This window comes from Lepisosteus oculatus, chromosome 10 (genome assembly GCF_040954835.1).
Source record: "Lepisosteus oculatus isolate fLepOcu1 chromosome 10, fLepOcu1.hap2, whole genome shotgun sequence".
Classification (NCBI taxonomy): Eukaryota; Metazoa; Chordata; class Actinopteri; order Semionotiformes; family Lepisosteidae; genus Lepisosteus; species Lepisosteus oculatus.
This window is the reverse complement of record NC_090705.1, coordinates 16,112,319-16,250,178: the sequence shown is the minus strand read 5'-3', so window position 1 is coordinate 16,250,178 and position 137,860 is coordinate 16,112,319. Positions and strand designations below refer to the sequence as shown.

The 137,860-nt window shown below is 41.0% G+C and overlaps 3 protein-coding genes and 1 long non-coding RNA gene across 5 annotated transcripts; 3 read left to right on the top strand and 1 right to left on the bottom strand.

Annotated features, from left to right (window-relative positions):
* Positions 1 to 37,820: 37,820 nt before the first annotated feature.
* LOC107078638 (uncharacterized) lies at positions 37,821 to 56,523 on the bottom strand. The gene is made up of 3 exons (XR_001479589.2): positions 56,437 to 56,523; positions 41,596 to 41,657; positions 37,821 to 39,153 (listed from the first exon to the last, which is right to left on the bottom strand). It is a non-coding gene; the product is annotated as an uncharacterized lncRNA (long non-coding RNA).
* Positions 56,524 to 62,344: 5,821 nt separating this feature from the next.
* Positions 62,345 to 71,753, top strand: LOC102699097 (probable 2-ketogluconate reductase). Of its 2 annotated transcripts, none has more exons than XM_006635863.3 (6): positions 62,345 to 62,421; positions 66,372 to 66,756; positions 67,788 to 67,959; positions 68,784 to 68,962; positions 69,951 to 70,047; positions 70,595 to 71,753. In XM_006635863.3, the coding sequence occupies exons 2-6, from the start codon at positions 66,384 to 66,386 to the stop codon at positions 70,746 to 70,748; spliced, it is 975 nt and encodes a 324-aa protein (XP_006635926.2). In that variant the 5' UTR covers positions 62,345 to 62,421; positions 66,372 to 66,383; the 3' UTR covers positions 70,749 to 71,753. The 2 variants fall into 2 exon arrangements, with proteins under 2 accessions (XP_006635926.2, XP_015213081.2); XM_015357595.2 differs by lacking the exon at positions 62,345 to 62,421 and adding an exon at positions 65,568 to 65,718.
* A 1,360-nt stretch (positions 71,754 to 73,113) lies between these two features.
* pard6ga (par-6 family cell polarity regulator gamma a) lies at positions 73,114 to 129,705 on the top strand. Its single transcript, XM_006635864.3, has 4 exons — positions 73,114 to 73,488; positions 73,617 to 73,765; positions 85,616 to 85,838; positions 124,447 to 129,705. Exons 1-4 carry the CDS (start codon positions 73,449 to 73,451, stop codon positions 125,415 to 125,417), a joined length of 1,383 nt encoding a protein of 460 aa, XP_006635927.3. The 5' UTR covers positions 73,114 to 73,448; the 3' UTR covers positions 125,418 to 129,705.
* A 1,631-nt stretch (positions 129,706 to 131,336) lies between these two features.
* On the top strand, positions 131,337 to 136,564 carry bloc1s4 (biogenesis of lysosomal organelles complex-1, subunit 4, cappuccino). Its single transcript, XM_015357601.2, has 5 exons — positions 131,337 to 131,719; positions 132,434 to 132,505; positions 133,539 to 133,640; positions 134,664 to 134,798; positions 135,855 to 136,564. The coding sequence occupies exons 1-5, from the start codon at positions 131,459 to 131,461 to the stop codon at positions 135,963 to 135,965; spliced, it is 681 nt and encodes a 226-aa protein (XP_015213087.1). The 5' UTR covers positions 131,337 to 131,458; the 3' UTR covers positions 135,966 to 136,564.
* The last annotated feature ends 1,296 nt before the right edge of the window (positions 136,565 to 137,860 follow it).

Below are 137,860 nucleotides of genomic sequence, written 5' to 3'. Positions count from 1 at the left end.
GGCCTTCAATCTCAAGTGTAAAAGGGAGGAGGTGTCAGAAAAATGCTGACTTGGTAAGAGTGAAAGTTATTGTAGTCTGGGAAAGATAGGCCTGTGACTGATAAACACAGAATCTTGTGTGCTGTCTTACTTTCTAAATTGCCAGGGCTGAGGCCCAGCCAGATAAAGCTAGAGAAGTTCATATTGGTCTGATTTTAGCACAGTCTTTATCAAAAGAAGGCTTTATGACATCCTCAAAACAATATTGTATTAACAGATAAACCAGCACACTGGGCTATGTGACCTTGTCTTCTTCAGAACCAATCTTAATTGCTGATTTTGCATTTTTTTGGGGACGCAAAAACAAGTTGCTGACCTTTTAAGGCCAAAAGGACTGAAAATACAATAGGTGATTTGATAGATTAACCCTCTAAAAAGGAGCAAGAGAAGAAGCTCTTCTTTCTCTTACAAAGACCTGAAAATCCAACACTTTGCTAGACATGTCAATACATTCTGATTCCTTGAGGCTGACTTCACAATGTAGACTTAACATTAGCTACTGAGAGCAGAAACAGCTAGTTTCAAAAGCAATTAAAGTTTCAAAAGTAATTAAAAAGGAACAAAAGTGTTCCTTTTTAATTACAAATCAGAGGTTACCAGTGAAACAACTAAATGGAGAATAATTGATTTGACCTGAGTGATATAAACAGTCCCAATTGGGGTCATCATCTCATCATTTTAGTGGCAACAAAACAACTGGATGTGAAGCAGAGTCAATAAGATTATGTAAAGCACATTGGAATGAAAAAGCTCTATATACATGTAAATAAATTGAAATGAGTTAGTTATATCTTTCTGACAAAAAATGCACATTCCCCATCACCACAACAAAATTGGCATTACGACTCAGGTTTTCTTCAAACTACAATCAGTGGTGGTTGCAGTGTTTCCTTAAATAGACTGAACATTATTACTATTTGTAACAAAATATTGAATATTGAAAATGACCCTGATTGTCATATCTTTTTTTTTTTTGCTTCTGCAGAAAATAATAGAAGCGAAATAACCTGGAACTGTTCACCGTAGATTTTCAGAGTGTTCGCATACTTCTCATGTATTACGTTGGGGAGCCTTAGGGAATCGATACCTGACACCTGTATTCCCACACCACTGGGTGAAGGCGATACGGTGCATTTGTTGTAAGCGCATGACAGACGATTGTGAAAAACACCCTCAATTAGCAAGGTCTGAAGGGAGAGGCAGGGTGAGGCCTGACATTATCCCAACGCCTTCTGCATCTGCTCACCTGAGGCAATACCCCTTGCTTCTGAATCAGCAGCTAACAATACTACTGCTCATGGCAACCCACCCCCAGTGCACACACACACACACTCTGCCTGCTTGTTCTCCAGCAGCCTGCACTCATCCCCGCGGAGAGCGCTGTTCCGGGCACTGCCGGCACTCTTTTGAGCCACCGCCAGATGTTTGGAAACAAAAGCCGCACTGACGGGCACATTTGATAAGTGATCAATTGCCTCTGTCAAAACGTGATTAATCGGTACTCGGGAGGAAAACAAAAAGGGAAAGGAAAGAAAATGGTAGAGAGAGAAATAGCTTGTTTCTGCTAATAATAATAATCATCATCATCATCATCATTATCATGATGCAGCAGGACAAGTTCTGCAAATAGCCCAAGTCCTACAGTATGTTTGCGACTGTGCTGTTCAGCTTGTCTATGAAACACTAAACAAAGAAATTCAGGAGACATGTTTTTTCTCTGGGCACCACACTGCCAAAGGCGGATTGTGTTATTGCTGCTTTGTGTTAACCATACCAGAATAAAACAACCCACTGTAAGTCCCAATCTTTTTCTATCCCTATTATACAACAGGTGCACATTTGACTGACCTGTGGGATTGGCTCCCATGAAACACTAGCTTTTGTTATTCTGGTTGCTGTCTAGTGTTTTATATGGCCAGGTGTGGGGTGCTACAGTGATACGACTGACTCTTCAGCCAAGGGAGGGCTGACCAGGCTATAAAGAACAAAATAGCTAGTGGAGATGGGGAAAGGGAGTAAATGTGTTCAACACAGCCAGGCGCTGCAAAGGACAACATTGCTCAGGCCTGCAAATAAAGTAAAGAATCTTAAATTTGGAAGACATCCTGTGCATTGGGGTATATCCATAGTATCTTGGTCTGCCCTTAATGGACCAGGAAAATGATCAAAGAAAGCCTGTAGGCCTTGAAAAGGGACAAACTCTGGAATTTTTGTCAGATCCTAATTTCTGACCGTAATTTTTTTTTCTTAGTATAACGAACATTAAATATTCACCACTTTAAATGTTTGCGATATTTCCCAATGTTTTGATTCAGTTTAAATCTCACTTTTATCATCTAAATCTGTGTATATTGGTGCCTGTCTGATTGTAAAGCACCTTGATGATGATGATGATGATGATAATGATGATTATTATTACCATCATCATAATCATCCCTCCTGGGGAGCTCACATCCACAAAATGTATTTTCCAAAGAAGCATTTGTTGCACAAATGTCACAGTCACCAAGGCCGAAAGAGGGCCAACGCCTCCAACATCTGCTGACATTCTCCACAGAAAACCACAACAGGGAAAGAGCAGTCAGCCTCCTGGAAGAGTACAGTTCCAGACAGAAAAGAAGACGTTTGGCTGTTAGAATATTATACCCTGTACAGGAGAAGAAATAGGCTGGAATTGCACATTAGACCCGTACTTTGGTCCATAAAAAAAAATCTTAACTTTATCATATTCATTGAATTATTGTTTCCTAATGATGTTGTCTAAAGGTTGTTCAAGGTGAGGCTTCAGATCCACTAAAGCTAAATAATCTCAATTGAGATGTCCTTGCGCAACACTGACTGTGGCATGAATTGCACACCTTTGTGTGTGTATAAAGTCATGGCACAGAACTGGCATCGGAAATGACTCTGTATTGCGGCCAGAATCTCCAGACAACTGAAAGTGACAGTTGTTGAGAAGCAGCAGGCTGAGCAAGATAAGACACAGGCTAAAGCCATTCAAATAAACGTTTCAAAATTTTTTTAGAGCACGTTAAATGCTCAGCCCACATGACTGGCAATGTGGCTCCCACCTGTCCTACAATTCATTTGCCTTCCCTATAGTTCCCCTGACAATGAAATAGATCAAAACATGTACCCTCCTCACAAATTAAAAGTAAAGGAAAATACCAGTCCCCTTTCCAAGGAAAGGGAAGGGATCTTTTCCAGTAAAGGGGAAAAGATGGCATGTCTCCCTCCCTGGAAAGTGAACAAGCTGACATAGCCTGACTATGAACCAGTGGTCACCAGTGGAAACAATGTGGAAGCACATTTAAAGCTGGGAACAGCAAGCACCTCTTTACACTAGGGGTTGTGGGACTTTGAAACACGCTACCCAGCCATACTGTTGAAGCCTGTACTCTGGCTTTTCTCAAGGAAGGCCTGGATGAATTCCTTGGATCAAATAGCTACTAATTACCAAAATGGTCTCCTCTCGTTTGTAACTGTTCCTCTGTTTTCTGACAGATTGCCAATGGATATGTCCATTCAGAAGCATTCGCTTTGGACAGGGAACTTGAATGTTTTTTTTTTTTTTCAGAAAATAAGTGAAATTTGTTCTCCTTCATTTAAAAAAAGTGTTTCTGTGAACAATGCCATGATTTTGGAATCCAAATCAGGAAGACGTCTCAACCTTTGTAGTCTGAAGAGTGAATGTACGCTTGTGTCCTGAAAACATCTGACCCTAGATTTAAAACAGTGATAAACTACTTTGGTGGGCCCAGCAATACAAAATGTTTCTTTTCTAGCTTGAGTTGGAAAGAGCTTCAGCTGGGTCTGTTGTGTACCACGAGAGCATCATTTTTTTAAATGTCTCAGATTATAACAGTGACCCCTACTGGCCAGAAAGGGTAAAGGTCATGAGCCTATGGATATGCTGTTTCCAAACAAGTTGAGGAGGCAACATCCACTCATTGATCAAAATCATATTTAGCTTTATTAATTATTTACATAACTTTACATACTTTACAACAGAAGTGAGAATTATTGGTTTATAATTACTAGGCTAGGTTTTGTCACCTGTCGTAGTATTCATAAAGGTTACTAATCTTTTAGTGGGACAATAGCAGTTTTGCAGTCAGTAGGTATTGGCCCCGTCTTAAGTGACTCTTGCAAGATTTGCGTTAATTCCTTCTTAGTAACATCTCTTGTTTTTCCAAGTACAAATTGAAGCATACCATTGAGCCATGGCCATTTATTTATCTATCTTAATCCTTCTAGTACCTGTAACATTTCTGCTGTTCTGTTACTAATATTAGTTCACAAGCTGTGAATGTTGTCTTGGGTCCATGTGATGCATGATGTCAGTTACTTCTTTGAAAAGTGACTATGTGATACACCGACCATTTCTTATCCATATTTAAAGGCTTTTGATAAGTACAGTATCTGTGACACACATTTCACTTTATTCTCTTTTGTTGTTCTAATACAAAAAAAAACATGTGTTTTAGAGTCTTTAACAATATTCTTTTGTATCTCCCTCTGGAACACTCCTTTACCACTGCGCTCAATTAATTCCTTTCTATTTCTTCATTTAGGTGCCATTCTTTTTTATTTACTTCATAGAGTTCTTTCTTTCTCCTTATATTTATTTAATTGACTTATCAAACTACTTGAGTCACTGTATCCCAGCCTTTGAATTGGTTAGTCATGGGATGAACCTGATTTGCACTTTATGCAGAATCTCTGTAAACTGTTGCTATCCATTCTGAACTGATTCCATATCTATCCTGTCCCGATCTACGGTTCTTCAACTCATTCCTTCATAGCTGACTTTCCTGGAATAGTAAACCTTTGCTTTTGACTTCAGTATTTCCAATGCAGTATTCTGAATGAATGGGGTGGATGACATGTCTTGCATATTACAAGTTAACCGTGGTGTTATTGTTAGAAGCAACAGTTGTAGTAGAAGCAGTCATGCTCTTAGCTGTCACTTCCCTAGTGCTAGGATTGCCTTCAAGCCTCAGACAGATGTTCGCTTGCTCCTCTGTGGTCGGAAGTGTGCTGATCTACTAGCGATAATGGAAATGCTTATATTTAGCAGGGGCCAGCGACAGAAAGTCTGGAGGGCTTCTGCAGAGAGAAGGAGGCTGAAGCATGCGATCAGCTTGGCAGAGACCATCAGCCGGCAAAACCACAGGGGCTGAGTACTGCTCTTGCCCGTCAATAACCAGCATTCACAGTCTCGTGCCTTCCAGGGCACTATGGGAACAGAGGGGGATTGTTTGAAGGGGACAGCCAGTTCCTTCCCTTGCTGTTTTTAGATAAAAGATTAATTTTTATAGTGTTCTTAATTTAATGGCATCCATTAAATTCACGTAAGGTCTGACGAGACATGGAGGGGTAGAATCTTTGATTATACGTTTTCATTCCACTAACAATTAAGTTTCTCAGTCTTAAAGATGAGGTGCAGGGAATTTTCTAATACTTGATTGTGAACCATCACACCTTCATGTTATTCATAATAGCTGCATTTCTATATCACAATGTATAAAAATAATGTTGTGCTCAAGCGACAGCAAATGAACAATACAACAGTTTTAATAAGATAGTTCAGTTTTGTATCATAGATCTAAATTTGTATTTTAAAATTGTAAATTAAAAGACATTTAACAGATACCCCCACAGATGTACACTGTGATTCACACACATTCTTTTAAGTTTTTTTTATTTTTCATAGTCTTTGCAAAGGCAACAGTACAAATTGTGTGGTTGTCTTATTGAGCTAATATAAGACATATATAATAAAATAAGAGCACTGTTATAAAATGGCATCTTCTGTCAACACTACTCTTAGGTTTTTTACTGTTGCATAGCATGCATATTGTTACCACATTGTAGCCTCAAGCTTACAGAAAATTACAGTAAATGCTTTTTGAGCGTTTCGGTGAAATCATCTGAAGTGCCTTAACTTGTGCCCAACTCATTTGCACCTGACTCATAAAATATTAGCACATCATTAATTCCTGCTGTGCAATTAAACTGCTCACTGTGAGTTTTAAGATGGTGGAAATGGGTGGCCAGTAAAGTTCAACAAGGTGTTTATCAGACAACTGATCTATTTCTATAGTCCCGATGATAGGATTTTACTATTGTATTTCTATCTCACTAAAACTCAGTTTACCATTGTGTTAATTTATTATTATTATTGTTTTTAGATAATATTGTTTCGTGTTTTGTGTTTAGTTAATATTGTTAATATGATGTAGTAGAAAGCTAATATATTGAGCATTGGAATGGAAATAGTCCAGGACCTTATAAGTTCTGTAAGTGGTTAGGTCTTTGGCATGAAAATGGACCTAGCATTAAAAATTGAATTGGGTTTTGACCCAGTACCTAACCTGAACAGCAGAATACAGTATCTAGCCTAACTGAGAAAATGCTTTATAGCAAATAAGGACACCTTACCATCGGTTTCTCAGATATTCACACAAATCTTTTCAAATGTATATATTTTTACTGAAAGAGTTATATGTGACACACAAAACAGGCCTGTGAAATCCCAGTGACACTGGAATTGCTGTATCTTGGCTTCGTGAGCTTAACTATTTTAGCACCATTAATATTTAACTTTGAAATATGTTAAAATCTCAAAATCCCTCAAAAGGAAACATTTTTGGATCAAAGAGCCAGTGGATCTTGAAAGCACAAGATGGTAATATCTACGTATTGTTTATTGTGTTCTCTAGAAGTACGATTTTTGTGTCTCACTTATTTTTGTTTTTGTGCCACTTTCTGTGTGGAGCTTGCATGCTCTCTGTGACCTCTGATGGACTAGCTTCCTGTCCAGGGTGTAGTCCAGCCTTGCAGCTAACACCTACTGGGATTAACACCACCTTTGGGTGCAGTGCAACATAGTCACCATAGGTCTACTGAAGACACTGGTATTGCACCGATAAAAGCATGGAACTACATTCCATTGTCTACTGCAACACATACATTCCAGTCTTGTATTATAAAAATGATAAAAACAAACCATATGAGATGCATCTTATATGAAAACATAAAGCAAATAGAATTTAAAAAAATATTTTAGAACACAATGTGCATCTGCTTTATACCTACTTAAATACCTACTTAAGAGGAATATATTTATTCCACATAAAACACAAGGTTGTATGCCATGTAGTATATGGGAATATTATTTTAGAATCCTTGCCTTTTCTGTTGTTGTGTTTGCAAAAAGGATTTTTTTTGCAATTAAATTTGAACTGGAAGCGTTTAGGTAGACAATGCTGGAGTGGGTTGAGCTATCTGTCTCATTTTCTCAAAGTAGGAAATGCTCACATTACAAGCTTGCCACGGCTTCAAATACTCTAGAATTTATGTATCCTTACTGTATTTATGGACCTTAATTACTGTCTGTTTATTTTCCTCTCTTTACAATGGCTGTCACCATTCATTTTGTGATTAGGCACCACTAGCCTGTCAAAGTTCCTCTTCAGATCTTGAAAATGACTGTTTTAGAACTACCTTTTCTCACTCTCCTGTGCTCATACATAAAGTACTTGTGCTTGCTCATGGCTTGACACCATTAAAAGGCTAGCCCTGGTCCTGCCTCATGCTGTGCACAGTGAGCACACCGCTGCTCCTCGTCTCTCTATCAACAGCCCCTCTTAACCCCAGACCGAGGACCTCATCCCTGAGCTGGGGGATGTTTCTGCTCGCACAAACGATCACATTTCTGTGAAATGGGAACTAGTGGGAAGGTACTCGAGTTATCACTAAACTGGTAGGTTCAATCTGTGCTGTATATATTTTATTCACAAGGTGAAAGCAAACAGAAAAGATGTTGGGATTATTTCCAATTTGAACTTGTTTGTTTGTTTCACTCCACAACAGCTCAGCTGTTTTCTCTTGTGTGACGTTGCAGAAAGATATATTTTGCTAGTGTCGGTGTCTGGACTGCTTTTGTGCTTTATCTCCAGCTGAACAATTCACAATTTAGCTCTCTCAAACAGAAACAAAGTAACATCAAAGTCTGAAAAAGAAGGGACATCCTAATGAAACGAGGCTGCAGGGCTTGTCTTCGCTCTGTGTTGGGGCCTGCCTGTTGTGCACTGAGTACAGGAAAAGAAGGAATTTAGTTTTATTATCATATGTCCTGTGGAGGCCCATTACTGATTCATTGCTTCACAGTCCCATTTTATGAATGCTGGTCTAATTCTAGTGCTAACAAACATAGCCCTTATTTCCTCTGTCTGGCTCCGCTGAATACCTGAAACATTAATCAGTGTCAAGCAGGAAGCAGTCTCCAAACCAGCCACCTTAAATAGAGCTAATGGACACAAGCTCTTCAATTCACACCAGTGTAAATGTGAAGTGAAAACAACCCCAGAAAGAAAGGCTGTTTTCTGGTTTCATTAGTTTTACCAGGTTTATACTGACAAACTGTGGAGGTCGTTAACATATCAGTGTCATACTTCATGCCACATTCTTGTGTAACTGAAGTGTCTCTGAGCAGTCACACTACAAAACCGCGACCCATTTAATTGTCATTGGTCTGACGACTGGCATCCGCGATGTAGACGTGTAGCGCAAAACGTCTGAACTGTAAAAGAAATAGTTTCTCCCAGGGGGAAAGCAGTTCTGCACACCTTCCAGCTCTTCTTACAGAGCAAACGGGACTGAGGCAGGTGAGCGCACAGTAAAGGTCGCCAAGGTTTGGGTTAGTTTCCCACTCTTTCTGCTGTCTTGCCCCCAACCTCATGCTTGGTTCCTTCAAAGACTGAAAGAGGGAAAGGGGGGGGAACCCAGCCTTCTTTTATGATGTCTGGCTATGCTGTGCTAATTAAAGTGCCTTTTTTCTCTTTGAACCAGCCTCCAGATGCAAAAACAAAAGAGGCCTGCCATCAGGTTTATTGACTGCTATCACAGTGGGCAGAGCGCTGCTGAAAGGGGCTCCCTCAACTGCTGACTGCACATCTGAGAGGAGAGGAAACTAAAATGAGGGGGGTGCTGGTGAAGACCTCCTCGATAAGCTTCCGGCTTCTAATAGTGGGTTTAAGTCAAGCATGAAAGTGGAAGAGTCGAGCAGAAAAAAAAGTTCCTGGATTGCCAGCTGTTTTATTCTGGGTCTAATCAGGTGTGGCACCTGCCGGTCGCTGTTACTGGGCTGTGTCTGGGAGGTGAAACGTATCTGTGTTCAAAGCCACCGTCCCTCTATAATATTGATCCAAATTACAAAAGGAGAAAGGACTTTTGTAGAAGCTGGACGTAATCCCCACCCCCTTCCCATCGCCAGTATGTTGGTGAAGCTCTTCTGCTCCATTAACTGTGTATATAGAGTGCTTTTGTGTGTGTGTGTGCCTGTGTGTGTGTTGGGGGGATTGATGTCACAGTGATCATAAAAATGTTCCAGAACATTTCTTTAAAGAAGCAGCACTAAAGATCCTCTGTACCATTCTGGAAGGTTAATTTATGGGGATTTTTCTGCACCATCAACTTTAACGCCCTCCTTTCCTACACTTGAATTTCACTGCGATTGTGGGGCATTCCAGGGCTCTTTGTTCATGTTTTCTGTTTTGGGCACGTAAGTTAGCTACGCATGTCAGATCACAGATTGATTTGGTAACCCTGTAACACATTCAATCACATACATAATGCTTTGATCTCTTCTTCTCTCAAACCAGTTGCGGTTCTCGCTTGAAATGAAAAACGCTACAGGTTTTGATTTAAACAACACATCCTTTTCAGATGATGATATGTATTTGTTTGATTTGACTTTGACTGGTCCAAATGTCACCCAGCTGCCTTATACAGTACCTCACATCACACAGCTTTTCCTTCACACATTTATTTACTCAGTAACGGAAGCAAATTAGGTCTTTTACCTTCCCATACAGATGGCAGGCCAATCTCTTAAGTGGTCTCTGGGATGTGACTATGCAGTGAGTGTCTGACCCACATTCCCTTGCAGCTTGCCAGCTCCAGTTGAATAATAGGTTCTTAATTCAAACATGAATGCCTTAGCTGGATGGATAATGGATTAAACTACAAGGAATTGGCTCAGTTTATTATGTTTTATTGCTTGCTCTTAACTCAGGGCATTAGAGGTACACCGCTGGTGTTTATTGAGAAGTGTTGGGATGATGATGGAGCGTGCCAGACCGATATTGCAGCTGTGTTTGTGTCTTGCTTACAAAGCACAAAAATTCCACTTGCTGGCAACTGTTACATCTACAAAATAATAGAAAATCAGTAGAAAAAATGCAGGATCCCAAGTAAGACTCTAATGATAGGCAATGTAAAACTGTGTAGAAAATTCATGTTTCAGCGGGACAATGACCTAAAGCACAAGGCCAAAACCACACTGAGGTCTTCTTGCTCTGAATCCCATAACACATTTAATAGAGTTCAATGACTAAGATAGGAGAAAATGTTAGTCAAAAATATTTCAGTCACTTCACAAAACTAGATTATATAGGGGAGTGGAACACCCATCTCAAAACCTCCAAGGAGTTCTCAGCAAATTGATGCAAACATGCGGCAGAGGGTTTTGTGGCCAGACAAAACCTAAATGGAGACTTTTGGCCTAAATTCAAAGCATTACATCTGAAGCCCAACATAGTGCACCACTCAGTCAGCACCATCCCTACTGTCAAGGATGGTAGTGGCAGCATATTGTTCTGCTTCTCATCATAAAGGACTGGGAAACTGTCAATACTGATGGGGATATTGATGGAGCAAAGTACTGTCAAATTGTATAGGAAACCCTGCATCAGACCTTGAACTGAGACAAAAATGTGTCTTTCAGCAGGACAATGACCCCAAGCTACAAGACAGGACAAGGCCAGAGCTACAATGAAGCAGCTTAAGAACAAGAAAGTGATATCCTTCAGTGACTCGCTTAAAGTCCTGAATCCTATTAAGAATCCATGGAAAAACTTGAAATCTGTTGTTCATAAGTGATCCCTTAACTACCTGAGAGAACTTAGAGAGAGCATAGTCTCCAAGAGAAATTTATCAACATATTTCAATTTTTTCTCTTTAATGTTTGTTAATATTTACTGTAATTAATCTGACTCTTGGAACTCTTCAGTCTGACCGTTTGGTTTTGTAATAAAAAAATATGTCACGTTTCTTAATTTCACAAACTGGGACACCACAGGGTCTAAACACAATCTGAATATGTTTGCAAGGCACAGTATAGGATATGACTCTTCATCCCTACTTTTTAAATAATATAACTTGAGTTTAGAACCCTCCAATGTAGCTTCATTTACATCTCTTTGACTCGTCAGATGCTTAAGTAGAGGTGTTAAATAAGCCAAACTAAAGTGCAATGATATTTAATTTAATTATGGAGTAACATCGCAGCTGGAAGGAAAACCATGCCACACTTCGAAGTCAGGTTGCTCTTTTTTTCATGTGTTCAGAAATAAAAAAATCCAAACCTTGACCGAAACAATAGAAAATGCAGCTTTACTGCAATTGTGCCTCTTGTTATGCTGTGAATATAAAAGTGATTTATTTTCATTGTAAGCCTGACAAATGTACATGTTTATGTATATGGAAATAACAGCACAAGAGTCAGAGGTTTGCCCAGGATATAAACAAGAGCAGCCATTGTGTTAAAGGGTCAGAACCCTGTCATCATTCAGACTAACAAACAATAGCTGATCATGATCCCTTTGCAATCATATGTGAGAACTGTTAATTATATCCAAGTGATCTTGACCTTGTTAGCTCATTTCTACTCCAGGATCATATAAAAAAGACACTGAGTACTATTTTTGCTTATTAGCTATTTCATGACCATCAAGTAATGTGTTAAATTGAATGTACTGTATATATCTTTGAACACACACAAGTACATTTTGTAAATTGTCCCTGATATTTTAAATTTGACCTAATACGTTAAATGAGTGTAGTTTGTTCAAGGTTGGGTGGGTTGGTGAACCTGTTGGATTGGCAGGGGAGAGGGGATGACACATGAAAAGAGTCCATATCAGTTTAGTCGTATTCATAAAGAAAATAACTTCATTTTGCAAAGCCAGAACTAGACTGAAACATATTAAAATAATATCGCAACCTGGCTCCATTCAATTAATTTGTGAAATTTACCTCTCAATAAATGCAATGAACCTGGCTGGAGTAAAGTGGGTCTGTGAGACACCGACCCCTGTCGGTCAGCAAAAAAGGAGACAGAAAGCAGCCATCCAACCTGACATCCTATCTTTGAAGTCGGCAAAACATCACCAGGCATCTCATTAAATTGATCGACATGCAAACACACATGCAAAAGTGCTACACAAATCCATCTGTTGCAGTTATGAATAGGAATATGTTATGGTTAGTACATTACAGATGTTAGCTGGGTGCTGTGTAGAAATTTAACTGTGGCCTGATGTCATTCCTCTGACATACTGTAGCTTGAGTGTTTTTTAAACAGAGCCTTGCTAGATGTGACATTTCCGAAATATCTGTCAAATGTGACATCTCAGAAATAAGTGAAAGATGAAGACAGGTGAAGATAACATTATCGGGAGCAGCCACTATAAAACATTAGTTTGAAAAGCAACTTTGCACTGGAAAAGGCTGGAGACCGCAGACAATTCAGTCTATCAGTGTCCGTGGTTTTTGTGAATCCTGTGGTCGTTCCTCTTCTGTATTTAGAGCTAAAAAGTGTTGCTGGGGATTTCTCCTACAGAGTCAAACCAAGACAGATGACACTTCCTTCATATACGTTTTCCTTGGTAAGAACATAAGAAAGTTTACGAAAAATAGCAGGCCACTTGGCCCATCGAGCCCATGAGGTAGTTAGTAGTTAATTGGTCAAAGGATCTCAAAGATCTCTGGTTGTTTCTTTAGAGAAGCCAGGGTATCGACTTCAACAACATGGCTGGGTAGCTTGATCCAGACTTCCACAACCCTTTGGGCAAAGAGTTTTAAGTTTGCACACCACTTTTTTACAGTTTTACAGAGATTCCTTTCCCTCATTTCGTGTGATATCCCTAGTTTTCCCACAATATTCATCATGCTTTGCCCCCTGTTTCACCAGGCACTTACATCATGTTGTGTTCCTTTTACCTCTGTACACCACAGCAAATTGTAGAAGGCTTGGCAGCATGAGTGAGGTAGCAGGCAGAGCTTTCTTGCCACTGTAAGTGCTGACACTGCTACTGCTGGCAGTAGCCATGAGGATTGCAGGTTTTGAAGAATTGTCTGCTCTTCAGAGTTTGACTGTGATTTGCAATCAACGTTGCTATGATCCTACAGTCATGACACATTAATAGCACCAGACACAGAAACCCCTTGTAACAGTCTTCAAAAATACATCTTACGTTCTCAAAACTTAGGACGGTTTTATGAAAAGTCCATTTGTATGACTCAAAGAAGGTTAAGGTCACGGGTTGCCAGGTTTTCTCAACCTTGTGGTCACACCAGGGGTGTTAACAAACAACATCCAGATGATGGCCTTTGAACTTTGGCACTTTTAACTTGAGTGACCTTGTCTCTTCCTGGTCTGTGAAGGTCTTTTCAATAAACCTAACTAGACCTACAAACCCTCCGTCTGTACCTTAAAAAGCCACATTTTGTGGGTGATGTTTGTTTATTTATCTGTTATCCCCTCTGCTTTAATGTCATATTGCAAAAAGGGATCTGAAATGGTTATAAGGGATGATGCTGCACTGAAAAGCTTTTTACTACCTTTCAACATATATGCATATATTGCAATATTTTGATTAATTATTCCAAACATACATATATTTATATACAGTATATCAAAACAAATGGGTTGCCTGGGAAATGTTAAACACAACCAAAAAAGAAAATACAGCCTAAATTATTGACCATTATAAAAATGAATTGACCTTCTCAAATGAATATGTAAATGGACACATTTGTTGTTGTCTTTATCTGAACATTTCTCAAGAAAATAACCCCTGCAGTTAATTTTTTTTTCACTCTCAGCATTTTGAAATGTGCATTGTGACAGGAATAAAGAGCCTCCATCTCGCAAAAAACAGCCTATGTGATGTGCACTCGCAAATTTTTTAATGCCATTAAATTAAATTACCATCTTTTCATGCCATAACAGAGAACCTGCGCCTAACCACTGAGAAACCCTGACATGTACTTAGGGAATGGATATCAGTCAGTCCACTGCCAAATCACCCAATAAAATGGTTTGCAAAATGCATTAGCCGTTTCTTTTACAGTTCATTTTTGGTGAAACCTGCCAAGACTGGTTAAAACACATGACACGCTGCCTGCTTTTTGTGTTTTTGTGGGAATTCTATATTTTTTATCTTGGTAAACACATTTTCCTAATTTCTGTTGGCAGAAACCGGGGCTGCTCAAGGAATGCCAGCATGCGAGTCTGGTATGACAGTATACTCCCTGTGGTGATTTCCACTGAGCTACTGCGGATTTCTTCTCAAGAGGCGTGTAGCTCCTTCTGCACAGTTTTACTTATAGTGCTCTATTTCATTTTATCTTCGCAACTGTTGAAACACTCACCTTCAGTTATATAGAGGGGGAACAGCAGGCAATTTCTGAAATAATGCAGAGGATTGATAAAACAACTAGTTATTCTTAAATAGACCTGAAAAATAATATATATTTTCTTTCCTTGAATCCTTTGCTTTTTTTTCTTGGCAGGCCAATGGAGGGTTTTTAATTTGAATCAAGAAAGATGGAACAATGATATAAACATATGAAAATATCAGTTATCACATATTGTCTGGAACACAAATGTTGCTTTGGATATGAGCATGAAGTGTGAGTGTGAGTGCTCTTCTGTGACATTTCCACTGCTCACCATTCGATATGTTGAAAACTCTACAGTGTTGTGGAGGAGCCTGAGTGTTTGGTTCCATGGTGCGATTCTGATCAACAATGCCTCAGGACCACTGGTGGATGGCAAGTGTCAGCTGGCAAAGCCTGACCCTCAGAGCAAGAGTTTTTAGATTTAAAACTGAGAATAGCAGAAGAATTGTGGGAGTCTTGACAATCTACCCAGGCATGTCGCTGAAGTGTATAGCCTGCCTTCCATCAAGAAATGGAGAGATGAATCAGATATATTAATTAGGACAATAACAACCAAACCCACTCTATTGACGGACTGGTAGTCTGCTTTCACATCTAATCTAATTTCTTACGTTCTGTACAAACTGAGGCAATCTGGGGTCCTCTTGTAAGGTATCTGACTCTATTCTTACAGTATGCAAACTGTTTTCTAAAGACGACAAAAAAGAAAAAAAGAAGCGGTTATCCAAACTTTGCGACAAACTACAAACTACAAGAATCCTACCTTTCCGAACGGTATCTAAATACTGTTCTGAATCAGAAAACATTTTATTTGTAGTGCAGGGGGTGGTAAGGGCTGGGTGACAGACATACAGGAGAGTGGAAGTGATCACCAGCCTGCATGCATCAGTGTATGTAATTTTGTTTTAAATATGTCTTTAAAAACATTTAACTTCACTGGTAATGTCTCCATTTTAATACAAGCAAAGCTTAATTTCAGTAATCCGGTCAAATTCTAGTTGTGAGGCATTGAGCCAGTGAATATAAAGGAAAAGTGTACTTAATACTTTGGCCACAACTTGCCTGGCTGAGGAAATGACACCCTAGCAGAACCCCCCTCTTCTACTTCTGAGGAATGAACCAGGGAGGCAGCTGTAAGGGTGCAGTTAGAGTGGAGGGAGGGATTAGAAATATGTCAGCAGCCAGAGAGTATTTATACTATAAGTAGGAAAGTGGAAGTGCAAGATTACATTTTGACTTCCCACTTTAAATTACACTATTTCAGTGCAATAATGTTTCTACAGCAGATTGTTAAAGGGAATTAGTTCCAGAATGAATTGCATTCGGAATTGTAGTTCTGAGAGTAATTGCCAAAGTGTGAAAGAGCAAATACATAGATCTGAAAAAGAGACATGAAGATGTATGTTTTTTTTTCACTCAGAGTTTTGGCAAAAAAGAATGGCAAAAAAGCTGCACTGGAGCAAAAGGTTTTTAAATCAACTGCAGTATTCAAAGCTACATTAAAAAAAAAACCTGCACGTGTAGGTTAATTATAGGATAGCCTTAAAATCTAGGAAGCTGAAGCGTATGTTCTCTTTGTCACTAGAAAAATAGGATGTTTATATATGTTGTAGATATAAAACTAACATGTGCCAGAAACTGAAAAATAAGAAAGACCTCTTATAATGTGAAATAGTCTTCATTGGGTTCCTTATTAAGCTAAATGAGTGTTACAAAATGGTAAGAGAAAGTTTTCATATCAAGCATCTTGTTGTTTTTAATTTAACACGTCACCAGTTCTGCTTCCACACACAACATCATTGTCTTTCTTTGATATCTACGGATATTCAGAGGACTCTTAAAGACTGAAGTTTTTTAGGTTTTTACACATTTTATCCAACTTCCTGTACAATCTGTGCTGTGCCAGATTGTGGCAGTAGGCCCGCAGCAATTTTCTGTCAGTTTCTGTTTGTTCCCAGAAGACTGGGGAAAGGAGTTAAAAAAAAGGCTTGATCCCTGTGCCAGACATATGAAAAACAATGGGATGACAGCCACAGTCTTAAATCCTCAGCATAAGCAGTAGAAAAGACATGCCGTCGATTAATTTCTAACGGACAATGGACTGTGGTTACTGACAGCACAAAGGAGATTATTCAGTTTTCTCGGACCAACAAAACAGATGCCATCACATCAGATAGCCAAAGCTGGTAATTGGGTAAAATGCAATTCTATAGAACATGACTTCCATAGCAGTCCCACCTTCTGACACCAACAGTCCAACTCCTTCATCTGTCATTTGAATTGATTGGGCCTTGCAGTGCTGGGAAGCTGGGTTCACTTCCAGACCTGGGGTGCTATTTTCACGGAGTTTGTATGCTTTCCCTATGTTCGTGTGGGTTTTCTCTGAGTGTTCTGGCTTCCTCCCACAGTCCTGCTTCTAGAACGTTCTGGAAATTTCTGGGAGAACTGGCCCTGGTGTGTAGGTTTGTGTCTGTGTGTGGCCCAAAATGGCCTGACTGTACTCTGCCTTGCGCCTGTTGCTTGCTGGGATAGGCTCCAGCTCCCATGTGAACCTGTATTGGATAAAGAGGTTCGAAAATGGATGGATGGATGAACTAACTGGATGCTGAAACGTGTGCCTTTTTTGGAATTGTGTTTGTTAATATCTTAAAACGACATAAAAACAACAGACCTTTATAGTCTATGGAGTTTGCAATGAAACGTTTGGAAGGGGGTCAGTCCCCACTTCTGCTTCCCTAAGTCTAAATTTCACTGTAAATATCTTGCTCACTTCCTTTGTACATTTATTTTTTGCATCCTTCCCTCCACCTCATCTTTGCTCCAGCAGCAGTTCCATCCCTCTATAAAGCAGTGGTATCTTACAGACAGGCACGTTGCCCCAATAAGGATCACAATGAGACTCAGACGCTTCTACTACTGCAATACCAGACTATGGAAATAGTAATTGAGGTGATTTTTTCTCAGTGTTTTATGCATGATTTTCTATAGATGGGGAGTAACAATGATTTGGTGGATAGCTCGACCTGGCTCACAAGGTAGTCAGCGTTTCTGTCACGGTGCATGTGTGCACTCTGCTGACACCAGTGGCTATGACAGAGATATCAGAAACACAAGGTTCAGGACTACAGGTTGGACTATACATAACTTTATGTTGGCTATAGCTAGGGACATCAGTACCATTCTACTCTACACATTTCAGCATCCATTTTTCCTTACCTCTCTTACTTTGTCTGAACCCCAAGATTTGTGCAAAGTCTTTTCAGTAAACTGATTTTTAGTTTCAAAGGATGACTCACTATTAACAATTAATTAAGAGAAACATTAACTAGCAAATCGGTATAACTAATGAATTGTACAGATCTGCAATTTCAATGAGCATTTCTTTTTCTTTCTGTTGGGTTCTGTAGTTTGTTTTTCCCATTTCTTGAGATTGTTTTAGTTTATAAGTAGACTGTAAATCACAAGGGACATGAGCAAAAACCCTACACAGAAAAAAGATGGTGTTTGTTGGATTCAGTAATGTACACATAATAACTATAAAATAACTTCATTCTATAACAATAACACATCTGGTTTTGTAGCAGAATTAAATTGGCATTTCTACTGAACACTTTGAGGACTTCCCCACAGTGGGTCATTACTCTATTCACTGTTTTATGAAAGGTTTGCAAAGCAGAGTGTGATTTTGTAAACTAAACTTCTTTCATTGCCATCTTTGCAGGAAAACTGACCCGCCTGACAGATCTGTAGGCTTATCTACAAGTGGAACCTCCCAAACCTGTAACCTTTGGGATTGTGTTCATACGTTTTGTAGTCTCTTGCCAAACTGTCCACAAGGTCTTGGAATCTCTCTTAGATTTCTTCTTCTTCGCAGAGTTTCCTTAGGAAACACAAGGCCACTTGCAAGTCTGGTTTTGGGCAGCAGCAAAGGACTAACAAATTCCTGGAGTTGAAAGAGCATTACATATGGCTTGAGACCTTTAAACAATCTGGATCCCTATTTGCTTGTTTAATTCTAAAACCTGCTATTGTTTGTAAGTGTTGTAAGTGTTAAAGGGCTGGGAGGCACTGAGAGTATTACAGAAAGTAATGTTACCCCCTTATAGCCTTGAAAGTCCCTTGAGAGTGTAAAATAATCTCATAGCCAAGGAGCCAGTCTGGGGGTTTGTAGGGGAGTTTGTCTGTCTAGGGTGTGGTGTTTGTGGGTCTAAGTCTATCAGTGATACAAACTCGTCGACATTGCCAATAGGCCTGCTATATACGGATAATGGGAAAACGTGAATGAACCTGTGCTTGTCATTTTAACTCTTGCTTTTTACAAGTGCAAAGCATGGATGACATAGATTAAACAGCCTTCTTCATCATCACTTAATTTACCTAAAAGACACAGAGGAATTCTTTATTCAGATTATAAAGAGAGAGAGTGTCTTTATTATCCCCGGGGGGGGCAAGTTGTTATACTGATCAATAAGATTATATTGCTTATAAGATTATATAGATCAATAAGAAAAATAAAGTCTAAAATCCAGAAAAATAAAAAGAATGAATGAATTTTACATAGCATCTCGTTTCAAACATCAAAGTCAAATGGCACTTTGATGGCATCTACGTTTACAATGGAGAGTCACAGACTCATTTTGCATGCTTTGCAATGTTGCTGTCTTGCAAAATGTTTCAGCTAGTCGAAAACAAATTCTGTTTCCACTGAAATAGATGCTGTTATTTGTAAGGTAAGGATTCTATTCATACCCACGTATCTGCACCAGGACCCTGGGCACAGCTTCAGCTACAAGACACTGCCTCAAACAATATCAATTCCTTTGAGACAACTAGTCATTCTAGACTGCACAAACAGCCTGGTGTTGATTTTCGACAGTTTGTGAAGTCTTCCTCAGTTTGTACCATGCAATAAATTGAACTTCAGAAATGCTATTAAAATTGACTTTGTCTAACTCTCGCTTCTTGACTGAGAAAACATTACCATGCCACTAATTCATTAAGGAGAAAAATCCGGACCTTTCATGTTCAGCTGAGAACTGGAACCATCCAAATCACACTGTTCTGCTAAACCAGTTTTCTCCTCCAGGGCTTCTTAGTCTGGATAATCTCTGAGTCCGGCCGAGGGAGTGGGCTGATGGTTATATTCTGAGACCATTCCCTGTCCCAGTTTTAAATCATTTGAGTGCATGGCACTGAAGCTCTTTCCTAATGTGCTTCTATCACTGGTGCTCGCATACAGACCACCATAGGAGAATGCTGTAAGAGTTGCGTTTTCTGTGCTGTTGCTCCAAGAATGTGGAATAACCTTCCAGTTTACAGGTCAGTCAGAAAAGTGACATTCTGAGTTTAAAATTCAACATTCTACTCTAGTTTTTTAATTCTATTTAACTTACTTTGTTAATTTGTATTATATCAAATAAGGTTTATCATCACCATTCTTATTATGTTCAGATAATGTGCCAAGCAACAAAAAATACAGCCAAAATATGTGAAGCCAACAAACTATACATATAGCTTTGTATATTGAGGTATTGCATTGTTGATGGTTATGGTCTTTTTTTGACTGATTCGGTTACTGGATTTGACAAAATAATTATTTTTTGTTTCTTTTTAGTGAAGCTTGGGAATGAAAAACAACTGAGAATTTTGAACTGTGTGAACTGTGGTATTTTGCAGTTTTTATCAGCTTCAGACCTGACTGGAACGTCAGGAATTTAGCCAGAGTAATCCTTAGGTTCATGCTGTATCTTACCTCAGCACTCAATGATGGGTTAATTTATATTTCAGAATCTCTCCAACCTTCTGCAGATCTCTGACTTCCACAATCCCCCTGGAAACCATCTCCTAGATTTCAGCCTCCTATCTATTTTACATTCTCTTTCGTTTCTCGCGTATCCTCGCATTCCTGCTCTCTACCTGTTCCGCACACCTGAAGAGACTCCTCAGCCAAAGTATTTTTTCCCTTTTCACTTCTGCAGCATGTGATTAATCTTGACTTCTTCCTTTACATGATGTGGGGCGTTTATTTCTATTCCGAAAGCCCGACTGCTGCTTGCTAAATTTGTGAGGCCCCAGGTAGCCCTTAGACAGGTCTGTTTGTATTTTCACAGATATCCCATGAGTGTATAACATGCCTTTGTCTTTGCCAAACTCTTCCATAGTCTGCGTCACACTTCACTATACTACTCCAAGCTTTATCATTGATTTCATTGTGTTTTACTACACTTTACTCTGCTCAAACCACGCTAAGCTGCAATAAACACAGGAATCCCATTGAGTGTGCTTGCCCTTTCCTGTTGCCTCCCACATGTGTCTTTAGTGGTCCACATCACTGTAGAAAATACTGTTTCAGCCCATAGTAATGAGCATTGCATCCCCCTGTGTGGGTATGGGTGTGAGTGTGCATTACATGAGCATAATGTGTGAATCTGGTATGTGACACCAGGTGAAGAATTGTGAAAAAACCTCTTCTGAATTTCCAGGGGGACAGGAAGTTGCAGATTCTTTTATTAAAGTACGGCTCTCAAAGCCCTGCTATTAATTAGGAGTTTAGGCCAGTGGGAAATACCACATGCTGAAACTGATGTGGAGGAAGGATTCTTCTTAATGAGATACAGGAGTCTGATACAGCCTCTGGAGCCGATAAGGACAAAAGAGAAGCTAACATCCCGAAATTCAGCCTTGTGCACGGGATGGTGCAAACAATTTTTCAGATATTTCGAAGAAATCTTTTTGGTTAAAAAGAGAAGTAAAGAAACGCTCAGTAATTGATGGTGTTTTTTCTGCTTATGTTAATAAATAAAAGAAATGCTGATGCACTGTTTTACTACTACTTCATGACTGAAAGTCACAAAGAGGCTTTCCAATTATATTCTTAATATACTGGGAGGCATTACAATTGTTTTCCCATTCTGTAACTGGTAATTAATTCCAATTCTGATTTGTTACATTTTTAATAGCCTCTCATTATATAATTAAAACATTTTTATGCTATAATTAAAATGACCTCTCCTTAATAATAGGTAATGAAATGTCCTGAAATCCTACACTTTTCTTCATTTTATTTTCTTAAATAATGGTATTTTATCAAAAATTCCAACTACCAGCTATGTTGGAGGTAGTTGGTAGAAAAAGTCAGTTGGCTGATCCCATTTTTCACCATCTCCTTTTTCAAGCAGGTACAGGTGTCATTTCAAGTCTTGTTACAACTGGAAGTTCTAAATAATGCAGGGTACATAATTAAAAATGGTGGTTTCTCTTAACTAAAGCTGCATTTACAATCAAGGGTGAATTGGGTGGATGAAACTCATAATTTATCAACATTCGTTCAAACTTTTGGATCCATGCCTTACTGTGCAGGACCAACACAAACCAAATCTGTGTGAAGATTCTTTGGAAATGAAACTGAACATCACCTGAGGTCTATTGTTCATTTCCTGGCATTGTAATCTTTTAAAGAGTGTGTGTTCTACTGTATCCAGTTTTCGAATTTGCTTAAAACTGTATATTTCACTCCCCGTTTCACCACTGTCTCCTGAGTATTTTGAGAGGTCTAAAGCTGCCCTCCCTGTATTCCTTTTATGTCTAAAATACCTCAAAAACAAATATTTTCAAAAACAGAGAAAAAACTTTGAAATATAACTTATTGAATTTGCGTGTTTGCAGAATTGCTTGGTAAGTTAAAGCAACTACAATGCCAAGTTTTCCTCCTTGTATGTTGATTGAAAGGATCTTTTTTTTAGTCATCTCAAAGTCAAAATGCATTATAGAAATGTTGGAAACTGACCTTTGAATGTTGTTTTATTACATTTACCTGTCTATGTTCAAACAAAAAGAGACAATAAAAACAGCTGTGAGGTTAAGCAGGGGAGACTGAAGATCACCAATCTATAAGAGGGTAACTGGATCACTCCTTTCACAGTTTACGTGACCAGTACAGCTCTGCTCTGTCCCTACGGGAACATGTTTATTTTTGCAAAATTCCATGCCTAAATGTGATCATATTAGTCTTCTTACTTTGTATTTATCACGATGATTTTAAGTGACCAAAAGTGTAAAAATCACTATCTGGTCAGAGGCGAAAGCTGCTGTTCTCCGAGTTCTCCAAACACATTGAGTTCTTGGGGTGTTATGACTTTAGTCTTTTTTTCAACACGTAAAATAACATGCTCAGCTGAAAGTGTGTTTCTCAATATTTATCATTGCAGCAGATTTCAAACTGTAGACTTTGATTCTCTTTTATCCACTTGAACAAAAAGAAGAACTATCCTGCACATGAAATTTCACACTGACCTAAAAGAGAACCATAGAATGTTTAAGGCTCATTAAGGAAAATAGTTTCCTTACCAATCCTGCTGAGCAGAAAATTAAACCCACAATGACTTCTTTTATTTTTAATAACTTTGATCTTTTGTTTGTTTGGCATGTTTGGAAATAAATCCAATCAAACCATTTTCAATAATTAATTCCTTGTGTGTCAGGTAGTTCAGAGGACACATGAAAAATAAACTTTGTGTGGTGCATAGACAACTGAAAAGGAATTTTAATAGGGGTCACTTGTCACAAGGCTAAACACAGCCACAAGGCTACATGTTGAACTATTTTTTCTTGTGAATTTTCTTATTCTTCAGTTCAGCAGAGAGAACGCCGTAGTCATGTATTAGCTCCTGTGGTTAGAGGCTCTAACATATATGGTAAAATTACTTAAGAAATACTAAGACTTCTGTAGTCTTTACAAGAGATAGTGCACAGATAGGGTTGAAACTCTTCAGTGGGTCCTCTCCCGATTCCATGAATTAGAAATACACTGTGATTAAGATTATTGATGTTTGATGATACAGATTAATTTATTATTGAATTATTATTTTACACTTATTAATTTATACTTTACAAATCAAACTATTAGGGAATTTGCCTTCACATAAATCAAATTAATTCTCTTAATGAACAACTCAATAGTTGGTATTATAACTCAAGCTAGGCTACTAGAGTTTCGTCTAAAACAGATGTGTTTCAGGAATAGGAAAAACCTTCATATTTTGTAACCTCAGAAGGATGAGATGAAGGGTTGAAATTCCTTTACCTTACAGGAAGCTTTTGATCAGTGGCACAGTAGGTAAAAAACAAAATGAGCTCCAGTTCATTTATTGAAAATATTTCACATTACACTTATTTCTAGGTTTCAGAATTACCCGAAACCCAGAAGAGGGTCTATCCAAAACAAAACTAAATAACATCAGTTTGGTTCTATGTCTATTGATGGAGTTTATAACAAAAGTTCGGGAGGGATTGAACAACCAAGTTCAATCAGACTCAGTTGTCAGTAATTAGCAATCACTGCTGACATCATTTCCTCTTCTAAAACACTATAAATACTGTACGTGATCCCATTCTCTCCCTCACGTACATCTTTTTGCTTCTCACCTCCACCCTGTCTCTACCTCTGCAGCTGCCCCTTGGTCACTCTTCCTCACTCTGCATGGGGGTCCCTGCCTCCTCATCCTCTGCCCAGGAGGTCAGCCCTCAGCCAAGCGGATTCAGCCAGATTTTAGACTAACCACTCCAAAATCTTTTCAGTGCATTTAATCCTTAGGTGTTGTTATTCCAAGTGAAACCTTTTTGCACAAGATAACCAGTCAGAGCTTTACAGTCAATTGCAAAAGTAATGCCGCTGGTGTTGATGGCGATGCCGCAAAAATAACAAGGTAGGATAGGTCCCCCACTGATGAAAAACATGTCCTGCAGAAAGTGAATCCTGCAGCACCTTGTTATCGTTGAGGATGTGGTCCCGCCACACATCTCCGTTCTTTCACGTTCTTTCAGCTACAGTGGCTTCCCATTAATTATTATACCGCTGTGCAGGTGTACCTCTCCACTTCATGTATTAAATTGTCACTCACAGCTCTTCGCCCCCTAACCTGCTAAAACAATGAAGTGAGCAGCAGCTGGATAATTTCCCAGCCCTCATTTATTGTTATTTCCATCTAGAGGGACCACTTAAAAACAATTCAAACTGTGAAGCACCCTTCTCTCATTGCGGCCCCCGTGCAACACTGCAGGCTCCCATTTGCAGGCTCTGATTTTGGCATGTGGTTGCATCTCCAGATCTGCGATTTTATTAGAAGACTTCCGTGCTTTTGGGAACATGCAGCGCGTGATTGAATGAAGGTGGGCAGAGGGAGAGGGGCTGCTCGAAGCCCAAAACGCCAGACAGGAAAGAAGGAAGATAGCTGCCAAAAAAGAATGTAGAAAGGGGAAAAGGATGGCAAGTGATGTGCACTAAATAATTCTAAAAATACAAAAATACCGCAGTCCTGAATAGACATCTATCCTCCTGTGCCTTTTCTGAGCTCAGTTTGCTAATCTAGGGGTTAGTGTATTATAAGATTAGGGCTGTTGTTAGAGAGACACTAACAGATGTTCAGAGTAGCCAACAGAAATCACTGGCACAGGGCTGAACTCTGTAAAACAGAGTATTAATGACAGTAACAGTGATTCATTTTTTAGCATTTTCTTAATAACAATAATAATAATATTGTTCACATTCTTGTTAGCTACTCTCCAGAGAAGGAGTTCATGGCATGTTCCGGGGACAGGAAACAGGAAAGAACCCAGTCGCAAGGGCTAAGGCAGCCAAGTTGCGCCCCTTACCTGTGTACAGCACCACACCTGCCTGCACACACGATCACCCCGCCCCCCCTTGCCTCACGCAGGCCAGGAAACAGAACCAAGGCAGACCAGGCAGACCCGGGCGGGCAGAATTTGAAGGCAAGAGAGAGGCAGGCCAACAGCCTTGGGGAGCTCCGAGCAGCCACGCACATAGACAGACGTGGCCCACGCCCAGCCAGACAGACGTAGAAGCTTGAACTGTTCCCAGGCACATCTTAGGGGCCCAAGTTCTGTGTTCAGAGCCAGGCAGACACAGGGTGACGACAACCGATACCAGACTGATGGGGCTCTGAAACAGATTACCAGCATCACAAGAACCCATACCAGACTGACAGGGGTGTGAGACATCAGATTACCAGGCTGACAGGAATACGTGAGAGCTACCAGACTGGGTACTAGAGCAGACCGAGACAGACAGACAAGCAGGCTCGAGGGACTCAGTGTCAAGGCAGAATAACGGAGTCTCCAGCAGTCGGTTCCAGGACTTTGCTGAGCACCGCACCTGGCTGGGGTGTGGCTGTAAACCAAGTAAGAATCACTAAGCACAGAAATGAAAAGGCTAAAATCAAATGTCATTATCAATGTCATCGCTGTGCAATGAATTCCACATCCATATTCCCATTCTCCTGGCTATCAAGGAGAGACCCAGGCTTGAGGAAAAGAAATAGGAAGTCCATAGGTCATTCATGTAACCAGGACACCTCTCACTTTGCCCTTCTCTAAAACTCATTTCCTACCCTCTAATCAGTCATGTTTTAATAAGAGCAGGGGGTGCCCGGCTAACTTTAAGGATTCATCATCTATCCAAATATCGTGGCCTTAATAACTCTTGAAGCTGAATTGGATTGACAGCATACTGTCGACAATGGGCCTTAGCCGTTCATTTTGCTTACCTTTCTCTATCAAGACTTCCTAAAGTTATTTAAAAACAAATTCTGTATTTGCACAAAACATCAACACAGTGCAGATTATGAATTTAAGCATTGACCAAAAACATTTCCAGCTAATGATGCAATAGTGCATGATCACACATTAAGTAAGTCCTCACACTTACATGCTTCAGACCTTAAGATCCATAAGCTGCACTTCCACAAATTGCACATCTAGTGTTTAATATGTATCCTGTGCGCATGTGTGTAAAAGAGTTGATTTCCTTTACAAATGTCAAATTAATAATTAAGATACATATCAAAATCCAATTTTCTTACCATGCTTTCTTAACTCTTGTAAATAATAAATGCAGCTACAATAAACCTTTCTTACTGTTCAGTGTTTGAACAGAAAAATTGATTGAATCAGTGACTCTGCATCATTTTGGTCTTAATCATCTTTCTGTTCTGCCATTAGTTGTGCTTCATTTTTTGGCCTCGTGTTACTGGTCACATGGAAATCCTGTGTAGTAAATATTCAAAGTCAGAAATGAATTAGCAAATACCCCACAACTTAATTTCAGCCAGTCATAAGTGTGGTCTGAACTAGTGTAACATAATGGCCATGGTTACTGTAATCTGGGTAAATGTCTTTATTCTCTGGGCTTCAACGCCCTTCAACCATGAAGCCATCTTGTCTGGATTTTGTTAATCGGCAAGCAACAATAGATTGATCCACTCTCATATGTAAAGGAAAGAGCTTCTGGACTAGGCTGAAATCCTTACATCTTACATCTTAAAAAAACAGTATAGATTAGGGTAAAAATAGAGACCAAGAGAGTCTCAAAACAGCTTCAAAACAATGGTGGTGCTAACTCTTCCTCCCTAAGATACCACATTTGTTCTCTACATTAATTCCCAAGTGGTAATTCGACATGAGTCATCTGTACACTTCACATTCGATCTAATGGTTTCAGATGGCATTGCTCTTGAAGGCAGATCTGCGAAGCCTCCAAGATGTCAAAACAATCATTGTATTAATTCTAGCAGAGTCTGTGGCCAAGGTTTCAAGCCTTTTAGCAAATGCCAGGATCCTTATTTACAACTGTTTAGAGAATGTTCACCAGATGAGCGATACATTTTCTGTTAGTGCACCAGGGTGATGGGTGAGGGTGCTCAGTGTGTTCCAGATTATGCTGAAGGCCATTATTGTTGGAAGAAAGCTAAACTTGAAAAGCATGACTGCTTCATCACCAGACAGGGTTCACTGACAAATGCAAAGCATTGTCACATTGATCAGGCTCAGCCCGGTGCTCTATGGGGAACAAAAGGATGAACTTTCTGGGAGACGGGGTGAGATATGAAATGTGGGAGTGTGACATTAGACATTACATTTCTGAGATCCTGATATTATTTTTATTTTGTGCGAAGGCAGTAAAAAGTAAGCCCTTTCTTATACTAATCCTTTATAATGCTAGGATCTGCTGAGCCCTCTTTGAGAAACAGCTTGTGATGAAACAGAAAAAAAAACCTTCTGTTTTAACCCTTCCACTTCCATCAACAGTGCTCGTAGAAACTCCTCTGATTTTCCTGGAACTGCTTCTTAAAAGTGACATCTATTGACAACATTGTTTTGTCCGTCCATTCTCCTTTAAAGTTTAGACTGCTTGTGTGGGAGTGGCAGTCTTCACAACATACGGAGAAACAATGCTTCGTTTTCAGAAACAACTATTCATAGTTAAACTTCGGCACAAATTGTTTGAGCTGTGAAATTTTCAACAATAGGTGGCTAAATAAGCCTCCAGTATGCAGAAAGATCTAACGGCATGACAATAAGTCCTTTGTGGGAGTTTTGACATTTGTTTGTTAATGTATGTAATAAAGTATAAAAATACAGTTCAAACTTCAAAAGGCATTGTATCATTTTTACCAGGCTTGGCAAATATGAAACAGACGAGCGAGCAAGAACAATTCAGAACATCTGTCTCCTACCAGATAGCCTGCTTTCAGATTAGTTTCTTTTGTGAGAGTTTATGTGAAGAGCTGAACAGTATTTCCCACTGTAACAGGCTTCTTTTGAGAGCTACTGTATCTTGATTGGCTAAGAGAACCCCAAAACACCAAGTCTTCTAGTTGCGCTTCATGGGATGACAGACCATTGGTGAGACTTCAGCAAGCAACATCTCAGAACGGCTATAGATCTTTTGAACCGAAGGGTACGGATCTCTCAGTGAAATCCTTTCTGTCCTTTTTTTACCTCTCAAAATGAGGATATTAAAGCATTTTCTGGTCGATAGAAACAATTCCTCATGTTGTGTAATGTGACAAAGCATTGCTCTGGAGATCTCGAAGGAGAGTGAGAACTTCTGCCTTCTTCTGGCTGCCTCAATTCTCGTGTCACAGAAGAGGTCTGCCTCAAAGCCCCAGGAAGAATTAACCAGAACCTACAAGTTTAATGGCAACCCTGTTTGTCTGAACTATAAAGTGTACTTTTTTAAACAGATAATGGTATATCATCTGAGGCTGACTCACGGTATAATTCTCATCACTCAAGGCTCTGTAAGGGGGCTACTTAGCACCCTGACTTGCGGGACTCAGGCTCGTTAGCAGAACGAAACTTTGGTAGTGATGGGCTTTCATGCCTTTATCCTAGAAAGCAGATAAAACTGCAGTGTTGCGCAGTGAGAAGTTTCCCCTTCAAAACCCACTGTGATTTGTCTGGGCTTGAACCATGGACCCCTACATGGATCTGAAATGGAGAGCCTGTGGCCTTAATGCTAAACTCCCAGAGACGCATGGGATTTGTTAAGGTTTGTCAGGAACAAAAAGTTGCAGGCTAGTCCAGGCATTTCTGCTCCATCACCATGGTGATGTCACCAGTTAGGTTCTGAAAGGGCCACAGGATAATCAACAATACAAGGGCTTAGAGCCTGATCTGAAGAGTCAGACTGAATTAATGAGATTTTTCACAGCTATTACCTGGCCCAGCGTGGTGAGTTTGGATTGTGCTCTGCACTTGCTTCACTCTAGTGTTTGACGGCAAAATTAAGAACTCCCCCTTCTGCCCTTACTAAAGCCACCACATAAAACATCCGGCCTTTTGTCTGAATCATAAATCATGCTACTCTTAGCTGAGCTGTTAGTATGTTTACTTGAGCTGTAGTACTGTTAATCTTGAAGTGCTTTTATCTGCAATGGTTCACTGGTCTGACATGTGACATACAGCATAGGCAGGCTGAACTAACTGCCAGACTGTGACCTCACATAGTGGTAAAAGCCATCTGCCTGAACTGCCAGGACAAAGTGAGCATTGATCTTACACTTTCAACACAAGTATCACCAACATGGCTTGCACAAACACAGTTTGTTTAGCGTTTGAAACCAAATGCTATTTGAAGTGTTTTGCTTTAGAGCCAACACTGTTATAGATCTGTGGGCATTTCTTTCTACGCTTATACTGTACCTTGCATGTCCTGGGCTCTATCATGGTTTCCTACTATTTTAAAAACTTGGTCCATGTTTTACCTTAAATCTTAGGATTATTCACTGTTTTATCTGGAGTGACCCAGTGTTTAAATCTGCTTATATCTGCTGTTTATATTGACTGCATTGGAACACAGCTCAACATAAGAAAAAGCTATGATTCATAAGTCTTAAGTCAAGAAGATACATAAAGTTCCATTATAGAGTTAATTAAAAAGTCCAGTTGTCTGAATCTATGGGGAAAACACACTTCTTTCTAGTAAATGACCATTTTTTAAAAGAATAGCAAATGTCACAGTTGCACACATCATTAGTGGTTTACCATCTTATTTCATCCATTTCATTTCTGTATTGTCTGTGACATTTAAAATGGTGGTCAAGGGTGATTACATCAGAGGTGGTTAGCACCTTCAAGTTGTTCAGAAAGGTCAGAGGGTTTGACCCTGTTGCCCTAGCAACACTGCTCACACAAAAACAGCCACACCAGTCTAGGTTACAGGGCAACAAAGGAATGTAAATTTCATTAAAAAGGATGGGGGAACAACCTAGTTTCCATCTTTGAAATTCTTACCTACTGTGACTGAAAGGAAGAATAAGTGTGTTGTCGGATTATGAAGGAAGAACAGTGTGTCTGATAAGCTAATTGAACTTTGTGGATGTGACATCTTTCATGCTTCTCTTGGAAACCAAGAAGAAGAATGTATTGATTGAGCTGAAAATTGATACTGCAGACTTGTGGAACTGAATTATTTTCTTTCATCTGTTCCGGTGATGTAAAATGTCACCAACGGCTGTCATCGCCAACGAAAACTCGAGAGGGCTCTCAGTAGAAGTCAGACAGATTTTACTTTCCTCAATGATGAATGTGCTGCTTTCATGTTGGCACTGTTTGCGGAAGAAAACGTCAACCCAGCAGTGTAAAGAGGAATGAATTATTCATCCCACTGCATTTAAAAGAAGACAACAAGCTTTCTGGAGAGCTAACTGTTAACTGAAACATATGCAGCATGTTGAGATGCTGGAACACGTGAAGGAAGAGGGAAAAGACTGATTGAGATGGGCCTTCACCGTTCACTGCTATCTTTCTAACCTCTGGATTCGGACTAGATCACTGGGCACTTGCTGGACGTGGATCCTGAGTGTATTGAGTCTTTGCATGGGAGCCATGCTGTTTCTCCTCTGCTCTTCTGCACAATGATGTTTTAATGCGCAGTAGGCTTTCGGGTTGCAAGTATTCTAATAGGAAATGCTGCTGCGCCTTTCCGATGCCAGTGGGAGTTCAGGAACAAAGTACAATATGGCCAATTACAGCCGTGTCTTCAGCTTTAAGCAAGCAAAGTGGACACATAACATATGATAAAACTGTAGTCTTCCACCTGTCTAGTCATTCATTTACATTGCTTTGAGATGTCATTCACAGCACAAATGAACAATCACTTTCTTTAACTTTTGCTTGATCTTGATACTTTATACTGTTCAGACATTTCAGTATCTTCAGACAATATTTTTTTTTCCAGACTGACAGCGATTTCTCTGTATTTCCATCTTTAAAATGTCAGGAAGTGCGAGTGTTTCCCAACAAACGTCTTTGACCGTGGATTCTGGTCTGGAAGTTTTCTTTGTCAGGGAAATGGTTATTCTTTAACACAACAACACCTTTTGGTGTAGAAATGGTGGTGGTTGCTGGCTTGTTGAAAATACCTCTAACATTGAATGGCTCCCATTCTGAGGTCTCTGTTGACCGGCTCTAGCAATGACAATAGTTCACCACCTGTTTGAAATGCTGAGTCATGAAGCCTGCTGAGATGCAGAGAGTTGGGTGGAGGCAGACTCCTACCAGCAGACCTTAAATGAGATGAGGATCTACAGAGCTTCCCTCTTCTTTTCATTGAGTGATAAGAGATAACGTCCCACAATGAAAATAGCCCTCTAGGCTGCTGACTCATTTCCTTACCTGGGGAGCAGGTTAGAGCAGGGAAACCAGCATGAACAGCAAGACGGGGAGCTGTCTGACGAGGTTTTGCAGTGGACGTGTTGTGATTCGCTCCACACAAACACATCCGTGATGATGCAAAGTGTAGTCAGAGCAAGAGACGCCAGGGGTGTAGGTTTATGGTGGGTGTTGTGTCAACCATCAGAATAACAACTGCCTTGTCGTGGGGAGTCATTAGGAAGTGACGCAAAGCAATGGGTTCTGTTTCAGGCAGGGTTTTGTCACAGACTCCTTAAAACAGAAATCTCATCTTCTGTGATTTAATAAAGGCCTAGGGAGCTCTCCTCCCCCTTCCCTCCTCCCTGTTTATGTCCCCCGGTAGCCATCTTAAAGTTTGTAGGGAGGTTAAATGATGACTGCAAAGACCGTTGGGTGATTCTAAATGAGACAGCTGTGCTTGGTTAAGCGGGCATTAAGTCGGCACTGTGGGTTTAGAAATCTAGCCACAGGTATTCCAAGTGCACTGGAATTTCAGCCATGCTCCAGTTTATTAGTACTGTATTACAATGTTGATTCAAGCCAGCCACTGCTTCTCCAGAGCACACCTTAGAAGTCACAGTTTGCCCATAGTATCATATTTAATCTCTTTGTAAGTGGAATAATAATCTCTTTTAAAAATATGTTTGGGAACTGTAAGAGGGAAAAAAAACAGCTGGTTCTAATGGTACTTTCTAAAGTTCCTGTGCAAATTGTGGTGACATTGTAGAGATTCAAGTGTGACGGCAGTTGTTTTTTATGGAACAGGTCTCCACACGTGGAAAAGACTTCCACTCTTCCTGCAGTTGGTGTTGGGAGTGTTGGCTGTTGCTCCGTACACTTCGAAACAAGGTGCCTCCAATCATTACAATCAACTAGGAAACACACTGCACTGGCAAACATTTTTTAGGCTTTAGAGGTGGTAAAAATAACCAAGTCTGAAACCTTAGACATCTTAAGTTTGGCGGAAGGTGGAGGAGAGGAGAAGGGCCTGGTCTTGCTCAATACATTCAGTACACTAAGACATATCCAGTAATGGGGTGTGACACAAGAGATCCCCAAATTGTCAGTAACACAAAGTGACAGAAATCAAATAATAAAATAGAGAAAGAGAAGACAAAGAAGAAAATATAAAATCAGTGACTTAACAGTTGCACACAATGACAACTAGCTTCACTTTGTTGCAAAGTGATGGATGAAAAGATATGGGTAGTAAACGAAGGAACAATCATCTCTTGGAGACAGGCATGAAAATGAAATGTTCAGCCAAGGGAAGGAAGAGAGCTAAAGGACACCTGACCTCTAAACCAAACCCCTAGAACATTTTCCTGACAGCTACAGTCTGGAGACGTGCTCTTTACTAGGACTGACCAAAATCACTGAACTCAGAAATAGAGATCATATATTCACTTGCATCTCTCTTATCAAAAAGACACTAACATTATTACAGAACTATTTTCAAAATACTCCCTCAGACAGGCTACTGGGCTACATCAGCCGTTGGCTGCCAAACAGATGGGCATCCTTTAAACCAAATTGTAAACAAAGCTTGTCTGATTATAGTACCTTCACAATCCTAGTTTGTGTGGCATAATTGACAGAAGATTTTAAAACAAGCACATTTCAGTTGACAAATAATTGATCACTCATTATTAAAACACGTTCTAATGCCAACTAGAGCCAGAAACAAATGTATGGCCTTTAAAACGTAACAAGCTAAAGAAACAATAAGGACAACCTTGGAAAAATCCTTTGCAGCACATTCTTAGAATGAAGTGTTAAAAATACAATCATCCAAATCACTTCCAATCTCAGCCTCCAATGTGGCAAAACTCATTTACAAGTGCAAGTCCCAGATCAAGTCTGTAAACCCCTGCAGGCTCCTAGTTAATTGAAGTGGCTGGCATTGTCTGGCTTTATTTAGTTTTATGGCCTGCCAAACATTCTCCACTATTTCCACAATACCTGAGAGGCATTTATCACCTCTAATACTGAAGGTACTGTACTGTATGTAAGCACTTTCAGCTACATTAGGTTTACTAAATCTGCCTGATGCAGATTAGATGAGTTGCCAATATTACAAAATCAATATGAAAGTTAAGACGGCCAATAGGTCCTCTTAAATAAGCCATTAGAAAGATTTATGTGATACTTTTCAATTTAATTATGCTGTCATCTTACTAGAAATGGAAAATCAGCATGCTGTGAACATGGCCCCAGTGTGCTTTAAAAAACTATGCAAACTGCGGTCCAAAACTCTAAAAATAATTGCTTTGATTTTCTTAGCACGCTGAAGATGTGCACATTTATTTCCATAAGGTAGACAGTAGAAATCAGAGGTCCCTGCCTTCATGCAAAGCAGACTCCCACACATCTCAGGCTGCAGAAGTATGAATTGAGGATTGTAAAAAGAATACAACCGAACCAGATCCTGAGTCTGATTCTAGCCTGGATACCGTTCTGTGGGAAGTTTGCATGCCTTTCAGTTGACCACCTGGAACAAACAATTATCTAATGCATATCCTGTGATAGATTGGTGTCTAGCTCCGGGTTTACAATGTCCCTGACCAGGAGGTAATAGTTTTCCAGTAATCGATAGCTGGATCTTAAAAAGAAAATGGATTTCAAACAAACCAAGTCTGGCAGCCAATACTTTAGTTAGTTACTGTACTGTATATGGAGATCTAGCTGAGAATGTTTTCTAACCAAAATGAAATTAATTATAAACTACAATTTAGATTAATGGGAGGCTCATAAAAGGTGATAAACCGATTGCTCGCTAATAAATGCAACAACTCCAGGCAATGCTCCTGCCTCAGAAATGGAGAATTTTTATTAGTTTTTAAATAGCAAAAGGAGACCTACTTTTATGCTGGGTAATTAGTTATTCCACAGATTGCATATAGCTAATTAGGTACAAGCAAGGAAGAAAAAAAATGATTTAACTGCTGTATATTCTAAGGAGTTTTTTTTGTTTAAAACAAATATTTATCACATTTCACTGGCTGGTATTCCCAAACTCTAAGGAATACATCAATTGTACACTGTGAAAGCACAGTAACCCTTGGCTGCAGGAGGACATAGATTTCAGAAAATATTGTTGTGGGCAAAGGCCTAATTCACACCAGCCCATTCCTAAAATACTTGTTCTGAAAGAACCAAGCAATCAAGAAGATTCTGGAATGCTTGTGACATGGAGTATAGTAGACAGTCTTTATCATTCCAGCAGGAGTTCTGCCCAAAGCAAAGTGATTACCAAGCCTGTCCCCTGTCAGACAGGGTCTGGGTTTGTAGGAGTGCGTGGGCTTGCCGTTTATAATGCACTGAGCTCTGGCTGTGACAGGGGGCATTATGTACAACTGGGTGGACAAGGTGACAGCCTCGTTTTCTGTAAACACCAGGCCTGGACATGCCATCTGGCCCTTTTGGCAAATACCAAGTGCCCTCAAGCATCAGCAGGCCCCCCAAAAAATAAAGAAGGACAATGTAATAAAACACAGGGAGTTTTGTACGCTCTGTTGCATTTGCTGAGGAGTCATCAACGAGATAAGATTTCAAGGTTTACCAATGTTACAGCTTGGAAGATGAGACGATAAAGTGAGGTCCTGCCTGCTTGGCAGTTAAAGTTCTCATGACACTTTTCAGAAGAGCAAGGGAGTTAACCCCCGATGTCCCGATTAAATTCCAGAACAGTCTGGCCTTTCTAACGTTCCCCCTTAATTGAACCGCTGAAGCAATTTCTCTCTTCTCTGCCTGATCTGCTGTGCAGTGGGGTATGCTGGCACAGAATGGCAGCCACAGAAATCACCTACTGCATATCTAGGTTGCATTTCAGTGGGGGCTGAGGTGGATACATTTCTATAGTATATACAGTATGCAAAATACTATGCAATCTTTAGGAATGAAAAGTGAGATATAAAATCTATAATAATAATAATTAATTTTTTTTTAAATGTGAACTGGAGCAACAGTTTCTGAGGATAACTCACACTACTCTCCTAAGGAGGGTGTGATACATAACACCACAACAATTCACTATATTAAAGACCTCGACTGCAATAAGAATTCTGTCTGCAAACCAAGCAGCCCCTGCTCTCAGAACGTGTAAAGATTCCTTCTCTGACAATAAGGCTATTTATTGTAAAGGAAACCTGAATGTCGGTCTGATTGATCGGAGTGAGGTGAAACTACAGTTTAAAATTTACTTTGTGTCGTCAGCTCTTTTCCAAACTGTCCCGTAATCCATCTGCAGTGATGCATTCCGAGTGAGCCTGGAAAAAAATGGTTAAGAACAGCACAGAAATGGAGTTGAGTCTAGAGCTCTGTGCTTGAGGAGATGTTTGACCAATGTCTAAATGCACTGTACAAGGCCTCCATTCCCAGAATTGATTATTTTAATAACATTTTATCTTAATGAAATATTGTTTTGCTGATTGCATGAAACAGATAATTTGTTTTAGGCTGTTGTAATTATGTAAGTATTGCTGTATGTAGTTATTACCAAATCCTAAACATAACAATGATTAACCTTTTTACTTTTTTTGTTTGATGCGTAGGAATATAAAAATACAATTCTATATTAGAACGATCTACTGTAGCTATAATATTTTCCAACAGAGTTGGAATGGTTCATACTATATGTATAGATAAGTTGTTATAGTAAAACTTAATTATGTAATTATGACTTATATTAGCACGTAAATCACCATTAAATCTACATATATTTTGGTGGAGATTTGTCAAGGACAAACAAACAGAAGCCGATGGCTTGAATTCTTCAGATCACTTGCAATTATAAAAACCATTAATGGCAATTACTGTAATATCAAAATTCAATTATATATAGAAATATAAAATCCCATGACAGAAATGAAGAAGATGGAAGTAAAGCACTGTAATATAATATTTAATTGTATTTTAGGATTTTCTCTTGACTGGCAGTTTTCCTGTAAAAGAGTATCAGAACAGGTGGCCAAACATTAATGAAGTATGACAATATTTATTCATTTAATATATACTGTAGTGCCTATATGCTTAGGTATATAGCAAAGTGCGTGCACTAACAAGGAAAATTATTCCCAGTGTTACAACACTATAGTAAGACTTCATATAGTATGTTCAATTTTGGTCACCATATCAAAAAAACTGATTATGGCTTTAGATAGAATATAAAAAACAGCAAAAAGAAAGGTTCCTGGGCTCAGACAATCGTGACAAGTGATGAAATTATATAAAAAGATGAAAGTATGTGAAATTCCAAGATGCTCATGAAGGTCCAACCCAGGTCACGCTCTTTCACATTCAGTGAAACAAGGACACAGAGTGGCAATTACAAACTAAAAGTGGAAAGCCAGCTGTGGTGAATGGACCAGGAATTCCAATATTGCAGTTGAGTTCTAAAGCCTGGGCTCCTTAGAAAAAGTTAGATTTAGCTATTTAACTACCAAAATTGCAAGATATGTTGAATGTCCTTCTCTCATCAACCTACTGCAGGATAAGTAAAAAAAGAAGCTTAAACAAAAAAATAATAACACTTAGTAGTATGATAGTGTGCATGTATGTAGTGTGTTTAGTTATATATTTGCTCATGATTAATTAATATTTAAACATGTGAGTTTTGCTACTAAAGTGGAGAGGGACCTCTTTGAGAATGACCTGGCTTGATCATTCATGCCTAGTGACAACCTATCGGGTGTTGTCAACCTTAGCAATGACTGAAGCTGCTGGCTGAAATGGAGAACAAAATAACAAGAGCACAGTCCAGACATGGCTGCACTGCACTAATGAGCCCCAATCAGGGCAAAACCGAAGGAAATAATGGCATCACTTTCTGGAGCTTCAATTTATCACTCACGTCTCTGAAAGCTGATGGATCTGTGAGACCAGATGGTACTTGCTCTGGGAAACAGACATTGTGTATACAAAGCACTAAACTGTGTCTAACAAATCCTAAGGGAAAAAAACATCCCCCGAGACAAAAATCACAAATATGTGATGTACAGTGTTTTTTTTTTTAAGTGGCACACAATACTGAAGCTACGAGCTTCAAATATACTGTATCGTATTAATCAACAGAAACAATAATATTAGGTAACTGATGAGATTATCTAAGTTATCTTAAGGTGATAGCCCCTGGGACTTTAGAGAGCATTCGCTCCTGATTAGTTTGTTAGTCATACGTTTTTTTTTAGGTAGATTTATGAAGATAAAATTCTGACCAAAGGAAAATAGCAACTAAATAAGACACTGGAGTTATATACTGACATTTAGAGAGAGAAAGATCAATTTATTAGCCATTTACAATTTCTTGCATTAGGAATTAGTATTTTCACATACCCCAGCTTGCTCTCCATGAGACACAGACAGGGAGAGAGAAGCCTGGGGTCAGAGCACAGGATCAGCCATTGTACAGCACCCCTGGAGCACTCAGGGTTAAGGGCCTTGCTCAGGGGCCTAATGGAGTAGGAGCCCTCTGGTAACCATGGGATTTGAACCAGCAATCTTCCGCCAATAGGTGCAGAGCCTTAGCCACAGTGCCACCACCTGCCCCATCAAATAACATACCACATACTGTGGGTCTCTCCACTCATTTGTAGTGTATTTAATTTCTCAGTACATGTATTTCGTAGACGAAGGTGAGGACTCAGATCTGGTGTACATCTGATGGTCGGTCTGGAAGATGGAGCTGGGCAAGGTGCCGTGCTTCAACCATTTCATTCTGTTTTTTTCTTCGTACTTTTATTATTATTCAGTCACATAACAACTTGCACAAAGTTATGATGCATTAATATAAAATAAAAAATACCACACCTTGATTAATGGGCTAGGGGCAGCACCGGTTTGCACCAGGTGCTTACCAGGACCGGCTGGTAGACCAGACCCCAAACTGGAAGAAGCGGTTAGGAAATCGATGGATGGGATGATTGGGCCACATTTTCAGAGTGGCGCTAATGTAAATACCCTGTGGCTCCATCTACCTTGTTTACGTTGAGTGACAGTTTCACCTTTCTGCGCAGGGGTGAAATAAAAGCTCAAAAGGAATTAAAAAAACATATCAGGCTTTATATCTTCAATATGTTTTGTGTTCGATTTCACGTTGTCTCCAAGCATCCAGTATTCCTGTTTCTCGCACCTCTTTCACTGACGGTTGTGAGACAGGGCCTGTTGAAGTGAGCCGACACATGCTAAGGCTGCACACTGATGAAATTAAACCCTGCACATACTGGCAGTAAATCCTGGAGTAAATTTGCAAACCATTCAACACCACACACTATATACTCTTGATTACATCGTTTTTCTTTTACTAGTCTATGTTTCAGTATCTCTCCTCTAAGCCATAGTACATACAGAGAAGCCCATAAAACATAGACACCCCCCCACACACACACACCCCAACTCCGAATGTGCAACCTGCAAATGTGAGCCCCGCGCTGCAGTTTCCTGAAGACGAGAGGATCTCAGCGCACAAAAGCCACATGACTGTCAGGCGATGGAAAAAGCTGAGCCCGCAGCCTTCAGGCTTGGTGAGTGCGCGAGCTGTCGGCTTCGCCAGTCAACTGAGGTCAATTTGAGAGATGAGCTGGCATCAAAGATCTGCGAATGGAAAAAAAAAACCCTAAATCAAAGGCTTTGTGGAGCTGTCCTACTGAAAGCAGGCTGCACCTCGGGTTTATTTTTGAGCTGAAACATTCGATTTCCTGCTGTCAAAAGAAAATGTGTTATGGTTACCTAACTGCACACGGATGTGTTCAGTTAGCGTGCTGTTCGCATGAAGCAATTCATACTGCACCAAACCACAAGAGCTAAGGGTACCTCCACCCTGCGCTTGGCACCCTCACTCCTTCATAGAGCCCAAGGCTGCTTACAATTAAAATGCACTATATTTCTATCAAGATATAAATAACGAATCCCAAATGTCAAGGCTCTTCCAAAAGGTTATTGCAGTTGCGAGCCGGCCAACAGAAAAACATTAACACAGTGGATGGCTTTGTCTTCTGGGCAGTGCTTGGATTTCTAATGTCAGACATAAAACCTAGCCATATAGGATCTTGAAAATATGCTTTGCGAAACAGATTCCAGATCTATAAAAAAATGGCCTTAGCAGTAGAGTTTGTTTCTTGCATTCTCGCCAGCTTCTACAAACCGAAGGCCGCAATTGGCATTTGTGAAGCCATCTGTTATTTCATTAATGTATGTATGTAATGTATTTCTTAATATGAGCAAAAGGGGTCAAAAAGAGAAATAGCTTTTGAGATGACAGCGTGATAGTAAAGCCTTGCTCTCTACCCTTGAGCCCCATTGAGCATCTGTGGGACAAACTCGGCTCTAGAGGCAATGTTTATCAAAGATCTACAAGAGAAATGGGGCAGGAGCCCAGAATACAGTAACCATGTCCTCGTGCAAAGCAGGCATCATAGATATACAGCTTGTATTTGTACTGCTTCCAGCGCTGGCCACATGGGACAAGCCTGTGATGTGTCTCTGTATAACCCCTGTATAACTCTGTATAGATCCACTCATGCACATGCAATGAAATGTTAGCGCACCTGTGACAAAAAAAGCTTTGTGATTTTCCTTGTAACAACTTTGTGAAAAGCAGTTTCTTTGATGCTCGGTATGTGTTATTAATTTACTTAATTTAACATTTTTCCACTGTTATTTTATATATATATATATCCACCTGAAGGCGCGATTGCTAGTTTTGTGAGTTCTCACAATTTTACTCACAGCTTCGAACCCTGAAACCACACTTTGGTGTTTTAAGATATGACAGACTACTCAGCCCCATGCAGGAGGTGTAGCACCAATGGGAAGAGAGACACATTTCCCGGTAACAATCCCTTTAAACACAGTGGTTAGCATTGCTGTCTCGCAGCACCAGAGCTCTGGGTAAAATTCCAGACCTGGGGTGCTGTCTGTGTGGAGTGTGCATGTTTCCTCACGGTAGTTAATTGACCCTGGTGTTTGTGTGTGTTCTGCGATAAACTGGTATCCTATCCTAGGTGTACCCTGCTTTGCACCCATTGCTTGACAAGATAGTCTCTGGCTCCCCTTCGACCTTGTTTTGGATAAAGTAGTTAGAAAATGGATGGAAAGATGGATGGAATTTCCTCGCAAAAGCACCAAAAGCCTGCCAGCACCTGAGAATTTGTCACTGTGTCACCAGGACGCGAGATGGTGCTTTCCAACTTATCCCTATCCTGCCCTCAGTGGCAATGCCTAGGAAATCCCTGTTGCATTCAGCTCATGACATGACTCAGGCCCAGAGCTCAGTCTTTGAGCCCCGTTATCAGGCTATTACAATTAAGCATGCAGCTGCAATGGCAAAAATCATTATAAAGATTGAAAAAGTTAACAAAACAAAGGTTTTGCGAGCTGGCCTCATGGCACTAACAGGTAGAGGGGGATTAGTCCATCAGAGCTGCCTCGTTTCTCAGTGGCACAGCGCCCCCTGTGGCCGCCCGGGCACTTGCAGGCACATGCTGCTGTTGGTGAGGGCCTTGCCTCTCCTCCAATCAACACTGAACATCCTGAACAAGACTCCATGTCATGTGTTAAACACCATTAGCTTGAAGGTAGGTGGCTTGGGGGAGTCTGCCTGGTCCTCCTTGATCTCCCGTGTGCAGTCACGGGCTTCACGAAAATAGACCACTGGCTCTTCCAAATCAGCAACAAAAACAACGGGCCATTCGAAAAACTGGAAAAATTAATCCCAAAAAAGTTTTTTAGAAATATTGTGCTGTATAAAAACGTACACCTTTCGTAAGCCTTCCCGAACCATGAAGAAGAGCACAGTGGCCAAGGGAAATGAATTATATTTGAACAATTGTCCTTTCCAGAAAAATAAATTAAAAAACACGATCAGTGTTCATGACGTCACATGTTCCATAGACTTTTATATAACAGTTTTCAGAACAGCCTATCGTCCAACGTGGTCTGTGTAATCTTGTCTGTGTTACTGCTTGTTCATAGAGCCTGAAGCAGATTTATATAACATGCTTTAAATAGTATCGCTTTAAATAGTAATTTCTTTACCTGGAATAACATTTCCCTCCCCACTCCGGGTGCTTGGTGTGGATATTCTGTTTCAAGTCCCACTGTAAGTATAGTTTCAATATTATTATTGAAAGAGCTGACAGAGGTTGATGCAATTGGTGGGTGTCACTCACTGTATCGCACTGCAATAGTCCATAATATATTATTAAATTGAAAACCTTTCTCCTAAAATGGAATTTTAATCTAATTTGTCATTTACACCGCTGCCAACCCCAATCCCAGGCAAAACATGGTCTAGGAGAATGCTTGTACAACATGCTTGTAAGGGGGTTCAGAAACCCACATGCATCAGTCCCTTATCCGAGACCTCCTTGTGCATTATTCCAGTCTACATTGACACCTTTCTTCTCCAGTCTTGGGTGGTTAGAGTCTGGAACAAGCCACCCAGCTTGGCCTCCCCTCATTTGTAACCTTAATTATATTCTCACAGTACTTTGAGTTTGTATAACCTGCCTTGACAGTATTCTCCTTTGGCACAGAAGTGCAATAGCTTCTCTGAAGCCTGTTCTCAGAAAATGGGAACACTCTTTTGGCTCTGAAAACACTTTGTAAGGAACAGGTTTTTCTATAAAGTTACTTTTCAATTTAAAGTCAAGTGCTGTAAAGTCACTAATAGCATGACTAAATGCTGCCATATTTTCCAGACAGAGAATTAAAAGAGAATTACATCACAGTGCACATTTTAGAGAACATGTGTGTGCTTTTAATATTTTCAAGGGTGGCAGTGCTGGACTGGGAACTGAAAAAGAAAAATAGTTAACATGAGCAGCACACACCGCACTGATTATCTGAAGCAAAGTGTTAAAAGATGATGAATTCATGAAGATAACATCATGAGACGTCTGCAGTAACCCTATCAGTCTTTAGTCTGTGGTGTTTATCTGGGCAGACTGTACTCTTCCCTGGTGTTGTTCATAAATTGTCAACCTGTATCCTTTCAAATCATACATCAAGGTTCTTGAAGTATGATGTCATGGTAAAGCAAATTGCGGCATGAATGGATCCATCAATAACTATAATCAGCAACACTTCAAAGATGAAGCCATGCCTACTTATATGGATCCCGTGTGAAACACAGTTTTTACAAATCACGTATTAATTCATCCCTCTTACTTCGCTGCAATGCAAATATTCAACTCTTTTGACCATTAGTCAGTACAAATTGTTACTGTGCCTGGCTGCACACTTTTAATGAAATTTTCTTAGTATTTCAGAGTGTGCATAATGGGTCAGGCACTGTGACATCCTAGCACCATGCTGTACACAAATACTTGTGTATACTTGATACTTGTGTGTCAAAGCTTAAAAGCATTGTCAAACACAGAATAAGAAATGGCAAAGGCTTAGCATGTCTGGACTGCTTTCTGTGTTTTCTAATTTCTGGTTTATGTTTCCAATCAGTTTAGGAGGATTTGTTCAATTTTGTTTTCACTTTGACATTATAAAGTGTTTAATATCGATCAAGAGCAAAAAATCCCAATTAAATACATTACGGTTCCTTCCTGTAATAAAATAAAATGTGAAAAAGCACAAGGGGGTGAATACTTTTGATAGCCACTGTATCCTTAGCAATAGCCTCCTGGTAGCCAAACCCACATGTCAAAAGAAAGGCTGGCATCAACATTCTGTTGTTACAGGGCCCCCAACACTTCAGAATGACACGCCAATTTCAAACCATAGTTTTCAAGTTTTTTAATTTAGACTTTTTCACTAAATATTGTGATCAGACCTCACTTTATTTTTAGTATAAAACAAGCCTCTACAAGCGTTGGAAAGAAATTGAATGTTTCCCTGTTGTTTCAGCATTACACAAATTCTTACTAAACTTGTCTAATTGGGGAAACAATTAATAGGCTGAATTCAAAGGGAGCTGCTTTTTAGTTTTTTTTAGGTTTTAGAGTACATGCTGTGCAATGACAAATTCTCACTTTCTCAGAGTGTTAATGTGCTGGAATTATGACAGTTTCATAGGATGTTATTATAAAACTCTAAACTCAGGTTAAAATATAAAGTTGAATTTATTTTTGTTTCATTGTAGCTTCAGGTTATGTGTATAAAATTCTGTAGCTAATGGCAAAAAAAAAATATTTTCAAAGAATACGCGTAGCGCAAGGCATAGTTAATATACAAAAGCACTGTGGTCGTGTTGCATTCGGAATACCTGAAACATAACTACTTTCCCTCAGAAACCACAGGTCCTATTAATTCTGCCTCAACAGAAGAAATTAAAAGGGTAACTCTTCTCAGTAATTGGAGAAGAGCAGCAGCTGGGTTTTTCCCCCAGGTGTTTGCTGTCCCAAGGCGGCTTTTCTGTCACTTGACAAAAAATGAGCTGTCACTGACACGAGACGTGAGAAGCTAAGGTGTGCCGTACGAAAACTGAGCCCTGCTGCAGTTCACTGCCAGAGTAAATTCCCTTTCATTTGTATTTGTATACAAACCTGGAAAAAAAGGAGAATGCTTGGGGTGTACTGGTGTATCTGGCCAAGAGGAGGGGCACAGTCTGAGGCTGATTGAGTATATTTGTAGAAGTGGGAAGGTCAGAGTGAAGCTCTCCGTGAAAAGTGCAGACTGACTCCATCAAAGTGCAGCAGAGGGATAAGAATGTGTAGGCCTTTCTTGTCTGAGAACGTCAAGGGCTTTTGTTTGAAGAGAACTGAAGGAAGGACAAGATAACCTTGTTCGGGGATGAATTCAAACAACTTATCGCTCTTTACTAGGAACAGCTAGGTCTCCCAGGCCTGTGGAAACAACATTTTGTAATTTATGGTGGCCCAGGGAGACAGCCAATTAACCCACTCCTCAACAGTGTCAGAGAGGAGGCTCTTGAGTTGAATGGGCAGAAAGCACAGAACAGCAGAAAATGATATATATATATATTCTGTAATTAAAGCATAATACAGACACCGAACAGACTGAGAATATTTTTGTTTCCAAAGGCTATTTTTGTCTTTGTCCTGACAGACCTTCCGGACCTTTTAGAGTTAAAAGGTTATAGATTAAAAATATGTGAACGCAAAACAGGAGATTAAAAATAAACTGGAAAATCAAGTGAAAAAAAAAAAGCAGGCGGTGTGTAAGGAGCGTGTTTTAAAAAAAGAAAAAGAAAATGTGACATCATTTTAAAGTTTATAGCTCAGAAAGGCTTAGAAAAACCCATCAATTCATGAGATTAATGGGGCTGGGAATGAATTATTACAGTTTTGATCTTGTTTAATCCATACAGTAAAAAAAAGATAGTAAGCCCATAACTGTTTCATGCCCAACAGAAGAATTGCCATTGCAGCTATGCTATTGTTTTCCAAAGGCTTTCCCTGTATAAAAGGAACTATAAAACATCATTCCACTTTGGGGCTGGCTGTTTCAAAATATGCATCTGGAGTTTGCTTGACCTGATCGGGCTTCTGGAACCCCATCCATGGGCCATTCAGATTCCAAATCACTAAGCTCCTTAAGCAGAGCTATTTCACCAGCAGTCCGAGGAGCCCGAAGCCAACAGGCTTAAGTCATTCGACTGACAAGCTGTAGGTTAGGAGCCCAGGGGTGGGGGGTGGGGATTTACAGTGAGTTACAAAAGGCAGCTAACGATTGCGTTTGGGAGGTTCGCATTAGGAAACCTCAATGCCATCATCAATAGCCTCAGGGCTGAGAGAAAACAAGTGCACTAGAGGTGGAGCTGCCTGACAGCTATTGAACCCCATAGCCATTGAGGGCAATGACAAGCTCAAGGAAGAGGTGCCCGGATTACGGGCAGCAGGGATACAGAACTTGGGAAAACCTGGAGGTGGAAGGAACAGACCCCTTCTGTTGGTAATGAGAGCTTTTGTGCTTCACAAGGGATTTCGGAGAGAATGCGTGCGGCAGGGATCCACCTCAAGGTGCGATGATTTCAACAGAGGCAAAAATGCTCTCCAAAACGTGCGTGTTTGCGACAGCGCCGCTGGTATGACCTTTTCCTGGGAGGAGCTTTTGAAACGTCAGTCTGATTCTGCTTTTATTAAGCTCACCTTAAAATAAATCGGTCTCTTTTACAACAGGGATAATCCGACCATACAATGCAGAACTTCAGGTACTGTTTTATCTTGTCACTTTATGCCCACTTAAACCTGTGAAAATGATAAAATACATGTCATAATTAATTGCATCTATGACGTGTGCTTTGTCCCAAAGGATCCCAAAGCACTTCACATCCACCACTGAAGTGTGGCATCCCAGTCATTCTGCACCTGCAGCTACACGTCACAGCAGATCAGGTAAACAAGAGAGAAATTGCTTCACTGATTCAATAATGGCGAAGTGAAGAGTCCTGTGGGATTGTTATTGACCAAGCAGTCAGGACCTCAGTTTAATCTCTCATCAGTAGGACGGCACCTCCAACAGCACAGTGTCCCCCAGGTCACCATATCGGGGTACTGGTTCGGAAATTCTGTTAGAGTGGGAACAGTTTCACCTACTGGTCCACATATACCACCACAGCAGCAAACTGTTTTTCTTTCCTGTTTCCCCATCCTTGACCAGGTCCTGCCTTGCTTATCTTCTGAGATCAGTCTGGAAGTTTATTACACTGCTGTTGGTGATATAAATCAACATTATCCAGGTGGGGCTCCACACTAGTGGTGGTGGAGGGGAGTCCCCATTAGGTGTAAAGTGCTTTGAGCGGAGTGTCCAGAAAAGCGCTATACAGCATAAGTGTAAGCAATTATTACTATAAACAGTGAACTGTTCAAACCGAGTTTTTTGAAGGCGTGTTTCAAAGATCCAGCTCGAAACGATAAATGTTTTGTTTTACAGAATCAACTTCATACTGAAATATGTTTATGACATGGAAAAATTGCATAAAGACCTATAAAACCAACCAAGAACAGGATACAGGCCTTTAAACTTCCACAATTGAATATTCTGCATAGTACAGGATGAACGTTTACCAGTTCATGTTCAGAGATGAGTAAACTCTGGGGTGAAAGTCAAAGAGTCTATGACAGAATCATTTTGGCAATGAAGTGATACTTCATTTGTTTGGACTTCTAAGTTTCATTAGTGCAGTGGACTGAAAGCCAAGTTCAATTCAATTCAACTTTATTGTCATTATACTTAAACAGGTGCATAGTATAATGAAAAGTGTTTCTCATTAGTCACTCAGGTGCAGTATATAAATAGAACAGAAGATAAGACAATAGACAGTAACACAATAACAATAACAGTAACGTGTAATAACATTACATAAATAACATGTAATCAAGTAATCAAAACTGTGCAAAATTCCGCAGAGAAAATATAACAGGACAAAAACAGTGCAAGGTAATTCTTGGAACAGTGCAAAAATAGTATGGTTAAAAATAGTATGGCTAATTAATAAATATTAAATATTACGACCGGTACAGTTTTACTGGGCTATCGAGGGGACAGGGGACAATTTCGGCTTAAGTGTGTATGTAGTGGTTTAGGAATCAGCTAACTGTACCTGTAATTCAGCAGTTACTCTGTATTATGTCTGCTAAGAGCCCTCTTCTACTGACTAATTGATTGAGGTTCTGTGTAACCAGTCACATATTTCCTCATGAAATTTTCCATAAAGACTAGATGGTACAATGTGGCAACCCAGATTCATTTTAAAAAGATTCCACTGCAGAAAGGGTTGAGGGGAGGGGTGCGTGCATTTATTATAGATACACTCGTTTATTCAAATGCCTCCTTTGGTTCATTATTACTGATATTATGGATCTGTTTTAAAAGAGTTGGAAAGGTTAAGAAAAAGTGCTTTTGTAACACCCTGTGGCTTGTTTTAATTTACTGTAGTCTCCATGGAGCACCTGGGAACTTTCAAAGGCTCATTGACACTAAACTAGAGGGTCCTGATGATATTACACAGCCAGACCTCATGACATGAAATGAGGCTTCAACCAAGCGAAGGATGTTTCTACACAGTTGCAGCAGCCAGGGCAAACTGCTACAACTGGTAAATGTCTTGGGAGTCAACAAAACATTAAACCCTGAAACAAAATTGCCATTTACTTTACAAACAGAATCCTGTAATACAGGAACTAGTGAGGGATTGTATTAAATGTTTGTGAAAGTGCCCCAAAGTATACATTAGCAAGGCAACAGTGGGCACTATATACACCACAGGAGTATATTTTGTGCTGTTAATGTTTTGCTTCATCATATAGTAATACTCTACTTATCGGATAAGTGTACAACAGGAAATCAGGATGTCAACACACAAGTACAAGGTTGTCTGAATCGAATTTATAATCGAATATATAATTTATAATGTTAAATAATTGGTCTAAACACTTAATTAACCGTACTGGTTTAAATTGTTTCTCCTTGCCTTCAAATAGTTTCTAGGTACTATACTCCAAACTCAATGGACTTTGAGAATCAGAGGTTGACACACTTTCTTTACTTTGCTCCTATATCATTAACTAATAATTTAAATTTAGCTGAGTAATAGCTTATAAATAACGATTAAATAATTGAACATTATTTATTAATCTTCAATGGTAATTCCACATGCTATTATGTCTGCAAATTTAATTTAAAAATTTGTTTTTATTCACCTCACCATGCCTGTCGGGCATAATAATCCTAAAAGCCCTGCCCCTACATCCTTCAGAACATGTTTTGTTAGCCTAAATAATGAAATATTCTTCACTTAGGGAAGTTATCAATTCTTTTTATTACTAGAACAATTCCTCAGGTGAGGTTACCAAAACTGCGTGGCAAACAGATTTCCCCAGAGACTACTGTAAATCATAAAGAGGTGAACATGCCATAATGTCTTTGTTTGGATTTGTACCTAAAAAATCCCTGGGATGCCTTTTCCCCAAACCCAAACCAATAATTGTGTTGGAATAACGCAGCAGGATAGCTCAATTGCCAGCAGTCCACAAGTAATCACCTTTTTTCTTATTAAGATTAAAATTAACTCACTCTGCTGGCATTATCTCGGCACTTTCTGTAAATTAAAAGATGGTGCGTTTGAAATTAAGGTTTCAGTTCCCTGATCATGAATGTTTCCGTATTTATCAGTCATTAGTGCCTTTAAAGATTCATATTTCTTTTAAACGAATTACATGCGGGGGGAGGACTCTGTTTCTCACAGGAGGATGTGAGTTTACAAGCCCTGATGTTAAAAAGGATGTGACACTTTGACTGTCATGCAGAGAGATTGCTGAAACATTTGCTTCACTGTAACGACAATGGCTTCACTGACCACTCAGTAGTATAAATTAGCTTTAGTGTTTATGCTCTTTGAGACAATTCTTTGATTGTCTCAGTGGGGCTCAATCTTTTTCAAACCTTTTATTTCCTGCGGAAAGAAATGGTAACCTTTGTGTCATCCGTCATGTTGCGTCTGAGAACACAACACGTATAATGAAATCAGCAATAAATTGTCTACTAAAAGCCTTTCCTGGTCAGGAAGTCGACAGCAGTAGTGGTGATCGTGAATCATGTAGGACCAAGTGTAACTACAGTGTGCATGCCATAGGTAAGTACAAAGCTGCTGTTATCCATCTGTGACACATACAGTACCTGCACTGTCTGATTTCACCCTGCGCAGTAATTTAAATGTCATGGACTGATCATTTTGCAATCTACAAACTTGCCAATCCTTCCTCTGGTTTGATGAGGGGACACACTATTTCCCAGGCCAAGAAGCAATGCAAAAATGTAAAGATTGATTCCAGTGCATTCCAGTGCATGGACCTGAGCGTCACTTTGCTTTTGTTTAACATCCTGGATGTTTCTGTCATTAAATCGGAAAAATATCAAGTTTCATCCAAGTCTTCTTGGACAGATCATTAACTCTGAAGCATCTACCAGTGGGAAAAACTCATACTTAAGTAATAACACATTGTGCAAATGAAAGTTGTTCATATTTCATAACAAAAAGAAATGTATCTTTCAAGAGATGCTTTGAATTTAGGTACAAACACAGACTCTAATGGTGTACACTTCTGTAGCAGTAATAGGATCTACAGTGCAACAGATGTTGGACCTGTATGTATAAAAACTGCACTCTTTTTTAACTCGCCTACAAGTGAATTCATGGATTCTCTAAGAGACACCAGGGGACAGTGAAATAAGCAAACATTTTATGAGCCATCTTTGTAAGACCCGAGTTGTCCCTTCTCAAAATTCAGCAGCAACATTTATCTATTTGAAGAACAAAAACAGAACTCGCTTTCTTGCAAAACGGTTTCTCTCAATATCCCCGACATCCCTGGCAGTAATAATTAATAATAATAATTGCTTACACTTATATAGCACTTTTCTGGACACTCCACTCAAAGCGCTTTACAGGTAATGGGGACTCCCCTCCACCACCACCAATGTGCAGCATCCACCTGGATGATGTGACGGCAGCCATAGTGCGCCAGAACGCTCACCACGCATCAGCTATCAGTGGGGAGGAGAGCAGAGTAATGTAGTCAATTCATAGAGGGGGATTATTAGGAGGCCATGATTGATAAGGACCATAGGAAATTTGGCCAGGACGCCGGGGTTACACCCCTACTCTTTTCGAGAAACGCCCTGGGATTTTTAATGACCACAGAGAGTCAGGACATTGGTTTTACATCTCATCCGAAGGACTATGCCTGTTTACAGTATAGTGTCCCTGTCACTATACTGGGGCATTAGGACCCACATGGACCGCAGGGTGAGCGCCCCCTGCTGGCCCCACTAACACCTCTTCCAGCAGTAACCTTAGTTTTTCCCAGGAGGTCTCCCATCCAGGTACTGACCAGGCTCACACCAGTACTAAGGTGCACCCATCTTCTGCCCATCCCACCCCCTGACTTGTGCAACAAGGCTCATTCTGTGGGAGCTTGTTGGGGTGACATACACCTTCCAGAGCTCCCAATCCTCTGGGCTACCTCATGTGTCATTGGCGTTCCCCTCGCCAAATAAAATAATAAAAAAGAAAGTGCTGGAAGTTGGAAAACTGGGAAGATGCCTAAGGGATGGGAGATCGAATCCCTGGCAGGGGAAAAACTGCCCTGTCCATCCAACACGTGCACAAGTGTTTTCAATTCCCTTACAAAATCCAAACCAGCAATGAAAGAAATGTACAGAAACACCACATGCCCATGATGTGTGCTCAGCCATGACAAGGTCACAGCACTATTTTGTAAAGGGAATAAACCTCCTGTGTAACAAAGTAAAAAACATCAATGGTTATAAAGCCTGCTGGAAGTCCTCAAACTCTTGTGCTTGTGACGCTTGTCAAAATGCTTGTGATGTGTTTTTCACTGTGTTGTCTGACCTTAGGTTTATCTTAAAAATGGGAAGAAATGCTGTATCACCCTGAACTAGCATATGGGATGTCAGGCCATAGTATTATGACTGTTCTAAATGTGTCTTTCCAAGCTAGCATCACTGGATTGAAAAATCTCAATTGTACCCACTTTGCCTGTACCCCTCACCTGGAACAGAGGACTACTGGATGGATGTGCCTCCTTACTGAAAGACACACACAAAAAGAAACCAAAACTACTTCTGTGAGCTGTTCAACTGGTCAGGCAGAGCAAAAAAAAAAAGCCCTGAAGAAAATAAGGACACTACTATTAGAGAACTTGCTGACTGTTGTCTTTTCTCTCTTTCTCTCTTTTTTTAAGCCGCAGTGAATTCCAGCTCATTCTTTCGCCTCGTTTTCCATTCACACTCAGCGAGGGGCATCTGGCAGGCCTTTAAATAAAGCCGCACGTGCTGTAATCCCCGTGAACACATGGCCTCTTTTCGCTGTGCTCCAGAGCAGGCCTGTGCTGCCTGTTCTCCTGCAGCCGCCAGGACCTGGGAACTGCGAGCTACACAATGGGGCACAGCGATCTCAGCCCTACGCAACGTTTTCAGGCTCCCCGTCCAGGTTAATTAAGAAACACCCCCCTTAACTGGGAGCGAATTCCCCTTCAATTCTGCTTCAAAGCATACGTCCCAGCAACCAAACATCTTAGAGCAGCGTAGCTCATGTAAACATTGTGATTCTTATGTCATTGGCAGTTGGCCCATATTTTATTTTCAGGCTTCTCCAAATGATGGCTTGTGTGCGATGTGTGACATACCCTTCCCCTAAACGTGTTTGTCTCCACCTCATTAGCACTGCTCCCGGGGCCTAGTGCAGCCAGAGAAGCACACTGAACACTGCAAGACATGTTTGCAGGAATAGCAAAAGCCTCACAACTGCAGGGGGTAACCTCCTACATTCTCTTCATGGACATGAGTCGAAGAGGGAAGTGAAGGAGGAAATAAGCAGAATCAATGTGAAGTTTCAGTTTGTGAACCTTTTGTTTTATACTCCTAAGTGCGGATTTCTGACAGAAGCACTCAACGCTTCTATTTGAATGAAACCAAAAGAAACCACTGCAAACACCAATGTACTATATTCAGACAATCAATCTAGGTCTGACAGGGGTTACAGGGTATTACAGCAAAGATCATGGGGCTGAACCAGCAGCAAACCAACTGTAGATGGAGTATCACTCACAACCCACAAAAACTTTCAGCGGTTACTGTCTTGCAAATCAAGCCCCAGAAGATTGCACTGAAAATAAATTAGCTTTTCAAGTAATTGAATTCTTCTTTTCAATATATACATATGCAGAGCATTTTACTAGAATTAATCCTCAATAATCTACTTTTAAATGATTGTAATTCCTATTGTCTTAATTCATTGTTTTTAATTTCAATAACTAAAGTACCTTATTTAGGTTTTTTTTTTACAACATGCAAACTAGGCATGATATTATTTATGAGCGACCTAATTATATTATTTGTCTGTGCTAACCTAGAATTTTGTGCTTCGGGTAAAACAAGAGTTTTAATTAGCTGGGAATAGGACCAGGTGTGAATTGTATCTGCTTGGTTGCTTGCGTGTCTTGGAAGCCGACTCCATACCGTGAGAGAAGCGCGCCCTCTGCTGTCCTCTTGGTGCACTGCAGTGAAGTGCTTGGAAAAAATGGCAGAGCAGAAACCCAAAGGAGCCAAAGCAAATTTAAAAAATCAGTCAGAATACAAATGTAAGGAACATTATAGGTTAGTTCTAGAAAATGCATAGAAAAGAAAAACACAGACCGTTCCGTTAGGATATTTCTGTTCTCCCCCCCAAAAAAAGGCTACCAGGAAATCTCTTAAAGCAAGATGGCTATAAGGCCAATATATAATTAATATATTATAAATTAACCAATAAAATGTAATAAAATACAAAGAGCATAATATATTATTATTATTATTATTATTATTATTATTATTATTATTATTATTATTATTATTATTATTAAGTATTGTGAATATATATATATTTCACTTTGGATAAAAGCGTCAGCCAAAAAAAAGTAAATCCTAGTATAAACTCACTTTTCTAAATTCCACGCACGGAGACGCAGATGGGGAGGGTCACGTGAATGAAACGCACAATATTAATAATTAGCTGTACGTGTATACTAACATGTAAAATACTGGTGCTAGTCAGCCCATTAGTAACTGTATGTTCAGCCAGTTTTGCCCAACCCTTCCCATCATGTCGTCCGCGTGACGTCACAGGCGCTGTGCGTCACACACCTGAGAAGCTGAGCTGCGTGGCGGCAGTGTTTCACCGTGAAAAAACGTCAAGCGCACGTTCGGGACAAGGAATCTGATCCGCTGTGTAGCAATCGTACATGGTGCCGTTCGTTCACATTCTTCAACCATGCACAACAGAAAGGAAGAGGTATCTAACCGTTTTTAACCAGATCGGTTTTTTGAAGTGATTGTTCATTCCTGGATGGATCTGAATAGAGATAAATCTGACAAGTGTTGCTCAGAACAGGAGAAAACTATTTGTCTAAAATCTGATTGGTTTCATTCTCAACTGGTGTGTGAGTCATCCTGGGTATTCTTCACTTGCCCAGTGAAGCTCAGCAGCTTATTCCTTAGGGTTACTAAATGGTTTACTAAAACGTTTGAGACACACTATCTAAAACATCAATAAACAATGTCTTTGAAGCAATCTGTGACTCGTAAGCTTTTAATGAAGCCCTTCCTCACTTGATTTTGCTCAGACCACCCCCAGTCACACGGTCAAGGCAGCTGGTTGAGAGACAAGAGGCCTAAGAATCAAGAGAGTGGGCCTGTCTGTCCACTTTGAAGAGTTTCCATTCATTTTGTTCGGTTTTGCACATGTTCTCAATTTTCCTCTGTTTTCTCTGCCCTCCTGTAAAAGAGCAGGCTGGAGGAAAGGCCACAGAGCCCATGGGCAGGTCACTCGTTTGGAGTCTGGGTTTCATTTTCTCCATCTCTGATGTTAGCATTTGGCATATCAGAAATTTCAAAACACATTTTAAAACTCCACAAAAACTCCCATCTGCTGCCTTCTTTTGCGTGTCAGTATGACAGCGACTACACTTGATGTTTATTAATGTTTATTTTCGCTTGTACATTTGTTAAAAACCCTGCTGATTTCTAGCAGCTGTACAATGGAATTAAGAGGCAGTGTCATTTTCTCTTTATTGTCTTCACATCTTGCATGTCGGACAGATCTATATACAATAGCAGCAGTGTCTCCACCGCAGTTCAGAACACCAGACAGGTTACAGACAAGAGGAGGCCTTTCAAACTCTCCAGCCCGTTTGGTAGTTAGCAGCTAATTGATCCCAGGATCCCAGTCTTTTGCTCAAAGAAGCCAGGGTATCAGCTTCCACAACATGACTGGACAGCCTGTTTCGGACTCCCTCAATGATCTGCATGAAGGGCTGCCTCCTGTTCTCAGGCTTAAATGCACTTTAACACAGTTTCAACTTCTGTCCTCTGGTTTGTGTTTTACTGATCAAGGAACTGTTAATTCAGCAGTGGTGCTGATATAAGGCAACTAGATAGCCCAAAATGGGATGCAGGGCATCTATAGATGAAAGCAGTGGTTCTAAAAATCCGTCACCTTTTATTTGGCCTGTTATAAAGTGTTTTGGTTAAACCGTTTAGTCACTGCTTGGGATCTCCAGTTTTAAGCGTGACCTCATCAATCTTGCTCAGAGAGCAATCTTGCTTAGAGAACAGCTAATGTTCCCCCTTCCTGCTGCCCTCTGACCCGGAGCAGAAGATTGCGATGTGAAACCACAGCCCCGAGGACAGGATACACCTTCTCTGGTCTGACTGGCGCCCCGGCATGCTGGTTCAGCAGGAATTCTTGAGTGTCAGAGAGACTTGCAAGCTTGATTTTCCAGTTTATGGAAGAGAAATAAACATTTACCCCAGGTGGAGGACTTGATAACAGGTGTGCAAGATAATGGTTTCATTTCTAAATAAAAAACAAACAACACTATTTTCCCAGAGGCTTTAGAAGGTTTAGTAACCCCAGGAGGCCTCAGAGGTTTATTGACGGTGTACACAGAAATCAAACGGAGACTTTTTTGCCCCCATTAGCAGTGGATCTGCTATGACAGTACTTACAAAAGAATTGCAGACCTACAATTCTTTTTTAATGTTCATTAAATAGCAGTGCTATTGTTTATAATAGCTTAGCTGTAGTCTTCCATTTTAATTTAGACTAGGGGGTCTTTACTGAGAGGGAAAAGGGATTCGCCAGCCAGCCAAAAATTGACAACACCAGTTTTAAAAAATGCTATACCGTTTACATGTTGTATGTTTGAGTTGTTCGCTTGGCAAACATAGTTTTGCTTTGGAGCCTCGGACATTTATTTGTTCAAAACATTGTCCCGTGTTCTGTTTCTTAGGGTCTACTCACAGAAGCTGAACTATACAAATTCTTCTGAACATATTTGTGTCTCCACGGCTTCAAAACAGCAGGGCCTACTTGTGTCGACTGCCAGTAGTCTGTTTGTGGTTTCCCTGCACTAGACTTCATTACAGCTTCTGGGTGGCAGGGCATCCGGAGCAGAAAAACAGGGGGATGACCAGGGATGCTGTGCACAACCACTGCCCGCTGCTTTCTAGGCTGCGTCACGTTCATGTTGGCTGCAGGATCCGCTCGCGTGGAAGGCCTGTTTGACATTGCTCCTCTTCTGCAGCGAGGGCATGGGGCCTGGCTCATCCTCGGCCTTTAAACACCCCTATCCCAGTGACTCTGAGCACAGAAAACCGCATCCCCTCTTATTAACTGAATGACATAAACCGCAGTGTGTTTGTGTGTTTGTGTGCTTGTGTGTGTGTGTGTGAGCCCTGTGATGGACACCAGTCCACCAGTTCACCAGTCCAGGGTGGATTCCGCCTTGTCCCCCTGGCTTGCCTGGTTACGTTCTGGCCTTTGAAACCCCACAAACAATATACAACAAATCCCTTTGAAACAACACATTACGCATTTTGTAGTACCGTTTGTTTTTTTAGCTGCCTGTGCGCTTTTCTTATATTCTCATTGGAAGCCCCAGGCCTGCAGGATTCAGTTCAGAGCATTCTTTTGTACTCAACTCCAAACCGACTGCAATGTAGCAGAACAGTGACTCAGCCCAGGCTTAGCAAGAGTTTTCTCTTTACAAGATGGTTCCAGTGTGTCTCAGGGCTGAAAGTTTTCCTTCTCCAGCTTAGTTTGACCAGTTTAAGGGACACACAGCGAAAAGGTAATTATCACAAAATGAGAAATCAGAAAAAATCCTAATTACAGGCAATGCCATCACAGATTTGTTTGTTGAAACCTTTAAATGTAACTGCGTTTGGAACAGAGGGAAAACTCTACATTTTCCTAAGCAACCAGCTGGATGTTAAAGGTGGTCCACGTATGTCTGTGTCTGTGTTTATGAGTCTCAGTGTCTCGTGACTGGCAATAGCAAACGTATTTCTATGCTTAAAAAATTACTCCATTTTTAACTTCGACTTAAGAAATCCACTTACCTGAAGCAGTAAGCGAAATCCTCTTCCAGTCCTCTTCAGGAGCCATGTGTTCTCCTCTGTCTATGCAGGACTCCCAACACTATTTAGCAGCTGATTCACAACTCCAGGTAGAGACTGTTGCAATACGGTGGTGCTGGGAGTGCCAAATGAAAACAAGAAGCTCAAATGTCCAGCATCTGAATTTGTCTGTCACTTAACAGAATGGGTATATGAGTTCCAGAGTCTCATTTCACACAATCAGCCTATACATAAGTACACTGTTGTGTGAAAAACTATTTGAATGGCAGGTTACTGTAGGTTATTGTACTGTAAGTGAGGTGCCGGGCAATCTTCCATACAGAGATTGCATGAAAGGTGCTTGCTATGGAATAGATGTTGAAGGTTCGAGCTAGGGTTCATGTGACCATCCAACCGTGCTTGGGGTTCTCCGGGTGTCTCCAGGGGTAGGTTTGGGACCAGGTGTCAAGGGGTCTTTTAGACCCCTCTTAGGAGTCTGCAGGGTTGCGGCGAAGGCATTAAGAGACAGCCCACAGTCGGCGCCAACTCTGCTGTCAGGTCTACAGGATGAAGGCCTGATCAGTGGTCAGGTCTGAGGAGCCTGTCTGCGTTCCCTCATTGTCCCTATGCAGGGCGGGCATCAGTCAGCCCACATGCAAAGAAACAATCGGGGATTCCAAGAAAGGGTTTTAAAAATACTCCGGCGCTCTGTGGAACAACGCAGAGCACCAGAAAGCTGAAATCTATTACTGCGGGGCTGAAGAAAAACAAGAAAATGTTTTTGAACATTCCCCCCAAAATGGTGGAAAAATTAAGACCATAACGTGTGCTGGAGTTATTCAAAGAATTGTTTCTGAACAATGAGATGGGCTCAGTGATGTTGCTCCCAATGTAAATTAAAAACGACAACATTTGTGGTTTCGGATGATCCTCACTGTGATTTCAATACAGCGCGTGAGAAAGCCTTTGCATCTTAAAAGTGAACTCTATTAACCCACAAATTGAGGTCTCAACAGGACAATGAAAGTTATGATTAAAAAAGACTCACTGAAACTACGACAGACCATTTCAGTTTAAAGAGACGTCCCATATGTCTTCAGAGGACGTAGCTATTTTGAAAGGAAAAATCACCATCTGATCTTTTTCAGTTTCTTTATTTGCAGTACATAACTTGCATTAACTATACTCGGTCAAAATATAAATTTTCAAATCAAATAAATTATACATAAAATATACACAACAAAAACTTTAAACTCCCTACTTTAACTCCCTAGTCTGTTAAACACTACAGAAACCAGGGTGAGCTCTGGCCTGATGAGCCACTGTGGCTTAGGTGTGGGCTTTGCCTTTGCCTCAATCCATTAGTTTAGGACAGGCTGGTATCCTGTCCTGCATGCTGTGTGCAAACATGGGTCTTTCTTGTGTTTGTGTGGGTTACTGCCAAGTGCTTTGTCTTCCCCCACCTCTAAGAGACACCTGCAGTGGCTACTCTGCACTGGTAATACATACTGTATAAGATTTATAGTTCAAAGTAACACATGTGGGAAGTACAAATGATTAACATAAAGATTAGTCTGTGTTGAATCCCCACCAAAAAGAAAATGAGATAAAAGTTTGTTCACTTATAGCTTTAGAGTGCTGTCTAAAGGTTAACGTGATGTTTGAAGAGAAAAGAGTTTGAATATTAACTTGATGTTTAAAAAGAGGTCAATTTTGAGCTGGGACAAAGAGCTTAAAGGTTTTGTTCACATGTTAAGTCTCTTGGCTGCCCTTCAATAGAAAGGTCAGCACAGGGGACAAGTACATTTAGCTAAAAAAGAACATGAGGTAAAAGTAAGAAGACTATTCAGAAGTGACATTTTCGGCACAGAAGTGCCGGGAAAACTAAATAGAAGAGTCGGTGATATTCTGAAGCCAATTCACTGACATCCATCCAGAAAAGCTGAAAAGCAGATTTTTATCTAACAAATGAGCAAGATAGTTGGAATGACCTTCTCCAGTTTGTAGCATTTCATGTGGTCATTTTTCTCATCAGCGACAGCAAACTGTGGTGATTATTATTATTCTGTGATATTGAGAAACCTTTTTTTGTAGACAGCCTTTGCAGAGCTCTCAGAGCTTGTAAGACTTTCAGCCTGTGGTTCTGTAGGTTTTCAGATCAAGAAGGATGAAAGAGAAATGTGTTCTATCACTTATGCAATTCTGGTTAAACTCCGGCAACACTGATCACCACAGACATGACACGGTCATTTCATAGAAAATACATGGGAAATCATGGCAGACGATACATTTGTACACTTCTAGATTCAAAAAGTATTGTTAAGCCGAATCTTTCAAGTGAATGTATTGTCTGGCTGGATAGGTAGAGGGGGTTTTTCCTATGATTGACACCAGAAGTGCCCTATCTATGCTAGCAGCTAAGGCTCCAATAAAAGCTTTTGTGTTCAAACAAAGTGATAGCTATTTTAGATTTCTTTTTTTTTTCAGGGGCCTACAAAAGAGAACAAAGTCCAATAAGGCAGAAATAGGCCTGGGTTCATCCTATCAATTAAGAGCTTTCCTAACACACGGAGGCACTGTTACAAGAGGAACTGCCTGCAGCAGTCAACAAGGCAAATTTCATATCCCTGGCTCATTATCTGCCTTTCCTGTCTGGCTGGTTTAATCACCCGGTAATAACTTCCAGAGATCACCTTGATGAGGTACGTGCTGGCACAGGCCAGAGTGTGTCACCACATGCTGTCTCGCCAGCGAAAACACTGGCCCCACAGAAGTCAGAAACAGTGAAAGCTAATCCCTCAACAGTGGTTGCAGTTGGCCCTGAGGAGCAACAGGACTGTCTGTCAGTTCGGATCAGTTATTTCAGAAGAGAGGGAGACAAGGCACATTGCTGGCGATTGCAAAAGCCTCTTCCTAACCAGCAGCAGAATTAAGCTATCCAAAGTGAACTGCTCTTTAACCTGTAGGCCTTTTCTTTGTTTCCCTGGTTTTGTTGAGAAAAGAAACGTCTGCAGCCCGTGGGAGTGATTTACCTGCAGAAGCTCCCCAAATGTGCAGTCACTGTTCATTTCTCTTTACAATGTGTACGCCCACCGAGCAAACACTCTGAGAGCTGGAGCTCAGCCGTGAGAGCATGCTCACTGGTTTACAGGACCCAGCCAAAGCCGTACAGCGAGGATGATCTCACGATGTGGGCTAAACTTCTTTTGCGTTGAGAAAGACGCACAATATTTTTGGGGAACATTACAATAATTCCAAGTTGGGGTCTGTTTGCCAAAAGTCACTGACAGTCATTTTTTATCTAAGTTGCTGGAGGCAGGAGTGGGGAGGCATGACTCTGTCACCCCAAACTTTCACAGTACACAAGCTAACAGATCCCAAAGTTCCTGTTATCTTGGGGAAACAAGCAAGCCATGGGACTCACAAATGGAATAATGGGATGTAAATTTTATGTGTCATAATGTGTTATGTGTTTATGTGTCAAGTGTTTCTTTCTCCTCAGCATTCTGGAGGCAGAATAACACACGTTTATTTATTCTTAATACATTCCACACAGACTTCTTTTTAATACAATCACATTCAGACACAATGTGATAACAGCTAGCAGCCATATCACCCTGCAACTCTCAAATGACAACCCACCAAAAGCTCAGCAGGTGTGAGCCTGGTTACTGCTGGAAGAGTTGTTAGTGGGGGCAGTAGGGGGCACTCAACCTGCAGTCTGGGTGCGTCTTAATGCCCCAGTACAGTGACGGAGACACTATATTGTAAAAAGGCGCTGTCCTTTGGACAAGATGTTAAACCAAGGTACTGACTCTCTGTGGTCATTACAAATCCCAGGATGTTTCTTGAAAAAAGTAGGAGTGTTACCCCAGTGTCCTGGCCAAATCATGGCTTCTTAGTAATTCCCATCTCTCAACTGGCTTCATCACTCTGCTCTCCTCCCCACTGATAGCTGGTGTGTGGGGAGCATTCTGATACACTATGGCTGCCGTCGCATCATCAAGGTGGGTGCTGCTCACTGGTGGTGGTGGAGGGGAGTCCCCGTTACCTGTAAAGCACTATGAGTGGAGTGTCCAGACAAGCTCTACATAAGTGTAAGGAATTATTATTATTAAAATGGCCCTTCCTGGTAAGAGGTTCCTCGCAATTACCACTGTAACTGAATCTTCCTGAGTGGACCTGCCTCTCCTAAAGGACTGCTCTTCCCCTTTCCCTGCTGCACAGGGTCACAACTGATTGAACCCACGGTCGGAGGGCCCAATGAGTGTTCAGACCTGTCAACAGTCACAAAATGGACTTACCTTGCCCTCTGGTGGCCGTTCTTTGTAACCACACACCCTGTGTGTTTAGCGGATAGGATATTATAGCGTTAATTTGAGGCGTTTTCATGCCCCAGAATTCTCCTAGTTTCATGTTTACCTTCTAATGTCATTCTCAAGGATTAGGTCCAATGTGCAGCATATTAGGTACAACATAGAGGAGCCACCTTTTTAGTTGTATGTTTAGTGCAGTAATATCCTGCTCTGCATAATGAACAGCAAAGGAAATGCACGAATTTGGAGCATGTGAATTTCAGCCAGGCGTTTTGTATTATCAAATAACGCACTGTTTAGTGTAACAGTTCTTAGGGTTTCCGCCCTTGCTGCTCCTGCCCTGCCAGTTCGTCCGTCACTGCCTGGGCGCGAACCCGGGTCTCCAGCGGCACATAACAGGGAACTTGCCAGCTGAGCTAAAGGAGAACTCCCCCAGCCCAGGCAGCTGACATCCCTGTTATACCCAGTCAGCCCCTGCCCTGCTGCTGCCAGGTACTTGCTTGCTCATCTGCTTGGTGGAAGTGCCGAGAGATGCTTGAGCTAACCTTATGTCACTCCCCCTTGCATTGAGCTTCATGTGCAGGTAAACGGTCCCACCCCCAAGAATCTGAAAATCACCATTTGCAAGGACACAGCAAGAAGACAGCTACTCGCATCTTCCCTGAGAAGCACAATAATCAAGGATAGTGAGGATTCTTCATCAGGGTCCTCTCAGATGAGGAGTATCATGTATCATGTGGGTCTCAAACTAGTTAAGGTCTTTCAGCCAAAGGGCCAGTCCCCATGGTTGGTCCTTCAGTTCCCTCCAGCCCCCAGAACAACTCTCAGCTCATTGACAGGGCTCCATGAAAAACAAGCCTTCTACTTCACAGCCTCCAAGCGTGACTCCATGAATGAAACATGAAGCAGCAGAGATATGGGCAGCCTAGAAACACCCCAGTCCCTTGCAAAGCAGAGCTGCCCCTGCCATGCTTGTTAATCCCACTACCTATACCACAGTACAGGATATCCCACTACCCACACCACAGTGCAGGATTTCCAGTCAAGGGCTGAAAGTTGTGCCACTTCTATCACGTCCCCAGCCCAGACATCCTAAAAGGTGGTGTAAAATTCCTTTGGCTGCCCATGCAGGCATCTTGCCATTTCCACGGATCACTGCTCTGCCCTCACTGACAGGTCTTATCAAATGATAGGTGCCCCCTGCTCCTCCCTCACCTGGGGGCCTCCAGGCCTCCAGTCTTTCCAGGAGAGAAATCTTCACCTCCTCCACATCTTCGTAAATAATTGATCCTGAAACCTCATGGCCCCATCACGTCGTCATCCTACTCCATCTACCCACTCAGCCTCTTTATCATCTTTCTTCTCCATGTCCCTTTATCTCCTTAAAAGCATATCGTGCACATCTCAAAAAATGCACATTCACTAGTAAGTGGATTTATACAAATTCTTCTATAGCGGAAAGAAATGTTCACATCAGTATCAAAGTAATATATAATTCAATAATATATTGGGGCTAATAATTCTCTCCTCTAGTTGCTTATTAATATATACTGTGAATGTTCCGAGGAGAAGTTAAGGATTAATGGGTTAGTGGTAGAATATAAGCAGACTTCTATCGCTCTGTAACCTGTTAAATCTCTTCTTCACGTAACTGTCTCTCCAGAAATACAAGGTAAATATTCTTGAGCTTTATTTATCAAGTAGTCTTTTTTTCAGTCATTTTTCATTGTGTCTTTTGAAAGTGGAAGTCTTTAGATTACATTGTTAAACATGTTTGGTTTAAAAAAAAATGACATACCAAGGTGACATTTGTCATTTATTTCACTTTAAATAGAAACTCACATTACAGAGCAAATTATACAGAAAAGGAAGACTGTAAAGCGAGACAGTTTTATTACTAGAGTGAAAATTCATGGATATGAAGTCCTGACGGGATGCTTATAAAGATACTTAGTCTGTGCCAGCAGCCTAAGCAGTGGAACAATGAAATGTAAATGTGCACTGGGGAGCATATTCATGTGGACATTGGTGGTCCTGTTTGACTACCAGTTGCAGTGGGGCTGACAAAATCAACAAAAATCATGATACTTTAACTCTAATACTAGCCTACAACAAAATACAGTCTCAAAGAAAATTGTAATTTATCCCATTAAAGCAATAACTCCTTCTAACTTTAATTAGAAGCCTTGTAAAAGTACCTTGTGTAGGAATATCTTAATTGAAGTGAAATTTATCTATAATGTGACATCCCATCTCTGCACAGAAATTCTGTCAAACGCCATAGTCACTCACTATAAAATCAAGCACTCATTATGCACTTTAATAGTTTGCTCGTCATGTCTGCCTTTACAGAGACTCCTGTCACCACAGACACTGTGTTTACTATAGACCTATGCCAAACTTCCAAGTGTAGAAATGAACACTCATCCTTTGAATAACTGTCATTAGATTTTGGATCATGATGTTGGGTGACTTCAACAACCGTTAACATAAAGGGAGGCTTGCAAGCCAAGGTTTTCTTTCTGTCTCTTCTTGACTCCTTAGGATTTACTCAACACGTACTGTATCAGAACTCACCCCTTCCAAAACACTCATCCTTGAATTAGTTATTACCAGTGTTGTGAAAGTTCAAAACTTTATAATTGTTAATAACCTCCAAGTTATTATGTTCATTCACTCATTACCTTTGAGGTTGTAGACCTTAGCTCAATCAGCCATCAGAAGTTGACAGATAAATCCCACAGATATGACCAGATTTAATGGCATTGCCAGTACAAATCTCAGGTGTTTAGAGATTACAGATGCAGATATATGCCATTATTCATAAAATGTATGGAATGGTCAAAAATATTTGTTTTAAATGCCAAACACGTTTTTAAAATGCTACCATCTTAAGGTATGCAGAAATTTACTAGCTGCAAGTGGGGAAGTATATTAAAACCTGATAAAGATCAAGATAAAGCAAGTGAGTTGAGTTGACAGCTGGTTTTCCACGCTGATGAGAATAGGTGGCGATGTGGTCCAGGATTCTCTTACTTTTCCACAGAAGAAAAAACATGTAAGAGCGAGGCAGAGGACAGGTGACGCAGTGGCTGAAATTCAGAGGAAGCTTTCCGAGAGAGAGAGGAGCAGAGGAAAGCTGATGGAGTCGAGGGAGAGAGAGAAATAGAGGACTGAGCAGGAGAAGGAAGGAGATAAGAGATGAACTTGAGGCCATTTTTGAGTGTGAGGTGACATTAAGAAATGAGGTTGGATATGTGTAGAGAAGCCTAATGTTCCTCTGCAGGAGAGAGCCTGAATTCCATTTCAGTTCAGGAGCACAAACACAGATGTCAAGGAGCTGATGACCTCCAACAATTAAGTACCATCTTCCATTATTAAACAGAAGTACTTCAAATGCAAATTCCATCTTCAAGCGTAATTATGCTTGGACATGATCACGGACATCACGGATGAGTGTGGACATCTAGAAGGAACTAGTGTGGGGAAAAAAAAGCTGAATTATAAAACAATGTAATATGTCTTTGTGAATTATTTGACCGAAAAAGCATACATTTTTATCTATGGCAGATATCTTCATGGCAAAATAAAAATAGACAACAAGATTTTTCTAAACAGCATCTAGTTAACTCCCATGTCAAATGGGAATGATTGAATGAGAAAGAAACAGAATGTTATGACAGTCTTATTAGTATTATGATTTGTAACTGTCCCCTCTTCTGTGACAAAGAAAAACAGGTGTTTTGTGCTTTAGTGTTATTGGGTATCAGCTTGTACTGGAAGCCTGTCTTCATTCACACTTCACAGAAATAGTTACAGGAAGGCTGAGTCTCATTAATTGGTCATTCCAAAGTGGTTGGGTGTATAATCAGAAATAATTCATTAAAATTAAACAATGATTTTATACAAAATGAAAACATGTATAAGGAATAGAGTATCACCATTCTACATTCCTCTTGTTTTTCCATATTAAACAAGAATAAAAAAGGAACTATGAACTGTCAGAGCAAACTTTCAAACTCATTTATATATATATATGGACACAAGTCCATGTATGATCCAATCTTTTTGTTAGATATAGGTAAATCAGTAGAATTCGTATGTGCAGTTTACAAATATTTAGGATTATTTTATAACCTTTGTCAGTAAGTATAGTTTAATGATTTGCATTGCATTTTTTTTACGTGATTAATGCTGCAAGCTGAATGGTACCAATACTCGTCCGTGATCCTATGAGGCACTGCCTGTTTGTCCACATCAATCATGTGAGGAACAATGTTTTCATTAATAATGAATAAAAGACCTTTAAGTGATACTACCACAGTCAAGTTTCATTAAGTCTTACTGCCTCAGGGTCACTATGTGAAACAGGTGAAGCTGTCACACTGTGGCACATAGGAGGTGTTCAGTGACAAAGAGACAGCTATCAGAGATGTTCCTGGATTTCTTTGTCAGAAACCATAAAGGAATTAAAATATCCAGAAATACTGTATTTATCATATGGCACTAAAGTGAGTAGGTGACTGAAGTTATACACACAAAATGGTGTCCAACAACACCAAGTAGAAACTTGGCCTTTTATTTTTTTAAAAACCAAGATAATCTGTTGAGGAAATGTGAGAAATAACTTTTGCTCATAATTACCATTACCATTATGAGTAAAACCAAAGATTATAAAATGCTCTACACGTGAAAGAGCCTTTCAAGTATATTTTAAAGTGGGGGAAAATCGCATTAACAGAATTATTGAACAGCTGGATTTGGCTTCGAATTTACATTTGTTAATCGGAAAATACTTCAAACCACCAATTCCCTCCCCCGCCGTCAAGCTCATCAGTGAAGCGGTGATAGATTAAAGACGCCTTGAAGTTGACATTCACTGACTTCAGTTTCAACACTGCGCAACGTCAGCCGTTTAAACTGCTGTTAATACTAAGCAAGTGTCTGGTATTTACATTCTGCAAAAACGGTAAGAACCTTTCGCATTTTAACTTTTCACATATCAAAAGAGCAATAAGGCTAATGATTCTCTCATCTGGTTACCTTTGTTAATGCTGTGAAAAGAAGTTGAAACTCATCGTGGAAGTGGTAGAATATAACCAGACCTGAATCGCTCTGTAACTTGTTAAAGCTCTTTTCACGTAATAGCGAAGCTACAATCTCCCGGGACACAAGAAGGCTTCACAGCCGAAACATTGTGTTTTCTGTCTTCTCTTTTCAGCATGGAATAAAACTATTGTTCCTTTGCATTCTTAAGCATGACATGGGTTTAATGGACACACAGTCCTTAAGAGCTCTGTGCCGGGAAAGTATATTCAGTACAGAGGTACTTCAGCCGTTCAGTGGCCACAATCGCTATACATGGTGTTGTCTTGTCCATGCTCCTGTTGCTATATGGACCTAATTCCAGTTGTCTAGACTAGCCTAGCAAACCTTATACCAGGCAGCCTATACACTACCTGTCAGTTTTCTGCAAAAAGGCAGGTCTTAAGGAAAAGGCAATGTTTTACTTGTGTCATGCTGAAGCACTGCATGCTTATGAAAATCCAGTACCCATTTCGCTTGAAGAAGCTCTTGCTCATTTGTAGTCTTGCAAGAAGTAACAGCATGTTCCTTTTACAGTATATCCAGGTGATGGAAAAGCCTTACATCTTAGCCACTGCTCCTGGTCATGCTGATGGGATCCATAAGCGCTTTGAAACCATTGTGGAGAAGCACTTCACCCTCGTCTCCACTGGCGAGTTCACCAAGAGCAGAGAGCGCTTTGCAGACAAGATCCAAGCAGTGTTCATGTGGAATGCTCTACCTGAGATCGACAGGGATCTCCTGCGCTCCCTACCTAACCTGAAGGTGGTGGTCAATGGAGGGGTAGGGGTTGACCATCTTGACATCCCTCTCATCAACAGCTTTGGGGTAAAAGTGACCAACACCCCACATATTGTTGATAATGCTACTGCGGACTTAGGCATGGCCTTGATGCTGGCATCAGCCCGCAAGCTTATAGAGGGTAACTTTCCTCCTTCTGTGACTCTTTCAGAATTTTCACTATGTTCAGTGGTATAATTGTTTCTTCTGTTGGTTTTGCTAGCTAGGTTGAATGCTGTGTCTCAGTCTGCAGGGCTTAAAGCTGTGAGGCAGGGAAGAAGTTCCCTGTGATCAGACAGACTTTACCTTATATCCAAAACTGTGGCTTTGAGGCACTTAAGTTTAATTTTAGTTACTTTTTAGTTTTAATTTTAGTTTACTTTACTTCAGTATTAGTTAGTAGATGAACAACAGAAAATAATGTTTATTTTTACCATCATAATGATATCAGTGTTTGCTTCCCAAATTATCTGCAATCATTTTTTTCTTAATTTAAACAATTTCTGAAACCAAACATAAGGCAGTTTTCTGCCACAGTTTCTACTTATCCCATTGGAAAATTTTGTTGAGTTTCATTTGTATAAGGAATGAACTATTTTTTGGGCCACAGGAATCTTTGCTTTTTTTATTCTTGGCATATAGTTACCTAATTTCTCTTATTTTAAAATTGGACCCTCAAATATCACAGTCAACCAGCCCTGTGTAAAACTAAAACACTTCAGTTTACATAGACATTTGAGGAGAAAGGTGGGTCTTTCTTCATCAATCTTGCATCACTTACATTATGTCAGGTCATTTATAGTAATCACCTGCTGTAAAAGAATGATGAAAATGCTTCCCAGAAGAAAAAAACTTTGTCAATTTAGGTGTGCATCCAACATATGGTATCCATCTCCATCGTCTACTGTAACTTAAGTAGAAGTTTTTTATATCAACCTCTCTTTTGTTGTGACTGATTACCTGAACTCCTCTGCTGTGTAGGCAGCTTGACCTGTATCTAAATGGGGCCAGGAGGTCAGTGGCACAGCTATGTTGCTAGAACATGTGTTGTTGCAGTTTACTATAAACCTTCATGTGAATGGTTTTGGCACTTGATGCTCTGTTTTGTGTTTTAGACATGACGTAGTGTTCTATGGTATGGTTTTGTGGTGACGTGATATTGTGTTTCGGCAGGTTACAGATTTTCTCTTTACCACGAGACAAAGCACCTCCCAGAAGTTGCCCTCGGCATCGATGTTAGCGGTGCTACTCTCGGCATCATCGGAATGGGCAGGATTGGATATAAGGTTGCTCAAAGAGCTCACGGATTTGAAATGAAAATCTTATATCACAACCGCAGTCGGAGGTACAAGTACATACAAATACATCAGTGCATCATCCAGGCTGCAATCACATACAGCACCACCCTCATTATACCAGACTAATAGGGGGGAAGGTGTGCCCATTGTTGCCAAATGTCCATTAAATAACTGATCCATTTTCAAATGAAATTCCCATTTTAATTTGTGGCAATCTTAGATCCCACTTTGCATTCTTAGCAGACGTTACAGGCCTCTCCACCTCACTAGCTGCAGTGATAACATCATGATGCTGGGTGACTTCAATATACTGTACACAAGGGAGGCTTGCAAGTCAAGAGCTCTCTGTCTCTTCTTGACTGCTTAGCATTTACTAAACACCTATATGACCCCACCCTTTAATTAGTTAATACTAGTGGTGTGAAAATTCAAAACTTTATATTTGTTAATAAGCTCCAACTCTTTATATTCAATCACACATTCCCTTTGTAGAGCGATTTTGAACCTTGACGGATAAACTCTTCAGTTGTAACTAGATTTAATGGTATTGCAAGTACAAATCTCAGTGGTTCAGGGATTGTAGAAGAAGAGTAAAGTATTAGTCATTCGTATTAATAAAATCATTAATAATAAAGTAATGTCTAATGTTTAATGCCTACATACCATTCAAAGGAGGCTGTTTTTGAATGTGAGATGACATCAGGAAAGGATGTTAGGTAAGAGAAATGAAACATTTTATTTCAGGTACAAAAATACAGTAGTTAATGAGTATTCAAGCTCTAATAACAAAGTACCATCTTCCATAATTAAACAGCAGTACTGTATTGAGTATTGCCCTCGGTGTCTGTCACTGAGAGTTGTCTCCACGCAGGAAAGTAGAGGAGGAGAGAGCTGTGGAAGCGCATTACTGTGAGAAGATGGACGAGCTGCTGCAAAAGTCTGATTTTGTCATGCTAGTGGTAAACCTGTCACCACAGACACACAAATTGATAGGGGCCAGGGAGCTGAGCCTGATGAAGCCCACCAGCACACTCATCAACATCAGCAGAGGTAGGTGCTTGAATGAAAAACACAAAAAGACAGAACCCTTCAAAAATGCACATTTTCAGGTTTTGGTAGTGTTATCAGGAATTGAAAAGAAACATTAAATAGCACATTCAGATTTCATTTTTTAAGCATAACATAGCACAGTCTTGACTGTGGATATTTTACAAACTTCTGGAAGGAAGTCAGTACTGTGGGAAACAATAACAATAAGCTGCATTATGAAAAATGTATTACAGTATTTGTTTGTGGTTGGTATTTCTAAACAATTCTTTGACCGACAAAGACAACTTCCCATGCAAAGCTACCAGCACCACATAACTGAGCAAAATAATTAAAATGAGTTTTGCTCCAAAAAGTCAGTGGCAGATATTTCCGTGGCAAAATAAGGACAATAATTAGCCAAATGGCAGCTTATTTACCCCATGTCAAATGGGACTACTTCTGTGACAAAGAGAAGCAGATGTTTTGTGCTTTAGTGTAATTGGGTATCTTCCTAGGGTCTGAGTTGGACCTGAGCAACAGATGGACAGGTGAATGTATCATAGGAGCTTGTATTGTAAACCTGTCTTCATTCACACTTCACAGCAACAGGAGCTGTTACAGGAAGGCTGAGTCTCATTAATTGGTCATTCCAAAGTGGTTGGGTATATAATCATTGACTACTCAAATAAACATTCATTAAAATTGAGATTTATTAAAAGTAATTCAAATTAAACTGACTTCAACAGGTGTAATCATACCCCTCTGTGGATGCCACAGGCAGTTTGTTAGTCCTCGTGCTGATGTGAAGAAATAATTCAGTAATCATCTAATAATAAGAGGGAAACAGAAGCTGTCAGGGGACAATAGTTTTATTACTCCTTTTCATGTGCTCTCGCATACGGCCTAGTTTCCATATGTAAAAATTAGTGTTTTAACTGGCATGTTTTCCAGTTGGCTGGTTTAAGTTATGTATTGTTAAAGACAAACATGTTCTCCTTCTTGGCCGAAGGCTTGGTGGTGGACCAGGATGCCCTGGTAGATGCGCTTCAGAAAGGAGTGATTGGAGCTGCAGCTCTGGATGTCACTTACCCTGAACCTCTGCCAAGGTCAGTCTGTGCAAATCACCCCCTGTCATTGCTCTGTCATTGTAGCCCACAGTTCTTTTCTGTTCCCTGCTTAACCAGGGGCTGTGGCGGCACTGGAGGTTAAGTCTGCAGCTTCACAGTTCTTGTGTCCAGAGTTCAGTTTCAGTGTGGCCTGCCTTCTGTGTGGTTTGTGCATGTTGTTTTTGGATTTGTCAGAGTTTTTTCTGAGTGCTCCTTCCTGAGTGATGACCCTGGTATTTCAACTGTGATCAATATATATGTTGCCTTGGTCAGGGTGACTGATTTACTTGCGCAGCTCAGCTTCCTCAGCCAGTGTTGTCTTCTCTGTATAGCAAGAATTTGATGGTGACAGGCAGTTTATTGATTCGTAATCGTAAGCGGAGTTTAAGTGTTCTTATCTGGAAAGCCAAATCGGGGAAGAGGACCACCTTAAAGGGGCAACTAGTGACACAGAATGAACACTTCAAAAGTTAGTGGCAATATCACAGCCTGTGGAGCGATACCTAGTGACATCAACATATTGTGCTGCGGTTCTTTGCCTCTATAGAGATCACCCCTTGCTCGGGCTTGAGAATGTCATTGTGCTGCCGCACATGGGAACCCATACTTTTGAGACAACCCAGAAGATGGTGGAGAGAATGGTCACTAATGCCCTGGCTGTCCTCAGCGGAAACTCAGCCCCTGATGAGATGCAGTCATAATGCCAGGGGTGGGAAGGGTTCTGCGTTGGATCTGGAGTTTCAGGAACCCAACACTCAAGAACTGGACCTGCCTAGCACAGCACTGGAAATAACCTGACACTGTGTTCTTCTTGTACTGTAACTATGCAAGTTCTCTGGGAGTTGGAGAACAGGCCTGTCTACAATCACATGTATCTCATCAGTTATAGATGTGTTATAGACATGTTATAGATGTGTAATGGACACAACTGTTCACCTGAGCACAACTGTGGGTGGCTCCCTTGTTATTGGTAGTTAAAGCTGATTTCAGGATGGTTTCAACAGTTGTGAAAATCTCAAAGGATAAAATGACTCTATGACATTGCCTGAAAGCACAGTGAAATCCTAATAATAGTATGTTTTTTTTTCTGTTTCTCTCTCATACAGGTTTTATGCTTATGGTTTTAAATAATAATCCTAGTGTAAAAAGGTTAACATAAATTTAAAGATAAACTACAAATTGGAATGACTAATATCTGTGTGTTTAAAAAATTAAGATTCATTCATATTTTACATGAAATGTATAGTATGTATGTGCAAAGTCACAGCGTCTCTATTCAGGAGTTGACGCTCTTGAGTAAAGTAATAACAGTGTGGTGCAAGCACTTGTTGGGTGCATTAAGATTTCAGTTTTCCTCTTTGTCGAATTCCTGGGAAATTATGCAGGAACAAATGTTGTCCACTAGAGGGGAGTCTGAGCCACTTGTACACAATTGTAGACCGTCTGATTCCGTACATTCGCTTTTACTTTTCTAATGATTTTCTATGCTATTCATACTCTTCGCAATACATTTTGTCTTTTACTTTGGTTTATCTGTATGTCTAACGTGCACCTGAAGATTATATACTTTATTTCCACAAAATACCTCAGATTAAATTCTATGTCAATAATTTATTATTATAACATATTATAACATCACCAAAAATGTTAGGATATTTTCTTAAATGTACATTGTAAATCAACATAAATAAAAATGTTAAAACTTTTGTCTTGCATGTTTTTCTGCGATGACATGTCAAAGTGTTTCATATTGTGAATTATTATTGCAACTCTACTGCAGACATTCTAGGTCCTGACCGGTTAAGTGAATAAAAAACTCAGAATGAAAACCTGCTTTAAGGAACAGAGTATCACTGTCCTATGTTCCTCTTGTTTTTCATGTTAAACAAGGATGAAAAAAAGAACTATGAACTGTCAGAGTAAACTTTATAACTCATTCATATACACACGTCCCTGTACGTTCCACACCATTTTTTTTGTAAATAGTTAAATCAGTAGAAATCGTATTTGCCACTTGCAATAACTGAAAAAAAAAATTGATGAAGGTTGATTTATTTTGGATTTTGGAAGTGAATAGTAGTGTTACAGGGTGAATGATCCCAATACATGTCTGTGATCCTATGAAAAGTGGCTGTTTGTCCACATCAATCATTTGAGAAACAATGTTTTCATTAATAATGAATAGGAGAGCTTTCAGTGACATTACCACAGTTAAGTATCATTAGGTGTTACTGCCTCAGGGTCACTGCATGGAACAGGTGAAGCTGTCACACTGTGAGTGGCAGGGAGGAGGTGTCCAGAGACAAAGAGACAGCTGTCAGACTTGTCTCTGTGCTGACAGGGAGCAGTAACCATGGAGACAGCTATGGCCTCTGTTGGCCAAGCCTCCTGAGACCCCACACAGACTGACCTGGCTCTGTTTTGAGTGGTGCAGCATTAAAAACATAAAATATGCTGCAAAATACCTCAATAACAAAACAAAAGAGTGCCTGAATGAAGATTTATAGATTTATAGTAGTAGGAAGAGAAGGCTTTGAGCAGTCTGTCCCATGATACACTTTAACTTCATTCCCAAAACATCACATTTGTTATTGGCAGCTCCCTCTAAAAATAAATGAATTAAGGATATATCATATTACCAAAGTGGGTCCACAGAGTGTCATGCTATAAAATGAGGTGACTTTGAACATATTTTAAGTGCTTTCCTTAAATTGTGAAATAGTTTACTCAGGTATCATGGTGGCAAGACAGTTAGCACTGTTGTCTTACAACTCGAGGGTTCAATTCTGGACTCCTTCTGTGTGGATTTGACATGTTCCTCTGATGCTATCCTTTCTTTTCTCCTTCTAAAAACTTTCTGCTTGGGTTGTTCCTGCACACTTATCTATGTGTTTTCCCTGCACTAATCTAGCCTCCCGTCCAGAGTGAATAAGCAGCTTTCTGACACTGCAGATTCATCCGCAACTGTTTTCAGCAAACATAACATAAATAACTTTTATTCTAGGAGTAACTTACACGCCCGTCCCCCCTTCATAACATCACAAAAGTCCTACCCCCTACCGGTCCTAATTCCTAACGTCGTCAAAGTGTGATCATTGCATTGCGTTACTGTGTACTTTTCTCAAACTTTCAGCTTTACGGCAAAGCTAGTACAACAGGCCTATTTTACAAATCTCAATGCGTCCGCCGATCGCTTTAGATGCTATTTTGAATACATCCCTCTGTGTACAAGACACAAACTATATTTTGGTTAAAAAAAAGTAACTTCTTCCAAAACTTCCGCTGAGGGCGCGCACAGTCCTGAAACAACCGCGTCCTCTGCTGCGGCGGAGGATACACAGCCCTCCGCCACAAGAGCAGACAGATTTGGGGAGTGTTTGTATCCTTGCTGGGGCGCGGTGATGTCATCGCAAACTTCACTCACTCCCCCATTCAGAGGCAGTGAGTTCTACTGCTCTTCATTTCGGCTTTCCTGAAACACAGGCGAGCTAGCAACCGAGTGCTACGGATCCTCGGGATACAGTCAACGGAGAAACTTTCAACTTTCTTTTCTTCCGCTCACCACACAGGACAGAGGAATTCACTGACAGATCTGCAAGCCCTGGTTTCCGAGGGCGAGTGGGAACTTCTGAAAGTAACCAAAACAATGAACAGGAGTTTTAATAAATCCCAGTCCTTACGATACTTGGACTGCACGGCTGTTGAAGTAAAAAGCAAGGTAAGGATTTGTTTTATCGTGGCGGGGGTACCTCTATTTAGTTAAACTCCTTATTTACTCGTCTCTTAATTTGTGGATGCTGCAAACGATTGAGATCTTTAATTGCAAATGAGTTCGCTCGCGCTTACTAAAGTGCAATTTGGAATTGCGCATTCCTGTGTTTTCGAAACCAATTACCAGTTGGTAAATGTTTGCAATCCATCTCGGTTAAATGCTCTCCCTCCCTTTTTAGAAATCTTTGCGGTTTTTGCTGAGCTCTTACTGCGCTTTAGTGATGTGGAGTGCGAAAAACGCACGCTAGGCAGAATCCGTGTTTAAACAGCCAAGCTGGGACCTGGATGAATTTGCACGCACAAGCGAAGGATTTCGCCTGGTAGCGAACGAGATGGCAGATCCATGGACACTGAGCTCCCACGATTTTCAGGAAAAACTGGAAATGAAAAGGCTACAAGGAAAGGGCCGAATAAAACACGTATCACCCCCACCCCCAAAGAAACCCCGCTACGCCTTTCTATTCAGAAACGAAGATAACTGCCGTGACTTGTTGCCGGAGGAGCAAATCCAGCGTGCTCTGTGACTCAGACTGGGGGTTTAATTCGATAAATGTTTTTTTACGATTTGGCTGCTTGAACTTGCTTATGCCCAGTGACTCATCTCTCGGAGCGGTCTTTGTCAACCACCTGTATTCATTCTTTGGCCGTATTGTCCAACTTCTCAGGCGGATTCCAAGAAACTAGGCTATCTTGTCTGGCTGTAATTAGGCGTCCTGTTGCTAAGCTATGGTGTTAAGATATGTATTGCTTCTCGACATAATGCTTAATATTGCTAACACACTATCCCAGAACTGGGTAGATCAATTTCCTAATTGTGATGTTCTTTGGAAAGTTGCCTTTAACTTTCGAACCCCCCCCAAAAAAAAGAACTAGCGTTTTGCTGTTCTCGTGGGTCACACGAGCCGCCATTAATAATTATATCTATACCTTCATACCTGCGTCGAAACCACGTTGAGTTGGAAATGCGCTGCAATCCACTGTTTGTTTCAGAGCTTTGTCGCTTTAACAGCTCTTGAAGGGATTATTATTCACACAGTACATGCGTTCGGAAGCTTAAATTTTTAGTTTATTTAAGCCATAATTAAAGGAAAAGTATCATGTTGTCTTATCAGGTATGTAGCTGATGTTGTAAACATGCCGTGACAAAGCTCTGCACATAGCTCTATAAGGGCTAGGAGTGTTAAAATTAATTGTGATCATTTAGGCGCAGTGTTTGGATGAACATGCTTTTTCTTGTTGCCCAGCTATTCTAAAGGTAGAATTAAGCAACGTGACTTTTTTCCCAGTGAATAATATTTTGACACAATTCCTTGCGTTTAGCTTTACACTTCTCATTCCACAATTCTTTTGTGGGGAAGACGACCCACTTCATCAGAAGTACGGGCCCCATATTATGATTGACATGTCTCTGCCGTTCAGCACCAGCACCCCCCCGACACAGCAGGTCCAGTGTCGATGTGAGGAATTGCTTATTCCATTGAATTACAGAGGACTGTAAGGAAAGCCTGATTGTTGAAGCCTGGAGTGAAATTTAGCCAGGATGCTAGTCAACACCCCTATTCTTCCAGTAAGCGCCATGGGCTCTTTATGTAGCACGTTTAATGTCTTATTTCTGCAGCACAGTTTCCTTACTGGGGCATTAATCTTGTAAGTCTTGGTGTGGGATGTAATTATTACAGTCTGCACGTGAAGCAGAGGTTGCAGTAGTACTTAGTGACGTCTTTGTCTAAGCAGCAGTAGTTATTTAAGGAGCAAGAGTGTTGGTAGATTTGTATCTCCAGAGCCATAAATACCATTTGATTAGCATAAAGGCATATTGCTAAAGAAATATCTAGAAGGTGAGGTTTATAGCATGGGAATGTAGATTTTGCCACAGTGCATTGAAACCTAGGTAGGTTTCAGAAGATGAAGAGCAACAGTCTTATCAGTCACTTTATTGTCTTGAATTGATCATTCTGAATAGCATCAGTTCAGATACTCTTCAAGCAGGAGACTGGAACTAATAGCTGGCTGGCTTCTCTTGCCCCTGTGTACTGTAGCGCCCACAGTTGTCCCACACTCTGCAGAAAGTGCTTCACACCTGCCTTTGCCCCATGTTGTGACCGCAGGGTTGAATTCATGACTACCTGCACCCTGAGCTAAAGTGTATCCCCTTGGTTGACTGATCTTTTGAGCTTTGGACAGCATCATGAATATGGTTGTTGTCACTCCACATTTGTTGGCAATTTGAATTAAAGGAAACAAAAAGCCCTTGGCAAAGATCATAAGAAACAATATGTAAGCCATTGTAAAGCTCTCCAGACGTTTTTTTTAACAACACAGATTAAATGAAAATAATTAAATTCCTAACTAGCGTCATTTAAGGGAGCTGTGATTTCTAAAAAGCTATTTTGCACATTTTTGAGATTCATATGCCATTTTTAAAAGATAACTTTGTTTATATGTCTGTGTGCTTTTGCCTTTCTTCATTCACTTCCAGTCCGTAAACCCCCAGGGCTTTTTGTCCAGCTGAGCCAGCCCAGCTCCACTGCTTTTGCACTGAAAGTCCAGCATGAAACAACTGCAAACAGGCTCAGGACTTGGTTTTTGCTGCAGGGAATATAGAGCTTTGTGGGTTGAATGGACCTTTCTAATTTGTATGTTCTTATTATATCTAAAAATCTGGCTCCCACTACCGCAGGTCAACAGGTTTAAAAATCTTGAAATAGTGTTGCAACAGCAGGATGAAGGACCTCATTGATAAGGGACATTAAGGATTCTGCCAGACCGTTCGTATTGTTTCAGTGGGATAAATTATGCAGCATGCAGTTCTTTATAATGTGGACTAAAATTCTGATTGAGTTACTGTGGTGAAAGAAAGCTCTGTCTTTTCTTAGGCTTTCTGCACGATGCCCTTGGGTTATTGTATTCTGAAATTAGGAGATGCGATGGCAAATTAACAAAGCTGTGCTGTTGGTAATCTTCATGTTCAGAATTCATAATTAAGTAAAGCTTTTTTTAACACTCTTTTGAAGACGATGCCAAACTATTTTCTTTCATGAAATCTGTTAAATATTTCCGAGGATATCATGAGTAAAACCTCCAATGCTTTGGAGTTGTGAACAGGTTCATGATCAGAGCATTTTAAAAACTTACGGGAGAAGAATGATCGCCCAGTGGGATTTGGGTTAAGGAGAAAATGTTTTGAAATATTTAGAAAAAGAAATATTTAGAATATACAGTACTACAAGTAGGCATTTAAATATTGTGTTTTGGGCCCAGTGATCATGTCACTTGTTCCATAACAGCGCAACATAAGTGAAATGTGGAATGTATGGGGTTCAAACGCACAACCTTGGTATTATTATGCACTAACGATTCAATAATACTTGTTTTGCGTCCAGGTAGCTATGTTTTACACACGCAGAGGCTTAGAAAGTAATATATAAACAAACATTACGTTGAAAATAAATATAACATTGCACAAAAGACATCATGCCCTACGTAGTCATTACACACCACTCCTACAGAAGTCCACACAGCTTACTAGAAACTGTAAGTGTACTCCCCACACAACCGCCCTAAGCCCCTATAATTGTACATTACCTCTTCATTTTGCACATAACCACAGATTGCACTTGCCCATAACCAAGCATATAAGCCTCACACTCTAACCAGCTGAGCTAACCCACCACTCCACTGTTTGTGTCACAATTGCTTTTTTGTGTGATGAGAATGTCATTTGGGCTGTGGATGTCCTACTCGCCAGTTTTGGGTCCCACTGAACATTCGTGTGATGAGCTGAGACAGTGTGTGGCATGGGGGTCATTGTGCTTTGTCAGACTCGGAGACGAATGGGACAGAATCCCACAAGACAGCGTCTGCCACTTGATGTGCAGCAGGTATCGCAGATTTACAGCTTAATAATTATTCTAACAGTGGCCACTTCCTTGCCGATCTGTGCCATTCAGAGTAAGCCCTCCGTTGAAATTGAATGTTAAGCGTAATAATGAATTTACCTGTCAGATCTGCTTCTTTATTGGTTCAATAACAGGACACAATGTAGATGGGTTTATCAGTATTGACCAGAACAAATATCGGGCAGAAAAAATTGAATCGCACAACTGAAACCCCCCGCGGACACAAGGGTGGACAGTATCAGCTCATTCTGCAGATCTGTTTTCCGGAGAAGGAAGCAGACAGGCGCCCAAAGTCAGTAGTTATTCTACAAAGATACCATTTCTTTAAAGGTACTACACCTTAAACTGAAAGATATTTTTACAATTGGTGATTTGTAAATTAACTTAACCCACTGAAGCAGTAGGTTGCCAAAAGTGCCAGTTAATCAAGGAGGGATTAATCGCACTGCAGTGGACTGGTGTCCGGTCCAGGGTGTATCCTGCCTTGCACCTATTGATTGCTGGGATAGTCTCCAGCTCCCCCATAAGTCTGAATTGGATAAAGAAATTAGAAAATAGATGTTTGGAGAAGAGTGTGAGAAACAGATGAAGAATCTTTGGTTTGAACAGATGAATGTTGAGGGCTCCAAAGGAAAACTCTTTTTACCCAGGGAACACCCCTAACGTATGACACTGTAAAGGGGTTACGTTTTATTTTTAAACGCGTTTTCAAATTTTTGCACGACTGGACTATTTCTAATCAAAATCCAATTGAATCGTACAGCTATTATAAACAATAACACTGTTAATAATTCAATATTAAGAACAGAATTTTACAAAAAGCCCGTTTGAAAAGGTATTTATAGCCCTGTTTGCCATTCATAGCCAGGGTTACACTGCTTATTCAGGTATAAGCAGGCTTTGTCTTGTTGGAAAGACACGTGGGGCTTGATTGCTTGAGCACCATGACCCTACTGCCTCTAGTTCATATTGAGATCTTTGTACAAAACCGGATCATGGGGTCAAAACAGATAGTGGTCATTTTGCAAACTAACAGGATTTTGAATTAAAAACGGTCAGGAGATGATAAATTTACCAGTGTCTGATTTAGCAGGCTAATAGCAGAAACCTTTCTGAGTTTAAATACTTTGATCGGGAAAACTGCCTAAAGAAAAAATACAGGAACATTTGTATTTGGGTACAATCCTACTCTTTCTATTTGCTCAGCAAAGAACACAAGAAAATGCTGAAATGTGGGATGCCTTTTCCCAAGTAGCTGGCTGAAGAGGAGGCTGAATTAATTTGTTGTTCCCATAAAGCTTTGCATTGTCTTAAATGCTGCATTTAACATGCTCAAAGGTCAACATTCTGCATCGGTGATTGTGATTGTATGGGTTGTAATCCTGTGGAGTTACCAGAGGAGGAAAAGAAAACATTCTTCTGCATTTGAAAAGATTAATGTTATTGCAGAAGCCCTGTTGTAGCTGCAATTTGAATGTGCCATGCTTTGTGGTGTCTTTGTGAGTATATTCTGCTTTTATGTTAATTGCACTTGTATTTAAATGTGTAATGGTAGGAGGCTGAATGTTATCAAACTTCTACATGTCCTGTAAAGGAAGGACAAGGCTTTAGTGATCCAAGTTTGTGTATTGCAGGGCTATTGTGTACAATGTTTGTGTGAAACTCTTGTCTGATTTCCGCCACAAGTCAGATCTTTCACAGCCGTGAATGGATCTGTCATGAGTTTCTAAAATTCAAGGAGAGAGAGTGATTACTACACACAAAACAAACTGCATAAATAGCTGAGATTGAAAATAATAAAACCTGCAATTAAAGCTGTACTGTCGTGATTTTATCATTTGTCATCTGCAATTTTATGATAGTGTTGAAACCCAATAAACATCGTTCTCTAATATACCTAGAGAACAGTTTCTGCACTTTGCGGACAGCGCAGTTTGTGCTCTTTGTGGTCTTGTATTCTGTAATTGTATTCACATTCCAGATTTCCCTATGCCCCTATACTCAGCCACTTCCAAAGAGATAAGGGAAGCTTGGCTCGGGCCCAGCCTGTCCTCTGAAAGGCCTGTAAAAAATGAACCCATGTGTGTCAACCAGCTGTGGACTAAACCTAAAGCATGTTACAGCTTACAGGGCAGTGAGTGACAAGTGAGGGACTCCTGGGTTGTTTCTGTGAGCTCATGTGGTTCTGTTGCCTGATGGTAGTCGGGGTAGAGCTGCTTACAGGCCCATTTACAACCAAGATGGCCAGCTGTGCAGGGGGGTGTCCCGATCTGAGTTCTTCCTTCTTCCACATCTTTACAGGTGCCTGGCTAGGGAGTAGAGAAGATGTAGTTCACGTAGGGAGCTGCATCCGCATGCGTGGGCTGCAAAGGACCAAGTGAAGGTTTATTCCGTGCTGAAAAGAGAAGAAAGGAAACACAACGTTTCAGCTGTGGAGCCTTCTTTGGGTCCTTCTTTGAGCCTTCTTCAGCTCCACAGCTGAAACGTAGCTTTTCTTTTATTTTCAGCATGGAATCAACCTTTACTTGGTCTTATGTACATATATTTGTGCATGTTCATTGGAGATCTTATTCACGCCAGTCTCTCAGGTTATACACAGTACGACAGACAGCGCAACGCAATCTCGACAGTACATGACAAACAATAAATAACAGCCAGAGCAATAAATACATCGTAGGGAACAATTAATATGTAATAGTGGAGGGGGGAACATGGTAGTCCATGAAAAAGTGCATAGTGCTGAGGTGTTCTGAGGCTGTTAGGGATGCGCATTGCAGCAGGGGAGAAGCTGAATTTAAACCTTGATAAATGTCTGAGCCCAAAAAAAGACAAAGATGACCTGGTGCCCTTATCCACATCTCCCTATTGTCCTCCAGCCTTCCAGAGGTATGTTGGCTAGTTTTGATTAACTGTTCGAAACTGCTCTTTTCTCTGTGGACTGACACCCCCTCCGGGGGGAGATCAGTCTTGTGCTTTCAGTACTGCCTCTGCCCTCTGCTCCTGGGCTGGCGGTGACTCTCGGCAGGAGAAGTGGCTTTCTGGTAATGGATGGATGTCTAATGCAGCCTGTGAAAGCTTTAAAGAGTCACATGCAGCCACAGGTTGATGGACTAGTTTCCTGCCTGTCCCAACCTGCAGATATGTGATAGCATAGACACATGATATAGGGTGTCATTGTTGAGATGATGCATCTTTTTTGCCAATCCAGATTTATTTAGAATTTAGGCATAATTGGTATGACCGTGTTCCAACCTGCTAGAAAAGTTGTTAGTGGAGCAGGAAAATCCAGTTATGGGTCTTCACAAAGAATAGGTCAGTTATTTTGGTGTTTGGCGTATAGTAGCGTTCAATGAAAGAGCACATCAGCATGAAAATGCTTCTGGCTTTCATGTATTAGGTGGCTCGTGTTCCATCACTAAGTAGGAAATAATTTAGCAAAAGTTGTCGTACAGTGTGTTTAGTACTCCTGTATTGAACTGAGGAATTTAATACCAGGTTGTAGGAGTCTGGAACGTTTTTATTTGAAGAGTTTATGCAGCTAGTTAATGCTTCATTGACCTCTTACGATATTTCGAAAACTGCTGCTTTCAATGTATAACATTGTAGGGCCACATTAGCTTCTACTGACCTTTTTGTATTCATGTTCTGTTCTCAGGCTGACTATAAACTGACCATCAAATTTGAGTTTTTATTGGCTGTTTTTTTTAACTGTTATGCACCTGTGCATATGGAAGTCCCTTCAAAGAGCAGCATACCTGAGAGGTCTTTAAAGTTTGGAATTTACTATATGAAAAAAATAAGTGGGTTTATAAGCAGATGTGTTTTATAGTATAATCTCATTTTAGATTAGATTTTAAGTGAGGAGAAATGCAGTTCTGTTAAACAGCATAATGTGTGTGCAATTTTGTACTTCTAAATATAGAAGTAAATTGCATGCCCGGTTTACTGTAGACTTTTTTTTTACTAACAGTGCAGTTGTTCCCATGCTACATAAAGCTGAAAGAGCTCCACTAGAGCTTGTGTTGTCCTTTCTGTCCTTCCTTCCAGACAGAAATGTGGCCTCAGCGAGCAAAAATGTAAGGAAGCAGTTGGTGATTCCAAGTTGGGTATAAAATGTTAATGTTCAAAAACAGAAAAGTAAATGACTGTGTGATTGAATTTACTTTGTGTCACTGGTACCATGTGAAGATGATGTACAGTATATATTGAATTGCCAGTTTTTCATTATTTATCATCTGGGTGGAGAATGAGGTGTAGACGAGCTTGTCCAGCATGCCGTTCTTCGAGCCACAGCCCAATGCAGGAGTGTCGGACCCGAGAGGAAGAGGAGGAGGAGCTCCTCCCACTCGTAACGCATGCACCCTGCAGGTCATAGGGGGCGCTGTGTTGCCGAAAAGGCCCGGGACGAGAAAGCCGTCCCACCCCTGGTGACGCCCGGTCAATAGCGGACCTTATGACTAAGACTCAAACCTGCGTTATTAGTTAAGATCTTTTTGAGAATTAAAAAAGGCTTAGTCCCAGATATAAGTTCTGAAGAGCTACTTCAAAAAGAATTGTTGAAGAAGAGAATTCCATACAGGAATTCCTGTGGTTGTTGCTTGAACACAAACAAAATCTGAGGAAAAAGACATGAGACGGAAAGCTCCAGCTAACTGGCGAACCCAGTCACGATGTGTTTTTTTGCGTTGACACTGAGACCAGATGCTTGTGGTGTGTGAAGAGCCCTGGGACAAAGTACTGTGACTTACAGGCTGTGCAAACAGAAGTGGTGCCATTGCCATAACTCATCAACACGCAGGTCTTTCAGCAGACCTTTAGTTCCCTGGTTGGAATACTAGCATGGCTGCTCCGTTGTTATTTTAAAACTGAGTTTCATTTTTTCCTGTTTTTATTTTTGAAGGAGGATGAAAACCTGACTTTTACTTTCATGACCTTATTAATAATCTGAGCTGTTGTTGAACATCTGAAACTGACACTGGCCAGTGTGAACAGTGGAGGCTTTGCTTTCTGAACATTTCCCTCTTCAACCTGGATACCAGAAGCTTTGAAGCGTGTTAGATTTCTGATAGAATTGGGCAGTTTATTCCCCATTTGTTTTTATTGCCAAACTCAAGTAGCATTTTTTGATATTTCGCAAGCTGTTGCCTCAGTCCTACCGCTGACGTTGCAGTCAGTGGATTGTTTGTGTGTGTGCTGGACTCTAAAACCGGTGCCGTTAACAGTTTGCAAGTATATGTCTCCAATCCCAGCAGATCCGATTTCACTGTGTAATGAAATGTTGCGACTTTACCACAAAATGACTATCCTGTGCGGCGTGTTCCAAGAACTGCTGGTGTATGATTCCTTTTGTTATTGTAAGGTCAACCTGGTCGCTTTGTCTGCCCTCTCATTCATCTCGGTCTCTCTGCATTTTGCTGATTCTAACTGGTTGTTTGATGAAAGTAGTAACCTTTGGATGACTCTGTTGGCTTTTCTGGTGGTCGGAGAGGCTCAGCCAGAACAGGCCATCATTATGCTGCGCAGTTGCTTGTAATCCTTGGTAACTGTAAGAGTTGTGTGTGTGGGTGTGCATAATCAGAATGCAATCTCAAAACAAAGGCAGTCTGCCTGGCTGTGTTTGAGTGTGATCAAAAAGCTCGTGATTGCGCTGCCACCACTCTCAATTCTTTTCGTTTGCACTTCCCAGTTATGTGCACTGAAGTGCAAACAACGTTCAAATTTGCGTGTTGTTTTTGTGCATATCCCATGCCTTTTCCCCGGTACTTTACTTTTTCAGTGGGTAACTCACTTTCATATTTGTTCAAATAATCCTGCTGTCTGCACAGTGCAAGTGATGTCAACCAGTTGTCCCAGGGACAAGGGTCTGGGTTGCACCGAGAGGCAGAAGGGAGGCTTCTACTGTGCCTAGAGTCCCACAGGTAAAGAACCAAGTAATCAAGCCCCACTCACTCCTGTCCTTCTAATGGTATCAGAAATAAAAATTGGATTCATAATCATTCTCAACCTTTCAATAGATGCAACAGAAAATTGATGGACCTTCCCCATTAGTGGCTTCCAAGTGATTTGTTTAGCTATTTTATGATGTTCAGCTTATCGCAAAGATAGATGAAAGCATAAGTGGTCTCTTGCTTGCAGGTTATCTAACCACCATATTTATTTTTCTTGATGTTTGTAGACATTTTTAGGCTTCTGTCTCCTGTACAATGTTGCTTTCAGTGCCATAGTAGCGTAAAATCTAAAATGTCTACTGTAATGGAAAAAAAACCCTGCGATAACAGGTGAATTTCTCCTTTTTCATGAAGCACATCGTCATCTGAACAGTGCCGAGCAACAGTTTGTTAACCTCTAAGGATTTTATATGTCCTGTTTGAAACCTGAAATGTTATCTTCTCTTTATTTATCCCCTATAAATAATGACCTGCTTTTAAAAAAAATACATAAAACATGGTACTCTTTCCACATTTATTTATCCTCAAATAATGCAACATTCAATATTCACGTGTGACAATATGTGACCTCTCAGATTCAGTAACTGTCAACAACCCCTCAGCAGCAATGACGGCAACTAAATATCTTCTGTAAAACAGTTATGTATAAAAGTCTCTCACTTCAGTTTTGAGGAATTTTGGCTTCCGATTCTGAGCTCTGTCAGCTCTGTGACATTTGAGGACAGCCTTGCTTTCACACGTCACTTCAGGTCCAACCACAGCATTGTAATGGAGTTTACATCCATCCTTTGACTAGGCCATTGTAAAATGCAGCTTTTCATCATCTGTGGCCATTCTTTTGTTGTCATCAGTTTGTATGTTTAGGATTGTTATCTTGCTGCAAAACACACTTTTGGTTCAGCTTCAGTTCATGGACAATTTACCTGACATTTTCCATTAGAATCTTCTGATGAATTCATTCATGGTTGTGTAAATGATAAGTCATCCAGGTATTGAGGAAGCAAAGCATCTCCAAACCATCACACTCCCACCATACAATGTTTGATGGTTTTGATGGGGATCTTCTGTTCAAAAGCAGTGTTTGAGTTTTGTCTAAGATAATGTTTCTCCTGTGGCCACAGAGCTGACCTTTGACTTGTCTGTCCAAAAGCCTTTTGGACCATCTGTGTGCTCCTTTATGAATGTCAGATGGACAGTAAGGTTCCTTTTGGAGAGCAATAGTATTCTCCATTTTTTTTTCTATCCTTCCAGGAAAACCATTCTCCCAGTTTTCTGACAGTAGTGAACAGTTACTTTAGCCATGGCAAGACCGGCCAGTTCCTTGGAACTCAGGTGTTCTTTGTAACTTCCTTGTTTATCTTCCACTCTTCTCCTTTTCTGAGATCCACTTAGATTTCCGTGGACCATTGCATGACTTGTTACCACACACGTGTATGCTGAAGACGAAACTTACGTCTCTGATCATTATACAGAGCAGAGCCTTCCTAACTCAGCCCACAAGACTTCCCAAATTGTTTAAACACCAGATGGTAATTATTGCATTAAATAAGTTAACTAGCTAACATTTGCTTTTTCCACATCCACTGTACCTTGATCACTCATTGTTTAATTCATACATCATTGTGCTACAATAGAAATAGAATTGGCTACTATAAACCCCTATCTTTGGGGTTCTCAGACTTTTTCTCAGCACTATAAGGCATATACAGTAGGCATTATAATTATTCCTGGTTGTGATTTTACAAATTTACATTCAAACTGGTAAATGTGTGGTTTATTGGTTTACCCTTTTCATCTATGTTTATGTTTATTTTAGCTCTATTTTAGTTTTTTTTACCCATCAGCTGGGTAATTAAATAAATTGCACACTGAATCTGAGTTTGGAGTTTCAGCTCCCCTTGGACCTGAAGACCATGATCTGCTATTTCTTTTTGGGTTTCTCTCCTGTAGTATGGGGCAGAATTCCGGCGGTTTTCTGTGGACCGATTCAAGCCTGGCAAATTCGAAGAGTTCTACAAGCTCATCCTTCACATCCACCGGATTACCAACATGGAGGTGATGATTGGCTACGCTGACATCCACGGGGATCTGCTGCCGATCAACAACGACGACAACTTCTGCAAAGCCGTGTCCACGGCCAACCCTCTGCTCAGAGTCTTCATACAGAGACAAGGTATGGTTTCGGTGAACGCTGGAGTGCCGGGGAGCACAGTCAGCTGCAGGTTCCCTTTAATGCAAAGCAAAAGGGAAGCCCTGGACAGCTGGCTTCCTGCAGGAAAGTCTGGAGTTTCTCATCGCCTGGCTCGCTGGAGAGCTTCAAAAAGAGAAATCGCTTCACGTGATGTGTTTTTACTACTTCTGTAGCCTCTACACAGAAGCACTCAACGAAGGGGTCGTCATTCCCGTTTCCGTGTTACTTGACAGCCGTAAAACTTATCAGCCACATTATTGAGTCACACTAAGTAAAAACACAGCTCGAGAAATCCTGCCACAGCATCACCTTGCCAACAAGAGTCAGTGCACAAAAATGTTAGACAAACCCATGCAATGAATTATTCATGATTTTATTTGCAGGACTGGATGGAAGTTACACTCACCATGTAATTTTGTCTCTTTCCAAACTAGGGCAGGAACAGTCTTGCTGATCTCTGAAGTATTTATCGTTATGTTTTAGGTAAACAGAGTGAGAAAGTGTTTTAGTATTACTGGTATGGGTTATTTACTCTTTTTAGCCATTGTCTGTTGTTTCCAGTTTGAGTACAGTGATAGAGCAGATACACCTGAAGAAAAGGTTCAGAAGGAAGGAGTCCGTTCGACCCATCTAGGAAGTTGATCCCAGGATCTTATCCTGGCGTTTCTTGAAAAAAGCCATGGTATCAGTTTCAACATGGCTGAGTAGCTTGTTCCATACTCCCACAACCTTTTGTGTGGAAAAAGGGCCTCCTTTTCTCAGCTTCGAATGCACTCCCCATAGCCTCTGGTACATGTGTCACTGTTCATTCTGAATGCGTTGTCTTTGTCAGTGTGACCGTCGCGGTTCCGCGCGGTCTCGTGCCCTCCCCCAGCCGTTCCATCCCGCAGCACCTGGGGCGCGAACCCTGGTCTCCGGCGTAACACAACAGGGAACCAGCCACATGAGCTAAAGGAGACCTCCCTCAGCCCAGGCAGCTGAGGTCCCAGCTACGCGCAGTGAGGGCGCCAACGTCACTGTATCCGAACTAGCTCCATTGTACCCTCCCCTGTTGAACTTTGCCTCGGCGAAGGACACTCCCGTCAGGGTCACGGCACCAATGTGACCGTCGCGGTTCCGCCACCCGTTCTGTCCTGCAGCACCTGGGGCGCGAACCCGGGTCTCCGGCATAACACAACAGGGAACCAGCCGCTTGAGCTAAAGGAGACCTCCCTCAGCCCAGGCAGCTGAGGTCCCTGCTACGCGCAGTGAGGGCGCCGACGTCACCGTATCTGAACTAGCTCCGCTACACCAGCATGTCTGAGGATTTAATCATTTGGATCAGGTCCCTTCATAGTCATCTTTATTCCAGAGTAAAGAAATATTGTTCCTTCAACCTGTGAGGATAGGAGATTAGCCTAAGCCCCAGAATGAATCTAGTTGCTCTTTTCTGGTTGGATTCCAGACCAGCAGTATCTTTTTTTTAATCCAAATTGAGCACAATGAGGTCTTACGTATAAGTTGTACGGTTGTAACACTATATCTTTTTTGGGGGAGGAGGTGCTCCGCTCATTATTCAGTTTGGCAGTTTTCACACGAGTGGAGGAAGCTCGGTATCGGGCCAAAGGGGTGCTGGGAAGCTTGTGAAGAGCTCGGGTAACACCAGGACTCAAATGAACGGCTTCTGCTCAGACTGTAGGTTCTCAGTGTCTCAGCATGAGACTAGAATGCAAGTGACAGAGTACATGGGCGATGGGAAGAAAAGAGCTCACAGCAGATGATTTTACTTGTGGGCCCTGTGGTTAATAAGAATAAAATAGTTTTTCTGAGGCCAGTTTTGTTAGAACTATTTAAAACATCCCATTGAACCATCAGTGCCTTTTGAAAAGTATTTACATTAGAAGGGTGGGAAATGTTGGAATTTAAATCTAATCAACAGGACATTTTCCTTTTTCAAACGCGTTGCTGGCTTGAGATGTAAGAAATAGTGCTTTTCTTCAGTTCCGTTTGCAGTGCAGTTCCTAAACAATTGTTGCTCTGCAAGTTCAGTGTTGGATAAAAGTCCCTTTTGAGATATTTACACTGAGGGACAGTCTTTAAATAGGTAATTGGCTATATTTATATGTGGCAAAAGACAGATGTTTTCTTAAGAATAAGGGCTGACTTTGCACAGTGATTCTGGTCTTACTGCTGAAGTAGCTGTTTTTTTATTTAATCTATTTAACCAAACAAGTCAACTGAGAACAGATTCTCATTTACAATGCTAGTTTGGCATGTACTGATTTGTCCAGCACAGCCTACTGGAGCTATCTGAGAGAAGTGCCTTGCTCAAGGGCACAACAGCTGTGTCCCACTAGGGATTTGAACCCAAAGACCTCTCTCATGTTTTAGTATTTCACCTCCATTACACTTCTCATAATCCTATCTGAGACCTGTTAAGAACTGCTTTTATGTCAAGCAGGTACAGTACTATGCATCCTTGTGTGAGATTCTCTCCTTTCCCATATAAGCTTGTGCTGATCCCTGACCCTATTACTCACGGCTCCTGTTCCTCAGAAACTCATCACATCATTGTCAGGGCTGAACAGTACAGCGGCCTGCAGGAATCGACTTCAGCCTCAGGAATTCAGTGTCTTAAGTCAATAAAAGTTTCAGATGATTGTCTGGCTCTCTGAGTCTCTGCTGGTCTTCACTGTGTTTTTGTGTCTAGGCTGGATCAGACAGTGAGTCAGTGCTGCAGTAGGGCATTGAAATGCAAATGTATCTTCCAGCATGTAGGCTGAGTAAATACAGTTCCTCTTTTCTAAAGTTAAATTGGTACAGGTAAAACAAACATATATCTGTCAGGTTTATGCATCATTAAGGAAGAAGTGATTAAAAGCCTAAAACAACTTGATCGCCCCTGAAATAAAAAATAGTTGTTTTCAGACATATTTTATGCGTTTTCCTGCCCAGCCTGAGTGAGACACTATTATTATAGTGTTTTGTTAATAGAATTGCTCTGAAATCATACTTGGTTGTATGCTTCTGGAGTCACTATTACTCCAGTTACTACTGTTGCAAGTTAAATAGAATTGTGTGTTATGTGTTGTAGTGTGTGTGCTTGTAGGGTCTCTGGTTGTGTTGTAAAAATACCTTTTATGTACATGGGTCCTTGCTCCTGATCCCTTTTTTGATAAATAATACTGTACTTCCAAATTTCCAGTTAATGCCTGAACCATAGCCCATGGAAGAAGCGGAAGGCTGCCTGCTGAGTCCAGAGTTCCTGCCATTTAACTCAGTCCTGACACTAAATTCTACCCATGTACCTTACTATAGAAATAGGGGGAAAAAATGTCTCTTGCACACGGTAAAGAATCAAAAAAGGAAGCAGATTAAAGCATCTCAGCCTCTATAATAAAGAAGCTTGTCTGGTCCTCATTACACTACATGTTTCTCTTGTTCTGACAGTCGCCAGATTGAATTTTCAGAAGTCAGTCATGTTTATCCAGGTGTGGTACATACGACTTGTGGTGTACATATTCTCGCCAAGCTGGGATATTCATAGTGCGTGTCCAGTGGACAGCAGGTGATGACTTGGCAGTCTTCTCTTCAGCAGAAAATGTGGGGGGTCTCTTGTCTTTTAAGTGTGGTTTCTGAACAATAACGCTGTTTTGCAAGCATGTTCCAGAGCCGCTCTCAGACTAAACTTTAAACAAATGTGGAAAAGGGAAATCTGGGTTGCCAACTGAAGTTAAATAAATACTGGGAAGGCAAAAAAATAAACTCTTGCATCCAAGGCCGTTCCTGAACAGTTGCCGTAATTATAGCTCACCATTTGATGATGGTTGAAACGAAACATTTCTGCCGTGCTCACGATTCTTAAATGCGTTCAATGTGTCAGTTCAGTTTTTAGAGCAATTAAAATAATTGCGCACAAAGCTATAATTTGGTTGTGTACTGAAATGGCAAATAGTGTCATTTTTATCACTTTACCACCAACATTTATTGAGAGCCTCTGTGACTCTCCTAATATTCATTTATTTACCAAGCAAGTCGAATAAAATGGCAGTTTGGAGACCCATTAATACAGTGTTGGGTTTAGTGACACAATCTGAGTATAGTACTTTGCTTGAGGGGACAACAGCTGCGTCCCAGCCAGGATGTGACCTGACAATCGTCCGATCTTGAATCCAGGGCACTGATCGCTGTACCAGCGATGCTAGAAATAAAAACTGGGCTCTTTGCAAAAGGTTTTTTCTGTGTCTTCTCGCTTGACAAAGCCAGAACAGGTGGGCTAGACAGATGTGAGGTCATTATTTATGGTGAGTAACCAGTCTACTGGTTCTTACTAGAATTCAGTGGGGCTTCACGGTTCATGAAGTTGATGTAGTTACTGCAGTCAGGTAATGAATGAGTATATAAAGGTAAAGAATATCTAAAGGAAGTGGCCAGCAACTGGGAGGATTTCTAGAGTACTCTTAAATCATCAATTTGTAAAGACCTGCAATATTTGTCAAAGATATAGTAACTTCACTTGGGAATGACCAGCTATAATATGTTGTAGGTAGGGGGTGTTGGTATTTTCAGTTAGAAAGGTTTCTGAACTACTTAATTGAACAAATAGCCTGCTTCAATGATCAAAATAAAACAGGCTAGGTCTTGCTCTGCCCGTGACCCATGAAATGTGCTGGATTGTGGCTCTCCAAGAACAGGTTGGCACCCCCCTTTGCACATGAAGAGTTTCAGATTTCTTAGCAGTTCAGCCTCTTGCACACTTTTCAAAGTTAGTAGTTAATTGATCTCAGAAACTCTTCTAGCCCTTTGCAGAATCTCATTATCCCTGTTTCTGAAGCAGGATCCTAAGAAACCTGCATCAGCAATATGACTGAGGAGACCCTTTGTGTTTAGCTTTCTGTTCCCAGGCCTAAGCGCTTATCCCCTTAATTTCAGTTGTTCACTAATTCTCATTTTATTCTTGATCCTGATGATGGTTGTGCTCTGATTTTGCAACTTTAATCCCAGCAGCCTCATGTAATTACGACGTCTCGGGCAAGACCTTTTTAAATAGCTGCTTGTTCATCTGTTTTGGCATTTGTTTGTTGTGTGTTCTTAAATCGCATTAAAAAAGTGCTTAGCTGTGTAGCGTGTGGAAGTTTGGCTCAGATACTGTGCTTTACTACTGAGACAACCATGTAACAATTAAAAAAAAAAAAAACTTTCTGTAGAGTAGACCAGCCCCCATAAGAAATGACTGGCAGAGCCCTTGGCACGATACTTAATTAGCAGTAGTTGCAGAATGTGATAAGAATATTATATAGAAGCACTGTCTTTAAAGAAGAATAGGGTTCCTAGAACACAGTCAAAAAACACAATAAACACGGGACACAATGAAAACCCTTAGGGCATCCTGAACACTTGCATTTCCTGTGACTCTTTCGTAAGAACCTTACAGTTTTCAAACAAGAGCAGGTCATTTGTACCATATTGATCTTTTTTTTTTTTACGACTAACTTCACAATGCAGGAGTCCCATCCAGGCGGGTTTTAAAGAATCTCGCAGTGCGAGCTTCCGCCGTCTGGCCGTGGGGTTTACAGCAGACCCCCACCACTCCTGCCTGCAGTGTGCGGATACTCTCGATCCCGGTTTCTCGCTTTTGTCACAATAAATAGAATTTCAAGTAACAACCGGCTGGTCAATTTTTCAACTGTTGCTTTTTAAGAAAAACAGTCAGTATTACTAGTGTTGTGGTTGACCACCTCTGGTCCCCAAGGGCTGCTGTCCAACAGGGGACAAGGGGAAGCTTCAGCCTGTCCAGTTAAGTGATTACCTCAGGGCTGAGGTGGGGGAAAAAAACAAGAAGCAGCCTTCTGGCCCACAAGGACTGGTGTTTTGTCTCCCCAAGTACCAGTTAGCACATTTTTGTAATGGACTTTAGCTGGAGGTCTAAAGAAAGAGAGAACCGATGGCCAGTGAGGTTTAAAAGTGTCTGGGTCAGTTTTGTGAACGCTGTGCATGTGAAGGTCCTGTGAGTTATAGCCGCGGTCTGACTGCTGGTTCTCACTGGGTCGCTGCCTGGACTGGGCGTTTCTGTACATGGTAACAAAAATCCACGTTGTTTTTCTTCCACTGTTGTGTTTCCCGATGGCACAGCCTGGTTCTGCAGACTGGAGATCCCTGACTTGTTAAAGTGTGCAGCCCTTTTATCCTTCACGTCTATATGAAGCAGTCTCGACATCAAAAGGGGGGGGGGGGTTCTTCAGAGTGAAAAATGGATACTTCTTACATCTGAGCGCGGTACATCTGGTACACATTTATCGTTCACCTAGAGCGTAGTGTTGCGGAAAGTGTAGGGGTATCAAATACCCTGTACCCTGCACAAAGCAGAGCTACATCTGTCTCCCATCTACCTTTAATGGAATCTGTTAAGTTTTTTTTTTTATAGAAGCAGCTGCAATAATTCTGCGTTTGTCCGTTATCGTTTTTGTTTAAATCCGGTCTTAGCCAGGATTCCCAAAGTCTAAACTGATAAAGAGCTCTTCTGGGCAGGTCTCTAAGCCTAAAAGATCTACTAAGATAATGCAAAACCTTTGAAGTTAAGGTGAAGGCATAGACGGGATATTTATATCCCAGAAGACATTTCAGCATGTGCCAGGCAGGAATTATTTAAGCTATTATGTAATGTTTCATAAGATAGAATGTTTTTCAGCCAGAGACAATCTTGCAGGGTTTTACTTAATTAATGTCCCCTGTACTAATTCAGCACAACTCTCGCTAGTCTAGGCATTCATTCACTAACAGCATGCTGCTTTGTTCCTGGTAAGGTTGGCAGTAACCCAGATCTGTCCTGGAAGCACATGACACCAGGCAGGATGGCACCCTGCACGAGATGCCTGTCCATCACAGGCCACACACGCTGCTCCTCACTCACAGGCAGTGAGTAGACACCCACTCAGCTACCCAGCATGCCTTTGGAAGACGAGAGGATGTTTATTCCAAAAGCACGCCAGCACATTCTCTTTGTAACCACGTCCTAAATGTGCTTTCTGGCTGTTTTCGCACCTTTTAGGTCATTGATTCACTTTTCAGCGCAAAGAAATCCCTTGGTCTAGTTTGTCAGATACCATTCTGAGTTTTAAATGACCATCATGGGTTGTAACCTGTCAATGTAGAGCATTTCTTTTAAACCCGGAATTTCCTCACTGTGTTATGTGAGTAGGCTTTGGGAATCGGTGTCGACTTGTGGCCCATGCAAATATGACACCTTTTCAAAACTCAGGGACTTCAGAAGCTCCAGTTTGTCTTACATCAAGACGTTACAGTTTGTAGCTGTGATGAATGACAAGCATGAAGGTACATCTGATCTGTGCTAAAAATGTGTTCCAGTTAGTCCAAGTATCATCAGGTATGTGAAGCTGCTCTGCCATTAACTTTCTTATTGTAGAACAACTCCTTGCCAGCCTGAGTGCTGGAGTAGGTCGATTAGATCCCAGGTTTTCATGTTGGAACAGTGCTGGTGAGGGATCTCCTCCAGTCCCTTCATAGGTAACATTTCTACCCAGCAGTGGACTTGTATAAGGAACTTAGAGATGTATATCACTGGACATAGGTACCAGTAGGAGTATACAAAGCACTTAATCCACATCCAAGGCTGTTATTGTGTTATAACGCTTTTCTAAGTCCAGGCTGTCTGAAGTTTGGAGGAGGACATTTTAGCTATTAATGATTACTTTAAATGCACACATTTATTCAGCTATATACATTCATGTCTAGAGATATGCATTTCCATACAACTAGCTGTGTACCCATGGGTGATTTTCTCTTTATATGAAGTGTTACTTGTGCTGTTTTTGGAGGGTGGAGGTGGCAGTCATTATTTTCCAGTTTCTGTGGCCCCTGCGAGTCTCCTAAGGGTGAATGTATTTTAACACTGAAACTGTACTGTATGTATGACATGCTTCTAGTTTTTTTTGGTTCTGTGCAGTCTAACCATTCTCAACTTAATGTTAGTCCCGTCATTCAGAACCACAAAATGAATGGCTTCCAGAGTTCTGCTATAAAAACAGCTCCCTATGTCTGCACTGTCTTACTTGGAGCTACGTGACTGTTGATCTACGTATTGCCACACTTACCTGGAGGTATCAGAATTAGCTCAATCCGAGTTGAATACATCTAACCAGGAATAATGACGCAGTCTCATCTGTGGTTTAGAGGCCGGCCTTTGTGATTCTTGATCCTTTATGCTCGCTGGCCAGATTATTAGGAATCCATGCTTGAACGATGCAATCCCTTTGCACATGTCAAGCTAACGTTCATGTGTCCCTGCTGCAATCCGTTCTGTCCATGTGTTTCAGGTGGTGGGTGTTTTCAGTGTTCACAGCCTTGCTTCACACAATGTGGATCCTATGCTTTTCTACTGTGCCTGACATTGTGCGATCTCTGCTTCAGCCTCTAAGAAATGACAAGTTTTCTCCAAGTTATTAGGCCAACATTCCTTAAAGTTATCTAAATTCACCTAAGGCAGCCATGTAACCTGTCACGTTTGCAGATGGACTTGGGAGCCTTTTCTGTGCAGAGGGGTCTAAAGACCCTTAATCTTTAGAAAAACTGAAAGAAACATCCCCTTCACACCCAGCAGAGGAGAGCCATTTTTATTCATCCAGTTTAATTAACAGTGTAATAATCTGTTAATTGTACATTATGAATAGCACAACATCTCTTATACACCGTAGACTGTCCAGTTATAACTTGTCGCAAATAACTCAGTCATAATCAGGTAGTGATGTCACGCAGTAAATAAGCAGCCAGGTTGAGGCCATGTGTCCCAGAAACCTGTAATAACGTCTATGAGTAAGTGCTGATTTGGACACAGCGCGTACGTGGCAACAGTCATTTCTGGGGCACTGCATATTTCTCCTTGTCCCTCTTTTTGAATTGGAGGAATTACCAGGTCCACACACACGCTACTGTAAGGAGGGGCAGGATTAAGGTTTTGAAATGCTTCCTGAGAGAAGATGCTTGATATTTCCAGCTTTCCTCTCCTGAACTCTCCCTCTCGAATGATGTACGCAGCAGGACTGGGCCTTCAGAGCACACTTTCCAGATTACATCCTAGGCACAGACTTGGCATCTGCCGCCCTCACCGATAGAAAAGAGCAATGATGACGATGCGTAGATGGGTAGTTTATCTGTGAATGAGTCTTTGATATGGTCTTTCTTGTAGGTTAATAAGGACAGCCTTGTCGATTTGATGCAGGTTGTTATACAGTTTTATATTTAATTGCTGATGTCTGAAAGAAGCTTTATGCCAACCTGTAGAGGCCTACCCCACAACTGCAGTATTCGTGGTTCCTGGACTTTTCAGAGGGACTTTTTTTTTTCTGCCGTGCTTTTAAGGCCCTCTGCCAGCGTGATTCCAGTACGTTTTTGCATTACCACTATTTGAAGGTTCGTCAAACCCCTGTTGGCATCAGTCACCAGCAGGGGGAAAACAATAAGTCAGCGTGTGTCATTTTAAGAAGTAGCAGTGTTCTGACTGGGGCCATGGTGAGCTCTGGTTGTTGTTGAGGTGGAACGGGGCTCTTTGCTTCTTAATGGCTCCCCTGTAGTTTTGCCAAACAAAAGGTGCAGTAAATGCTGCTCTGGTGGTGCCATTTGTGCCTGCAGTGCAAGATGTGGTATCCATGCCATAGCTAATTGAGCTCTTTGTGTTCCTCCTGCCTCACATTCCAAATGAGCTGGTAATGAGGGTCTAAAAAGGTTGTAAATCAGGTCTCTGACGTTATTCAAAGGCCAGGCCTCCACTCATGTAGGTATCCTAGCTATAAATTGATGTCTCTCTTATCTCTAGCTTAGATGGATTGGCTGTTGCTTTCCTTTAATCATCTATTTTTAATGGGCCTTTGGCAAAACATTTAAGTTGTCACCCGCCTTTTTTTTTAGCTGTGTTGCCCTTTAAGATGTTTGGCGTGAGCCTGGAACACGCAGATAGGCATTTTCTTTTTCAAAAAATGTACCTTTATGAATGCAAGGTATCTTCAAGTACTAGTACTCTGTTTAAAAAAACATAGTACTATACAAAGCTTTGTTCTGAGTTTTTGCCTTTATCTTTAGAAATCCATTGAAATGATGATATATACAGTAACAGTGCACCTGGGAAGTTTTCTTTTGTTAATTTATTAGCAGGATTAGGCAGTACTTTCCTGCGCTAATACACTAACAAGCCCAGTGATTAAGATGATTATCATATTCTTATCTGTATAAAAGGTCCCAGTTTTCTTTTCCTAATACATTGTGGAAATTGTCCCATTGACTTTGATCAGGACAGACATCCCTCAGGTCATAGTGGTATGTGTGTGTATATCAAGTACTTCTTACAGCTAGATTGAATTCTATATGTTTTTATTTCCATCATTTAATTCCTTCCACCATCTTTTCTGTGGCTTCCAGTGCTTAGTTCATTAGCAATTGGTGGTTCAACTACAATTCAAATGTTAATATAGTGTGGCACTTTTTGACTTGTCATTCTTCTGTTCCATGCCAGAGCAGAGTCTGTGTAGATGTGCTGACTCTCTGCGGTGTAGTGCTAGAGCCAAGTGTAGTAAATGAGTGTCTCTGAAGTCATCAACATACAATGTGCCAATGGAGAGTTTTGGTAAAAAAAGAAAAGGAAACTCAATACTATAGCTTGAAGTTAGTTAGTAATTTGTGCTCCCTTCTTTATGCTGTAAGTACTGGAATGAACTGTGGGAAGGCTGCAGTGGGATGCCAACACTTTTTGATGTTGACGGCTTCCCTGGGGATTTTCTGCACATCCGCCAGACCCCTGTCCTGAGCAACATGAACACTAACAATGGATTTGTCACCAGCTCTGGAGGGCACAAGAGGGACGTATTTTGGGAACATCTTAGTGTCGTTAACACTAGAAGGAGAGCAGATTCTGCTCATGTTTTGACCATTCATTCCCGAATATTAGGGCAAACATGCCAGATTTCCAAGTAACTCAGCACAGAGACAGAGGGAGGCCACAGTGGGGAGTATAAGTTAGTCAGCCGTCAGTTGTCACCGAGGAGCCAAACACTGTTTGCTTTCCTCTCGATTCTCATTTGAAGTTTCTTTTCGGTTTTTTTTTGCTGGCTAAGCTTGGTCTGCCCTGAAGGTCATGCCTCTCAGATCTCTACCTCTCTTCAACTACTCACTTTTTTTTTTGTCATGTCGTTGCTGATACACTTTGGGGGCTGCGTGTTGACCTTAATTAACAGCAAACCATGATTCTGTGGGAGTGGGAGTGGGGTGGGGCTCTTCTGGTTCATGGCCGTGTTTACATGTCTTCCAATCACACCATCAAATATGCATCCAGGCAGACTAAAGCAAAAACAAATTTCCAGCAGCCACTAAATTATTTGATGGGCGTTTCCTCAGTATTTTAACCTCTGAGTTGCCAACTATGTTTAAAGTGCAGGACTAATTTCTAACACGAACGTTTTTCTTTCAAACATTAGAACATCAGTCCCCGGTCCTTGAACGCTTTCTGTTGACGTTTTAGAGCTGCCGGGCGGTGGTTGATGTCCAATAGAAAGTCGTTTCCATCACAAGGAGCTGATGGACTCTCCAGCCTTTCTCAGTGAGCTGGCTATGCTGGCTGTGCTTTTTTGATCCATTAGAAGACCAATAAGCTTGCAAAGGAGATGAGGCCATTCAACCCATTCGGTGGTTAGTAGTCAGTTGATCCAAGGTTCTCATCTAGCAGTTTCTTGAAAGAAGTTGGGGTATCGGCTTCATCAACACTGTGGTTTTATTTCAAAATCCTGCAACCTCATGTGTGAAGAAGTGCCTCCTGTTCTCAGATTTAAAGGCCTTTCCGTGTAATTTGCACTCGTGGCTCTGTTTCATGTTTCAGTGCTGAATTGCATTTTAAACTGAGAATCGCAGAAGCTCTCCTAATTGTTTATTCACGGGCATCACTTTTGCAGAAACATTGTCCACTGAAATTTCACTGGTTGGTTTTTCCGTTCAGAGCATGTATGTGATTTTCGTAAGCACAATTCTTTGTGCAGCATTGGAAAAGAGTTACAGTTCCAAAGTGATGAATGAGACTTATAAACTAAGAGGTTTATATGTGGCAAGCTGAGTCCACATATGTTGGCTGCAAGGGAACAAGAAGAGATTCATTCCATTGAAAAGTTTTAAAAAATGCAGCATTTTGGGCTGTTTATTCATCTTGACATGCAAGCTCAGACCTGGGCCATCAGAAACATCAGTCAAGTACACAAGTGCTGAGACATGATTTTCGGGCAGAAGAAATGTTTCATGTGTAGCGGTGGTAATTTGTTTCCAGTTCTTCAGTTCCCCATGTTTGACTTGCCTGTCTCCAGCAGCGTGGTTAAAGAACTTCCCTGAGGGACTGTAAGTGTGGCTTCCCCACGGTCTCTCTGACAATCCACGCTGCTTGTTACCTGTACAGGCAAAGGTGTAAGGGTTGACAGACTCCGAGTTTCGGCATTGCAGTATGTGAGGGTTCTGGCTCCCTGTCAGGGGTCTAGTTATTTTTCAGGATAGCTGTGCACTGGGGCGAAAAAGAGATTGTTTTACAGAGGGATAACTGGCTGTAACAGCTATGAAGATTATACACAATATGCCACTCTGCTCCAGATGCACAAAATGGTTAAAGAAATTGTACTTGTGTGGCAGAGGAGATTAATGTGAAGGTATGCAGGGAATTCTGTCTGCAGGAGCAGTGCTGACTGTGCCCTTTTGTTCAGCTCAGTTTCAAAAATTTTGGAGTTGTGGTTTTGAGTTCTTTTTGATCCAGGCTGACATACAAAGATAAATGAACCTTGTTAATAGTTTAATATGCATAAACCTAAAGATTTTGTGCTGTGTAATCCTGATAATAGGGTGGGCTAATTTCAAAACGGCATCATATCAGCGGAAGCCATTTCCCATCAAACAGCACTTTCGTCATGCTGTAAGAAGAGTATTTCTGAAAAGTCTTCTCGGTCACAGGTAGGAAAGGTCTCACTGGATTGTTGCGATACAGCATACATACGTTTAACAATAATTATGGCTTAAACATATAGACGTGACCAGGCAGGTGCTAGACCTGCAGGTTCTTACTGTATGTACAGTAAGTACGTAACCCTTTGCTTTACGTCTTACTTTCCTCTGGGCTATAAGGTGAAGTAGAAGTTCCTTCAGGACAATTAGCGCTCCTCATACAACGAGTAAGTGGTTGCACAGGCTCCGTTGCCTCCAGAGAGAGAGAAATGAAAGGAAAAGCCTGTAATATTAAACTTTTATTTTCCCTTTGTTACCAGTGTTTTTTCTCAGACCTGTTTTGATCCAGACAGAGCCCTGGGGAGTTTTATTGAATTTATGTAAAAGAATAGGTGTTATTTTAGGTCGCAGTGCATACTATGATGCCAGTATTTACGCCTTGCGCTCTTTAGTTAGCTTTCTTCTTCAAGTGAAGTGAAACGTAATTGCTCTTTGGATGTATCTAAATAGTTTCTTAAAGAATGCTCAGTCTCACTCACTCCTTACTTGTCCAGATACTTTGTCTTTTTTTTTTTTAAGGCAGGTAGTCCTTTTGGTAGGATGAGTGGCCTGGTTTCCTCATATGGTCCAAGGTTATTTTTTGAAAATGTATTATTTTTAATACATTAAACTACATCGCACATTTGCACAGCTGATTGAGTGTGAGCCCTCTTTCTGTGTTTCTGTGGATACCATTGACCGATCAAATATGAGCAAAGTGTCCAAGCTGAACCACCCATTGGCACTTTCTCCAGCGAGACCGAAAGCAAAGGCCAGCAGAGATGAGTGTTGCTGTTCATATACAAGTAGGTTATTACCAACTGGCAGGAGCTCTAAGCTTATTGATATTGACGAAAAACTAAAAACAAAATAGCTGCCTATTCTGACTTGACTTTTTATGGCTGTGGTAATCTAAACGTATCAGTCTGCAAAGGATGTTTTTATTTAGTTTCCGCAGTTTTGTTTAATTTTACAATTCCCTGATACTGGAAGAACACGAGGTCAACTGTTTTTCCTTCACTCTCAGCCCTGCTTGTTGCAGATGCAGCAGAAATGACATTCTTCTGAGCGACAACTCAGGAACATTATATGATAACCAGACAGTTCAGGGCTTCTGTAGAAGAAAAGGCATAGTGCTTACCAGTGACAATGTGGGAACCTCAAAATATGCTCTACTATTTGTGATAAGTTCTCAAAGAATAGCTTTACCTAGGGTGATCATAATTTTTCTTAATCCCCATGGGACTGGGAATTTTTGTATTGTTCTTTGAGAAAGAAATTAACTTCCTAAACTATTACACATTTGCTGAGAATAAATGTTGATCCCTAAATATTGAAGAAGACACAAGTCTCTGATCATCAGTTTTACATTTCTTTAAAGTGACTATGAGCCTTTCATACGGACAATTGTGAATACATTTTATTAACTACCGTAAGATAGGTAGCAGTTTTACAGTGAAAGACTTAGTAACTTTAACAGATTTATGTTTTTTGTCTGTGGACATTTTTCAGTTTCTCTTACCATCACGTCGGAAATGTGAATTATTCAGTGAGACCTGCGTCCGATCATGCAGTGCAGTTAAAAGACATTTGCCTCGGTAAACAGAATTTTCCTGTTAATTTCTTGTTTTGGTTAAGATCTCAAATTCCGTCCTTTCTCATCATGTCTTTGTGATTACGAAGAGGTATGGTCTCGTCTTTGCCAGACTCATGGCAGACTAAGACCTACTTCCTGTGACTTATTCCACTGAGTCCATTACTCTGATGGTGACTATTATTAACTGTAAAATGTGATTTACAGCATTCTGCCACAACTTAATTTGTGTATAGATGCAGTCCTGCTGTACTATGTCTACCAGGGATGGTTCTGTGTAGAAGGAACTTCAGATCAAGGACTTTGGTGACTTCTCCTAGGGTTAAGATGGTGAGGATAATGCTTTGTCCTTTTAAACTCTCAGATGCTCATCACTCCTTAAAAAGCGGTGTTAAATTACCTTCGGTGTCACAGTAAATATAAGGGAATACCTGATCTCCTAAATGGAAATAAAGAGGTCTAGATAAAACAAAAAGAACTGCTGAAAATGATGTCAGAATTACATATATTGTCTGCGCAGTTAAAGATAATTTTTTATGGATGCCAGAAGCATTCACTGGCAGAAATATAAAAACATTAGATTATAGATAAGCACGTATTTCAAAAGAATTCTAAAAATAAGTCCCTGTTCTTTTTTGGATTTGTTCACTTATTAGAAAAAAATAACTTTGTGTTGGTAGTGAACATGCAAAACTGTGGAGTATATCCCTAGTTCACTCTATATCTGTTTACATTCTGAACAAATGTTTAACACTGAGTACTTTCCATCTTGACCTTAATGGAGTTCTTAATTTTAATTGTTCCGTTAGATACACAGGTTTTTGAAGATAGTTGACTTAAACTTGGGTTGACTAGGAACCGTGAAGCCATCAACAACTTTTTCTTCATTTTCCATCTGGTTGTTGACATGTTGGATATATCTGCAGCATGTACGATTCTTCTTAGTTTGGTCCATATTTGGTTGCATTACATTTATTAACCAATTTTAGTGAATAAAAGAATGTCGTTTGAATTACTGCCATGTGTAGTTTGGAAGTAGTCAAATAAAATGTGCTCGGTAAACAGTATAGATGTCTTGAAAGGATTGCCACAGATCTGGATGGAAGTAAACTTTTATTTTCCTGTAAGACAAGGATGCACAGAACAATTTGACCATGAAATCTAATTATTATAGCAAAGTGTGGCCTTCAGGGAGAATGAGTTACTATAGGAAAAACATTGTGTTTCACGGGCCATAACTGCTCTACGCTTGAGTGCACATTGTACCGTGGATCAAATTTATAGCTAATTATTAGTATTACGGTCTTCATTTTGTATGCACAATCTTAGCTTGGATGAGGCATCTCCCTGCTGAAGACACTGTCCTGATATGCAGTTAGTCATGTGTATGGTTATACATTCGGCTCATTTCTTTTTTTCTAAATCAACTGCACGGATATTTTTCATCCTTGTCTTAGGTGCTCAGGAAGGCCTATATTAAAGGAGTGAAATCAGGTGTTACTGGCATGGGAGTGGGGTGTTCCCATGAAGAAAGACGGTACACCTCAAATGGCAGAAACATCACTGGGTTTTGGAAGACAATTGTTCCCGGAGTATCGAGTGTCCAGCTCACTTGCCCTACAGGGTCCACTTGCCGTTGTCTGTGGGAATGTGCTGACAGTGGTCCAAATTGAATCCCTCCCCTGTGCATTGTTCCTAGCAGATCTTTGAAGAAGTTAACTAACCTTATAAAAGGCCCTGCAGTCGTGCGTGTGTTTTAAAAGACTCAGTGACAACTTGCTAGGAACAAGTTGCAATTTGTGGATTGTCAAAAGTTTGAATAACATGGTGTTTTGTAGAGGTTTGTATAGTCTCTCTCACAGAGGCACACACGCAAAACAAATTAGCTTCTGCCCCAGTCCAAACCTCAGTATTTTGTTACTAAATTAAGCTGTTCCACATTATTTGGTCTCTTCCTTGTGTTAATACCATGTGGCTGTTTGTCAGTTTGTCCAGAGTCAACAAGGCCTTAGTCATCACACTTCACTCACACCAGCTGGTGAAATTTTGGAGAGGCCTAGGATAAGCAGGGTCACTGGGTCATTTGATTTGCTTTCAAGCGTTACTTTTAATCTCTGTAAACCACAATATTTCTTTTAAACTGATTTGTCATTATACAAAGCAAAGAAAGTGACTTACTCTTGTTTTTTTTCCACGTGCTATCTGGACGACTTCAGATTATTCCGTATATAATGCTGGGACCTAAAGAATTAATGCAAATCGGAGAAAAAAAATACTTTCTAAAACAGACCACTGTTTAATTTTCTACCTTAAAATAAGTTCCAGTATTGTCATGGGGCTTAGAGGCCAAATGGTAAAGGAGTAACTTAAAAAAATACAAGCTCCATTGACCCCTGACCCAGGAGCATTTAACAGAATTCATGCTGAAGCCCTTGTGTGGGCCACTGTTTGAAAATCTGTCTAAGGCTGTGTTGTAATGAAACCGACAAATGTATTAACACTCTGACACAGTCAGAACTGTACTGGATCCAGAACTGGATCTGTACAGTGCTCATTTTTCAAATCTGCTAAACTTGAGAACCTTAGTATACATCTGGAATTTGCTTGTGAGACTTTGAATAAGGACAACCAAACCAGCCATGTAAGAAGGCAAGACCTACTGTGTCCCTATGGCTACCGAGAGAAACAAGCGCTGATGACAGAGACGCTCGCAGTGGCAGTGACAGCTCACCATAGCCAGAAAACCTGGCCGCAGTAACTAGTGCAATTGCTCCAGGCGAGGAACGTATCAAACACTGGAGCCATGTTTATGTTTAGGCATGTAGCAAAATATCTTCCTATGTAGTGTGCTCACTGTCTGGCTTTGAGCTGAGTTTTAAAATCGAATAATTTCCAGACGATATAGTGAACTGTGTCACTGTCCTTTGGGACGCAAATAGCTTTGAAGAAAATGTATTTCCTACTGTCCTGACACACTGTCTTCAGCACACGTCTCTCTTCAGATCTGTGTTTAAAAATAGGGAGGATTCGTATTTTATGTAAAACCAACTTTGTGGGATTTTGCCTTTTGTTTGGGGAGTGCAGGGTAATTAATTTCATGTTATTTATTTTAAGGAGTGTTCCTCTTGAACTGCAAAACCCTCAGGGATTTTGAGTTTATATTACAGTGTTTCTGGGAGATGGTAGATATTGCATTTGAAGTTTTTATTTTCTGGAAACATAACTTTATTTGCTCATTGAATGTCCCTTTTGTGTACCTCTTTTCCTGCTATAGTTCAAACAACTGTAGGTATCTGTCAGTCATTATTGAAGCTGGCACTGCTTCACGATTGTCATTTGTAAATTTGAGCCTCAACCAGAAAGCTTACATATTTATACATTATATTTCTATTATATATATATATTTCTTCAAACAAGGAACATGCAAGCTTAATCTGTTGGCTGGTTTAACATAATTCTGAAAAGAGTAATCATGTGGTAGTTTGACAAAAGCTAAAACCAAAACACTAAAAAGTCTCTCAAGTGGCTCAAGAGTCCAAACTGGGATTTGTTGTTATGAGTTCAAGCCTGGGTGATGTCACTAGCGGACTGTGACCAGAATTCTCCAAGCAGTTGGGAGGGTGTTTTTCAGTGCTGTTGGTCAGGGACGCATGGAACTTCCAGCAGGGGGCAGAGTATCTTGTGATGCGTCAGCAGATGATTGGCTCGAAGTTGGGCAGGTGGGAGGAGTCTGTCCACACTTCTTCCTCCTCCCCCGTGTGCAGTTGCAGCATAGGAGCTGCAAGCCGATATGACAAACACAGCTAACTGATTGAGGTTGGGTCGATGTAAGAAAAAGTGGCACTTCACAAAATTCACAAAAAAAAAGCTGTTGCAGTCCAGTGTCTAAAAACACGCTGCTATGTTAAAAATAAAAAGAAAGACTAATTCATATTTTCTTTCTTTGCTTAGCTGTGTACTGTTCTCTTTCCCTTTCTAGAAGGTTCCAGGGTATTCCAGTAGTTCTAAGCTCTCATCATTAGAAATCTGTTGAGCTGAGAAAGTTGTTTACTGCTATACAAGAGTAAGCGGTTTTGTGGTGGGCAGTGTGGTGTTTTTCTTTGAGTGCCATGAAATTCATTGTAACGGAGGCCCACTTGGGCTCTGGAAGCCTGCTCACATCTGGGATCTGACCGTGAGAACCCAGCATCCAGCTCACTTTAAGCGTTGCTGCCATTGCCTGTAGTTATTTTCAGACACTTTAATTACACAGAAGCCTTCAAACTTCACCACAGTTGTCGCCAATATCTTGGCTTTATCCTTCACTCGATCCACGGCGTAAACAAGTCCAATGTCAAAAATAGGAGACACGTTGACAACAGATCCTGTAAATTCTTATTTCTGCTTTTTTTCTTCTTCTGGAGTCTGCGGCTTGTGAGGAAGGGTGGAGAACTCTGTCCAGAACATCTGATGCAGTTTACTAATGAGGCCGGGCCGATGAGGTGTTTGGTACTAAAGGCTGACCAAAGTACTTGATGTTTGCTAAAAACAGAGGTTGATGAAAACATTTTTGGTCTGTTATGTCCGAACGTAATAATATAAAGAACAAGGATCCCAAATTAAACCAGAAATGGAAAGCAGTCTTGTATCCCCTTTACTATGTCGTGTGTATGTGCCTGAGGGAATTTTAGGATAAAATAACTTAAATATCTTCACCATTTCCTTTGAATTGTTGCCATGAAACAAAATCAACACCAGGGATGAAAAGATTTAATACTGATGTTTGGTCTCTTTAGTATGAAGCAGCATGCATATACGGTACATTGAATTGAATAGTAGACAATTTTAGATTTGGACAGTGCATTTTGTGTGAAAGCCTTGTTCAATCTGGTCTGCAGACATTGCTTAGTTTGCCCCCAAGTTACTTTTTTCACCTGAAGCACTTGTCACTCTCTTAGCAACTTCGTGAAAGTGCTGATAATTGTAAAACTACATTAGCATTAGTTTTCTCTGCTTCTGCCATGTGTTGCTCTCTCTGTACTACAAGCAGCTCTTCCCCACTAATATCAGCACTAGACATGTTTTGTCAGGTCTGATGTCAGATTGCTTGAGCCCCCTGGGGTGAAGGTGGTATGACATAGTCATATTTGAGAGTCTCTCTGGTGAAAAATTGCCTAAAGATGAGATTTGTGCACATGGGATGCTTGCCCTATATAGTATGCTGTTTTGAATACTATCTCTGCCACCTTTATGGTACCTCTGGTACCCATTTGGGTAGCACCCAAGTGGAGGTATACAGTCTTGTTTTTCCATTGAATCTGTGTGGGAGAGGTAATACAATATCAATCAATGTTTTGAGAAGCGTTTAAGGATTGTGGGACTAGGTGGCCGTCCCTTAAGCGAAACCCAGGCTTTTCACTGCAGCCCCCCGTGGGGAAGGGAACAGAGCTCTGTGGTAGACTGGGTGACGTCAAACTGTTTTTTCTGCTCTGTCAGCTCTGCGTGCTCCAGTGAGTTAAGAGCTGTGTTTCTGTTTCTGAGCGAGAGCTTCATTTAAAGCAAGCATGACCCTAAATTAACTTGGTATCAAAACGCCTCGGGACCTCCTGTGTTTACTGTATCTGGGGTTTGTTTATGTGGGAGATTAGTAGAGTTAAGCCAGGTCTGCTGTTTCTAACCGAGTTGCCCTGGACATGAGAGTGTCTGCCTGTCCTGCCCCTTATAGATACCACTGCAGTGTGCAGATTTCATATTTGATACCCCTATCCTGGAGAGCAAATTAAAAGATCCAAAACACCCACTACCTAAAACATGTGATTTCTCTAGAACTGGCATGCTTGTAAGGAATATAGGGCGTGGTTTCAGTGTTTATGTGGCAGGCCTACAGATGAAATCCTGAAGACTGCATTCCCGGGATAGGAAGTAATTATTCGTTCATTTGGTTGAGTGTTTATTTTCATGTAATTGCACTGTCATTTTATTTTTTCTGTTTGCAGTCAGCTGTCTTACCTGCTGTTGTTTCCCTGCAAAAATGTTACATGCTTACGTTCCCCTTGATTTGTCCTTTCAAGATTAGCACTTTAAATGTTTTGTTTATTTAGGGCTGCTGTATGTGTTAGTTCTGATAAATATTAAAGGTTTTGCGAGCTGAGCTGAGCTCAGGCAAAAGTGTGTTTGTGTCATTGTGCATGAAGCTCTTGTTAAATTACCTGTTGCAGCTTTTAATTTTACCCGCAAAAGCTAGAAGCACTATGTCATTCATGGCCTACAAAACCAAAACCTTTGCAGATGCAAATGAATGGCAGTGTTTCATGTTTTTGAAGTCTTGGTTACAAGAGCGCTTTTTTAAATATACAACCATAAAGCTGCAGTAACTTTCATTCTATATGAAAGTCAGGCTCAGTCAGACTCTCGAACCACATTCTAATAGGTATCCATCCTGGCATTTCGGTGGCATTGCCGAGAATTTCTATAGGGAAACATGGAGTGTTTCAGTAAAATAATCTAGTATAGACTTCATGTGTGTGTTTACATGAAACATTTGATTGAGAAGTTTATCTTCTCCTGCTGGGAGTTGTTGTTTTCCTCTTGTCTGTGTCCACATGGTGTGCTGCTGTTGTCGACTGCTGTGTAATCCAGAAATATGCTTTGTGGCAAACTACAGTAAGCAAGGATTGATTGATGCACTCCAGAAACTTACAGTATCTTATCTTAATGGTACATTTTCCAGCAGTGTGTTAAATCAAATGAGTGACATGTTGCAATATAGCAGTATTCCACATAAGTGTCTGAAATAGTCTATTCACATGCTAGAGGAACATGATATTCTGCCTGGGAGAGAGTGAGCAGAGAGGAGAAAAACAAAACTGAACTGGATCCTCCGTTTCACTTTCCTTGAAAGACAGAAGTAGGTCAGACCTTTCAGGCAGTCCGGGATCTGCTCTCCCCCAGCTGTGGAACTGCCCATGCAGTTCTAATGTTCTTTGGAATCTGCGCGTCTGTTTATTCTTCGCTGATCAACACCAAGGTCAGCCATGCAGAATTAGAATTTGGCCGTTTCACAGCGCATTGGAGTTTTTTTTGTTTTCCCCCTAGTTTCTACCTCCTTTTGAATGAGGGTTGAAACACTTTTCCAGCCAGGGTTCTCCTGTCGTTTCCAAGCACTGTGGGCCTGGCCTCACTCTCCCGGCCTGGAAACCCACTGTGTAGAGCCTTTTACAGGTTATGGGGAAGTTCTCTGGGAGAGAACAGAGGCGAAACCAACTCAAGTTCATCATTTTGCTCTGCGATAATATGAAAAATCACGATGGTTTTCCGTGCAGTGTGGAATCTTGCAATTTTCGTTCAACCACCATTACAGGAGGAAATTGTCTCACTCTTTACAAAAATGTAGGGGTATGCAATTTTAAGTGAGGAGCCTTGTTTTTTTTTTTTAAAAAAAAGATTTGGCAAAAGGAGTAAGGAGTAGGCTGAACATTCCACTTAAAGAGTAACAAGCATGTGGAACAATTAGACCCCAAACCACAGACGTATTAAGACTATGAGAGGTTTAGAAACAAAATCCGAGGCAGGCCTGGCCAAAATGAGTTCCTTCTGGGGGGCTGTGTTTGCTCTTCAGAGAACAGATGTATGAAAGATGGTTTCAAAATCAAATTATTAGATACAGCATTAAGAAAAGAATGGGAGGCATAGTAGTGCCTATGTATCAGACAAAAACTGGCCTTCCATCTTCTTGAGCTCGACTGGCATATCTGAGCTCCAGCATTCGTGAACGTTAAATGCATAGAAACAGCGTGCCATTGTAGTTTTTGCCTTTATAAAAAGATACAAGTTGGAAGATGACTTTTGAAGTATTGTACATTTCAACCGACCTTGATTTTCTTCAGTTCAGCTGTAAGAAAACCCTGGAGCTACTGTTCTATGTCCTATAAAATGAAGTTCAACAATATTTTGACAAAAACGCCTTTAAAGTTTCTTGGTTGAATTTATAATCAGAGGGATGGAAAGTATGAGCTGATTTGTTATGGCAGGCTGTTTTAATCCTTGAGTGTGTCAGTGGGGAGTCCCGCCAGCCCTACAAAGCAGGACAGCATGCGATGGCATGTGATTTTAAGGTTAGGCGGTGTAGAGTGGTGGTGTTCCTTTGTGTTGTGAAAGAGTGTGTGGGTGTTTCATGCACGGGAGCTCAGCGACTTGTCTGATCATGCAGCAGTAGGCTTCCTCTCTTAATTCCATAGTTTCTCACAGGATGCTATCTTTAGCTGTGATGGAGCACAAAGCAGAAATACTCTCCACTGAGGTTCAAGGCACGAAGAAATCCCCTCTGTAGTCCCTGGCATGTGAGACCCAAAATCAGTGCTTCTGGAATTCACTGTTTAGTCCATGCCGCCCTTTTTAATGACCTGTTCTCACCAGTTTTGTTACTCCAGTTTTGGGGTTGAAAGGTTTGACAGTTGCTAGGCAGGCTAGGTGGCAGCACTGCATTTATCAGTACTTCCTTTCTACATGGTTCAGTGAAGGGCCTTGTGTGTATTTCACTCACTTCACCTTTCTGGTCCTTTATCCTTCTAGGATCTGTTGGTGTCATACCTGTCTCGCAAACTCTGGCCAAACTGTAAAAGACAAAGTTTCTTTTGTAGTTGTCTTACCACTGGAACTACATTCCTGTCCAGTGCGTGTACAACTGAATCTTTCAAGTCAGGATATAAAATGCCTGTTTGCTTTAGCTTATTCTGGAACTGGTATTTGTTGAACACGGGTTACATAAGAGAGGTTACAAACTCCATATTGACCTATTATAGAAAGTGCTTTTCCCATTGAATTATGGAAGTTGTTTAGGTAGGTCAGTATCAAGATGAGATAAAAGCCAAGTGGAAGGCTTTGTGTATTTCTGTGAAGAACAAAAGAATAAAGCAGGTCTTGAAGTCAACAGTGGGGGTCTGTGGAGTAATGAACATCTAAAACTGCACACCTTTTTATGACCCTGTGTCCTATGTGGATTGTCAACCACACTGTTGAACAATTTGGAGAAAATGTGGTAAAAGAATTCGTAGACGAGATTTAAAAGTTATAATTTTCATTTGAAAATATCTTCTCTTCATAGGGAAAAAAACATTGTAAATCATTTTAGGTGTTAATGTTAATCGATGTTAAAATTCATTTCAGGATTGAATATGTGGAATAATGCATGTCTAAAAAGCATGCCAACTTATTTTCCAAACCATATGACATTACATTGATTAATTAAAACTTCTGAATAACTGTAGGATTAAATTTAATTGTCATGTGGTTTTCTTTTTGCAGCTGAAGGGAACACAATGCTTTGAATGCATTCCTCATATTACAAAAAATCTGAAGTCTTAGGTCTTCAGTAGTTTTCCAGATGTTCTCTTCCTTGTGTGCAATATTTAGACATGAACATACAATGCAACTGTTTGTGTTCCTGAGGAGTAACTGGAGATCTGGCCAGTGATGATGAGAAGAAAGGTGGAGAATGTATGTGCTGTCAGTAGCCGATCACTGTTTTCTCATCAAGGTTTCACAGTTCGTCCCAGAGAGTTGACTGGATTGACCTTTTCCCTCTGTGAATTTTTAATAATTCTGTCTGGTTTCCTTATAGATGAGATGTGCGATCATAAGAGGAAAATGGACTTTAAAATGATTCTAATGCAAAGCAGAAGTGAACAACTAACACTTATTTTCTCTGCCGTGTGACTCTTGGTAATCAGCCAAGAGAAGATCTTTATTTAAACAAAGAAATTACATTACAGGGAATCTGAGACTGTTGAGACTTCAGTTAATACTCTATTTAATAATCTATTTAAGCTTCAGCACCCAGCAGATAAAACAACTCTTGCCACTTTTCCCCTCTAACAATCGGATAACTCCAGAATAATGTTTACCCGTAATTTACGAATTCAGAAATTTCTGACATTCCTTGTTTTTTGTTTCACTGTCTAACATTGTTCCATTTTAACCACAAATGGTATGACTCCTACTCCTGTATGAGGCTTTTTATTATCCCATCATGCGTTTGCTAAAAACATGCCTTGATTATAATGGGGGTTCGTTTGCTGCACGTGCCAAGTCTACTCTGTGTGAGCACATCTCCCTTCATCTATAAATTACACTGGCTCCCTGTGAATTTAGAGTGGGCTTCAAAGTTTCTCTTCTTATGCACAGTAGTCTCCAGGTTATTTTGGGGGCTTATTACATGATTGTAGTCCAGCACTTTATCTTAAACCTGCTGTTGAAGAACAGCCTCCACGCCATGGGCAACCGAACCTTCTCATGTGCAGCTGATTGCCCAAATCAATTAGAGAAACTGCAAATATTGATCATTTGAAAACTTTTTTCCCATCTATAGCATCTCATGTATATTGAATTTTGCTCTGAGGTTTACTGAGGTAACTTGCTGTGCTTTCTTCTTTTTCTTTGATGTATGTGTTTACTATAGTTCAGCACTTTATGCTCAATTTGTTTATTGGTTTTTCAGGAAAAACTGAGAAAATTACATGGTCCCATATACAATAATAAACAAAGGTGAACAAGAATCATGGCATGACAGCCATGTTTGAGTTTCTTCCCAAGCACAAGTAAATAAAATAATTATCATCATTAAATGTCCTTTAGCAAGTGTAGGCTTTTATCTTATATCTGCTATCAAAATCTGTACTGCTGTCCATGTCTCTGCCTGTTGCCCAGGGTCCAGTCAGAGTGAGATGAGTTGCAGACCTAGTTACAGTCAGCGTGAGGAGACTGTGCCTGGTGGAGTCAGGAGGGGGTTGGGCCATATCTAGACTCAATCTGGGGACAGTACATCATTAATTACATGTAAAGCTGTGAGATACAACAGATGTAGGGTTTTCTTTAAAGACCTGACAGCCAAAGTATTTTGAAGCAGAGTCCTTGTGCCAATCTTACCTAACCTCCTTGCAGAGGGGTGGATGTCGCTGGAGATTTAGTCTTTTTAAGATTTAGTTCAGGGCATCTCGGGAACACAGTAGTCTTCTCTGCTGCCTCTTTGCTCTTGGGTCCTGAGGGCACCTTCATTTTAAGTAAATTTCACAGATTGAAAATCAGTGCTGGGTTATATGTCCCTTTGAGCCTATAAACACAGCAAACCTGCAACTGACCCACTGAGTTCACAAGGCTTGTTGAAATAATTTGAGATTTTTTGCTCTTTCCCCTTGACTTCTTGTTTATTCTTGGGACATTTTTTTTTTCTTCAGCATTTACAATTCATGTTCATTGGGGTTTAAATGTAGAATTTGAGTTGGTTGCACTGGCCTTGTGTTTTGGGTCATTATCAGTGAAGCTCTGACCAATAATTATGGAAGCCTTTTCTTCCACATAAGCAGACAGAAAATGTTTCCATAAACTGTAAACTTTGCTCCACTGCTACCATCCTTAGTTACCTCATCACTGAAGAAGAATGGGCCAGTTCTTGCTCAGCAAGGCTGAATCAGTGTTATTTGAACTGTTACAGACAAGCGGAGACCATCTGACCCATCTGGCCTGTATGGTACTTTAGAAGGTAATGGATATAAAGATCTCATCCAGCTGTTTCTCAAAAGAAGCTTTGGTATCATCTTCAACAACCTGACTGAGTAGCTTGTCCCACATACCCATGAGCATTTGGTTGAAGAAGTGCCTCCTGCTTTTGGTTATAAAAGCTCTTCCACGTTGGTTCCACTTGTAACCTTTGAAGTTTACCCTATTACAAGAGTAACGTGCACAGACCATATTATTAGTTCACTCTGGGGGCAGAATGGTGGCTCTGTGGCTAAGGATCTGTGCCTTTGGCTAGAAGGTTGCTGGTTCAAATCCTGCAGCCAGCAGAGGAATCCTACTCCATTAACCCCCCGCTGCTCCAGGGCCTGACCCTGCACTCTGACCCCAAGCTTCTCTCTCCCTGTCCGTGTGCCTGTGTGTTTCATGAAGAGCAAGCTGGGGTATGCGAAAAGATAAATTCCTAATGCAAGAAATGGTATATGGCTAATAAAGTGATCTTATTTTTTAATACTAGGTAGTTTTTTGTGTGATAGAAAGACATTTGATGGGATTTTTTTCCCCCTACTGGTATTTTACATCTGCAATAATTTGTCTGCAGTAACCATGCGTGTTGCCTGCAGAACATCAGAAAAACAAAGGACTGGCAAAGGTGTGGAAAGCATTTAGCAGTCAAGGCTCTGGTTCATTGCACTACACTTGGAGAAGCCTGCTTTCAGTCTTGAGGAATGCAAGGAAGGTGCTAGTATTGGACTTGGATTGTATCATTTTCCTGTGCCCAGAAAAGGCCTATGGTTTTTAACCAGATGTGCAAGTCAAAACTCATTTAAATCATTCAGGGTGTCTTATAGTGAGACAAGTATCAACATCTGTGAGGTGTATTTTTTTCAAAGCAGCAGCTGAAGCAGTAAAGGAAGTGCTGGCTGGAGCTCCAGTTCAAGACGGTCTGTTGAGGTCGCGGCTGGGTCATGGGCTGCCTGGCCGTGATTCCCTTGGGTGCCAGAGTACAGGTATCGCAGGGTGGCTCTCAGTGTGAAAAGAGGCAGGTCTGGCAAGGAGTCATGTCTGCCCTTTGGTTGCTCGAGGCATGAGGGTCATGGTGAGAAGCCGATTAACAGTGGGACATTTGGATCTGGGGGCATCAAAAAGAAAACCATCAAAAAGAAAATTAATTTAAGTACTATATTGTCTACACATTCACTGGACTCCTGTTGAGCAGCAGATTGAGCCTCTCGAGGTTTTATAAACAGCAGGCTCTTGTAATTTCTAAAAGCCTGAAGGCCTCTTGTTTCTTATATTATATCGTATAGCTAGACTTCAACACAGCACATTAACGTACAATGATTTGTTTTTGTGCTTCGCTGATAAAGCTTGTGCAAGAGCCTCTTGTCCATCAGGCATTTCCAAACGGACTGTCACCTTGCTGCCTTTAATCATGTCGCGTAGTCTTTCCCTAAAGAAGAGGACCTTACTGGACAGTTATGCATTTCCTACAGCAATTATTCCTGTGTTTTTTCTTGTGATCTTTTATATCAATTGCCAATGTCGCAAATGCAGAAAAAATAAGTACTTGTAATGCTGTAATATTCTTAGGCCATATGTTTTAGGCCAGTTTCCAGGCTTAATGTAAAATGTTCTGCAGGAAAGGAAGAAATTCTTATGTGTATGTCATGTTATGCTATTCATATAAGGCTCTTGGCTTGTAATTCCATGGCAAGAATGTTTTGTAAAGCACTACTAAAGAAAAAATGTTTTTCACCAACACTAGAATACAACCCTTTACTGGAACAAAGTCACCGAACAAAAATGCACCTATTTACTAGTTTCGGAGCTGAAGTTGAGTGAATTGCTAAGTGAAGGGACCCTGTGCCGCCTTTACTAATATGAGTTCAGCCACCTGTGCAGAAGAACACAAACAGTGCCCCATAAATCTCATCTGGTAGGTCTTCAGGTGCTGTCCCTTTCAGTTCTTAAAGGTAGGAATGTTCTTGTTTTTGTCTGTCGCACTGATATAACTGACTTCAGCCAACTTGTTTAGTGGTCACCAATATTTAAATGGTTTATCAGGACAGATATTGTTTTTAAAATGTGCCACTGCAGGATCCATGCAATTTTCTTACCTATGGACTTCAAGGTAAGCCTTTTATTGCATAGCACTGTTACAGTCTGCATGCACACATGCTCTTAATCTAAGCAGAAGAAAGGTTTTGTCTCAGTCCACCCGTGTGTGTGTTTTCAAAGTAAATGTTGTATTAGAGCCGCACCTTGCAAAACATGAAATGGAAAGAACATCATTGCATTTGGGCGTCTCATTTGTGTCTCTGAATGAAAGTGCCCAATGTTGGTGCTGCATTCCATATAGGGTTCTAGCAATAAGATCTCTTGTCCAGGAGTTAATCTGCATGAATCTGACTTTTTTTTTTTAAAGTAAATCGTCTTGGTTGAAGATTACAGGTTATGTTTTGTGTTTAGTAACCCGTGAGGTTAGGTGAAGGGCATCGCTTCCATCAAATATGTTCACAAGACCCGTCTAAACTTGCAGGGTCAACAGGGGCATTTTCTTGCAGAGCCACTCCTCTGTACTTGACAAAGATCAACTCTTTCAAACACAGTGAGGCCTACAGATCAAGTAATCTGCAGTTAACGGTAGGTGTCATATGCAAATGAGAACTTAATCACAGGCGAGAAGACCAGAAATACACCTAAGTTGTGCTAATGACGCGTTTACAGTCCTGTTGCCTTGTATTTGCTTCAGATTTGAAAAACGTTACTTACGTTCTCTGATTTTTTTTATTAGTTTTTGGGCAGTTACCGGTAATGCATTTTATTTTAGAAACATACAACTGTTATGATCAAGATATAACTATGTATGATCAAAATAGAAATTAGAAATGAGAGGAGGCCCCTCCTGCACATTTTGTAGTAGCTAATTGATCAAACAGTCTCAGTCTGTCTCATCCAGCTGTGTCTCAAAAGAAGGCAGAAAGAAGTTATCAACTGGGTAGCTTGGTTCCAGACACCCGCAAACGTTTGTGTAAAGTCTCCAGTTCTCTATTTTATATACACTTCTGCATAGTTTCCATTTGTGGCCTGTTTTGACACTTTCTCTGCTGATTCTGAAGATTTGTCCACCTGATAGAACCATGACCAAATAAGAAGAATCCTCTTTCTGGGCCTGAATTGAGTTCTTCTTTCTTCCAGAGCAATGGACTTCTGAGGTTACTGAGGAAGGCCAGTATTAGTAGGGCACGAGAGGACAGTGTTTTGGGCCTGTAATGTAGCCATAATGTAATGTCAATGTAATGGAATCACCGGGATCTGTTGCAAAAACTCTATAGGTTGAAAAAGAAAGGAGGGAAAATGTAGTCCTTTGGGGAAGAAAACTTACCACCCAACTATGTAGCTCTTTAACTTTTCCCAGATGTGCATCGTCTATCCGCGGTAGTAATAACAGAAGGGCAGGGGAAGGCAGTGCTGAGTGAGCACAAAGAGAAACATTTGAAAAAGACTTGGACGGCTTCTGCTTTACGTCTTTAGTGGGAAAGCCATTGCTAAGCACTGCCCGTGGTATCTCTGAGCACAGCGCTTTCCTTTGAAAGGTGGAAAAGACTGTTAATCATAGCACTTGTGCACTACGTCTAATACACTTCAGTCTGCTCGTTTTGCCTCATTGGAGTAATATTGCGTAAAGGTTAATGAAACACGCGTATTGAAGGTGGCTGAACGTTTCAGGAGTTTAAAGAGATGATAACTTTTCTTGATCTCATAATCATGTCCAGGCCCGGTTCTCTTGTGCTCCATCCTCCTGCAGGCCCTTCACCTCATTAGCGGTTTGGCATCAATGACACTTCACTAATGCGCAGCAGGGCATTTTTTTAATGTTCTCATTTGTGTATTTTGCTGCCGCTGATAAATCCAAAGCTGGGGATTTACTGCTCACCGAGTTATGCCATGCTGCGAACAGAAATTGTTTTTGTTTTCTGAGAAGGTCATTGACTTCACCGACGTGACACAGTGCCCTCTGCAGGATGGGCATCGGCTTTGCAATGTGTAATGAAATTCTGTGCTCGGGAATCGTTGGTAATGTGTCACGACAGAGACTGAAAGTCCTTCACACACCCTAGCGTTTACCTGGATTAATTGGAATTTCCTCATTTGCAAAAAGTAAATGATTTTGCCCTTTGTGATTAGTGAAGCAACAGAACTCAGCATACAGGAATTAACTCAAGATTATAATTCATTTTTATAATTAATAATTAAATCATAATTTGTAACTTCACTTCACTGTCCCACCTCCTCGCCGTGGACAGTGAAGTGTAGAGTCTCATCAGAGGGCCACAATCCTCTTTCAAGGGGAAGTATTGTGAAATATGGGGAGGTCTGAGTTTTTATCTTGGACCAGATGCACTGTACATGGGAGTGGCATTTTTCAAATTACAAAAAAAACACAACTCTTCAGAGTTGTAGTCTTAATTATTAATGGGGGTCTAGATGCATAGGAACTGGGGTACTGTAGCTTCTGTGTATGTATGACACATTTCGGATCTGACACATTCTGTTTAGAATATTGCTGACAGGGGTTAAAGAAATGTGTGATTTAATCTAACACTTCAAACGCATCTCTGAAGCTAAAATTAAACACCATCTTAGCTCTCTCTTCATCTGTCATTTCCTACAATTCTTTCTGTTTGTAACATAAGGGTAATGTAGTCAAAATAGCTTCTGGCTTGGAGTGGCTGTCATGTACTGTGTGAAGAAGTGAATGTGTCTGTGCAGTGGGGATTTAAGACATTAGTAGCTGGAAAGTTTTAAGAACCATTTCAGTCTCTTGCTTAGGCTTGAATTGCTTTAGTTTCCTTTGAACCTGCACTCTGGGAGGATTACAAGGTCTTGGTTTCTTTAAAAGGTGAGCTTTGGAACGGAATCTGTCATTTCAAGAGATGAGCGGGCGAAAGGAGTGGTTTTTTAGGGAGCACTGTGAAATTCTGACTGTCCGGTGCTTAAGGCTTTGCTCTGCTTAATCAGTTACCAGTTTCACTTTTAAGCAAGGAAGACTCCATCCCCCCAAAGATTTTATGAGCAGTCTTCGGTTCAGCAAAACATGCATGGGCATCTCTAAGTTATTTACTGGGATTTAAACTGCTGTGAAGAGTAAACAAGACTGAAATTTTTTTAAAGACAAATATTCACTGTGTACAGTGATAATGGTGTTTGTCTGCTCACACTTAAAATAACATTAAAATAATGATACAATTGAAATCCCTTATCCCCTTTGTTTTTAAAGGCTGATATGCTGTCCTCAAAGTAAGTAATATAAAAAACAAGTGCTTTTTAATAATTATCCAGCAGTTTTGCTGGTGCAATGATTCATTACGAGCCCTGCTCCATCAGTTAATTTTGTTAGGATTTTTCCAAGACTAACACAAAGCTCTACCAATTTGTGTAATTCATAAAGCAAAGTATAATTTTGAAATTTTATCATGCATTTCCTTCTGGTTGACATTTACTCAAATTATCTTCTGATCACCATTATGTAAAATTGCAACAGTGGACTCTGTAAAGTAGTGCTTTAAAATTTTTCAATAAAAAACTGCTTTGATCAGTCAATGCAAAGCTTTTGTTGAGCTAACTCCAATCAAAATGCCCAGCTTCTAATTAGCTTTGCTAATCAATGCTGGTATCTTCCCTGTATATTTACGCATTACAAATTTAGCAGAACTTCTCTTCAGAAACATAACTAAAGGGTTGTTTTTTCAGCTTTGCTTCAGAAAGTGTTTTCTGTTGCACTGGAACATTGTTGTGTTGCAGTTTTTTTAAATTGTGAAATCAAAGCGAAGTAGCTTTCTTGTTTTGTTTCAATGGTCACAACCAATACAGAGTTAAACTGATCTCAAAGACTAAACAACAAAATTCAGTTTTGCAGTCTGGAAATGTTACCAATTTGTTTCAGACGTGTTAATGACAAGAAGAAAAATGGATAATATTCCAATTTCAACAACTACCCCACAACCACAGACACAGAGACAGAACAGATTTTAAAGTTGCCTTGGAAATTAAATGTCATTGTGTAAATTGTGAGCTAACTCTTTACTACATAGGTATTGCCCTTTAATTTCTACGTGGGACCGGCTTATCCAATTGTGCTCTATGAATGTGACAGCATGTAGTGTCTGGAGTTATCTTAATTTTCTGTTTGCTTGATCAGTTGCAATCAGCCGTTTTTAAAAGCTCTGACTTCTTTTCATGAAGTATAGTCCTTGTTTTGCACTGAGCACCTGCTTAACGTGTTCTTCCTAATGGTTGTTTTTTAAATCTGCAAGATTCGCAAAATAGGGCTCGGTATGAAAACAAAGTAAATGAATTTCAGTGAAATTGAATAAATTTTAGATTATTTTTAAAAACTTATACATGGCTATTTGATTATCCAACATGGTTCTTGAGCAGCTATGTAAATTAAGCAAAGGTTAAGCATTCAATTAACATGAATTTAGTTCAGAGTAATAAAATCCCATTTTCTCTCAGAGATTTTGGGGCCATGTGGCAATTTCAGTTATTCCTGCGGTCATTTTGAAGTTCATTAATTAACAAAAAAATATGATGTCAAATTTATGACTACCTGAATATGTGGGTGGCCTGTGCAGTGAGTGTATGTTAATGTGGCTATTTTTCAAAAAAGCTTCTTTGCTACACTGAGCAGCTTTGCTTTTGCAGACCTACTGTACCTAACAGACCCATTAACCATGTTGTTGAGAGTCTTGTTGTTTTAAATGTGTACCCTATTAATTCCACCTATAAACCTCGATTGTGCTGCGAACAGTCCAGGGCTTCTGTTTATTTCAAGTACAGCAGACTAAAATTCACCCACATTTTAAGGACGTTATGGACATCTTGCATCAAGAGTTGCTGAAATGAACCTGGGTGCCCAGAACAGTCCCTGTTTTTCCCTGCCGTTTGCCTGGCAAGGCCAGGCAGTGGTGCCAGCACTCCCTGACATTCCTCAGCCGCTCCGCTCCGATTCCCAGGGCTCACCCTGCTGTGGAATTCCCCCTGTCCCCGAATCGGAGCCCGGCCAGCTGGACAGGAGCCAGGGTGACTGCCCGGGTCCTGTCAGGGTGCAGGACGAGGGGAGCCCCCTCCCTGGCTGGGCTCTCCATTCCCGCCCCAGCAGGTGGGGAGAGGGGGTCTCGAAAGCACGGCGTTGCCTTTACCCTGACCCTCACGGCGGCTAAGCCCGACTGCTCGCTGGGAAGACGGCAGCCCCTGGGTGTTGGTCTAGTTTTGTCCCGGCTGACCGAGGCAGAGTTTTTGTTGTCCCCCAGTCTCTGAGCCAGCTATACGGCTTTATTCTTTTTATAACAATGTTAATTGAAAGAGAATTTTTGGACGTACTTTTTTTCACCTATTTATCATCTTCCCTGTGCCTCCTTCATCTCCCTTCACTGCATTTTCAGCCTCATTGGGTACCCATGTGTAAAACAGAAACACGTGTATGACTGACTTATGGAGTGAGAATGGGCCTGGGGCCCCAGATTGGGGTGAACTGTGCACCGCATTGGCCTTTTCATTTCACCAGCGGCATGTTCCTGAGGCCTCTGCTCCATTACAGCATTCCATTCATCTGGTCTGGGAAGTGTCCGCTTGCCCTTTGATCAGCGAGTTTACATGCTTTCCACGGGTATTTGGGGATTATTGTGTCGGGAGATATTCAGGTACGAATCAGAAATCCAGGGTGGGGGCTCTCACGATTAAAAATGAAGTGCAGGTGGGAACTCTGAAGGAGCAGCAGATTTCTCCTGTTGGAACAGAACGCTAGTCTGTGTTACATGGCGCGTGGCCTGCTCTCGTCGGGAGACGGCCATTCCCCAATCCGCAGCCTTAAAGCGAGGCGTTTCTCAAGCTCAGGTCGAAATGTCAGGCGTGAGGATGCATGGCTTCAAACAAAATCATTTTGTTTGCAGATGTTATTATTCTCCGTAAGATTGTAAGCACATTTGAGGCCGCCAGTCCTTGCGCACATGCGTTAGGCCAGCAGGGCTACAAAAGCAGCACACAACTGCAATGAAACTTCAAGGAAACTTCAAATGTGTTTCTCATCAGGTTCTTGTGCACTTGTGGCATAAATTCCTGCACAAAGTAAGGCCCTGAGTCTGGATTCAATAAAAATAATCATGCTGCTATGGTTTTAGCTAATAATAACTCTGGTGGTCGGCTTTGAAGTGTTTCAGGTACTTTCTAAATGACTTTTTAAAATCCCTTCCTAAGTGCTCAGTGTTTTCTTTTTCTCCTTCAAAAGCATTTTCTTTGACAATCCATACTGGACAATTGTGAGTTCTGTTACTCGAATGATTTTAAACCTTATAAATGCTTGGAAGGAAAGGTCTGCGCTATTAAACAGAACAGTTGTCCATTTTGTGAAGCAGGTTTGCTGTGTGTGACTGAATTGGTTAAGGTCGTTTAGAGTGGGGAGGTCCATCACTGTGTGTTGGCAGCAAAAGAACAAGTAGGGGTTAAAAGAAAAGTAGAAAGATAAACCACCTTTTCAAATGTGTAAGATGGAGAGTGTGCAAACAAAGGGGATGAAAGGGAAATGAAAAGGTATGAAAAGATGAAAGTTGTAAATAAATGGAGAGGATTAAAAAAGCAGTTATGATTGAGTATCAAGATTCTAGTTGAAGAGCCATCTTGGGTGATCCTGGGAAAGAAAGGGTGGAAAGGAAGCAGATGAGGAATTCCCAGTCCCAGAACTGTATTCCACATCAGGTTGGTGCTGTGAGGGCTGTTTCCTGCTGAGCTGAGGGCCCTGTCCGTGCAGCGCATAGGGTATCCCCTGTCAATGAAGCGTGAGCGCATTAGAAGGGCTGGTTATGGAGGTCTGTGTCGACTCTGCATAACTGACAAAGTTTTGGGGGTTCATAAAACAGACAGTTGACAGTCCTGGTTGGTCGATAGAGAGGCTTATTACTAGGAAAGGCAGAAGAACGGAGGATACATTAACAGTGAGTATTGGAGATTGGCGTTAGTGAAATGATGCAGGACGTTCTGTTTGGAACTGTTGGCAGCACTGAAGCAGTCATCAGTGTATCACTTGCAAAGGTTGAAGACAAAGCCACTGTAGGAGAGCAGCATTCTTCCAGCTAGATGACAAAGATATTGGCATACCTGGGTGCCGACATCGTATCCATAGCAACTCCACTGACCTGTTGATAGAATAGGTAAACAAAGAAAAGTGTGTCCAGTGTGGAAACCAATTCAACTGTTCGCACAAGCCAGTGAATCGGAGATCAAGGCCTGTATGTTTGAGTGTGTGCATCATGGGAAATGATGCTGTAAAGGCATCCGATGAACAAGGTCAAGAAGAATCATTCTGGAAAACTGGATATTGTCCCAAAGCTGCAAAACACCTTAAACATGCAGGGCTTGATCCTCTTACCCATGCCCTTGCCTCTAAAAGTATGTTGATGAGAGTGTACGGTGTTCTTTCTTTCTCAGACTTTGTTACTTTATTATTCGGTGAGCAGCTAACAGTTTGTGGTAACTGAAATCTCCAAGTCCAACTTGGGAAGAAAGTTTTGTTTTGAGACCGTGTCTTTCCAAATTCAACACCTGCTGGTCTGTTTTTAATATTTGCTTCAGGGCGTTGTTTTAAGCTTGCAGTTCCCCGCCCTGTTCTAACTCGGTGTCTGCCATAAACGTTGCTGCATGTGTAGTGTGGAGCAGGATTTCATTTCAAATCTTCTCTGAAATTCAAAGCCTGGTCTGACAGCCACTTGTTGCATAGCCTGTGGTTGCTTGTTCGTCTCCTCTCTTGAAGGCTTTTCCTGAATCCGAGAGGTCAAGAGAGAGCGAATGTGTTTGTTTTTCACAGACTGCTGGTAGCCTGGTTTATTGTGCTTGTTTTGTTATGTCTCTCCTCCTCAAGATACTTGATCTGAGCTCAACCAGGTCCTGCAAAGCTATGCTCAGCCCCAGACCTGAGATAAGTGTGAAGCAAGAGGTCTCCCTAGAGCAGGGTGTTTGTAGTTTGCAGTCTTTTAACTTGCCTCAGAAAGTGTCCCCCCACAAGTGTAAGATTGTAACTAAAACCAATATTTAAAAGGGACCAGATGATCAATGGCAACATGCATGCTTTTCAAATCACATTTTAAAATAATGGCTTATTTTGACAAATTAAAATCTGTGCCGATCTTGCACTTGCTATTCAAATTACAGTGCACAAGCCTAGCTTTGCGGTTTTCAGAGATAAAAGGACATTGATTCACAAAGGACACACACTTTGAAAATCCATTTTAAGGGCCATATCAGTGCAGTAGTTTGATTCAGCGGTAGAACAGTATTGTTTAAAGAACTGAAGAACCCGTGATGAAGTAGAAACAGTCGAAGTCAGTGAGGGAACCCAGAAACAAGTACCAATCATGGCCTCCTAATAATCCCCCTCTATGAATTGACTTCATTACTCTGCTCTCCTCCCCACTGATAGCTGGTGTGTGGTGAGCGTTCTGGCGCACTATGGCTGCTGTCGCATCATCCAGGTAGATGCTGCTCATTGGTGGTGGTGGAGGGGAGTCCCCATTACCTGTAAAGCGCTTTGAGTGGAGTATCCAGAAAAGCGCTATATAAGTGTAAGCAATTATTATTATTATTATTATTATTAATGATAATGATAATCATCATCAAATGATATTGAGAGCCAAAAGAGCTGCTCATCTGGGGCTCAGACTAAGCCACTTCCAGCTTTACTCTGGGCCATCCCATTAGATAACACAACTGGGGGTTTTTCCTGGCTTGACTGCTGAGGCTTGCTGGGTGTGTGTGAATTTGCAGGGCCACATGAACGGCAGGAGACTGACGGGAGAATCCAAATAGTTTTCTTTCACATTACTTCACACCCCAAAGCTGGTACAGGGCTCACAATGGAAGAGCAACGGTCCTTCCAAATTTGATGGAGGTATAATCATATGTTCTCAAAAGCTAAAACGTCCAGAACATAAGACCGTACATTTCACACTTTTTGCCCAAATGTCTATTTGACCCAATCAAATGAACCTGAAGGGTGAAATTTAGAAAAGGGTTGTGTGGTGATTAATTATCTGCGGCCAACACCAGCAGTCTGCATTTTTTAAATCTGTGGCACAGCTGCAGTGGCATAAAGCCCCTGTGGCTCTTGAGAGTATCCAGAATCTTGATGGGGGGATTCCTCAGAGTGCTGCCTATTCTTCACCCCCCCTCACCCCCCACCCCCGACACACACACACACACCATCACACCACCACCAGCACCACCCCGGTCTGACAACAACGCTTCCTGGTTTAATAAGCCTCTGGCAGGATTCCCAAGCTGCCTGAAGTGCTGCTCTCCCTGGTGGAAATCATTCCTCCCTTTGAAGTCCTTCCCAGAACTGTCAGCTACTGCCGCCCTGCTCCCCGGAGGAGCAGGTACCGGAGCCAGACCTGGCTGAGCTCGGGAAAGAGTCTGCCCGTCTGCAGCTACACGGAATGTGCTTGTTTATACAGTCTTATCTGGCTGTGCACTGCTATTTCGCCTGGCAGGCAGGGCTATAGAAAGCAGCTGTCTAAGCAACTGGGAGGGATGCTCTTGTGGCCCAGTTTCACAACCGCTATAATTTTATTTTCCCCAAAAACATCTTTTGCAAGGGGCTGCTGTTTTTTATTCATTGCATGTGGTTTATTTCCTCAGTAGTTTGTTGTAGCTTAATGTTCGTCCAGCCGGTTCCGTCGTTCAGTTCTGGAGAGTAAAGGTATGACGATTTGGGGGAGAAATGCACGTTTATTTCAACAACACAGCCTAAAGCTTGTTCCTTCGTAGTCACTTAATAGAATATTCAACAGGATGTCCACTTCTGGCCATTGTGATTTTATCCCCTACTCCTTTGTCCCCCTCGGAGATGAAAGAGCAAACAACAAATGAAAAATTAAATAATGTGCTCTTCTGTGCAGAACACATGATCCCTCACAGTCGGTTTCTCATTGCAATCCAAAACAGTTTTCGCTGGTTATGATCCCAGGTTGAAACAGTTCTTACTCCCTTGTGTCAGTCATTTAACATCAGTATAATTTGTCTGATCATAGATTTTTCATAGCCCCAAGAAACCTCTATTTTAAGCTTTTTAAGCAGCCTGCACATAAACTCTGAAAATGATTTATTCACCGTTTGGGAGAGGTTTGTTTTTATAGTTTTGTCTTCTCTGAAATGTTATTCTTTTGTTAAGTCTGCCTTTTTCCCCCTAAAAGATTGAGAGGGTATCGTATGCAAAAAGCAGTTTTGTTACTTCTGTCTTCCTGCTCAGCTGTGCACAATATGTGGCCTGAAAAGCTGAGCTAGTCCGTGAAAGTCCTGATGCAATATGAGAGGGGAATGACGTACACAGCCTGAAAATCTTGAGGAATGTCTTTTTCACGCCTTCCTGACTCTCTCTATTTCGACCCTAGGGTTTTCTCACCCCTCGGAAATAAAGCACACCCGGTCAGCGCTCTTGTTTTTGTTCTGTTTCCGCAGAGGAGGTCGACTACAGCGACTTTGGCACCAACACCCTGACGCGGCGGAAGAAGGCGGTCGTTGCGTTGCGCCCCGACGTCATCAGGAAGCGGCCTCACATCCGGATTGGCCTGCCTCAGGACTTCCGCCCCGTGTCGTCCATCATCGACGTGGACATCCTGCCAGAGTCCCACCGGCGGGTCCGGCTGTACCGCCATGGCTCGGACAAGCCGCTGGGTTTCTACATCCGGGATGGCACCAGCGTCCGCGTCACCCCGCACGGCCTGGAGAAGGTGCCGGGGATCTTCATCTCCCGCATGGTGCCGGGGGGGCTGGCGGAGAGCACGGGGCTGCTGGCGGTCAACGACGAGGTGCTGGAGGTGAACGGGATCGAGGTGACGGGCAAGACCCTGGACCAGGTGACGGACATGATGATCGCCAACAGCCACAACCTCATCATCACCGTCAAGCCAGTCAACCAGCGGAACAACATCGTGCGCAGCAGCCGTATCTCCGGCAGCTCTGGCCAGTCCACGGACAGTGGCAGCTCCACGGGCTTCGCCGGCCTGCCGCCCGCGGGCACGGGGCACAGCTTCCCCGCCGACGAGCTGGAGAGCGACGAGGAGTCCGACATCGTGATCGAGAGCAACCTCAAGCGCCCCTCCCACCGGTCCTCCGGCTCCGCCCCCTCCAGAGCCCAGCCCCACCCACCTGCCCCGCCCCCCCTCTCCAGCCCGCCCCGCCCCCCCTCCGTTGTCTCCACTCTCTCCTTCCACTCCCAGCCCAGCCTCAACGGAGCAGGAAACAGCCACTTGAGCTACAAGCTGCACAGAGACCTCACCCTCCAGCACCATCACAGCAGCAGCCCCACCATCAGGGAAAGCAATGGCAGCCTGCACAAAATCCTCCACACCTTGCGGACTGATCCCCGGCACAGCCTGGCTCTCCCCAGAGGAGGTGTGGAGGAGGACGGGACAGTGATCACGCTATAATGCTCCCTGCCCATCCCTTCGCAGCCTAGCTGATCAGGGAATTCCCACGGACCTCTGCAGCCCTCCCTCCCCTTTTCCCCGATACAACAAACGGCGGGGCTGATGTTCAAAGCCGTTACTTTTCCGTTCGTAAAGCCAAAAACACCCGTTTATAAGACAAATAAGTTATCAACCACTGGGAACCGGAACTTTGTACATGTTTGAAGTTTTATGAATGAATGGATTTTTTTTTTTGCTTTTGGTTGGTTATTTTTAATCTGTCAGATTAACAGGTGTTTATTGAGGTTTTAAAGAGCGAAACCAGCTTTTGACGCTGACCCACTGATTTTGATCAAAGAAACAATGTTGGGTGTTATTTTAATATGATTGAAGATGTTCAGCCTTTTTAAAATCACAGAGTTCCTCTTGTCGTGGTGACGGGGCCAAAACTTGGGTTCTATTTATAAAGCTTTAACTTGTAAATTATTGAGAATTAGGGAAACCTGTCTTGACTGCAGCTGGTCTCTTTTTCTGACAGGTTTCCATGGATATTTCTGTTTAACTGCTCACAATGTGTCTTAAAGTGATGAATTAAAGCTTTATCAGTAGCTCCTATTCACAGCATTCTCTTAAAATAATCTTACCGGTCCTGTTGGATAATCAAGGCATTTATGTGGGGATGATTTCAAAACTAGTCTTCTGAGCAAGGCCATTTGCACTGTAAGAAGGGTAAAAGCTGAATCGTTCCTTCTCGCCAACACTGGAGAAATGTGCTCATTTCCAGTTGTAGAGTTCATTCCAGTCCAGCTCAGCCTACTGGCCTGCAGAAGATGCTCTTGGATGTTTGGGTAAAATTCGCAGGCCTTTTGCAGGAGAGTCCTGTCATCACATCTCTGCACAGCTTCACAGCTCTTCTTCATAGCTGATCCTCAAGCCCTGCAAGACATCAGTATTATTGGCAGTTAAAAGTGGTAGTCAGTGAATGCAGCAGTTAAACTGATGCTTGGCGAGGATATTTTTCCTTCACTCACTGAAGTCTTCCAATCCGTGGCATACCTTTTCCTGGAGAACAAAGAAACCTGCGCCTCCAAATAACATGAGTTAGACGTGCTTTGTGTACTGCACAGGTCAAAGATCAGGAGTTGCAAGCATGCTTTCTGGCTAATCGCCTTCTTGAAAGGATGTTTTTTGTTTGGAAAAGCTGGTTTTTCACCTTTTTTGCAATTTGTTTATACTGTCAGCACTTGCTACTGTAAGGGGTTAACAGCACAATATATTTCTGATCCCTTTTAAGCTTAAGCTGCACATTTTCTATTAAGCAGATGTTTGGTGCATTTTGTTGAAAAGGCATTGAGTGATTTGCAGTAGGGCACCTTCTGGTTATTTTTAACAAGCAAAACAGTTTTCCATTCATTAGGGGTTTTCTGGAAGGTGTACTCGTGCAGTTCAGCCATTACTTCCCCTATCACAGACCAGCTTGCATTTATAAGGCACAGCAGATGAGGCCTCTTTCTCCAGTCAAACATTTGGCTGTTCCTTGATTTTCTTCCTTTTCGCATTTTCCTTGGGCAGTTGAGCTGTTGGACTGAGAGAACTGGAAGGTGCTTCATTATTTCAACTGAATTTCTTAAAAATGTAGGCAGTATTACTTCTGAGGATAGAGGTGCAGTGCTGACTTAATCTGATGATACAGACACATGTATGCACACATGCTTGTGCGTGTTTGTAGTACAGTACTAGGACACATACTTGGTTACACACAGGTGGTGACTTGGGAAATGTATTATTTGTTAGTGCACGAATGTTTGACTGCACAACCCATCCTTTATTGATTGTAAATGTTTGTGACAATTAACTAGGATAGAAAAGTCCTTTTTGTTTTTACCGCACATTTTTTTTAAATTCTACACAGTCACTTGTTTATTGGTTTTAGTAGTTTTGTACTACTAAAAGATCCACAGAATTGAACTGATTAAGTCTTCTGTCCAGCCTCCCTTAAAAAGTATTTACTTTGAGCAGCCCCAATTTTTACATGTAATTGGCACTGGAGTTGAATGTTGCGTAGTGGCAGTGTTTTCCCTCTCTAGTTGGGAGTTCCTCAACCTTGTCTGTGCCCATTGACCACCTCACCAGGGCCTTTCCTCCTTTGAGGAGTGCTTAGGCTGAAAACAAAACCATGGAAGAAACAACCCTGACTTCACCGCCGAGAGCTGTGCCTCTCTGGACTGCACCTGGGAGAGGTCACCGGTGCTCCAGGGCCTGTGGGCCCCGGGTCCGAAAAACACGACTCTGGTTCATGGATTTGAAAGGCCCAAGCTTCGATTTTCATCGTCTTTGTTTCTCCCCTGTGCAGGTACTTGATTTCCAGCTCCGTTTTGGTTCCAGAGAAATTTAATTTTGTAAAAAGGAAAGTGAGAGCTCAAACTTGCATACTTTAGGTAGTACATTTTCCTGTGCTGGCCCATTGCCACACAAAAGCCCATGGAATGTTATTTCCAATCTTTCTCACCACCCAAAACCACAGTCTAAGTCGGAACTTTGAACGTTTTGAGAGGAACAAATGTTAAAGTGTGGGTGTGAAAACCAAAACCACCAGCTGTATCCTCAAGACTCTCAGGCTGAAGGCAAGAACGCTGCCTTCATGGCATTGATGGGATTTGCTTTAGGACACTGCCACCTGGTGGCTCAAAATGAGTTTGCATTCCTCACCAGTCTTTGTAATGCCAGCTTAAATGTTATAAGTATTAGGAATTAAATTACTACTATTTTACTATTTATTATGGAATCGTTACAGAGAGTGCTGGAGTTTTCTTGTGTTTTTAAAGTGCAGTTGTAAAAGATGTGTGTAAAGGTTAAAACGGATGTTTTGTATCATGGACTGTGTAACGAACAATAAGAATTGAATAATAGCAACAAAGTCTTAATGTTTTCAGAAAATCCACCGGTACGATAAAAGCCCCTTTGTTTCGGATAGATTTATGTCTGTGAGAAATGGGACCACTTATTTAGCATGTTTCGTCTGCAGCAGTTGCTAAAATGTGAGGTCCAGAGAGATTTTTATTCTTCCAGTTTGTGGTGAGCTGCTGATGGAAGCTGATTGAGGGTCTTTTTTGCTGAGGAGGCTGAGGAGAGGAGGTATTTGCACCAGTGAAAAAAGATTTCCAGGCACCCTGCCAGGAAAATTGAAAGATTCTAAAGGTAAACCTAAATAATAATTTCTAGTGCTCTCCCTGGACTTTTTCTCACAGATATAAAGTTGATTTCTAATATTTTGTTTTACAACAGTTGGAGGTACCATTGTTTTATTACATTGTGGAGTCAAAAAACGCCAATAGTTTTTATTTGTATTTATGGATGCTATCCCCTGACCTCTATTGTGTTTGCAGATTCCCTCTTTTTAATATACAGAATTATGTTAAGATCTAATCATTATTTAATACATCTTTTTTTAATGTTTGAACTTTAAACATTGTTGTTTTGATTTTTCAAATTTCCTCTATATCACAAGTCAGCAGCACATTGCTCCAACAATTCTGCCCCATCTTTTGTGGTTTTGAACGCTGAAATGAATTGGAGTCATCCTGCGCTCAAAGGAACAAGGGAATTTATAGAGGGTTGTCAAGACATTTTCTCTATTGCAGTAGTTCATTGAGTTTTCATTTCAAAGGACAGGTTGACACTGAGTTAACAGACTCTTGATAATCCAAGGCTTTGAACATATCAGTGTTATGTGATGCTGTTATAAAGTGAAGGCCACAGTGCAGTTATTTAGAGGGAAACTAATGTGGAGTCAGTTTTTGCTGTGATTTTCTAAATAACGAAATCTTAAAATATTTGACAAAATTCCTAAGAACCACTAAAAACATCTTTCCAAAGACTGCAAACTTTGTGAACCAGAGCAGTGAGAACAGTGCTGTACTGAATGCCAAACAAAATAATCATCTCAGGATCTGTTTTTATTGCAGAATGGATTAGGAAAATAAAATAGATCTTTGTAAATGTCCCTCTTAAATTCCACTGCTTTTATTTTTTTTTTACCAAATCTTAGCCTCTCATAAGTGCCCTTGTAGTTTTTATTATTTTCTAATTAGGTTAATTAGAGTATTTCTGAAGCCTTTTATTTCTTTTCTGCAGACATTTATGATACATCCTGATGTTGAATCATCAGTGAAAGGTTAGTGAAAGCTGAACTCTCAATTAATACGGTTCATTTTAATTGTGTATGTAAAACATGATGACCATATTTTCTTACCACTGATTTTTTTTTGTATTTTGTAAGGAAGAAATGAATAAATAAATGCAAAAATTATGGTTTGCTGTGCTTTTGTTGTTTTATTTGGAACTAGCTCCAATTTTGGAAGAACTACCCCAGATCTGGATTTTGTTTGACAGCTGTTTTAATAGTGTGAAAGTAAGTGTGTCAAATACAAGTATCTTTCCACAAATATTGCACAAATATTGGATTTGCAATTTTTTTAGACCTACAATTTGCTGTAGCTGTCACATTCTAAGAAGTCCTTCGTAACGTAACCAGATCTGACACTTTGTACATTTAGAAAAAATCCAAAATCATCTGCTCGAGTTGCATCTTGGCTTGTGTACTAAAGCACTGTTGGCTTAAAAAAGAGACACTTGCGGAAAAGTATAGCTCTTTTTAGAAAGAACAAAAGGAGGCCATATGATTAGTTTTTATCATCTCGACACCAGCATCACATTTTTCTTAAAAAACAAACTAAGTACAAAATTCAGAAATTTACTGTTAAGGCTGAAATAGTCCTTTCAGTCCATCTGGTTGTTAGTAATTGATCTCCTCCTGCCCTTTCTTGAAAGAAGCCAGGATATTGGCAGCCATGCCAGGTAGCAAGTTGGACTTTGATGTAAAATATAAATCCAGAGAATTTAAAGAGCACATCTAGCCGAATGTGCAATAATAAACAATAGGAGCATCAGGAGAGTGCAAGTGATCAGAATTCCTTCCTCGTTCTGTGCGTGAGGGGAGGGGTACTGTGGAGTAGAAATTTTATTTAAAAATACAAAAAAAGGTTTTATTCTTTCCTATTATTTGGAATATTTATTTGAGGTTATTGAACAGGGTCCTGCAGACCTGAGAAAGGGGATGTCTTTTCAGGATTGAGAACAGGAGCAACATCCTTGCACAACAGGAGTCCCATTTTTGCTGTCTGGAAAAAGTTGCCAGAAATCCCTGGGGTCCTTCAAGGTATTTTCAGAACAATGAACTGCTAGCAGTCTAGGAACAAAATACTGTAACGCTTACGGCCGACAGGTACTGTGTAAGAGCCGGCGTACCAGAGCAGGGAGTGTAACGCTTACGGCCGACAAGCAGTGTGTGTAAGAGCCGGCGTACCAGAGCGGGTGACGTCACCGCCCTTCCCTGTGATAGCAGGACCACAGCTACTGGGCTGTGGAGAGATCTCTCTTTGGCTCACGGGGCTAGGTCGCTGCAGAGAGACGCGGGAGTCCCGGGTTCGAGCCTCCAGTCGGGATGGGGCCGACCAGATGCGGCGAGGGCGCCCGCCTGAGCCCCCGTTGCGTTACAATACGAACAACTAAATTATAACCAACTCATCTGTGATCTTTCTCATGTGCTTATACTGAGACCTGCAATGAATAGTTCCTCTAGGTAGGTAAGACACTTGTGTTTGGGAACTTCTTGTTAATAAGGGAATCCTATTAAAAATGTTTTACTCTGTGCTCTAAACTACCCAGACATGAACCAATACATGGTTGTTCGCAAACTTTTGTAGGCGACTCCCCAGTCTAACAACTACTAAATATTTATTGAGAACTGTTGTCAGCACTGTATCCGTGCAACAACTTCACGATAGACTGTGAAAGTAAAAAAAAAACCTTTAGAACTAGCTTATATAACCAAATCCGAAGAACGGCGTTTTCTGTTTTTGGACCCGTAGATAAGGCAGTCCAAACGGGCTTGCGATTTGAGCCCTGCCGGCCACCGTCCCATTCTCCTCTGCTCCGCTTATTTCTTCCGCGTGATTTGGATCAGCTGACACAACACGGAAAGAGGAGAAAGCTTAGGTAAGATGGAGCATCGGTCAGAAGGTGTGGGGTCTCTGTCCCCGGTGGAGGAGTCGAGCGCCGATGTCAGCCGGGACAGCGGCAATGTGTCGCAGAGCGAGAGCAGCGCCTCGGTAACGAGTGACGCTTTGAGCAGCGGCGTCGTGTCCCACAGCCACAGCTTCAGCAGCGGCGCGCCGCCGCTGGACGTGGAAGAGGACGAGCAGCTGCTGAGACACACTGCCCAAAGCTACTCCTCCTACCTCAGAGCCGACGTTGGGGTGGAGGTGAGATCTTGATCCTAAATATCCCCGTGCTTGCTGTTGTGCCGCCGTGTGAGGCTGTGTTGTGCATAGTCGCCTGTGGCTGTCATTTTGTATTATTTGCTGTTTTATAACGTGCCGACTACGTTGTGCGGTGTAGGTTAAGATAAGATCACTTTATTAGCCGTATACAATTTCTTGCATTAGGAATTCGTCTTTTAGTATACCCCAGCTTGCTCTCCATGAGATACGCAGACAGGGAGAGAGAAGCTTGGGGTCAGAGCGCAGGGTCAGACATTTATACGGCGCCCCTGGAGCAGCTGGCGTTAAGGGCCTTGCTCAGGGGCCCAACGGAGTAGGATTCCTCTGCTGGCCGCCGGATTTGAACCGGCAACTTTCTAGCCACAGGCGCAGATCCTTAGCCACAGAGCCACCGCCCCGCCCAATCTATTGCACTTTGCACGTCCTGAGAGAGCAGCACAAATAAGAATCCCTATGTACATGTATACAGTATATGGCAAATAATTCCCCTCTCTCCCGTGTTATAGCTATAGGGTGGCGTATCGCTGATTGCTGCCTTGGAAGAAAAGTCGTAACTCAGTTGTTTCCCATCGGACGTAACCCAGTAGATTTATTTGTTCTTAGGCTATTGGAAATAGTCTGTTCTTAAAATATGTTCATGCATAAGCACTGTGTTTGATTCTTGATTCTTGATCTTGATTCTCTCTTTTTGCACAGATTCGGGATCTAGAGAAGAGCTTGGAGGAGATGCTTACCAGAGTGGATGAGTTTGTTGGAATGCTTGACATGGTATGTTTTCACACAGGAGGCATTTACACAAAGGGTTGTGGGAGTCTGTAACAAGCTAGCCAGCCATGTTGTTGAAGCCAGTATCCTGGATCCTTTCAAAAATGACTGTATGAGATCCCTGGATCAGTTAACTGCCAAAAGGCTAGATGGGCAGAATGACCTCCTCTGATTTGGAACCTTTCTTAGGTTTTCACAAGAACATCCGACCTTACTTCAGTCACATTTAGGTGATAGTTTAATTTTCCAAAAGTGTTAAAATGGGATTCAGGTGTTTAAAAACATTGGTTGCATTGTCTCTATGCAAACAGTCAGGGTGCCAAACAGCTGTGCTCTGGTCCTCAGCATACAGGGATGCAAGACAAGATTCACTGTCTCATACGCGTTTAACAAATTGACATTGCTTAAAATGGATTGGGGCCTATCCACATCTTGCTGGAGGTAGTAGGTCTAAGGGTCTTTAAGAGCACACAAAAAAGGTATCCTCAACTTAATAATGTATGTCTTACTGCTTAATCATTGTGAAGTCTCCTCAAACTCTTGCACTTGAAAAAACATCATACTGAAACTACACATTCAGTCATTATAGGTCTGAACATACAGTATGTACAATTCAGGATTTGCGTATGCAATATACTGTCTTCTTTGGTTTGTGTGCCAGGTGTGCTAATTACCTCTGTATTAAGCCTTACTAGAAGATTACATGGTAGATCTGTGAGCACAGCTGTCTGCCTTACACAGCACAAGGAAACAGGGGAATAAAAATTTGACATTGTTAAATACAGAGGGAGTGATGTATTATTTGCACAAGGCAGAGGTAGAGAGCCGTCAGATTCTGTTTCTCTATACTGCGCTGTAACTTGATATTCTATGTATCTCAGGATTCTTCGCCTACATATGGTATGATTGTAATGCATATGCTCCTAATGTCTTGCAGTGCCACTGTCTAGACTGTTTGATGTGTCTGCTTCTTCATATCTCCCTAGATCAGTAGTTTAAACGTAAGGTAGCCCTTTGTCTTTTTTTTCCTATCCAGATTCGAAATGATACTTCTCAGGTCGTAAATGAAAATCTACCTCAAATTCACAGGAAATCTGAAGAAATGAGAGAGATATACAGAAAAATTGATAAATTGGAAGTAAGTGTACATATAGAACAAGTATTAATTGCAATGCATGTATCAGGTTATTAAGTAGATATGATTTGTTTTTTACTGGAAAAAAACTTGATTTTTCATATAGCTTTTATTAATTTATTTTTAAGACGGAGCTGAAGCCATGTGAAAACCTGTTCAGCCCATGTCTCATTAAGTACTGTCCGGTACAGTTGTGCAAGATATGGCCAGCTTGCATACACACAGCAACAACACTGATAAAAGTATAGGAAAGCCTATACACTACCAGACTCTGGTGTAGGAGAACACTGTGAAGACTTTCTTAAAAAGAGTTTTCAAAGGAATTGTTCTACTTTTTTAATTTTTTTAATTCTAAAGTCCTTAAAATGTGCTGGTTTATTACATGGAAAAGCATTTCTGATCACGCTCGTCTTCATGAAACATTGCATTTACAAAGAAAGTAATCGAAGCCAAGATCATCCTAAAGAAACAGGCTGTTTACTGACTTTAAAAACAGTGTTTGGGTGCTTACCAGTATTAAAAAAAGATTGTATGTGCAGTTTTATTTTGGCAGCTGTTAAAAGCTGAAGAACTGAGTTTAGATGTGAGAGTGACAAAAGTTAAAGTTTTGGAAAATTATTAAAATACATGGTGCATGATTGTGGACGATTTGTTTTCATTACATCCATTATGAATATTGCTTTGTCAGAGGAAAAAGAATATTGGTTGCATGTTTTTGTATATAGCTATACAAATAAAGAAATTAGGCCAATATATAGTGTTGTAATAGCAGTGCAAAGAGAAACATAGCAGAAACTGAAATGCATACAACAGAGCCACTCTTAAGAACTTTATTTTGAGCTGAAACTGTCCGTGTACTAATAAGTCTGTCAGTCTGAATCATTAAGGAAAAAATTACAAAACACCTGCATTTGTCTATGCTGTGAGGCGTGAAATATTCTGGTAACCTGTTAAGTCGGCTGTTTTTGAATAATTCTTGCGGAATATGACAAGAAGGCTGATCTAGTGTCATTGTGTGCATTTCAGGCTTTTGTTAAAATGGTCAGCCACAACGTTGGTGTGATGGAGGAGCAGGTCACACAGGCAGAGGCTGACATGTCCACCCTGCCCAGCGCTTTCAGAAAGATCTTCCGCACGATGAACGTCCCTGGGTTTCTCAGCGTGAGTACCTCCATTACCATCCATGCATTTTCTAACCGCTTCTTCCAAATCAGGGACGCGTGGTAGCCAAAGACTAACCCAGCAAGCAAAGGGCCCAATGCAGGATACGTGCTGGATAGGGGACCAGACCATCGCAGTGCCAACACACAGACACACACACACAGACATACACACACAGACACACCAGTTTTCCCCAAATCCAGTTAATCTACCAGTCTGTTCTTGGGCTGTGGAAACCAGAGCACCTGGAGGAAACCCATGCAAACATGGGTTAAACATAAAATACACTCAGTTAAGTTTTTCTATATTGACATTTTCAAGATTGTTTTTACTCTGTGATCTGACCTTGTGGTACCATTAGTGCTGCCTAAACAATTTTCTTCTGCGCTTACCTTTCAGAGGAAGAGTAGTTTTTAATTATCTCTGATCACACCAGTGTGAGGACCTGATGTTTTCATGATAGGTAGTGGAACTAAGACACAACCAAGTGATTTTAAAGGAATAAAGTAGTGGGTTTAATAAGATAAGCAGTATGGTAAAAGCCTGAGACTTGTGGCATGTTGCCCTTGTAGGAGCTTAATTTTCAGTTTCTTCATCAACGCATTCAAATTTTGTAAAGCTACTCAAAAGCATTTAACTGAGGAACTGGGTCTTAGTGTGGGTTAACTTTGTGTTAAAAGTTAGCCAAAACTGAAAAATGAATACTTCAGCTACCATCCACACTGTTGGGCACACAACTGGTCTCTATAACCACACATCCACATGCAGCCAATACAAATACAGCAGTTCGATTCAGTTCAAGTTTTATTATCTCCTGGGGGACATTTATCTTGCAGCAGAATCAAATAAAAACAGACCAACGTCACCAACAATGAACACAGTACAGCTGTACTTCACGAGATAAGAGAGTTCTTTTGCATTGTTTGGGTGTGAGACTACACAGGGGATGAAAGATTCCCTGAGTCTATTACCGTTACACCAGGGGACGCAGAGGTATCTCCCGGGTGGGAGGGGTGTAAGCGTGCTGGAGGAGTTAACAACATCTTTCTGTTGCAGAAACCAAGCAGCCCCAGAAGACCACAGCATCGCCAAGAGCCTCCTCCCATTTTCAGGACTGAAGATTATTTTCCTCCTCCATCGGGAGACTTGAGAACACCAGCAGAATAATAATCCTATCTCTGGAGATGGGCTACTGCATCAGAGTTTGACTTGACTGGACTTTGGAGGCAACACTTATCCTATGGAAAGCAGTGTTACCTTTAAAAGCTTTCGACTTTCTTAAGCAATACTATTCTCTTTAATCAATAGCATCAGAATAAAAGCATATCGAGGTCATTCAGTAGATCAAGTGCTGGATCCATACAAGCAGGTGGAGGATTTCAAAGGCAGGCTTTACCATGGAGAAGACTGAAGCTGGAAGTTCTGAACAGTATCTTGGCTTTGGACAAATATCTTGATGAAGATGCTGTTTAAAGTGCCTCTCCTTGTCCTTTTGTTGTCTTACAGCTCCTTCAGCCAAATGCTGAACTAAAAGAACACTAACCAACCCTGGTCTCTGTAAGGGTGTATGGTCCAGGCTGCTGAACACAATCAAGAGCCCAACATGTGTTTTGTAAATTAAAATGCAAACTCTTTGGCTTTTTGAAGTAACAGGTTTAGGAACTCCAAGTTGTAGATTTAACTACTCCAGTATTTTATGCTAGGAGATTCCTGCCAAGGACAAAAGCTTGTTGCAGAAGAGTTGTTTACTAAAGAATTTCAACTAACATGATGTTGTGGTTTATTTCTTTTGCTGAAGCTTTTTTTTTTAATTTTCACGTCGAGGTGGCTTTAAAATCACTTTTTTTACATGAGTATTTTATATGATAACATTCTGTTATACATTCAGTCATATGCATTGGTACACAATGCATTCAGCATAATTATTCACTAAGTAAATTGTTTTTTTGTTGTTGAACTGTACCTATGTGACTGTGATATGTCTTCAAAGTCTGACCAGCGATTTGTATTTGCGAGTGACTGAACTGATTTTTACAGAAATATGTGAACTTAATAAGAACAAGAAATAAGCATTTTGTGTCATAAATTAATGTACTAGAAATCTTGAATCCCTTTTCAGATATCGCTGTCAAATAAGTACAGTTTAACATACTGTATTTCTTACTCTTCATAAATTAGTTAATAATGTTGTTGAAGATGGAATGTGCCAATACCTGTGTCTGTAATTGTACCTGTTTGTGTTTAATTTATAAGTTGGTGTTTCAGCTTTGACTGTTTGCCACATTGAGTGCCATTTTCTATGATATTCCTCTTTTACCAATTATTTAAACTTGCCTCGACCTGTTCAACATTAATCTCTAGGGTTTCCGGACTATCTGTAGGATATAACATATGCAGTATAACAAAAGCGCTGACTGTTAGGCCGGTGAGCTTTAGTAGCGAGAGTGAAACTAGAGATCACAAGTGATAACTACGTGGAATTGCATCTAAAACTGAGAGCAGGAGGTGCTTATTTACACAACGAGTGGTGGGAGTGTGGAACAAGCTACCCAGCCGTGTTGTTTAAAGCTGAAACCCTTGTTTCTTTCAAGAAAAGGCTGGATGAGATTCTGAGATCAATTAGCTAATTATGACCCAATGGGCTGGTCACTCAGTACAGCACATCTTTTCAGTAACTGGAAAGAGGATAAGTAGACTGAATCCTTAATAATGTACAACTTGCTTTTTACCTTCTTGAACCTAACGGGACCCCTGCAGCAGTGTAAGACTTTGTCAGCAGAAAGACTACTCTCCCTTAGGCTCTAATGTAATGGAGTGCTAGAGCAAGTCTGCAGTCTAAACAACACGATGCAGGACTGAGGTAGTTTCAGAATTATAGTTAACTGAAAGATGATGAGCATCCTGTCCCAGGCTGGAGCCACATCAACATATGCCGGAACTGACCGAAACTTTAGTTAATAGTTTTGTTGTGGTATTTTTTTTTGTCAAGCCTTCTTCCTTTTTATTGTTGATTAATGGAAATTAATCCAGATAGCAGCTCTATCTGGCCATGTCGGTACATC

Bases quoted from the DNA above. Each gene is read 5' to 3' on its own strand.
- bloc1s4 (XM_015357601.2), top strand. From the start codon at position 131,459: ATGGAGCATCGGTCAGAAGGTGTGGGGTCTCTGTCCCCGGTGGAGGAG. The intron at 131,720-132,433 runs GTGAGATCTTGA...CTTTTTGCACAG, and splicing joins GAGCCGACGTTGGGGTGGAG to ATTCGGGATCTAGAGAAGAG. The intron at 133,641-134,663 runs GTAAGTGTACAT...TGTGCATTTCAG, and splicing joins GAAAAATTGATAAATTGGAA to GCTTTTGTTAAAATGGTCAG.
- pard6ga (XM_006635864.3), top strand. From the start codon at position 73,449: ATGTCATCGCAAACTTCACTCACTCCCCCATTCAGAGGCA. The intron at 73,766-85,615 runs GTAAGGATTTGT...TCTCTCCTGTAG, and splicing joins CTGTTGAAGTAAAAAGCAAG to TATGGGGCAGAATTCCGGCG. The intron at 85,839-124,446 runs GTATGGTTTCGG...CTGTTTCCGCAG, and splicing joins AGTCTTCATACAGAGACAAG to AGGAGGTCGACTACAGCGAC.
- LOC102699097 (XM_006635863.3), top strand. From the start codon at position 66,384: ATGGAAAAGCCTTACATCTTAGCCACTGCTCCTGGTCATGCTGATGGG. The intron at 67,960-68,783 runs GTACAAGTACAT...GTCTCCACGCAG, and splicing joins TATCACAACCGCAGTCGGAG to GAAAGTAGAGGAGGAGAGAG. The intron at 68,963-69,950 runs GTAGGTGCTTGA...TCTTGGCCGAAG, and splicing joins ACTCATCAACATCAGCAGAG to GCTTGGTGGTGGACCAGGAT.